General features: G+C 35.8%; 2 protein-coding genes and 1 long non-coding RNA gene across 5 annotated transcripts; 1 reads left to right on the forward strand and 2 right to left on the reverse strand.

Annotated features, from left to right (window-relative positions):
* Positions 1–19,554: 19,554 nt before the first annotated feature.
* LOC149564268 (uncharacterized) lies at positions 19,555–20,176 on the reverse strand. The gene is made up of 2 exons (XR_016364177.1): positions 20,124–20,176; positions 19,555–19,815 (listed from the first exon to the last, which is right to left on the reverse strand). It is a non-coding gene; the product is annotated as an uncharacterized LOC149564268 (long non-coding RNA).
* A 3,285-nt stretch (positions 20,177–23,461) lies between these two features.
* Positions 23,462–92,920, reverse strand: LOC149564269 (uncharacterized). Of its 3 annotated transcripts, none has more exons than XM_089827314.1 (2): positions 92,494–92,913; positions 23,462–23,773 (listed from the first exon to the last, which is right to left on the reverse strand). In XM_089827314.1, exons 1-2 carry the CDS (start codon positions 92,738–92,740, stop codon positions 23,682–23,684), a joined length of 339 nt encoding a protein of 112 aa, XP_089683440.1. In that variant the 5' UTR covers positions 92,741–92,913; the 3' UTR covers positions 23,462–23,681. The 3 variants fall into 3 exon arrangements, with proteins under 3 accessions (XP_089683440.1, XP_089683441.1, XP_089683439.1); XM_089827315.1 differs by lacking the exon at positions 23,462–23,773 and adding an exon at positions 23,817–24,032 and having other exon boundaries at positions 92,494–92,912; XM_089827313.1 differs by lacking the exon at positions 23,462–23,773 and adding an exon at positions 46,744–47,208 and having other exon boundaries at positions 92,494–92,920.
* On the forward strand, positions 24,304–25,453 carry LOC149564270 (LOB domain-containing protein 4-like). The gene is made up of 2 exons (XM_089827316.1): positions 24,304–24,521; positions 25,070–25,453. Exons 1-2 carry the CDS (start codon positions 24,339–24,341, stop codon positions 25,352–25,354), a joined length of 468 nt encoding a protein of 155 aa, XP_089683442.1. The 5' UTR covers positions 24,304–24,338; the 3' UTR covers positions 25,355–25,453.
* Positions 92,921–144,179: the final 51,259 nt, after the last annotated feature.

Consider the following 144,179-nt stretch of genomic DNA (forward strand, 5'->3'; position numbering starts at 1 on the left):
TTTGTATCCAAGAGACTAAGCTCTCTGTGGAGTCTATGGTCCAACATGCCTCTAGTAATTGGTCTCGTGGCCAATGCCAGTGTGTTGGGGCAACAAGCAGTGCTGGTGGTTTAGCTATACTTTGGGATCCTCAAAAAATTTCTCCTCTTGGCTGGATGTCTTCTCGCTCAGCTCTCTCTATGGTAGCTTCTGCTCTAGACTCAGGAGAGGTAATCATGGTTACTAATGTGTATGCACCTGTTGATCTTGTGGGAAAGAAGGAACTTTGGGAACATATTCAATATGTAAGAAATTGTCATCCTTATCATCCTTGGGTGTTAGCAGGGGACTTCAATTCAGTTTTAAGTCTAGAAGAGAAGCATGGTGGTTTGGCTAGATTGGGGCCTTCTTCTTCTCTTCTTCGGCAACACATATCTCTTTTGCATCTCTCTGATGTTAAGCCTTCTAATGGCCTCTATACCTGGAATAATCATAAGACTGGTGTTGCTGCTATCTCAGAATGCCTGGATAGATTTCTTGTTTCTTGCTTCTGGCTTAGTGGCACCCTTATTATCTCTTCAGAAATCCTTGATTGGAGGGGTTCAGATCATTGGCCAATCAAATTTTCTGCTATAGGGGCTTATGTTCCGAAGCATCCTCCTTTTAAGTTCCAGTTGATGTGGCTTCGTGACTCCTCTCTTCATGATTTTGTTTTTTGTTGGTGGAAAGATGGTGCTCCTGCATATGGTACTGCAATGTTCTCATTTTCTAAAAGGCTTCAATATGTTAAAAGGCAGCTCAAGATATGGAATAGGGAATGCTTTGGGAATCTTCACTTTATGAAGAGGCTTTCTCAAGAAAATCTTGATGTCATCACAAGGGAGATTAGAGATCAAGGTTTCTCAAAGGATCTTGGCCAGGCTGAATCCCTTGCTTCTAGAGCTCTAGAAGAATGGGAACTTTGAGAGGAAATTTTTTGGAAGCAAAAGGCTTGAGTTGATTGGCTCCAGGAAGGTGATCGAAACACTGCCTTTTTCCATAAAACAGTGCAATCTCGCCGGAATCAGAGCACTATCTCTTCTTTGGTTAATTCTCAAGGTATCCAACTGAATTCCTTGCCAGCTTTGTTCCAGGAGGCTATTTCTTACTTCTCTACCCTCTTCTCTGAGGACTCTCCTCCTGCCGATAATGAAGAAAATATTATTTTGTCCTGTATTCCTTCCCTTATCACTCAGGAAATGAATGATTATCTCATGCGTCCTATCTCTTTGGAAGAGCTGGAGGAGGTGGTCTTTGGCATGCCTAAGGGGAAGGCTCCTAGTCCTGATGGCTTTCCAGTTGAATTCTTTCAGGAATTTTGGGACATCATTAATCATGATTTGTTGGAGGTGGTTAAAGAATCCTATGCTAGCAAGCAGATGCTTCGAGCTTTGAACTCTACATTCTTGACTCTTATTCCTAAGAGAGAGGGTGCTAATCAATTTGAATTTTTTAGACCAATTGCCTTATGTAATGTGGTTTACAAAAGTTATTACTAAGCTGATTGTTGAGAGACTGAAAAGGTGGCTTCCCATTATTATCTCAGAAGAACAAGGTGGTTTTGTTGCTGGCAGACAAATTTTGGATGGGGTGGTTATTGCTACTGAGGCTATTCACTCTATGGCTACTTCAAGGGAGAGAGCCATGTTTGTTAAGCTGGATATGGCTAAGGCCTACGATAGAGTTAAATGGAGCTTCCTAAGGAGTATTCTTCTTTCTTTTGGATTTAGCTCTGACTGGGTGAGTTGGATTATGAGTTGTGTTACTTTTGCCTCTTTTTCTGTTCTTATTAATGGTCAACCTTCACAACTATTTGGTGCTTCTAGAGGCCTCCGCCAGGGTGACCCTCTCTCCCCATATCTATTCATCATCATGGCTGAAGGCTTGGGCAGATTCATTAAGCATCAGGTGTCCCAGAATTCTATTCAAGGTTGGCGGTGGGGTAATGGCTTACCTTCTCTTTCCCATCTTCAATTTGTTGATGATTCTGCTCTTGCCGGTCTTGCTAGGATCAAGGAAGCTGAAGCCTTTCAACATGCTTTGGACGTTTATTTGGCAGCTTCAGGCCAGAAAGTTAATGAGCACAAATCTTTCATTTACTTTTTTAACACTCCTGATTCTATTCAGCACAGGATTTTTGGTATCCTACGGTTTCAGATAGGTTCACTTCCTTTGACTTATCTTGGCATTCCTATTGTTGTTTCTAGGAAGCCACGTCTCTTCTAGAAAAATTTGATTACCAAGCTTCAGGATAAGGTAAATCATTGGACTCATAGATGGCTTTCTATTGCTGCCCGGGTTACTCTTCTTCAAGCTGTTATCCAAGCTCTTCCTACTTATAGAAGCATGGTTCATGTTGCACCTATTTACTTTCTCAAGGAGTTTGATGTTCTTTCTCGACAATTCCTTTGGAGTGGTAATTTGCGTAGTACTAAATGGAGCTTGGTTAATTGGGCAACTGTTTGTAGGCCTAAAAAGGAGGGTGGTCTTGGTCTTCGATCTGCTCTATTGAGTAGTCAAGCTTTGGCTACTAAACTTTATTGGCGATGGTGCTCTGGACAACATCAACTTTGGTCTCATATTATCACTCATAAATATTTTCATGGTGCTGATCCTTGCTCTGTTTCTGCACTTCCTCTTGAAGGTCGTGGCTCAATGGTTTGGCATACTTTGAAGACAGGTGCGATGTTGGTGAAGAGGGGTCTATTCTGGATATGTAAAGGAGGTTCTCAGGCTTTGTTTTGGTCTGATGCTTGGGATGGATTCCCTTCCATTTTATCCATATACCCTCATCTTCAGCCTCTTTGTGACTCTTTTCTTGCCACTAGATGGGATAAAGTGGCTCATTACAAGACTCCTTATCAATTGGGACCTGTTGTTGGTTACAGATGGAAGCATTCCTCTGATTGGCCTCCTGGAGGTACAGACATGGATCGTTAGGAGCTTTCTCAAATTTTGGGCTCTAGAGATTGTTCTTCTTTGCTTGGTCCATATGTTTTGGCTTGGGGCAGTACCTTGTCTAGTAAATATCATGTCTCTGCTAGGTATCAGGAGATAACTAGACAATTATTTGGGGATGCTGAGGTCCCTTGGTGGAAGCAAGTTTGGAATAAAATTTCTTGGTCCAAGTGCAATTTTTTCATGTGGTTAGTGGCTCACAACCGTTGTCTTACCTGGGATAATCTTTGTAAATGTGGATTTCAGGGCCCCTCTTATTGTGTTTTGTGTGGTAATGGAGAGGAGTCTGTCTCCCATCTGTTCTTCCATTGCTCATATTCTACTCAAATATGGCACTTTTGGTGGAGCGCTTGGGGTTGCTCTTGTCGGCATGCTTCCTCTTTGCCTGAGTTCTGGGCTCGCTTGGGTAGTGCTCCCTCCAAGTCTTCTTCTCTCCATGCTGCTTGGATTGCTGGCCCATCTTTCATGCTTTGGCATATCTGGTTGGAGAGGAATCGTCGCATATTCCAAGATGTTTAGCTTGGTGTTTTGCATCTTTGGTGGAAAATATCACATTCTCTTCAGGAAACTATTCTTGTGAAGTGTGAGCTTGATGGGGGTATGGATCTGGGTGATCTTGCTATCTGTAATCGCCTCAATTTTCATCTGCAGGATGGGGTTGCAGCTCATAGGTTTCCTTCTATGTCTAGGCAGCTTCACCATCAGAGGAAGGGTCGGGTTAACCGAGATGGGCACTGGACTCCTCCTCCCTGTGGAGTTCTGAAAATTAACACTGATGGTTCTTCCCGTGGGAATCCTAGTCCGGCTGGTATTGGCGGAGTGGTTCGTTGTAGTTTTGGGGATGTTAAATTTTTCTTCTCAGTTCATAAGGGTGATTATACTAACAATCTCATGGAAGCTCAGGCTATTTTATATGTTGTGGAACAGTGTTGCTTGCGGGGATGGAGTAAGATTATTTGTGAGTCTGATTCCCAGGTGGTGGTGAACATGCTTTCTTTGCAAGAGCTTGAGGATGTTAGTTGGCAGCTGGCCACTGTTGTTAAGAAGATTCTTTTCTTCTCTTCCTCTTTTCAGTTCATTAGGTTCATGTATATTCCTCATGAATGGAATAGAACTACTGATTGTTTAGCCAAATGGGCTTCTAGTCATACTCCGGGTTGGAATATTAGGGATAGGGGGCAACTGTCCTTTGAGATGGTGCAAGAATTTGATGATCTTGTTGCTCAGGATCGAGCTCCTTGTTGAGCTCTCCTTGTTGTATTCCTTTCTGTCTTAATAAATTTTTACCCCTCTTTTTGCAGAAAGAACTTATAGTACAAAGGCACAATATAACACATTATTTCCCTTTACTAATGGAGTTGTAAAAATTCTAACATGATATTGATGGAGATGGCTAGGAATGTGTTGAGTGGGATTGGTTTAAAAATGATTTCTTGGGGGTTCAAAGTAGTTTCATGGTTTTTTGCTTGGTTAATGGGTCCCTTACATCAATTCTTGTTGTGAAGAAAATATTAGAGGTGTTGTTGGTGGAGACCTTCATTGGTAGAGTTTTTGGATGCAAGACCTACTCGTATGGTTAGGGAGAAGAGGTCAAAGTTGGAGAACAAAGTTGTTATCTTCATTGATTATGTTATTGGACTAAAAGTATATGAGCTTTTGTGTCTTGTGGTTGAATTATTTTTTATAGAGAAAGGGTATTATTTATATATAATTGAAACATTCTTCCACTACATAACAACCAAAAAGGGATGAGAAGAAAGATGTGATTCAACTAACCCCAAAGACTAAGAAAATTGTATTTGAACCTGAGAAGAGGAGGGCTCAAAGAATTTAAAGAGTTCTAAAATAGGTTTTGAAATATCCACCTTGGATCTTGAGAATGTTTACTTCATAAAGACAACAAATACAAAATTATACTTTTCATTGGAGATGGTTTTTATTCAATTTTTGACACTAATTAGTTTAGGAATTACTATGACCCATTAGAATACACCCAAAGAAATTTAAAAATTCAGAAACATAATGTTTAATTTGATTTTATAACTGTATTTCTCATAGAGCTATGAGCTATGGCAATATTTTCCTTTATGTTCTATATTAATAAATCCTTTTTCATAAGATACATCCCCAAAATTGTAATAATTTACAATATTTAAAAGTAAACTAAATATTTTAAATTTACACAATATTTTAAAGTTATATTTATATAAAATGTAAGTACCTCTAATATCCATATCTCTTTTAGTTTTGTGATTCAAAATATCTCACAATACATCAAAACTAAAGGGAGTTTATTGCAAACTACCTCGCAAACTCAAAGTTGGTAGGTGTAACGCCACTTGTATGAGTAGGGGTGAAACCATAAAGTATTTCAATTCCCATGGTCTTTTCAAAAATGTATACTCTAGCTACTTGTATTTTCTTGACTTCTTTCAATTCTTCAAATGCTCTTAGATTTTAAGCTAGTTGAAGGCATTTTGTATTGATTTTGAGGATCTCCCAAAATTTTAATACTAGCAATTGTACCTTAGGGTGCAATGGGGTACGTGAAAGAGTTTAGTTGAAATTTTTTGAAAATTATTTCAAATAGGAATCTAGTTGTACTCCCTTGTCAAAAAAATTTAACTATAAACCTCATCATAAGCTCTTAACCGGAATTTAATTGTAATCCCAACCTTCAACAAGATCATATTACCCAAATTGTAAACACAACTCATGATAATGTTTTGTTGCAGCACAAGAAGAATTATACAATGTTTTTTTTTGGTAACTTAGAAGAATGTATATTTATGAATGCATATGTGCATATCAAACTTGCTATTGGGGACTCTAATGGCATTGTTTCTCACCTTCATAGTTGTGGTGTGATCATCCTACCTATGTAATTAATGTAAGAGAAGTACATATTGAAAATAAACAAATAGAGGGAATGGTTGAACAAGTCACCGAAGACAATGTCCATGTTTATGGAATACTAAAAAGAATGCCTAACATAGTCTCCATTAATGAATGTGCAGTATTCATGATGGAAAAGTTGAACACGAGAAGCAGTTACAACAAGACTATTAGGGGATCCACAAATAGTAGAAGGGGGTGGCTAGATGGACTTAAATACCCATGCTAGGAAACTTGAAAATGAAACAAGTAAGAATTTCTTTAATATTGTTGGTGTAAATAAGTATTTACTTATTACAATCACTTAAGTTTACTTAGGTTAATGTATTATTTAATTATTTTTATTTGTGAGACACTTAGGAGTTTGTGCACCTTTTTGAGTTGTCATATAAACAACACAAGAGTACGCAACTCTATTTAAGCACATGGTGTCTACAACATTGTTTTGTGTGTCACCCTTGTAGGCTTATCCTCTCATCACCACACTTACTTCCATGCTTAATGGAGGATAACCCATATCTGGTGGACATGTGCTTGGTTGTATGACACATCATGGTGCTGACTACAAGGCATTCTAGATGTATCTTAGAGGCCTTTATATATAGGCACTCCTAGTGTACTTTTACATTGCATGAATAATGGCATATTGAATACATTGTCATTCTGATCATACTCTCTCTCTCTCTCTCTCTCTCTCTCTCTCTCTCTCTCTCTCTCTCTCTCTCTCTCTCTCTCTCTCTCTCTCTCTCTCTCGTTGGTCTACTGTGTGCTTGTGTTTGAGTTCTTAGTTTCTGGGTGAATTTTGCCTTTAGGCAAATTCTTACAAATATACTTACATTTATAATACTTGTGCTTAACAATTTTTATAGTTTGATAAGCTAAAAAGACAAGGTTCTAACTTCAAAACTAAAATAGTTAACAAAAAAAAACATATATACTTGTGGTTGAAAAATATTAGAAGAGCTACTAAGGAATTAACACCACCCCTTATAGGGTGCCCCATACTATATTAGTTTTTTCCAAATGTGTGAGAATTCATGATATAATCAATTGGAAAGTAACAAAGTTGGGTAAGTTTCAGTTCAATATCACTTCTAGGTTTCTTTGTTTATATGATTCCAAACAACATAGGCAATCATCACAAATCTCTATGGTATTTCCACACTGTGAAATGATATATGCCAAAAAAAATTTCCATTACTCCCAGTAATTCTCACCATGTTCAATCATGCAAACTACAATGGACCAATTGTCTAAACCCTGCATATCAAGAGAGGGCTCATCAAATTCACAAAATCAGAGGTGGAATCCCCCCAAAGAAAAAATAAACTATCTAGGAAACTTACCCCAATATAAATATAATCATGAAGTGCGTGAAGGCCAAATTATTTCATCCTAACTTGAGTCCAAAGGAGAATTCAATTCTAATATTTACCCAAATCATAATCCCAACAATTGAGAGGAAAAGCATAAAATATTCAAGAAACATCTTTGATCATCTACAATTTTTTGCAATGAAAGGGTATGTAGTACAAACCTCCCAAAAGATCATGGCATCATAATTGAGGGCCTCCTTGCCCTTTTGGGTGAATGTACATGCCCCACTGCTAGAACCACTTGTGCACATCTTCTTGATAATCTTACCCAAGTCTTCATTGATCTAAGATTTCACTTCCAAAGCTTGTATAGAAGCTCTCTTCTTTGAAAATCTTGGTCTACAACACCTTGACCCCTTTTTTGAAGGCATGACTCCACTGGTAGGGCCCTGATGACCTACAATACATAGTCCACTACAAAGCATACTTTATTTTAGAAAGGATCTACCACACTTATCTCAACTTATAAATAGAATTGAATTTGTTTACAAGCTGGAAGGGGATGTTTGGGGAAAAGCATGTTACAATTAACCACAAAGAAGATGTGGTGATTTCTCCCTTACACCTGATGGAGAACATGATCATTGTGCCACATAAGGGACATGTCTCCTCTACAAACCACTCTAATAGAGGAAAGATACTAATATTAAATATATGTTCAAAATATCAAATACTAACTCTTCCTAATGAATCCTAAAGTTATCCCTGCTACAACTATGGTGAAGGGCCAATGGTACAAAAAATAGTTGTATTCATCATTCAAACTTGGGGCATCCTTTAGGAAAAAGGAGTACTGGTCAATGGAGGAGTTATGGTGGTCTCCATGGCCGAATGCAAATGGAAAGCCAAAGAGGTAGTAGACCAATCTAAAGGACAAAGGAGTATTGGTCAATGGAGGAGTTATGGTGGTCTCCATGGCCGAATGTAAATGGAAAGCCAAAGAGGTAGTAGACCAATCTAAGAGGATAAATCTTCTCTCCAATTTGGCACAGTCATGTAGGGTCCACAAGAAAAATTGATCCATGTGACTACTAAGAATATTGTTAACAACAACATGCATTTTGACATGGTTGATAATTTGAGGTTGTTGGTTGCATGTTTGGGAAATTAACAAGCTATGATCATTATCATATTTTGACAATCCATTTGATATGTAATCCATTCTCTCATCCTGATGATGGATTACAGAGTGTGATCTAAATCATTGATGCTAAAAAAATAGACACAATCAAATCCATAAACATAAATTACATAATATACGATAAATCCAAGATAATTTAACATTCTAACTTTTGAACATTATAGATCCAAAAAGACCCTATTCTAGAATTCTCTAGGTATAATATCTAAAAGTTGATCTAAAGAATATGAGATTTATCACTATGGTGAAAGGGGAATCACTCCCAATCATAGCAAATAGACTCACAGTTAAAGCAAGGTCCCTACAAGGATGGATCCTACAATTTTGTCAGTAGAAAAAAAAATGTTATGTTATTAAATTCATGTTAATTACAATAGGTAAAAAGATGAAACTAGAATTACTTTGGATTCTAGTAACAAAAAAAGAGTATACTTGTCCTTTCAGCTATCAAACAAGTGAAGAATTTAAGTAGCATCATAAGAGTGTGTTTTTCCTTTCAACTATCAAAGGAGTGAAGAATTTAAGTAATAGTGAAGTGAATCCTTCAAGGTTCATAGAGATTTCAACCAACAAAATGAAACAAAAATATAAAGGTTCAATAAATGTACTTGTTGTAAGTTTGAGTCCACCCATTCCCAAAAGTGGGTATACTTTTTATTTGATCCAAGCGCTTGACAAATCTGCAATGATAGAATCAGCCTCATATGGTGGCTTTACCTCAATTATCCCCTTCCCACCATCATTAGTACCTTGAGCCTTCAACAACTATTTGCAAAAGGTCTTTTTCTAATTAATTTGCAACAAGCAATAACTAAATGCTTTCAGGGGCCAATGTTGTAACACTTGACAAGAATTGATTCAACTCTCTTCAATAGCATGAATGTTTTCCATAGCAGGCATGAAGAGTTGCAATAGGAGAACTAGCTTAAAAAGGGAGCCATCTCTGTAGCATTGGACTAAAATATCCTTTTCATTTACTTCTAAGTGATCACCAATATCATTAGAGTTGGTGGAGGTTCTCCTGCTTTTTATATGATCTTCTCCTTGAATTACATGTTCCATCATCTACACTCCAAGAAGAAAATAATTATTTAGCTTACTATGTCAACAAAAATTGATATGAACAAAACACAAGTTATATAAAACTACTGAAATCCCCAAAGAAATCAAAGTCTAAAGATTACTAACTTGGACAAAGGTTGTCCGAAGAGATTAACGAATATACATGTCAATCCTGTTGCAAGCTACATGAACCTCTTAATTCCCTTAGTAGAAGTAGATTTAGGAAAGAAATGAACCAAAGAGACACATGAACCCAAGGCCTTTTAGGAGGTTAATTTTAAATAAGTTCTCATTTACACTATTCAACAAAAAAACTCAAAATCCATAGATAGAAGAGCACTGTGGTTGTCTATGATGTAACTAAAGGAGGACATACCTATAAATTGAATCAATGTTGTGATTCATAAATATATGCATGCATTCTTAGAGAAGTTCAATGCTATGGAACCTTCCAATACATGTTAGATTTTTTGAGTTAGAGATACTCGGCCACCAAATCCAACACCTAAGGGTTTTAGTTAGATTTTGGACATCTACCTTGACACTCTATTCTCGTTGAAGAAAGATATATATCCATGTTATTATAATTTTGATGGGGTTAATGATTCTAATTCCATATTTTTCCATGTTGTCCATGGCTTCATCACACAAGTGTGTGCTAAAATTTTGACACACTTCTATGAGTCATTATATCCAAGATTGCTCAAGAAAGAGGTCTTAAATGATGACTCATAGCTCTCTATTCATAGAGTGCAAAGGTTTGTAATGGAGGCTCTCAGTTTGACCTAGTTTGTGCCCATGCAAGCACACCATAAAATGACAGATTCAAAGATAAAAATATGCATGCAAATGAAGATGCAAGCTGATCTAAATGATAACAATACAAAGCAATGCAAGAAAGGAAATCCAATCTATGAAAGGAAATAACAATGCAAGATTAATCTATGAAGCAAATATGACTCTAAGTTAAATATGAAAATGCAAGAATGAAGCATGATGATGGAAGCCATGGATGCATGAGAGAAGAAGATAAGAAGAGAGAAGTTGCAATGAAGATACAATGTCCAAACCCTAAGGCTCAAACCCTAATGTTCAAACTCCTTCTCCAAAATTGCTCTCCAAGCCTACAACATAACAATACTATAGCAACTAAGATCTATCCAAATGAGAAGGAGAGGGCTCCTTATCAAGGAAAGTGTAGAGGTGGGAGGCTTCTCACAAGAGAAATGCGGGATAAATCCCTAAAAAGGTAAGTAAGAGGGAAAAAGCCCACCACTTAGAGATATGTGCCAAAAAAAAAAGAATCTTTATAAGGTTTTATTTGATTTATTTCTTTTTTTCATCAAAAAGAGAGCTTTAAGTGGGGATTTATTTATTTAATTAAAAGAGGGGTTTTCTTTTAATTAAATAAGATAAGATTATTTAATTAAAAGAAAGATTTTAATTAAATAAGATAAAACTATTTAATTAAAAGAGAGATTTTCTTTTAATTAAATAAGATTTTTTTTTAATCAATAAACAAACGAAGCCTTATATTATATTAGATAAACAAAATGTCATGTCCCCTTTTGAAATAATTAAAAAATAATAATCTTTGCTAAGGCAGGCAGGTCCAAGAAAGTGAAGTTTCGGAAAAAGGGGATTAATCTTTGGAAACCGTTGAACTAATAAATGAAAATTATTATTAAAATATGTTTCATTAACCTCTCTTGGACGTGAGTTACGGTTATGCCCTCTTTTAAGGGGTTTGGAGGCATTTTGGGCTGATTGGAGAACTTGATTTTTGCTCATTCTTTGTTATTCTTCAGAGGCTGCCAAACCTGTGGAGAAGGAGACCCAAGAACGAGAGTTTGTAGGTTTCCAGGGAGACCCAAGAACGGGATTTTGCAGCTTTCCAAGAAGGCTAAGGATGGGAGTTTGAAGCCATTCCATGTGCATGCTCATACAGGGTTTGCCTTTGTGTTGAACAGTGTAGATTTGTGGGTTTTTGGGTGTGTTTTTTGCATGAGTTTGGTGTTTTCTGTTGAGCATTTCATATCAGTTTTGGTTGCTGCTGTATTTCAGACTTTAAGCTATTAAAATAGAGCTAAATATATGTATTGGGACGTGATTAAACTTCTGAGATAGTTTATTAGTGTTTTTGTGGTGTTTCCGGGCATTTTTGTTTTAATTTTGGGAGCCCGATGAGCATAGTTTTTGTCCTACATTTGTGAGCTGTTGTGTAAAGGCTATATAGATCTAAAAATGTCATTTTGTAGGCTGTTATGCTGCTAAATTTTTTTTAAAAATGGCCATTTTCAGATTTATTAATAATAGGTGAAGCTGTGAAGCTTTTGGCACCATTTCTGGCATACCCGATTTGGGGTTTCTGGAGAAATTTGGAGGATCTTTGTGATATTAGTTGTTTGATCTTAAAGATCTGATTAAAGGTTGAAAATATCATATAAAATTAGAAAAGGGAAATTTCAGTGGTATCAGATCCATGATCTTGCCAGCCTGAGGGTTTGTAGAAGTTTGCAGGTCAGTTTTGACAACTACCCAAATCTTGCATTTCAGTTTTGAGAACTACCCAAATCTTGCATGTCATAATTTATGGTTGCATGTTGCTTCTAATCAGCTACATGTCAAAATTTATGGTTGCATGCTACTTCTAATCATTTTCATGTTAGTTCTTAGTGAATTTGGTGGTTGTAGAAGTTTGCATGTCAGTTTTGACAACTACCCAGATCTTGCATGTCAGTTTTGACAACTACCCAAATCTTGCATGTCAGTTTTGACAACTACCCAGATCTTGCATGTCATAATTTATGATTTTATGTTGCTTCTAATCAACTGCATGTCAAAATTTATGGTTGCATGCTACTTCTAATCATTTGCATGTTAGTTCTTGGTGAATTTGGTGGTTGCATGTTGCTTCTAATCAGTTACATGTCAAAATCTATGGTTGCATGCTACTTCTAATCATTTTCATGTTAGTTCTTGGTGTTTGAAGAAGTTATATCCTATTGGGGTTACACTCTACTTTATCCAGAATGGATAGGTATAGTACAGAGTCTCAGAGGACACGATCTTGGACAATTGATAACCAGAGTCAAAATAGTAGAAAGGATGGTTATTTAGAAATTCGAGATAAACTTATGAAAATAAGCCATGACATGTCTGAACAGTTGATTGAGCACCATCATATAATGAATGACATGTTGTCTGACCCAGCTAAGGTGGATAAGTTGACTGGATTTCTATTTGGCAGATTTTTTCATAAGACAGATGACACAATTCCCAAGAACTTGCATGAGGAGTTTGAGAAACTAGCTGATAGCCAGGTAGAGGTCTTAGATTCTACTCTGCCACAGGAGGTGGTGGGAAAGGATATTACATAGATTGATAGTAACGGTCAACTTGATACTCAAATTGAGACAATTGTTTACAGGTCGTCAAAGGGTGATGCCATAGGTATTCAGGATGGTATAGTTACAACAGGCAATGACTACAGTGTAGTGGGTTCAGATGATGATTATGAGGATGTTGTTGTGCAGGATGGTGAGATACCTGGTAGAGATGAGCAGACATTGAGCATTCATGACTTTGCTAAGAAAGAGTACCAGGCACAGTTAGATGCTTCATCACATGAGGTTGAGGCTGGTAGTACTTCACATGATTTGTCCAGCCAGCTGAAGGTGAACAAAGATAGTATTGTGACTTCATTATCTCATCATGACAAGTATGTGGAGTTAGTGGGTATTGGTCATATTACTCAGGTGAGAAGTTTGCTTCTTGAGTTACCAGTTGATTCTAGTTTACGGATATGGACTCGAGATTTTTATATTGGCGTTTGGGATTCAGTTGACTGGAGATCTTTAACACTTTTTGGTAGCAGTGTTTGTTTGGGTGCTATCATGGATTTGATTAGCAGATTACATGGTGTTGTCTTTTCTTGTGCCAGTATCTTGTCTGATGTTGGTATTAGTTTTTATACACCGGTGTTGGGCTTTGTTTATATATCCAGTCGACCATACTTGCTGGAATGTGTTGATGATCTTTCATATTTGGTAGTGTGTACAGATGAGTCCCAGGATCATATTGGCATTGACGACATCCAGGAGGATGCAGTGGGAAGTTTTGAAGACTTAGTTTCTTTGGGTACAAAGGATTTGGACAGCAGTGCTATAGTTTTTGATACTCCATATGTTGATATGAGCTTTAGATTTGATTCACAAGATATGGATGGTAATACTCTAGAGACTAGTAACTTTGAGGATACTCCTTTAGATAGTGCATCAAAGGAGGTTTGTAGGAGACAATCAAGCCAGTGCCATCATGTATCTAATCAGTTGAGAGTTAGTGACCGAGATATTGCTATCACTTGCCAGCATTTCGATGCTGCTCGTCAGTTGTTAGCAGTTTATGGATGGGGTTCTCCTACTAGTGATGAGCAGGGAGGCAGTTATCTTTCCTTGACAGAGTTCCACTCTTTATGGGAGGCTATTCGGATTTTGAGATAGAATTATATGCAGTTGGTAGCTGACAGAGATTATCTTATGGAGTGGGGCAGTACAGCATATGATGCATTGTTGGCCAAGGAAGATGAGGTGAGTGAGCTTACTAAGCAGCTTGAGGTGACTTCTGAGATTCTTGAGAGTACACAGTTGGCTTTCAAGGAGTCACAATTTCATTTGGCTAAGGTGACCATGGAGTTAGAGCGACTACAGTCTTTACCTGATTCTATACAGTCACAAGCTGTGGTGTTTGGTGATCTAAGGATGTCCATGGTCGAGATTGTTAGAGGCAGTGGAGATGGGGATGCATCCATCCTTGATACTAACATTGGCATATCAGGTTCATTCCCACTAGAGTCAGGTTCAATTCAGTTGGGTGTTGTAGCATATTTTTGTGGTGTGCTTGACATGGTGGTGACCTCTAGTACTAATGGCACGAAGACTAGAGATGTTGTATCAAAGACCATATGTGATGTTGGTGAGTTGATAGTTGGCATGGTTCCTGCTAGTAATACTACTCCCTTCGCAATGTCTTGAGAGGTAGTAGTCAGTTCCAACTTGGTTAATGATCGATTGCAGTTAGTTACATCTGGATTGCAGTCTAAGCCACTAACTGAAATTGGTGCATTCTATTGGCATTACACTATGAGGTATGCTCATCAATCTACCTTTGATGACCATGTTGATGAGATGATGATACAGAGATGTACTTTGGTTCCTAATGCTTATCATTAGTTATGGGATAGTTTGATGCCTCGGGATGAGAGTTGTGATGGGCATGACATGGTGATAGGTCTTGCAGTTGACAGGTTGATAATACATGACTTAGAGCAGGAGTTTTGGAGTGATGCTTCAGTAGGTGTTGTTATTGATTCTACTCCTTTGGCTATGACATCTCCTGACTTAGCTGGTGATCAGTCATAGTGGGTTGTATCACTTCTTCATCATGAGCTGTTGACTGAGGTTGGTTTTTTTTATCAACATTATATTGCAGGGTATGTACATTAGTTAGCATTTGATCCTTGTGATGAGGAGTTGATGGCAGACAAATTTGGTTTGGATTCCATTTCTTACTCTTTATCTTGTAATGTCTTTTCACCATCAGCAGTGCATGGGAGTTATGGTTATGAGATAGTGGCCAGTGATTTGCAAAGTTGTGTTGACTGTAGGAGTTGTACAGTATGTGGATTCTCCATACTTGGTACAGTTTCATTCGAGAGTGTTCACCATTGTTGCAGAGTTGGATTGTACATTCCGTATAGGCCAGTGGGATGCGTTGATGGTATTTACTGTGTTGGTAGTTTGATTTGTCCACTTTACTTGGGTTCTAATGTTCTAAGAGTTTGTGCCTCATGAGTTTTTGATTGTGGTAGTGGTGATTTCGGAGTTTGGTTGAGCTATAATTGTCAGTTTGATTATGGATTCCTCTTGGTCATATTGCAGAGGATATTGCAGGAGCCTGTGTTAATTGGTAGTAGTATAGTTCATGACTACATTTGGGATCCAGGTGGATTGATTGGTTTATTGTTCAGCCATTGCTTGAGGACAAGCAATGTTTGGTAAGGGAGGACTTTTCATGTCCCCTTTTCAAATAATTAAAAAATAATAATCTTTTCTAAGGCAGGCAGGCCCAAGAAAGTGAAGTTTCGAAAAAAGGGGGTTAATCTTTGGAAACCGTTGGACTAATAAATGAAAATTATTATTAAAATATGTTTCATTAACCTCTCTTGGACGTGAGTTACGGTTATGCCCTCTTTTAAGGGGTTTGGAGGCATTTTGGGCTGATTGGAGAACTTGATTTTTGCTCATTCTTTGTTATTCTTCAGAGGCTGCCAAACCTGTGGAGAAGGAGACCCAAGAACGGGAGTTTGCAGGTTTCCAGGGAGACCCAAGAACGGGAGTTTGCAGGTTTCCAGGAAGGCTAAGGATGGGAGTTTGAAGCCATTCCATGTGCATGCTCATACAGAGTTTGCTTTTGTGCTCAACAATGTAGATTTGTGAGTTTTTGGGTGTGTTTTTTGCATGAGTTTGGTGTTTTCAGTTGAGCATTTCATATCAGTTTTGGTTGCTGCTGTATTTCAGACTTTAAGCTATTAAAATAGAGCTAAATATATGTATTGGGACGTGATTAAACTTCTGAGATAGTTTATTAGTGTTTTTGTGGTGTTTCCGGGCATTTTTGTGTTAATTTTGGGAGCCCGATGAGCATAGTTTTTGTCCTACATTTGTGAGCTGTTGTGTAAAGGCTATATAGATCTGAAAATGTCATTTTGTAGGCTGTTATGCTGCTGAAATTTCTGTAAAAATGGCCATTTTCAGATTTATTAATAATAGGTGAAGCTGTGAAGCTTTTGGCACCATTTCTGGCATACCCGATTTGGGGTTTCTTGAGAAATTTGGAGGATCTTTGTGATATTAGTTGTTTGATCTTAAAGATCTGATTAAAGGTTGGAAATATCATATAAAATCAGAAAAGTGACATTTCACAAAATGATTATAGAATTCTTCGTTCTAACAAGCACTGGCATGAAAGAACGAAATAAGAAAACCTCCAGTTTGGCCTAGGACCGAAGTCCTATATTATACAAATAATAAAAGGGGCATTCCCTAGTGTGAATATAAGTTCAAAATAGTTAAATAATGCTCGGATGAATGCAGATCAACATGAAACAAGATGAAGGGACGAACAAGCACCAAAAATAATAGATAGTCAACACAGAGGAACAAGAAATCTACCAAAGGAAGAGAGCAAAACTGCAACAAGAAATACTAACAACCAAAGCAGTTAAGTAGCACGATTAATAGTGAGAAAAATGATAGTTGCCAATACCTAATGTAGACAAAATAATCATAAACAATATTTCATTCAAGTCCAAAATGAAATAAAGGAGCAATACAAAATTATACTAAAGGGTTAATTATAATGTCTATACTAAACAAATGTATTTGTAATGAGTAATAGCTATTTTTAAGAATTATCTTGATTTGGATTTATATTGATATTGTGATGCCTATTAATATTCTTTGCTAATTTTTGGGATTAACTTGATTTATTGAGTGGAAGTTGATTGCTATTTTTAGAAGAGTTTTTGAGAGGCCCATACAATGCCTCAGTATCCCTTGTAGTTTTTTAAATACTATAGATTGAGAATACAGGGTGAAAGATGAGAAGACAAAAGTAGAGTCAAACCTTCGAGTGTGCATTAATATGATCTAAAGAAATAAATTAACTACAAATGAGTATTGATAAAGTAAATCGTTGGTAGATTTGATAATTTGAACAATGAATTCTAATCTAATTTGAGAACCAAATCTAGTATTCACGTTTAGACACGAAGGACAATGCCATACAAGGGGGTCGAGCCCAAAACCCAAATCAGTTGACAAACATACACAGATTAGATAAAGGATATAGTATTAATATGAACAACATATTTACATAAAAGAGATAATCATAATCTATTGAGTATAGAGGATGCCCTAATCTTTATATAATCTACTCATTTCTTAGGGAAAATGCAGCAAGTGTAAACCTAATATAACTCGAAGATTATACATTTAGATCCACACCCAAAATCCTCTTGAAGAGAGGGAGTAAGGGCTACCATACTAAATAAGAAAAAAACCATCACCACCACACCCGAGACCTCGATTATTCTTCAAGAGTCTTCTTGCCAAAAATCGTGATGATTTATGAGGCTTCCTTGATGATTTTTTCCCTAGAACTAGGGGGGAACTCGTAGGCATTTCTCATTCTGTTGGATTTGTCAAAATTAGGGAGGCAGAATTTGACAGCTTCTAGATTAGAGAAGTCCACGTCTGAGTGAATGTAAGTGCCAAAAGCCTATAGGTAAGTCAAAAGCCACTCCGTCATAGGATCCTCTTTGATGCCTGTCCATCGCAGCAGAAATTGCACACTGGCTTCTATTTTGGGCCTTTATTTGAAGAAGAGAATACTATCTCTCATTACCAAACTGGGGCACCTAGGAACAATTGCGAGCTCGAAACTGCCTAGTTGGTATGCCATGTAGGCTTCTGGTAGCAGGATTTTAAGTTTCTCATCAATACTAAAGACCACTTGTTCTAAACCTACTAACCAACTAGGGTAAAAAAGGTTATAGCTCAGAGTTTGATTATACCCCATTTCTCTACTTTAGCCCTAGCTAGGCATCCAATCTATGTCCCCGAGATATCACTATTGGTGCACCATGAATAATCATAGTTAAAGACTCCTTCACCCATAACCGTACTAATTGAAACCCTACTCATGTTGTATATGGGCCTAAGTAACCAGTTCCATCTATCGAGTTTAAATATACCATGAAAGGCCATGGTTTGAGTTTCAGAGGCATGACAGAGACAAATATTCGTATCCATGAAGGGGACAACCCAAAACCAAAATCAAACGATATGGGAGAAATGTGGAGAGAAGAGGACCCGGCTCACATTTATAGAATAATTGTAGGGAAGGATCTAGAAAATTGGGTGGTGACGCCATTTCCATGCAACTAGATGATTATTCATCCTCTTAGAATCATAATTAAATTGATGCCAATGATCACGATATCTCTGGTTAGTAGATTCATATGTGCGGAAATACGTGAGCCGAGATTTACACCAATAGGGATAATCATGGATCCAAATGTCAAGGGAGATTACAATAGAGGACTAGATCTAATGATAATCTTTCCTAGCTAACTATGATTATACAATAGCATATTTTCTCCATTTGTACCTTTATTTGCTAAAATATCAGCTTTAGTATTACCTTCTCTAAATATAATCTTAGTTCTTCAATTTTTTCCAATAGTCTAATGGTTTTTTCTAGTCTAGAGTTTAATATCCAATTAGGAGTTCTTCTATTCCTACGTACATTTTGGATGATTTGTGAATCTCCTTCGATTATAATTTTCTTGATTTTTAGGCTAGTACAAAGTTTTAGTCCTTCATCTACTACTTGTAGTTCTACCATATTGTAATTAAAAGAGAGATTTTCTTTTAATTAAATAAGTTTATTTTATTTATTAAAAATGGATGTTTTCTTTTAATTAAATAAGATATATTAAGATTATTTAATTAAAATAGAGATTTAAATTAAATAAGATAGAATTCTTTAATTAAAAGAGAAATTTTGTTAAAATTTTGTTTTAATTAACTAAGATTATTTTATTTATTTAAAAAGGATATTTTATTTTAATTAAATTAGATTATTGATGAAATGGTCAAACCTTAGGAAATATTGAAATAATTAAATTAATTACAATTTGATCAACGAAAATGCTCTGAATTGATTCAATAAAATATTGCAATGCATTGATTCAGGAAATTGATAAATTGAAGAATTGGGGCCCATAGTCTAGGTGACCATTTTAGGGTGCATACAATAGGTTGCCTAAATCTCCTAGTGACTACAGTGGATACTTTAAGGTTGTTTCATATTTCTTTATAGTTGGAGAAATGGCTTAAGACCACTTCAGTGACTTGGCAAGGAATACCATACGTGTACATAACTTCAAAAATGGGAAAATAATATGTTGCATTTTCTCAATATAATAGAAAGTGCTTTCAACGATTCTAGGAATTTCTATTAAGTAAAGCCAATATGAAATCGATCTAACAATATGAGATCCTCAATTAAACCCAAATTTATCAAAGACTTGTCTCTGATGTATTCAAATATCTTCATGTCTTACTACTTATAATTGCTTTCTATAGGTTTAAAGAGATTAGAAATAAGGTTTCCATGGCCACTTTTATTCAACAACACCTTAAATCATTGTCCTAATCCTTCCAACCTAATGTTTAGAGTGTTAATAGTCTTGTAGTTAGAAGAACAATCTTTCATGATTCCAACGAGCTTTTTTGCAGTCTGCACATTAAAACATTAAAACCATTAAATTGAGGATATAAAATACTTATAATATCATCTAAGTTTAAAAATTAAAATAACAAGCCCTAGTTTCTCATAATCTAAATTAGTTAATTCTTGGAGTTATTTTATAATTCTAGGTGAACACTTGTAAGAGCATTGACTCCAATGATCGAATAGAGTGATAAACCGTGTGTATCATCTTTGTTTTCTTTTGTTTCCTCTTAAGATAGATACGTTTACCAATATGATAGTTGATGATTAAATGAAAAGTAAAGAGTGCATAAAAGGAACATAGCCATCGTTACCTAGACTAAGCATTTTTGTTTTGATTCTTGTTGCCCCACCTTCTAAGTAATCCTACAAGTGTTTAAAAATGAAGTTAGCGAGCTAGTTGTGAATCATACATGAACCCCACCAATAGATCATGCAATATTCCTTACATTGCACCCAAATGACTATAATTAAAGCATCTAAAAAGGGGGACAATGGAATATATTATCACACAAGTGCCAAGATCCATCATTTTAAAGGACATTGTGTGATAGTTATATAATATTAGTAGTACCAACTTTAATATAGATGCAAACCTATAACACATTGATCAGCATTAAAGAAAAACCAAGAGTAGTGTTACTTGAAGATCAAGTTCATGCACTACTAAGCCACTAATCTCACTTATTAGTTGAATTCATAATTTAAGTAATTTCAAGACATCAAAATATCGTAATGAAATTTTAAGAAAATATAGAGTAAGAAAGACAAGTAAACTTAGAGAACCGTAACATGTTTTGATTTTCCCTAACGTTAAAAATATGTCATACTAGCATTGGTTTTTGGAATAATTATAAATGGTATTTGTAATGTTAATACACGTTATTGGCTCTATTATCATAGTATTACATCACAAGTTATGCTACCTAAGGTTGAAACGACACGAAAATGGGATTCAACAAGAACTTTTTGTTTTGGAAAACTTTGTGTGGATGTCACCGAGAACTTGTTAATTTGGAAATTTTAGTTATATTTATGAATGGACTACCTGAGATTGAGTCTCCATGGCATAGTTGGAAGCCCCTCCTATATATATCCAGAGGTTTTTTTGGGAGGATATGATCAAGCAACAAATGTTAAGAGTGCTAGTGTGATTCTCTATCATAATTTGTACTAACATTATCATGGGATGAAAACAGAGATGAAAAGGAAGGACAATTGAGTTGGAAACCAGCTTAATCTTATAGATAGTTTTCATTTACCAGAGCAATGAGTAGCAAGAAGATGAAAATTATACTGCAAGATGTTTGTTTGATTTTAGACAAGGGCGAAACTAGGGTTTACCAAAATTTTAGGCATCTAGCATAAGGACATGCTTGAATCCTTGCCATTAATGGATGCTTCAAGATTGGCCTCAAACTATGGTTATTCGCTTATTAGGTGTTATGATGGAAAGTGTGGCAATGAGTTTGGGTATGTAATGAGGCCCATGATGAAGGCTAATTTTTGCCTGCAACCACCCACGGGACATTTTGGCAAACATTTTGACGGCGATGATTGTGAGATTGAAGAAGAAGCTTATTTTAATTTATGGGTGTAAAATAACTAGAGATCCACTTAAACTTAACCCTAAATTATAGATATCAATTTATGATACTAAAAAAAGATTTAAATTGAATTCAATTGCAACAACATTGATTTTAAATAAATATACCTAAAATATTTATCCAACCAAGTTTCTCTACACTTAAAAAGCAACCATGAATTATGTACCCAAAAAAATTGGAGGATGACACTTTGAAATGTTTTCCTATACAAAAATTTCAAGGAGAAAACTTCCAAATTGAGCAAGAAAATGACAAAGGAAACGTACTGCAAACCAAACTATGTTTTCTGAATTTGAAACAATTGAGGCTAGATACATGACTATTTTGGAGAGTCACTTCCCCTTTTATTCCATAATATTTATGGGACTTGACACTTAGGTAGAATTGAATGAAATTTTATCTTGAATGGGCTAGTTCTGATCTCTTTTAATTGAATAACTTCTAGATTTTCCAAAATTTGGGTTTCTTAGCTACTAAAATATGCAAACTTTCAAACAGTACTATAGAAAGCTATTACAATGGATCTAGTTGATCATGGAAACCTAATGTTGGATCTTAATATATAAACCTAACGTTCAATTTTAATATATAAGGAAGCATGTGGAGTGGACCTTTGTTATACTCTAAAGCCTTGCCTTCTTTTTTATACCAGATAATAATCCAAACATGCAGAGCAGTTCTAAAGATTTGAGTGACTTTATAGAAAATGCTTAATTTATATATATAGAAGCTCGTGGGTTATATTCAATAAGTCTGTTTATTGTGAATCAGAGTTCCCTATAGTGATTCTCCTTCACTTCCAAATCGTCTCAAAGAAGAATTTGAACCTTCACAAAAGAGGAGGATCCTCGAGATTACAAGCGCTTCAAGTGAGGCAAAGTTTTTTGGTGGAATGTGCAGCTTTTGTGTCCCTCATAATAGGACTCATATCAAGCCTCATAGATGGGCCTCTGAAAAAACATATTATTTAGGGATTATATACATGCAATTGTGTTTTTGTTGGTTATGGTTTTTTCTATGGGAGACTGGTTTCCAGGGAATAATTTGTGTAGCAGTTAGCCTAATTGAGAGGAAGTTCATTTTGAGGAAGAGGATCCTCTATTTTGTCTATGGAGTGAGGCGTAGTGCTAAGAATTGTCTTTGGTTTGACTTATTTGTTTGGCTTGGCATCTCATGTTTCCTAAATAGCTAGTCTTCTTTTCAGATGGCTTTTTCATACTTGTTATTCTTAATAGAGATGTATTGCATAATTTTCATTCTGGTTATTCATTTGCAAAGTCCTCATGTAAATTTGTAGTCTCTTTTCCATTCTAATATTTTGGTGGGTTTGAGCTATTAGATGGAGCAAGCTACCAAGAACAACAAGTTGTTGGATTCCATAAAGAGGGTCATGTTTTTGTCTTCTCCACTCTACACTTTTATGGCTATTGAAGACACCATTGGTGAAGGTTTTCTCTTTGAATTTTCAAGTGAAAACATATTTTGATAGAATTTTGAGTCCATATTCCATCAAAATGTGTTTGAAATTATATCTCCTCCTCGAATGAATGACAATTTGTCTTATAGAGATGTGATGCTAAGTAGATATGTAAATGCGAAGTAATAGTTTGTTCTATATAATAAAATATAAATGGAGGTAAAACAACTGACCTATATTTCAGCGAGAAATGACACTAGCCAAGGCAAGCAGCACAAAAATGACATTAGTATTTATTATTCTTCATCCTCAATTACTTTTTGAATTAGACAATAAGAGACAGTAGTGATACGGCGCTGTCTGCGGGGCAACATATATGCACCATTATTGAATGGACGTATAAAAGACTTTCACTATTTAACACTTAGAAGAGGTGCATATATGTTGCCCCTTATCCATTGATGTAGTGATACACAGAACATTGAAATTAGAAATAAGATGGATCAATGAATAGGAAAAACATAATATGCACGAGGACGATCATAGTGAAAAGATGAGAACATTATAAGTTTCCAATGTAAATTTAGAGCCACAGATAGAATATAAATCAACAGGAGCAGAAAAAAAGTTGTAGCCAAATAAAGAGAACCTCACAAATCGTTATTCATATGCAAAGGAACACTGTACACCTGAACAAATTATCGGCGCCCATAACTTACATATTTTTTTAAAAATCACAGATAGGAAGCAAAATACAGAAAGTGATGATACCCCAAATCATAGAAATCCTCATAGGCCTGAGCAATTTCTGTATTGTATGAGCCCGATAAATAGCAAGCATAGTATCTTTAAAAGTACAATTCTGCATTTAGAAGAACAATGACGCGCATTGTACCATTTCTTTGTAATAAACAATTGATGTATTGACATCCGGATGTCGCTGCATAATAAAATATAAAGAAACCGACAAATTTAAGGGGTCAGTTGAGCAACAGAATACTTCGACAGCGTTGCAAGAGAAAAGTTGCCATTTTTAGCAATATATCTACAAGTGGCCGACACATAACATATTTTTTATTTTATTTCGTGTGATGAAGATAAAAAAATCTTAATTTCAATTCAATGAAACGACTTATTTGAATTTTATTCGAGGCAACAAATCTCTATCTGCCACAATGCTGCAGGATTCTGCCCACAATCTGTCAGATGAAAAAGTATGTTCAGATATTCAAAAACTCAAAAATTGAAAAGCTTCAATAAAAACATTGGTGAAAAATGAATGTTTACAGGCAGCAAACGAAATTTAAAAGAATGTATTTAATTCCAATTTTCACCAACTGACATCATCAATTCAAATATAAAGCATTGATTTGGCATATATTTCAGCTGCACAAATCTGCAAATTGTTTGTTGCATACATTAACTTTACCAGTTCTCTTATTTCTACTTAAGTTTTTTTTGTATCTCCTACATAATTGTATAGATGAGTGATTGAAATTTGAAGAATGAGTAAGGAAGGAGCAGAGAGAAAGAAGAACAGCGTATCACCATGTGCAGCCTGCAAACTGCTAAGAAGAAGGTGTGCAAAAGAATGTGTATTTGCTCCATATTTTCCTTCTCATGATCCTCACAAATTTGCCACAGTGCACAGAGTGTTTGGAGCCAGCAATGTGAACAAAATGCTCAAGGTTCTTCTCTGACCATTTTCATTCATTAACTTTTGAAGATCTTTCATGTGTTGTGGTCAAATGGTGCTGATTTTCAGCATGAAAAATGTAAAAAAAAAAAAAAATTCATAGTGGCTGCATTGCCTTAGATTCTTTATTTTTCTTTTATTTATCAGTTATATATGGGTTATTAGTGTGTGATGTTTAAGCCATTTGTTATATATGTTGTGTTGTATCGATCTTTAGATAGATATGAAGTTTAAACACCATTTTGGTTCTAGTTATTGTTTTTCTGATTTTGGCTGTATGCATTTTTTTTTCAAGGTTTCAGATCAAATTCTATGATCTATCATCGGGAATAATGATAGATTTGATTTCTGATGTTTTATCTTTAGATGATGGATCATAAAGATTGATTCCAAAAGTCAACATAAAAATGCACACAATCGACAATCAAATTCAGAAAGAAACAGTAACTAGAACTTTATTAACCGTGGGAATTTCATGCTCCTAAACATTTTGGTTTTCCAGTGAGTGAAAAGTGATGTTTTCAAATATTGTTTTGGCAGGAGCTTCCATTAGAGAAGAGAGCTGATGCAGTAAGCAGCATGGTGTATGAAGCAAATGCAAGGATAAGAGATCCAGTGTATGGATGTGTGGGCACTATTTTTTCATTGCAGCAACAACTTTCAGTGTTGCAAACCCAGTTGGCTCTTGCTCAGGCAGAGGCCGTTCAACTGAGAATGCATCACCCCAATTCTCATATCTTGTTGGGAGGGCTTAAAAGTGACATGAGAAGAGATGAGGATCATGAGAAGACCAGTACATGCCAATCTATATGGACTTGCTCTTAAAACAAAAACAACAATTCTTGAACATCATTTTCTTTCAATCACAAGGATTTGAACATTACATTTGTTATATACCTTGTGATTGTTCATGAGATGTCAAGATCAAATAACTCCTTCAAGAAGAATACTTTTCTAGTTTCTTACATAGATAAAAAGTATAATGGTTTCTGCAACTAGCATACGCTTGACTTACGGATCTTTATATATGTTTCCTTGTTGTAAGGTTTCTTAATATAAAAACCTTGGATTTTATGTAGTCATATTGTTTTCTTGAACGCGGAAGTTTTCGACCAGGGAGCTATTAATCATTTTGACTACTTCATATGTTTTTGTATGATTGGATCTACTTGGTGGTTTCCGCTTGATGAGATTTATATTGGTCTGTTCCTTATCCGCATCTTAGTAATGCTATTTTTTTTTTATATTAGTCATGGTATATAGATTACTTTAATTTACATTCACAGCAAATGCAAAAATGCTTAATTTACAGCCATTCTGAATTTTTTTAACCGAATATGATCTTTACAAGCGCGATGAAAGACGAGATCTACAGGAATATGTGTGCATTTTTTTTTTTTTGACTAAAAGAGGGGTAAAATTTTTATTGAATATCAAAGAGAGCTGAACAACATAAGTGTAGGACCAGAAAAATGGGTTAAATGCATAACATACTATGAGCAAATCACAAAACTCAATAATCATATATTAGCACCCACTAGTCTACCATGAAAGCCAAACTAATACAGAAAGCAATAGAAACCCCCTTTTTCGTTTGTAGCTCCCATGTTCTTCTTTCTTCTCCAAATGATTGTAGCTCCAATTCGCCTATAGTGCACACAAGATGGAAGCCAAAGCCTATGATGTGGATCATGCCATGAGAATACTTGAAGTGTGATTTTATGAGAGAGAGAGAATGCAACATACAAAGAAGTAGAGACTCAAAGATTCAAAGATTTGGATTTTCAAAACTTAAGCATTCCGATTCCAAGGACCCAAAATGAGAGAAAGAGTGTTCATTTATCATCAACACTCAAAGTGAGGGCATTGGATTTGTCACCCACAGATATGCGATGTGGCAAGAGATTCTTATGACGCATATGACAAAATATGCCAATTGTAAGATTCTATGACACATGAGAGTCAAACTTGGCTAAATGTGGAAGAGAATCTATGACGCGTCATAAGATACCTCAACCCACTTAAAGCCAATAATCTATGACGAATAAGCCAAATAGGGACATGCATAAGAGGTAATAATATTTGATTATGACAAATCTCAGCGAAGTGTCAAAGGAGAATCCATAAGGTGTCATATCCAAGTGTCATGATGACAATATTTTATGGAATATTCGAATTAAAAATCCTCTTATTCCACAAAATAAGAATTAGTAGAAAATGGAATTAATGATGGAAAATGGAACTTGGAAAATTAAGAATTTCCATGGTTTGTAGATAATGAATCAATTGATTAATAAAATTAATTAATTGAGGACGATAATTAGGAAGAATAATAGAATTAAATTATGGGTTATTTAATTCTATAGAGAGAATTAGTAAATGATTGGTCAAATTGATTAAATGAATGCGACAGTATCCTTTGATGAAAATGTAATGATGATGGATATGGAATAAGATGATGACTAGTAGATCAAAGCCATGATCAGATTGATTGATTGAAGATGATAACATGCCAAGGATACATGACATGAATTGGTTGATATGTAACATTTAACCGACATTGTAAATGTTATAGGATTGAAATTGATTGATAAGGTTTGATCATAATAACATCAACGGACACTGTCAATATTATTAAAATGGTTAATGATGCCATGATCCGACATTGAAAGCCTCAACAATGTCAAAGATTGAATGACATGAATGATAGTTTGACCTAGCACTAAGAGCCATGACAGTACTAATCTCAGATTGATAAGATTGATAAGTTGATAGGTTTTCAAGGCACTGAAAGCCACAACAATGCCTAGGAGCGGATAAATGATGATTGATTTGGGATGTTTGATATGTTTCGAGTTGATTATGACTGATTTCAAGTGATTTCGGGTTGATATGGGGTGATTTCGAGTTGATTTGGGGTGATTCCGAGTTGATATGAAATTGATGTGAAAGGGGATACAAATGATGAAATATGGTCAATCTAGCCAAAAGATCAAAGTTAGTAGAATGAGAAAATGGGACAAATTAGTATGAAGAAGTGATGAAACCGTAGATGTGAACCATTTTTGAGCTATTTCCCAGAGACAGCCAAATAAGAATCCAAGGTGAGCCGAAAGGCTTTAGCTTCTCGAATCCGAGCTCTCCCAACAAGGGTAGTATCATCAACAAACTGAAGGTGAGAAAGAGTAGGCAAACCATTTCCCCATTGCCATCCTTGAATCAAATTTTGGGAAACATGAAACTTGATAAGTCGACCAAGTCCCTCGGCCATAATGAGAAACAAATAAGGCGAGATGGGATCTCCCTGATGAAGACCTCTAGAAGTCCCAAAAAGCTCTGTCAGTTCATCATTAAGAAGGACCGAGAAGGAAGGAGTAGTAACACAGCTAAGAACCCATCTAACCCAATCTTGACTGAAGCCAAAAGCAAGAAGAACTTTCCGCAAGAAATCCCAATTGACTCTGTCATAAGCCTTAGCCATATCAAGCTTAATAAACATAGCACATTCCCTAGAAGTACACATAGAGTGAATAGCTTCAGAAGCAATAACCACCCCATCCAAAATTTGTTTTCCTGCCATAAAACCCCCTTGTTCCTCAGAGATAACCATAGGAAGGCAACCTTTAAGCCTCTCTGCTAAGAGCTTAGTGATGATTTTATAGACCACATTACAAAGAGCAATGGGCCTAAAAAAGTCCAGCTGATTAGCCTCTTCCTTTTTCGGAATAAGGACTAAAAAGGTAGCATTCAAGGCCCGAAGCATTTCTTTGTTGGAAAAGGACTCTTGAGCCACATCCAAAAGGTCATGATTGATAATATCCCAAAATTCTTGAAAGAATTCAACAGGGAAACCATCCGGCCCCGGAGCTTTGCCCTTCCGCAAGCTGAAGACCACCCCCTCCAATTCAAACATAGTAATTGGCCTCATAAGAGAAGCATTCATCTCCCTAGTCACAACTGAGGGAATACAAGACAAGATAGTATTCTCGTCAATCTCTGGTGGAGGTAAATCATCTAAAAAAAGGGCTGAGTAAAACTAAATAGCTTCCTTGGAAATAGCTTGAGAAGAAGTCAGACGCATCCCATTAGAAGTAACAAGAGAAGAAATGTAACTCCTGTTACGTCGAGCCTACACAAATTTATGGAAAAATGCAGTGTTCTTGTCCCTTTCCTGAAGCCAATCTACTCGAGCCTTCTGTTTCCAATAGATTTCTTCTCGAAGATCCCACTTAGCTAAATCAGCAGAAGCTTGGGATTCTGCAATGCCAAGTGCTTCTGAAAAACCCAGATCCCGAATCTGCCTGGTAATAACATCAAGACAATCCTGAGCCCTCTTCTTCATAATATGAAGATTACCAAAACAATTCCTGTTCCAATGCTTCAACTTCCTTTTAACAAATTGAAGTTTTTTAGAGAAGGAGAACATAGCAGTGCCATAGGCAGGGCCTCCCGGTCTCCACCAGTGAGCCATTAAGTCATGAAGAGAAGAGTCTCGAAGCTACATTAGCTGGAACTTAAAGGGAGGGTTCTTGGGGACAGCAACATAACTAGATGTGAGCTTAATAGGCCAGTGGTCAGAACCTCTCCAATCAAGAATTTCAGAAGAGAGCGAAAGAGAACCAGAATTCCAAAAGCAGGAAACAAGGAACCTATCCAAGCGTTCTGAGATAGCATCATTACCAACTCTTCAATTGTTCCAAGTAAAGAGCCCATTGAGAGGTTTGACATCAAAGAGATGTAAAAGATCAATATTTTGTCGAAGAAGCTCAAAAGGACCCAAGCGAGCTAGCCCACCCCTCTTCTCCTCTAAACCGAGAGATTACTATGATGTTGGGCATTGGAGGGGGAGATGTTGGCTGCTTCTTTTGCAACTGCTATGTTAATATTTTAAATATGTTAATTAATTAAATGTGTGGGTTGTAATTCGATATAGCTCCTAAAATGTTATATTCTATTTTTAGATAAATTAAATAGATTTTTATGAAATTAAGAGTTTAGATTATTAGAGATGAACATATTTGAAAATTAAAGCAAGGTGAAGCTTTGAGCATAAAATAGAAAAATTAGAGAAGAAAAACCTACCTAGAGTTGGAGACTTAATAGTGAGGTGGGTCATGACCATCTAGTTTTACATATGAGAGCTATCTTTAGTATTAGGAAAGGGGACCAATGGGAGTATCATCCTGTGAATTTGAATTTCAATAATTTTCACTTCTCCAAATATTTGACCACTGGTCTTGGAAGAAACAATAGCCAAAGTGAGGCAAGAAAACTTGTCATTATTTGGAGAGCTAAGATATCCTCTATTACAAATTTGGAAATAAATTAAATGCTAGTGTGATAAATAAGACCAGTCATGAATTCTTAGCTTGAAACTTGCATGTCAAGTATGAGAACCCCCATGGAAATTTTTTATTTTTATATGTCATCCCTTGACAAATGGGATTGGTCCCTACTATTAGAAGGGGAGGTTGTTGGTTCTTCAAAAACCATACGAGGCACATTCCATGGTGATCAATGTCTTGTAACCTTAGGTTAGTAGTCTACAACTAAGATGAGATTCACTTTATAACACTATTGTGGAGATTGAGACTTTCTTGGAGTTTCTCAACTTATTTTTTTATTAAATTAGTAGCGTGACAAGGGTGTTGACCCTAATACAATTACAACCTATAAGCTTCAAACAGATCAACAACACATTAAAAAAGTTGTTGGCTATTATAAGTGACAACCATCAACACACTAATAATAAATTTTATGGTCCACCTTAAAAGTGAGTATACAACTCTAGGATATCCATGGTTGTATAAGAGTTGTATACTCACTTTTAAGGAGGAGATCAATGGACCAAATAACATACCATTAATAAATGCAAAGGATCCCTAATATATTGGGGAACAAGTGGTGAAACCTTATTAGAAAGACTATTAGCATAGGGTGCATAGTGTTGATAAGTCTACACATTGTCAATTAAAGATTGAAGCATATCATGAGAAAAATGTAGAGAAGGATTCACTTGACCAAAGGAATTTGTGTACCACTAACAGAAGAAAGAGATATAGAAGTCAGATTACAACATGAACATTACCCACATCAACAACAAGACTATCTAGAAAAGACTCATCTTCAGTTTCAGATGCATTGCTAAATGAAGAAGCAAAAGAAAAGAATGGTGAAATGTTAATCATTATCATCCTTCCACTGAGTGGTAACACCTTTATGTCACAAGAGAGAATTTTCAAGCTAGGTGTCCAGTAGAGAAGAGCCAACTACATCAAAAAGGGGGGTGCTGATAATCCAGTGATTGGGTGCATGACCTATCACCCACCATAAGAATTGCATCTCCAGAGAGATGTGTTGAGATATCAAATGTCCACCAAAATGCATATAAAGGTGGAAATATCCCTGGTAGCAAAACTATCCTCCACCTTTAGAAAATTGGCCAAAAGAGTTATGAATGGCCTCAAAGAAATAATTCTCCTAGAAATGAAGGGAAAAGTTGGCAAGAAAAACACACATAAGACACACACCAAAGAGTTTAGTCAAGAGGTTGGATACAATCTAAGACTAAGTTAAAAGAGAGCGGTTCCCCCAAACCTACAAATTTTTCATCACTAAATCAAGGGGGAAAGAGTAATAATTAAAACCCTTGGCACAAGGGAAAAGGTCAATCTTACCTGAGACCAAGCCTCTCCAAGAATTCTTCACCAAGTGGTGTAGCTCAAGTAGAGAAGTCCAAAACCAACAAATCTATAAACTAACCCACAATGTTGGAAGTAGTCGACATTTTCAACCATGTCCATCCTGCAGAGAACCACAGGGGAGGTCGTTATACATTCCAAAGTTCAAGGTTTCACTTGGGAGAAGCAATAACAACATATTTGAAAATAATTGTGCAAATCTTCGCCTATCATGAATTTTCCACCCCCAATCAACACATGTTCCTCCACAATTATGATGGCATTAGAAGTCTCAAAAACATATTTTCCAAAAGGAAGCCTACTATAAATTTCTTTAGCAACCACCATTCACCAAGGACCCAAATTCCACAACCCATCAAGAGAGAAAGTTAGTACTAAAAAATAATTATATTATTCAACAATGTGTTAAATTTTAAGAGTTATATCAGTGGATAGAGTCATTATTTAAAATTTTGTTTTAGGCAATTATGTGGTCCTTTCTAGTTGAAAAGATCCATGGTTCCTTTGCATTTATTAATGGTGTGTTATTTGGTCCTATTGCTACTAGGGCTGAGTTTTTCATGATTGTGCTTCATACAATTGTGTTATACGTCATAAGTGTTCTGTGGCATCTACTAAATATGTGCTTATTGTCTCTAGTATAGTCACAAGTTATTTCCAATTTCGACATCTATTAGAGCACTAATGAAATTATTAATGAACCAATAATAGAAACATCTGGCTCTTGATCTTATACTATAATGATTGCCTTCATCGTGGGTGTCCTTCCTATCATTGGGTCTCTCAATATATTATTGGAATTAGTTTCTTCTTTTTGTAAGTATGCTTCTTGTCACTATTATATCCTTAGGTTCTTATGTTGTTGTTATTGAAGTGTGGTATGTTGTTGTTACATCTCCTAGATATCAATCTTTTTTTATGGAATTTTTTTTTCTTGGGCTACTAGTTCAAGTGTTGATTTTCCCTTTAGAAATAAATTTCACCATCTTCCATGTGTCAAATTATCCTCAATGGTGGTTTATGGACAAGATTTCGTGGAAAATGAGGACTTCTACCAAAATAAGCTATCAATGTACAGATTCTCTAATCTATGGCATCCTCTTGATCTTTACAAATAGATGATGGATTTGGGAAGTCTATAGACTTGAAGGAGTGCTCTCTTTTTAAAGTTTTGGTTAACATTCTTTAATCCTCTTATTGGGCCACCAAGTGTAGGTTGGACTTTTGAACAAATTCTCCCTTTAGCTTTGAAATCCTTCTTTTTATGAGTCCATTTTTTACTCTATTAATTTCTTCTTAAAATTTAATGATTGTATTGCATTAATGAGGCACTCCACATTTGCATGCATTCTAGTAGACATTGACATCTTCAAGACCCTTTGTAAAGATGGGGTCTTGATTCTTGAGAGTATGTGTTAAGCTCAATCTCTTGATTATGAGGTCCTCCCCTTTACATATTGTTGGTACTTCTTCATCAATCATGTGGCTACTAATTTTCCTCTCTCATAAGCACTAGCATAAGGTGGAAGGATGCTACTAATGAAAACTTAGTTACTAATAGTTTTGATCCATTGACTCCCCCTAGATGATGATCTCTCTTGTTTCTAGTGTGACTCCAATTCCCTCAAACTCCTTTGCAGAGTCTCCTACCCCCTACCGACCCTTTACAAATTTAGCTACCTTTGACATTAGAACCTCCTTGCTGTTCCTCTAGTGATGAACACCTTTAGATTCTAATATTGTGTGGAATATGGTTCATAGGAGGAAATGTGTTTTTTATTTCTCTTCCCATTCTCATACTTGTATTATGGATGTAGATCAAATCTCTCCTAACATAGGTTCATTTATGTGGGGTAATTGTATTGTTTATAAGCTTGGCTACAATTGTTCAACTTTCTTTTGTGCGTATTTATTATCCACAATGGTTTCATGTTCATCTTGCAAAAAGTAATTAGGGTGCTAAAGATTTTTTGGTTTAGGTAAACTCCTTGAAACATAGATAGTATTGACCAAAAAAATTTGGAGGAGTTAGGGTCAAGTCTATAATCTGGGGGAAAAGTAAGGATTGATGTTTAAGATAACTCATATCTATACATCTCATATCTATACATGTCACATATGATACTTTAATGGAGAGAATTGTTTTGTCTTAAAAAACATATTGAACATAGATTGGTCAAGATTATTTTATATAAAAAAGGAATACTCATCTATTGTGTCAATAATGAAGATTTCTTGCCTTGGTGTTAACATACCAACAACCAAGGTTCAATACGCATTGGATCAATCTCTACCATGTCAATAATAGGGTTTGGTTACCTTGGTATTAAATAACTAAAATTTTAACATTCCAAATAACCACTCACATACATGATAATTCTAAATGCTTTGTTTCATTTTATCTATGCTCTTCTACTTTTTGTTCCTTCCATTTTATCATTGGTTCCATGTGATTCAAAACGTCCCCACTTCCTATCCTATCCACCGCCATGTGTCATTTATGGGAGGTGTTCACCCTCCAATAGACATTGAACATACTTATGTTGTCATGTCACCATGGCTTTTAAAGGGTCGTTAATATGTCAAACTTTCTACCAAGGTTGATGGTATTGTATTGGTCCTCACTTTTAGGGCTACGAGTGAGGCTTACATCTCCCTTAACACCTACTACTATTGTTAGAAATCAAAGATTTTGTCATGTGTTTATTCCTTGTTCCTTATCCTCCAATAAGAAATCATATCTTCTTCGTTCTATCAAATCCTTCATAGTAATGGTTTGCAACTAGGATGTGATGGAAAATAAAAAGCTTCTACAAACATAGGGGTCTAGTGTATAGGTTCTCCATTATTTGGTCTTCCCTTTTATATATTCACAATTGGGAGTTGGATTTTTGGAGGCCTATATAAATAGATCTTTTCCCATGTGCTAAAGATTTTTCATTGTTCCCTCTTCTTCTATTGAGGATAAAAATTTGGTGTTGGGTAGCCTATGGGCTTAGAGAGAGAACTCTCCCTGGGTCAAACTATGAAAAAAGTTACGTAAGCCCTTAATGAACCACTCAACGTGTGTCTAATATGGGTTAGATTTATGAAACTTCCCCTTTAATCATAGGAGGATTCTTGTTGCGATGCCATTGGAAAATCTAATAGTTTCTTCTTGAAGGTTTATGATTCAACTTCATATATGGGACACTCTAGAGTTTTTCTCATATTCTAGTGATAATTTACATCGCCAATTCTCTTAATGGAAATGTTGTTTTGTTATGGTTAGGAATAGGCCATGGACTCAGTTGTTTTGATTTTAGGGGCCTCCATTTTAGATGTAAGTGTGGTCTTAATTGGCCATATTGATATGTAGTTCTCTCTCTTGTGTCATAAAGGCACTAGTACTTGGTGGAAGAATGTCAATGGTGATCACTTGAAAGCCCAAGATCTTGATCCTTTTCATGTTGATTCATCGTAGGATAGTGTTAGACATCTATATTTTGGTGTGGTTTATCATTCCCTATGGACCATTTTGAGGAATCTTTTACTTTATCTAAAACTTGGCTTGTTCGTTTATTCAATTTAACTCTAAATTTATCACTAAGTGTATGACTACATTTCACCCCATTGTCCTATTGCTACCTCTTCTTATATTAAGAGGCTTTTTGTGGGGGTTTCCCTCTTTCTTTCCTTAATAATCAAAATTTGGATGATAATATTTCTTAGACTATTGTATAAGAGAAGGAAAGATATTTCTGGACTTTATCTCCCAAACTTGTACTCAAGTTCTAGGTGAAAGGTTGACTTAGTCCTTACATGGGTTTGTATAAGTGGGACAATGATGATCCTTGCTCTCTCTTTCATTTGTAATTCTTTTTTACTAGTTTGGCTACAATTTATCCTTTTTCTTGGTTGTTTATGGCCATTTTAAGGCCTAGTCTATCCACATTTTGGTAGCTTTGTTATAGGATTGAAACCCTTGATTCCATCTTTTATTATTTTGTACAATAATTTGGACCATTCCAAAATATGTGCTAACCTCCATTTAAAAAAAAAAAAGGTGTATAAATGCTTGTAGCTTCTTTTAAGAGTGAAATATCTCACAAGCATTTCAGTTGCACCTTTCTACATTCTTGGTAAAAAATGCCTCACTCTTTGATAAAAATGCCCCTAACATAGACAATGTAGCTCTTTAATTATTGGAAAATTCTTTGTAATAAAACCTTGTCATAGCCATTAATGATCTCCATGTAATGGGTGAGACTACCTCCTTGTAAGACTTTTTATATCATAGCATTGGTGTATTATTTATCACATGAAACAATATCTAACATTGCAATTTCTCTTATGTCAAAGTGGGATGTCCACCAAAGTATACTTTATCCCATACATAATGTCATTCATACTTAGATTGTCAAATGAAGCCAAGGAGGTTGTTTTATAGTGATTTGGAGATGAAACCTCATAGAAGCTAATAAAATTGAGTGGGAAATGACACAAATTTGAAATAGGCATGAGGGAAGCCAATTTATGGCTCAGGATAAGGGATGACCTTGTCCCTCACCGTTGAGATTTTTTGGGATGTAGCGCCCCTCAGGATCTAAAATGCATAGTTTTCATTGATATTTGTTAACCAACTAATTGGGAAATAGTGGTTTAAGCATAAAAATAAGATTAAAATGAAGAGAGAGAGAGAGAGAGAGAGAGAGAGAGAGAGAGAGAGAGAGAGAGAGAGAGAGAACCCATACAGATTAGGTCCTACCTCGATTTTTTTTAAAGAAAGAAAGGGAAAACAAGGATGATGTGTTAGATCCTACCTCATATACACCTTAAAAAGAGATGGAAATTGAGACAAGTGAGTGCAAAGTGCAAGTGTAAATGAAAACACACTAAAGAGTAGTTAAACAATCACTAAGTTGAATTTCTTCCAATTTAGGATGGTACATTTTAGCCCCCACTTTGGTGGTATATGACACTACATGCATATGCAAGCTAAAGACTTGTTATTTTGATCACACAGCTGATAGGCATTATTTCGCTTTGTGATTCTAACTACTAGTGGAGTTAGTGATCTTTTGTTCTTAATTTCAACTTCCATAAGACAACCCATTAGGCTTTCCACCATGACCTCTTCCAATTCATATGCAGTCTCAAACTTAATGTTTAGTTTTTCTTCTACCTTCAAAGCAAATTGATATGCATCTTCAATGGTGGTCATTCTTTTCATTATCATCGCTTCTTAGACACTTGAAATTAACCTATTTATGTAATGAACAACCTTCTCCTTGATAAATTCTGAATATTTTTTTCTAATGAGGATAAGATGGAACTCTTGTGTATATTCCTTGATAGATCTTCTTGCTTGCTTCAACCCTTGCATTTTCTTCAACAAATCAAGCTCATAATCAACAAGAATGAACCGCCTCTTCAATTTCTCTATCCTATCCAACTAAACCTTTTTCCACCAAATTTTAGCATGACCTTTTAGCTTGTCCATCATGAATTTGACCCATTGAGGATCTTCTACTTCTTCATACTCAAAATATCCTTCCATATCATTGATCTAATTGATCAATTCTTCTAGATTTAGATTTCCAAAAAATGTGGAAACTTTAATTTTGTCTCCTTCCAATTTTGGAAATCGCCCTCAAAAGCCTATCTTCCTCAGGGTCTCTACCCATTTTTTGTTGCTCTTCTTCATGTCATTCTATGAATTTGTCCTCACTTTCATCGTTTTCCCTAATATTGGTTCCTCTATGCATTTCCTCTTGCAAGGTTTGTAGTTTACTTACATGGAGATCTTTGAAATTCTCTTTTGTCACATCCGCAAATCTTCTACCACAATTTGTTCATGAAGGCATTGTTTACACTTCTCACTCAATCCACAATCATAGCTTTGGTGCAAACTACCTCATGTTTGGAGACATGTCTACACACTCAAGAACTTCTTCTCTGATATCATTTGATGAAGGATACTCCTTGGTGCAGAAGTACCCAAATAAAGAATGTACATATGCCAATCAATCACTGTCGAGCATCAGTTCTGCGCGAGCTGACTGGGGGAGTTTATCTTGGGATTTGTGCAGGTCCTTGTGGGGTTGGTTTACCCTATTCTATATTGTTCTGGAACAGTCTATAAGCCGTTTTGGCAAGAGATAAGGATCTCGATCTTTCTGTAAGTTGTTTTGGTCTCGTATGGTTAGTTTTCCTATGTAATAATCTAGAATGTTCCCTAGACCATTTTAGCTTGTATAAATGGAGTCTTCGGGTTTAGAGTTGGACAAGTATTTTTGAGTGAAGTTGCTCTGGATAAAAAAAATTTGGATATGAAGTTACGGGGAGAAGAAATCTGTAGGAGAGAAAGTGTATATAGATCAACTAGAAGAATTTTATTATCTATCCCCTTGCTGGTGCTGGTTCCTTTTGTTTTTGCTTCCGTTGAATTTATCTTTGCATCACTCCCTTTAACAACACTACACACATAACAAATTATAGAAATAAATGAAAAATTGCAAGAACATGATTTTTATTTTCTATTATCTCGAATGCAATGACATTACAACATTTACAAATATGATATGCTCCAATCACATGGGCATTTTCATTATAATATGATGCAAGTCAAAGCTACCATATACACCATCAAAACTACCCTAGGTAACTCTATGGGCCTTCTTTATATAGGGGGGATTTTAATTGCTTGAGAAGGTTCTACAAATTCTATGTCCTATTTTTGAGACTAGCCATCCCTAAAATTCTATTTTTGTATCTTATCTTACATTAGAATAGGCCCCAAAAAAAGGTTTTGAATCTAAAACAAGTGTTTTAAGGAATTGTTATTTTCTGTCCTAAGTAGTGCAACTTGTGAAGCCATAACTCTTCACTCACTGACCTAATTAGCTATTATAACCCCATTTTGAAATGGCATGAGGTGTTCTACAAAGACTATTTTATAAGGCACTGGTCAATTAAGGTTTGACCCCCTTTCAAAGCCTCTAAAGCCTTCAAGATTGAGTTCAATTTTTTTTAACCTTCTACCAAACTCGAACTTTTTTCAATATCTTCAAAATTAGACTTGATCTTGCAATGAAACTTTAATAACAGGATGATATAACCAAATGAACCTCCAAGGAAGAAATTAGAATATTCTAAGCTCAAACAAATAACTTACTTAAAATAATAAATTTTTAGAAATAATAATTATGCACAAAGATAACCCTTATTGAAAAACTGGACAATTTTTTTGGGTGATGCAAGGTTGCCTTCACACCTAGGATGCTCTTGCATCAATAATGTATGAACCTCACACATGTCATGCAACATACACATGCCTCTAGGGTTGATGAACAATAAACATAGCTCCAAGTGTGATGAACAATAAAACACGAATACCATTAGACAATAGGAATAAATCATGATGCCAATGAAAAACACACTATAAGGATGGGAGGAAATAACCACCATGGAACTATGCAATCGAGAATAATATCAAAGATTGGAGACTGATGAGAAGAAGCTTGAAAATGGAAGATAGAAGACTGTAAAAGTTTGAGGAAAGCAACAATGTATAGAATCATAGAGAAAATCATCACAAAGACAAAGATCTCTATCACAACTATCAATTTCAACACTCCATATGTCATTACATGACAAGCACAAGTATTTTAAAAAAAGAATGTCAACAACAATTCTCATCACAAAATTTCTTGATATAAAATTGTTACCATGGCATAACAATATTCACCATATATAGCTACTCCTAGAGGGTGAAATAGAAAAATAAATAGAAAACTATGTCATGGAGTCTTGCACGTGACTTCCACCATAGCTACTTCCAAAGGGGGATCTGTCATAGCCACTCCAAGAGGGTGAAGCAAGGGATTTCACCTCAAGCTTCTCTCATAGAGAAGAATGCATTAGCAAGGGATTGCACCTCGAACTTCTCACTCAAAGAAGAACGCACTAACAAGGGATTGCACCTCAAACTTCTCCCTCTCAGAGAAGAAATGATTAACAAGGAATTCCACCTCAACCTTCTCTCTCACAAAGAAGAACTCATTAACGGGGGCTTGCACCTCAAACTTCTCCCTCTCAGAGAAAAACTCATTGCAGCACACAAAGGATCATCTAAATTTGAGACTTCTCCTTGGTGGAGACTCCCTCTCAACATGGACAACACACAACTTTGATTGTCACAATAAATTAATGAACTTCATGACCAAGAAGGAGCTTTTGCAGTCACATTGCTAAACAAGCTTGTTGATCCTCTACATAAAACTTCTCCTGCTGCCACACGTAATCCCTCTAAATCTTATTTCTTCCTTTGAATGCAAATACAATCTAAATATGTTCTCTCTTTAATGATGTTATATTGCATCAACTGAATCCCCTGACTACAAACAGAGTCCTCATGTTTGATCGCTTCTACAGCCTACATGACTTTACATGAAATCTCTCAACATCTCATTGCTTCTCGATTCAAGCTCTTTATTGTCTAAATTTCCTCACAATCCAACAAAGATCTTTCGCCATCACAATACTATAGTGCAAGTAGAGAGTGAAATTTTTTGAACACTAGCACATCCTTCAAGGCGCTTTAGTTGCACATACTCTTATGAATCCCTCATTTCAAACATCATGACAATTCTTCTACAATACAAATGTTCTATTCTAGTTTGGATTGTTTCCTTAAACCCGCTTTGACAACATGTTAATGTTTTGAACGAGAATAATATGAAAGAAATATACAAAAAAAGCATATGAATAAATAACATGAATATTTATCCTGAAAAAACTCTCCTACTAGAGGGAAAAGCCTAACGACGCCTAGAAAAAATTCTCTATTTAGATATCAAAATCAATATAACAGTTCTTCCTAAATAACAAGCGGTGTCTAACATCACTAAATTGTACAAAAAAACATATTAGGATATCACAAAGATTAGGACAACAAAACTAACAAAGTAAAATTAAGAGAAAATAGAGAATAAAAAGCCACATTAAATGAAAATATTATTTTATTTTATTTTATTTCAAAAATTGTTTAATTTAAAAATTAAATATAATTGAGATTTACAATCTATTATACCATTCAAACTTAAGTTTATATAAATATAATTAAAAAATTTACAATATAGAATGATAAACTTATTCTAGATTGTAAAAAAAAATTAACTTATTCATATATATTCACTTAAATTATTCAATCTAGACGAAATGCTTATATATATATATATATATTCAATAAAAATAAAGAATATTAAATTTGAATTATATTAATTCGTAACAATCCTGACAATATTTATTTTTGTCAAACAACCCATCAAATGCATGGTAGAAATGTGATGGGATAGATACGAAACATGGGTATGTATATGGAAACAACATAAACATGGCATTATGTTTAAGTTTATGTTTCAGCCATTGCCTACAATTGGATCTATGACCTCATTCTCCTTTGTTTTGCACCTTGTTGTCCCTAGTTCAATCAACCCATCTTTCCTCTTCTTGTATACCTTTATGTTTTTTATTAAGGAAAACAGGTTTTGAAGGGTGCCTAAAACCCTTTACAAATCTAAATATTTTCAATGAAGTCCGAACAAAAAATACAACAGCCCAAGGGTGAAACAAGTCGCCAACCAAAACAAGGTGACCATGGTGGCCTCACAGATAACACAGTACACTTCTACCACCAAGACAGGTTTTGAACGAGTGCTTGAAACCCCATGGTTACAGAAGAAATAGACAATTAGTCCTAAACCATGTCAAACTACAAAGCACAACAAGCCAAAAAGGCCAAGAGAACCAAACATAAAGGGACAACCTCAAAAAGAACAGACAAGCAGTAGGTAAAGAAAACCAAGCCTCAAGATGTACATTTTGGTCCCATATTTTGAGAACGTAAAGACATCAAATGATGGAATGCAGGGCTTGACTTTTTTTCCTTTTACTATTGTCTATCCATCCTCCACCTTCCCAACAACCTTTTGCCATGCAAGGTTAGCAACACCACAACCAACCTCCAACACCCTCGCAGGAGAAGAAACACCACCACCACACGATGACGAGACCACAGCAGTAGAAGGGACAACAACAATGTCCTAAGACAGAGCCACAAGAGGGGCAACAATCGGATCAACAGTTACAACATCCAAAGAATGAACAATTGTATTGGTCACTATCGTTGGGGCGTCATTTGAACCATCAGAGACAGCAACAAAATCCACCACCAAAGAATCCTAAGAGAAGCCAACCAACCCATCCCCATCAGAGGATACTTTCTAAATCGTGTAATGATCATCCAAAACCCCCTTCCACCAAGAAGGTGACTTCTTCAACCTAACCATTTCAGAGGAGCATTGTGTAACGACGTGGTCAATCTTATGACATTTCCTGCATCTGAAGGGAATACCCTCATAATCAAGAAGTTGAATCCAAGAGCCATTAGGAGAGGCCAACTTAATCATTTCAAGGAGCCCCTTGGAGACATCAATCTCCACAAGAATGCGAGCATACGTCGTCCGATACACATTGGAAGATGCAGAATCAACCAGCAAGAAGTCCACGAGGGCCTCCCCCACAACCTTCAGGACAAAATCCATCCATAAGTGAAGGAGAAAATTTGGCAACCTAACCCACAGAGGAATCCTATTGAAGGATTCAATCAACGGGTCAAAATCCTTATACCAATTTTTAGCCATCAGGGAGAACCTCTCCTCTTAAGACAAATCTCGACGAAAGATGGCATTTCTATCTTTAGTAGTAGCAAATTTCACAATAAAAAAACCCCTTGCCATAGGGTAAATCTGAACTAAATCCAAAATGATAGGCTCTCAATATTTGGATATCGAAGCATGTAGATCCGACAGAGTGCCAAAATCCAATATTTGTCTACCCTTATGTTTCTTCTATATTTTTTTCCCAAATCTGTCACATTTTCACTCATAATGATTGGCCTTTTATGTTTTTGCAGTTGCCCTTTTTGTTCTTGGAAGGGGCTTTCTCTAATGTTTGGCCCTAAATGCTCGATGATTGAGCAATGATCCCCGAGGGATCATTGAACTTCTAACCATTTACCTTCCAAATAAATTTGATTTCTTGCCTACAACATTTATACAAGATTATATGCATTTGATACTCTCATCCTATTTTATTATAGATGACTCATGTCACATCATCTAAGATAAGACCACTAAAATCCTCTGATATTCTAACTAAAGTGGCACAAAAGCTTCCAACCATCACGCATGTGTCAAGGTTTCAACGAAAAGTCTTCAAGAAAAACTATTTGTGCGACTATTTAAAGACTGTTGCATAGCAACAAAAAGCTCTTGCACAATGGAAAACCTTGAGCAGCAACTTGAAATTGGTAGGTAGTAACTAAGAGTTGTCATGCCACCACAAGAAAGCAATACGTAGCCATTAGAAAGCCTTAAGCAACAACTAGTAAATGATGCATAGCCACTAAATGCTTTTATACTTACCAATGTTCCATGGCCTTTCCAATATAGTGTAGTAGGTGGAAGAGGCCTTTTCCTAATAACAAGGCATGGTAATTTTTGAAAATAAGGATTTTTTTTGTAAAATAGGAATCTTCAATCATTCATGTATAAGCTATCATATACACTAGAACCCTGTATCATTTATTAGAGCCGATTTAAGAATTCGCATGAGTGAACACACAAGTTAAACTAAATTGCTTTGCATTCATTACCAATACACGTATATATTATATAAAAACTAAATATGAAGTGATATTATATTGCTTCCGTTGCTTTCTTTATCAGCACTAGGTCTAGAAAGCACACTCTTTTAGTAAATATTACAGACTACTACAATTCTTCAGGGTCAATTTAACTTAAAGGACCTCAACTTAACTTTCTTGGAAAAAGCAATATTCATTTAATGTAATAGTTGTAAATTGCAACCTCTTATCTGTTGTGATCTAGATAAATAGCAGACATAATTGTGCTTACTTGGATATGCTCAGCAGTCACTTGTACATTGCTAGCACTTTATGTTAGCTCCGTTGTTCAAGAACTTGGAAGTGGGGCACATTTAGGTCAATTTAAATCTCCCTCTAGTCTTATTGGTTCCTCAAAGGATACATTCTAACTTGTAACTCACTTAAAGATTAATCACTATGAATATGCCACGTGCTGAACAAAGAATTTTCATATTGATATGAGAGTAAATTTCTGGCAAAAACTGGCAATTAAGAATGGAACGCGGTAGCCAAAAAGTGTTCTATTTAACACATGACTAAGTTTAATATAATCATAAAAAGACAACGGCAGAGGCTATATATCCAGCAAATCAAAAGCCTAACTTGGGCCAGTCTTCTATGGACCCACTTGGCTGTCACTTGCAAAAATCACACATGGCTTCTGATCAAGTGGAAATATGGAAATGCAACCTCTTATTTAGTGTTAGTAAACAATTTTGTCCTTCCAAAATTAAATACAAAGAATGACTCCAAATGCCCAAATAGAAGAACAACTGCCACTAATGGTTGGAAATACTATCATGAGATTGATAGCTTTCCTCTGAATTGAGAGGCACAGCTCCCTCTTAGAAAGATATTCAAAGAATTTTAATAGCTGGTTATGCCTTTTACCAGAAGACACCAAGGCTTTCTAACATCCACTCATCAACATGAGATGAACGTGATTATAAGGTTAATAAGTTGATAATGAGAGAAAAACCAGCAAATAGCCATAGGACTATCTACCAAGTCTTTCACATTGCAGAGAAAATTGGGAGAGAGAAAGTTGTAAACATCTTTATACAAAAGTGTGAATACATAACCATAAGATTGCATATATCACATCTGACATAATAATAAAGAACTGCATCTAAAATAGAAATAAAAGGACTCCAAAATCTTTTCAGATCAGAAACACAAATGTATATGACTATAAAATCAAACACACTAATGTCCCTCTTTATTTCAGAGGCATGATAAAACAATAATAGTATTGTTCCATCCCCTTATTACAATTAATCTGCATAAAATGAAACTACTTTCTCTGCTACAAAATAGAAATCTCTTCTCCCTGTAGCAGCAGCTATAGAACTCCTCCACAGAAAAAGAAGAACCCTTCTCTTATTATTCTCTGTACTATTTATTTTCTCTTTCTGTCCATTCTTTTTCAGTTTGAATAATTGTTTCTTGAAACTGCTCCCAACCTTTCATATTCCACTGTCCATTATTGAGTAAGAGTGATGTATCAAAAAAATAAACATTATGATATTGCTTACATTCATCTAAACTCCTCTTATGGACACCTGTCACTACAAAAATGAATGGCATGTGCATGTTGGATAGGTAGCGTATGCTGGTTACAGATTGCAATTATAATCTTGTAACTGTCATTAATATATGCCGCACTCAAACAGTCATAACTTTTGATCCGTCAAGAATCTTACAAAACGGCTTGGAGGGAATTTAGATAATTAGGGTTTCTCAAACATATTCGAAATTCAGCTCAATCCAACGGTTGGATTAAAATCTGTGGGCCCCGCAACATGACTTTTTTTCTGATTGCAGAACATTTTGCATTTGCTGGTATGTTGACAGACCCGCATATAGTCCATCATAACTTTTGACTTTGACCAAATTTTGAAAATTGCTTCGGTGAAGATTTAGAAGACTTGATTTTCTACAACATATCAAAAATTGAGCAAAATCCAACGGTGGGATAAAAAGTTATGCTCCCCGGATTGTGACTGTTATTTTAATGCAGACAAAAATCTATAGTTACAGGCTATATTAAAACTGACAACAATATATACACCAATACCTGCACTTGAATCTCATGTTGGAATTTACTTTTAAGTTGCATAAGGGCTTGCCTATTATGTCTCCACCATAAATGCCCATATTCATTTACGAATTTATCAAGCGCCTGGAAAGCCAAAACATATTACTTATAATGAAATAAGGCCGGATTTTGAATTCATATCCTCCATTATCATCAATGCATCTTTCATGGCAGATAACAATGATTTCCTTTGACTTCCATCTCATCTCATTATCCACCATCCTCTTCTGGCCTCGGGTCTTAGACTTGGAACCTTGAAACGGGGTCTAAGCTTGATTTTGAATTTGAGCCACACATTCCAACTGCTGAATCTGGGTCATTGATCTGTGAATTGCATACTTGAAACTGTCCATGAGCTTTGAACTTAAGAACGGTGGATTATTTTCAAGCTTCACCATTTCAAATACAATTTTGAAGCTCCCAATTTTGATTGAATCATAATGATTCTCGAACTTCTGATTGCTAGGGCTGAAACTGAAACTTTGAACTGAGCACTGCATTTTGCACCGATTCCAACATAAACTCGAAGTTGAAGTTGAACTGACCTGAAACTTCAACTTCAACTTCAACCTCATCATATGTGAATAGGAATGTTGACAAATAGGAGAATGACTAGCCTGTTTTAAACATTTTGTGCTAATGACAGAACTTGAACTTGAACTTGAACTGGCTAGAAGATTCAACTTCGACTTCAACACTCGAAAGTATATTATGAACTCACTGAACTTGAAGTTGAACTGACCCGAAGGTTCAACTTCAACTTCAACTTGGGCACTCCCACGACTTGAATGTTTGACGATAAGGCTAAAGAAAAATATAAGTGTAACATTTAGCAAGCTGAAGAAGTTTGTGTTGGTGTTGATGAAAAGTTCCTATACTACTCCATAGGTCAAACTCAATCTCAAATGTTGATGAATGTATGCAAGTTGTATGGTTAACAAGGTTAACAATATCAAATAAAGGCTTAAGTTGTTGCATATCCACAAAACGGGTACAGCATTTAAACGTTAAACTAGATCAACTTGTAGTAAATGGAACAATCTCCAATCAGAGTTTAAAAATGACAACGGCATTTTTTGAGCTCCCTGTAAATGTTTCAGACTTTGGTTCTATTATTCCTTCCATATGTATTTTGAATCATAAATTCAAATTTTCATTCAAGCTAAAAAAAGAACAATGCACCTCCACAAAGTCCTCTCCAAAGTTTAGAACTTAAAATAACATGAAAATCAAGACATTAGAAAAATCAAAATTAGCACAACTTTGAGGTCTTGACATTTAAATCATGTAGATCTCAATAGTACACAAAACTTTATCAGCAAAGGCAATAAAAGACAAGAAAAATGGCATCAAAGACACCATCCTCGTACACAAAAACAAGTAACAAGGGGACACATCTTGAATTTTAATAGACACTATCTTTCACTATGTGATGGAAACTCTGGAAACTCCAAAAACCAACAAACATGATTGATCATGCAAATCACTTAAATTCTAGCAACATGATCCATCTAACCTAATGACAGTATGATAAAGAATGTGTGTGTGTCTGTTGGGGTTAGTGTAGATGCAAATGGTTAGGGCCCCAGAAGGAGAGGGTTAAAACATGTCTCACATGATGAGTTCACTAGTGTCCCAAGCCATTAAGTGAATTCAAACATCCTGGAGGTCCAATGTGTGAAATGTAGAATCCAATGTAGGTAAGTTCAGAAAAATATAAGCAATTGGAATTTCCATGAATGATCTTTCTCCCAGCAAGAGATACAAAACCAGCACCCTTGAAACACAACTTTGTCATAAGCATCTTAAATTTCTTACCATACAGCTTGTCAAATAAGCAAAGGCTCAAGAAATGCATGTCTGTTATATCAAGGAATCACTCCAAGATACTTCATGACTAACCAATTCAAGAAGATTCAACATGTCTACTGATAGTAGCTTCAAATTAAACTTCTTGCTATGCAACTTGTTAATTAATTGAAGGCTCAAGAAATGCATGTCTGCTATATTGAAGAAATAGTCCAAGATTATTTCAAGAAAGCTCATTGCAAGAAGACTCAAGATTATATATTGCATTGAATCATGGGGTCAGTATGAGCATCTTCAAGATGCAATGTGCCTCTAGCAATGCATAGCGCATGGAAAGGAGCATGGACATAACTTTGAAGACCTACACAAAAGAAAAGCAGTTAGTATATTTACTCATAGCCATAAACACACTGAGGAACAAATTTATGTTTCACAATTTCAATAGAACAAAAAGAAAACAGTGAAGGAAAATAATACATATGGAAAGCAATAATTGGCCTAGCTAAACAGTATTTGGCCCTTACTAAGTGTGATAAAATCAGGTAAAATGTTGGATTATGAATTATGGTGCATACTAGTCTATCGCAAGTAGCATTCACTTTATTCTCATGATGAATCAATATGTTATATGAAATTAGTGGTTTCCAGGCTCAGTAGGTCCTTATGCAGAAGAACAAAACTCCATAACCAACAGCTATTATTGTTGCTTAGCTTCCAAAAAGATAATATACATATAGAAACCAGATTTTGATCTAGCAAGACAGTTTTTAGTACAATTATTAATGCATTTAAAGCTTCTCAACTTGTTGAAAATGGGTATTTTTTAAATTTAAAATAGTCACTTTAGTCACTAGTGTTAGAGATAACCAAGTTCTTAGATGAATCTCATAGGCACCATAGAAGCATAAAGCGTCAAAAAAAATCATTTAATGGATCTTGTAGTCACACTGTTCTTTCATTCCTGCCTAGTTGTGTGTGGGTGGATGGTGTGTGTGCAACTAGGATGAAGCAATTAACTTTCACTTTGCAGATGGTTAGTTCCTCCATCTCTAGCTTATCAGTACACTTGTCACATACAGACTAGATATTAACTCTTGCATATAGTTTCCCTTATGCATATGCATATTCTGCCAAATACAAAATAAATGTAGATTATCATCTACCTACATGGTATTGTTAATGTTTGGTAGCTTTAGTTGGATAAACTATAGTGCAAATATGTGTGTGTGTGTGTGTGTGTGTGTGTGAGATATTTTATATATATATATATAAACTATATGAGATATTTATTTGTCATTATATTAATTAAATACTAATGAATAGACATGTCCATGCTGTTGGTTCCCAAAACTGCAGATTGAAAATCCAAGATCCTACCACTTCTTCGATAGGATTCCACAATCAATTCTGGCCAACGAATGAGAATCGCCTTGATTCCCCTGCACTTCAGGCTCCACTACACCTAGGCAGGTAGACCTTCTCCTCAAACTTGATCACTTTGTTCAGAGTTTTTCTAAAGCAAATTTAAGCTTTGGAATTCTCTAGCTGGCAAGGTCTTCGAACTCGATCAAAATGAAATTGAATGCTGAGTGTTTGAATTGAATTAATTGCATAAGTTCTTAACAATGGATTTTATGCTTGTAGGAAGTTATAGATTTTTTGACTTCAAAAATAAAAAGACCAGTGCATCTACTCATTCGGGCAATAAAGTCAACTTCAGTGAAAGTTTTCACATACAACTTTATAATGTTCTATGCACTTATACTGCCCACAATTAAATAAGCAAGATGCGACAGATCAAATATATATGCAATCTTAAACTAGTCCAAATTGAACTTTAACTCCTCTGGTAGGGAGACAAACTGGACATAGATTCGGAAATAATTAAATATCTCACAATATCTATGATTATCAAGTTTAAAATTATCTGACATAAAATGTTTACAGAATTTTAAAAAATAATTATAAAAGACGAATCAATTGCGATTTAAATCTCCATGCCTTTTAATAAAAATAAACAAAGGACTTTTTATTTTATTATTAAAATAGAATAATTGAATTCCTACTATAAAGCCATATTATTGCTCTTATTCCTCTGTACAAATATATATGAATCTCTCTTCTTTTTCAATGTCGAATATATTTATTTTTTACACATTGGTATCTACATATATATTTTTTTAAAGAGGTGCAAGAACCCATTCTAAACCATCATGACTTTTCAATAAGTTGAATGCTGAATAATAATTTCTAATTACTATAATTATTTTTTATTTTTTAATGATGCCAACGTGGGAAGTCCTTTTAATAATTGCGGAAGACATGTAATTTCTGTAGAAACCCAAGAAAACTTTGATAAAACTTGTAGAAACCCAAGACAACTCTGATAAAACTTGTAGAAACCCACGACAACTCTAATACACCTTGTCAAAGGTGGATGGACAAAATAAACTAAAATGGAAAAGTACTCAATGTGTTGCGGCACTAATATATTTCATTAACCATTGTGTCCATATCAATAACATTACAAGATGCCTCTATTTATAGAGATCTTTAATTGTTTCCAAAAACATCTAAATTAGCCGACATAGGACAAATAGACTTTTCTAAAAATATCTAAACAAAAATGACTTCTAAAACTTTACCTAACCCTATTCGTCATTCCAAGAATTTCTAGAATCCTCTATTATGCTTTTACATTTCATTTGAGGGGGAACTTACACATTCCAACAATTTCTCTATTCTTATCCCTGTCTTCATCCATACTGGATTCGTAGGTGCTTTACTCGAAAATTGCCTTAGACAATTATTAAAAAAATGGAAGATCCCCAAATCTAGAGCATTAACCACTTCACTGCATCAAAGTCCTCGTCTTCCTCTATCTTGAGAGAAATCGACACAACCATCACAACATCAATCTCCTAAATCTCACCATGGTATCTTTATTCCTCTTATTCATTTTACTTGGGCCTTTAATTTTTTCTTGTCATCCAATACTCATATCGATAGTTTGGAAATCCTCTTTTTATTATATGTTTATAGCTGCCTTAGTGTCATTATCGCATTCATATACTTCATAAAATTTTCAAACCTTATAGCTCCCAATGGTCAATGTCTCGTGCTTCCAATATTGCAACGCATCGGGTCTTGTTTCAATGTATGCTTGTAATCAGGACTTCTAATCACGCCAATGTCTCAATGCAAGTTTGTGCTGGATGATGGTCTTTCGTTCTTGATGCCATCGCTTTTAAACATGTGCTCTATGGCTTATCACATTATTGAAGATTCTCACTACCTCCACAAATCTCCAACGATGCATCTCTTATCTGCACTTTGGACTATCGAAAGAAATGGTAGTTGGGGCTCCATAGCTTCCATCATTAATCACTCATTATTTAATATACTTCTAAATTATGATGTCCAATGTTTGCCATACGAACTCAGAATCGTTTTTGGCATAGAGGAATAAAGACTAAAACAACCAAAATTATGTACTTACATTTCTGAAGAGTTATGATTACAAACTCTTTGTATACAAATAACTCTAGCATATATATTTGACATCAATGACACAAATCTGACATAGCTATTGTTGTTTCATAGAAAAAGCTTATGATTCCAAATCTTTCCAATAAAGATTATACGTATGAAAAAAGTTCAAATACTCTCATTGATGACCCACTTATGATTTCTCCTCTCAAGATTGTAAATTCTCTATTTCGTATTGCCATGTATTGACAATACTCCTTATCCTTGCTTGAAGCATAATAAATATTCACCAAGTATATATGCTTGAATATATATACGTTGATGTTTCTTAATCACTTTTCTTCCTAACCTCCCTTTCTTCTTCTCTCATAAGACTAATCCCGACTGATATCTGCCATCAAGACTATCACTATTCTTTGATAGTGCCTAGTGTTGTTGAAGGCTCTTCTTACATGATTGTGTCTCTACAGACTCCCATGAATTTTGTCTTCAATCTGAGTGGCACCAAGAACGTCTATCCCATCATTTCAACCCTTGTCTTGGGTATAGCATGTGATTATGTAGCTCTACTCGGCTTATCCTTTTCGTGCACAAGAATTGTTGTCGTTGATTGCCAACTCCTCCATGACCTTTATTGCCGTTATGCCTGTTCATTTTCCTCTCTCCACTTGTGTTGAGGTCACTTTTCGATCTCTCCTCTTCGATTCTTGGATGTAGAACAAGGTTGCATGGGTACTCGTACCCACACCCTGGTACTTGTACCCACGTACCCAAGTACCGGGTACACGTATCCCATGTACCGGGTACTCGGTGGAGAGCATCATAGTTAAGGACCTTGATTAAGATTCTGATTTTTATTTTTGGTTTTTTATTTTTGTATTAGCTTATTGTTTATCAAACTTAATTCAATACCAAATCAGTTTGAAACTTTGATACTCATTAACAATAAACTTTATCACTGTTCAAGTCATAAGTTTATCATTTGCAATATGTCATTGTCATATGATTTAAGATCTTCTTGTTCATGTTTAAAGTTTGCCTTCTTTGTTATGCATCTAAGCATTTATCATGTATTATTATTTCAAACATATAGCAAATCTGAAACTGAAAACAATACATTACATTTGCAAACTTTATCACTGTTCTTGATTTGAAAAACCATTGTCATAACTCATTATTTCAGATTTTTTATAAATATAAAAGTATAATTTTTAAATAAGTTTGACATACCCAAGTACCTCCGTCCCCTATTATGAGAAATACTTTAAACATTAAACATTCAGCAATAGCATATATATATATTATTATTTGACTTATGGCTCATATTTTCAAATTTCTTGTTTTGAATGCTCAATGTAATGACTCATGACATATATTTTGATTTTTATATTTTCTATAAAATATTAATTATATAGAAAAAATTAGGCATACACACGTACACCCGTCCCCTATTTTGAAAAATATACGTACCCGTACTCGTTCCCGTTCTCGTACCCCCGTACCCGTGCAACCTTGATGTAGAATAAATCATATATTGCATTCTTGTCTTTGTACGTATTTGGCAATGAAATATGGTTCAAGTTCGGTGCTTTCTTTGACCTAGATAATTGTCTCACATATAGAATTCCTGTGTCTCAATGAATAACCTTTTTGTGCATAGGAATTGTTGTCGTTGATTGCCAACTCCTCCATGACCTTTATTACCGTTATGCCTATTCATTTTCCTCTCTCCACCAATGTTGAGGTCACTTTTCGATCTCTCCTCTTCGATTCTTGGATTTAGAATAAATCATATATTGTGTTCTTGTCTTTGTATGTATTTGGTAGTGAAATATGGTTCAAGTTCGGTACTTTCTCTGACCTAGATAATTGTCTCACATATAGACTTCCTGTGTCTCAATGAATACTGAAACCACCCAATGTTCTACCAGCACCATGGAATGGTCTATATGCTTATCCTGAACATGGTAATCTTCATCCACATATTAACTCTCCCTCTTGCCTATAGGGTGCAAAAAGTGGACTTAAAAATTAGGCTCCATCACATACTCCATCTTATATTAGACAGATGGCTTCCATTTGGAAAGCATATACCAAAAATGACAATGCAACTACATTTACAATTATCTCTAGAAAATAGCATGGTATCAGAGCCAATTGCAAATGTATTGAAGGAATAAATAGCAAATCAAATATAGGATGTTTTAATATAATAAGTATTCATATATGGGCAAGGGAAACATACGGCTTACATAAACGAAATTATTTTATTTCACATGCACTCATTTCCTCTATGCTTATCCTTCTTCAGAGACTTTGTTTAAAGAAAACAGAGACCATGATGATAAAGATGAAAAAGACATCTACAGATGGGGTGAGCGACGTTGGAAATAGGGTTGATACAACAGTCAAATTTGTTTGTACACCAACTTTGTCACTGCTACCATGATGCTTCTTTGCACAAAATTTCCTTGGAGTTGATTATACTTTTGTCCATGACGTGAATATGAAAACTTTTAACTTCAAGATCGAGTGTTGGTTGCTTTAGTGCCAGCCGATAGAAGACAAATATTTTGAGTCAAACATGGTTGATAAATGGAACACAGAGTGATCACCACACAAAATTTAGTCGCATGGTCTGAGGAGGATAATTATTCTCTCAAAGACATCAACGTGTTCTATAGTTAAGGAAGATAAGAGACCGAATCCTAGTCATCATCCCGGTCTAAGAGCGGCTAAAAAAAACGTGAAGAGCACAAACACACTTGGACATAAAAATACTACCTTGCATCCATAGCAGTTGGTCGGTATCTAAGCAACAATAATGAGGAACGTACATTAGTAAATAAAAGGGCCAGTTGTCTCCTTTGAATGTGAAACTCAAATGAACTTCTATACTGACTACAAGGGCATTCAACTAACATTTGCATATCATGCGAATGATAAGGACATGGAGATTGATCTATACCTACCACTCGCACCTTAGCTACAGGTTAGGTGATTGGGCATAAGGAAGACTGAAGGTGGATTTACATAAAGACCAAAGGATACTGGCCAATAAAAGACCTAAGTCATTCAATCTTGGTACAAGTTGATCATATTTGTCATCCAAAATAGAATCTTGGCAAGCTGAACGTACTTACCATGTAAGTCGCTCATTGATAATTAGTGGATAACTATAAAAAGACGACAGGCATTAGGGGATGATGCAGGAGCATCCTCGGTTGCCTTGTTATCTTGTTCATTTTGTTCACTCTTCATTAACCGAGTTACCCAGTGTTCGCCAAGTGACTCTTCATTAACTGAGTTACCCAGTGTTCGCCAAGTGACTCTTCATTAACCGAGTTACCCAGTGTTCACCAAGCGACTCTTCATTAACTGAGTTACCCAGTGTTCGCCAAGCGACTCTTCATTAACCGAGTTACCCAGTGTTTGCCAAGCGACTCTTCATTAACCGAGTTACCCAGTGTTCGCCAAGCGACTCTTCATTAACCGAGTTACCCAGTGTTCGCCAAGCAACTCTTCATTAACCGAGTTATCCAGTGTTCGCCAAGTGACTCTTCATTAACCGAGTTACCCAGTGTACATTCGCCAAGTTATCTAGTGTATGCCAAGTGACTCTTCATTAACCGAGTTACCCAATGTAAGCCAAGCGACTCTTCATAGTGGTGGATTAGCTACACATTTTGGAATTGATAAGACATTGAGTTTGCTGAAAGAGAAGTATTATTGGCCACAAATGTATAAGGATGTTCAGAAATTTGTAAAGAGTTGTGGAGTTTGTCAAGTTGCAAAGGGAGTGAATCAAAATACTGGTTTGTATACACCTATTACTGTTCCTGAGAAACCTTCGACCGACATTAGTATGGATTTTGTTCTTGGATTGCCTAAAACAATGAAGGGGTATGATTCTATATTTGTTGTAGTGGACAGATTTTTTAAGATGGCTCATTTCATACCATGTAAGAAGACATTAGATGCTGAGCATGTTGCTGAACTTTTCTTTAAAGAGATTGCATGGATTACCAAGAAGTTTTATTTCAGACAGAGATAGTAAGTTTGTTGGTTATTTTTGGAAGACTTTGTGGAAGAAGATGCGTACTGAGCTGAAGTTCAATTCTACATTCCATCCACAAACAGATGGACAGACAAAGGTTGTGAATAGAAGCTTGGGAAATTTGCTGAGATGTTTAGTTGGGAATAAGCGAAGTAATTGGGAGATGGTATTGGCACAAGCTGAATTTGCATATAATAATTCTGTGAATAGGAGTACAGGGAAGTCACCTTTTGAGATTGTTACCGGAATGCATCCTAGAGGTATAACAGATTTGAGAGATGTTGCTGGTGAAGAAAAGAAAAACGTTGCAGGAGAAGAATTTGCTGATTTTATGAAGCCTTTGCATAAGGAAGTGAAGTTAAGGTTGGAACAAAGTAATCAGAAGTATAAGGAGAATGCTGATCAGTCTAGAAGACACCATGATTTTCAAGTTGGTGATGAGGTGATGGTTCTTCTAAAGAGAGGAAGATTCCGAGTTGGAACATACAGTAAGCTGAAGATGAAGAAATTTGGAGCTTGTAAGATCTTGAAGAAGTTTGACAGTGGTAATGCTTATGAAGTTATCTGATGACATGGATATATCTCCTATATTTAATATTGCTGATTTGTATAAGTATCATGAGTCAGATGATGAAGTTGTTCTATTAGAAGATTATCCTAAGAAGCAAATTGAAGAAGTTGAACAGATATTGGATCTGAGAGTTGGCAGGAGCACAAGAGGAAAAGATTACTATGAATATTTGGTAAAGTGGAAGAACAGGCCTAATGAAGATGCTTCATGGATTTCGCAATCTGAGTTGGATTCCACTCAGATTGTGACATCTCAATGATTCGGGAGAATCATTCCTTTCAACCTCGGTTGTCTAATGCAGGAGCATCCTGGGTTGCCTTGTTATCCTTCTCATTTTGTTCACTCTTCATTAACCGAGTTACCCAATGTTTGCCAAGTGACCCTTCATTAATCGAGTTACCCAGTGTTCACCAAGTGACTCTTCATTAACCGAGTTACCCGATGTTCGCCAAGCGACTCTTCATTAACCGAGTTACCCAATGTTCGCCAAGTGACTCTCCATTAACCTAGTTACCCAGTGTTCACCAAGTGACTCTTCATGAACCGAGTTACCCAGTGTTTGCCAAGTGACTCTTCATTAACCTAGTTACCCAGTGTTCACCAAGTGACTCTTCATTAACCGAGTTACCCAGTGTACGCCAAGTGATTCTTCATTCACCAAGTTATCTAGTGTATGCCAAGTGACTCTTCATTAACCGAGTTACCCAGTGTAAGCCAAGCGACTCTTCATTCGCCGAGTTACCCAGTGTTCGCCCAGCGTCAGCATTTGGATGTGATCTCTGTGAGCCGACTTGCGGGATTTATTTTGTTCGCGACATTTATGTTAAGATATTTTCTTGGGATGTGTCCAGACCGTTGTTGGGTCGGCTTTCCTCTTATGTAATGTTCTAGAATAATTTGTAAGCCATTTTGGCAAGTATATATAGAGTGTTTAAGCTTAGAGTTAGGTAAGCTTTTGGGAAGAAGATTAGAGAGCAAAACTGAAAGTGCGAATTTGCAGTTGGATCTTTGAATGTGAATATATTTGTAATTGGCCGTAACCCAGAAGACCTTACAGCTGAGCATGTATGAAGATATTTTGATGAATCAATAAAAGTAATTCACTCTTCTTCCTCCTTTGGTTGATGTTCTTTGTGTTCGTTTCCGTTGTGTTAACTCTTGCAGGGTGGTTTGGATAGCTGGGTGAGCCTTTGGCCCTAGTTATTCCCTTGTTGCCTGCGTCAGGGGAATGAAGCATTGACCCATTAAGAGTGATACTAAAGTATGGTTATTAGAAACATTCATTTGATAAATATATATATTTTCAAATATGAAAGTTATGTTAATAATAATTTATATCTTGTGAAATCAACCAAATTTATAAGTCTTATAATTATTGAGAATAATTATTAAAGGAAACTTTTTATTATTATAAGAGTTACTTGCCTTGATCTTTTCCTTTGAGTATGTTTTTGTAGATACTAGAAAGAGGAAGATTGAGATTCAGAGGGAGTTTGACATTTCATTAGATGCAACCTTGAAAGAGAGGGAGCAGATAGTGATCTTGGACGTATTGACTCAGAGGGAGTAGATCATGTTGAGAAGGATTCTCCAATGATCATTAAATTGTAAATAGTTTAGAGAACTGCAATTAATGAATATTGTTCATAACTACATGAGCCTATCCCCTGTGTACATCATGAGGAAGTGATGACTTCCAAATGATTATCACTTATATTTGCAGAAGTTATTGTAAGGTGACAATCTTACAATAACTTCATTCAAATCTCACATGAGTTGACATTCAAATATCAAAAGAGTTGATATTCTAGAAACGAGAAAGTCAAATGAGTTGGCATTCAATTAACTAGAAAGTCAAATGAGTTGACATTCCAAAAACCATTTTTAACATTGAGGTAATATGATATTCATACTGTGTATGAATCTTGTTTATCCTCCCTAGCTAAGAGGGAGTGTTAATGTTTGGTAGCTTTAGTTGGATAAACAATAGCGCAACTATATATATATATATATATATATATATATATATATATATATATATATATATATATGAGATATCTATTTGTCATTAATATTTAATTAAATACTAATGAATAGACATGTCTATCCATACTTCAACTTATATTATGCAGATGGCTGCCATTTGGAAAGCATATACCAAAAAAGACAATGCAACTACATTTGCAGTGATCTCTGGAAAATAATAGGTATATACACAATGAAATTAACATTTGTTTGTTGAACAAAAAATAGAATACTAAATGCATAATAGCTGAGATGTAAAGCAGATGTGTTGGATTATAGGTTGGCTGGACCTGTTGATAACATTGAGATTCAAACTTGGTGAACACTAGGCAAGTTGTGTTTTGACTTGGTGGAAGAAAGCTTCAGAATAATTTTCATGTTCTTTTAAAAAATTTGACTCAAAGGCTTGAGTGAGTCTTGGAATATTTATCTGCCAAGCACAAGGCCCTTCTACGTGACAAAATACTATTCCATTATTCTTGGATTCTATTTTCACAAGTTCCTGCAGATAAGTAGCACAGCTTTCAGCCAGGTTCTGATTACAACTCTTCTTGGCCTATAGTTTTTAGGTTGACTATAACGACATTTAGGCTCGAACATGAGAAGGCACACCTCCATGAAAGAAACAAAAGCATAGGGAGGCATCCAATGAAGTGGGTGGCAATAAGAAGGATAATTACGAACCAATCAAGTTACCATCATCAAAGTTGGGTACCATACCTATGGATACTTCCGCAATTGATGCTATACACATAGCTCCTTCAGCCGATGTTATGCCTATTAAAATGAAGCCGTTCTTGTAGACGGTGGCATTCCTTTGTCATCAGTTCCAGCCAGCTTGTCAACTAACATGCTTGGGTCATTGCAGCCTCCGAGCAGATACACATTTGGCTGAAGCTACAAGAGGCCTTAATCGATATACAGGACTGTCCCCTGCTCAACTCACCTCAGGACATAGAGCATTTGTGATGATTAACTCTACTGATAAGAGTGTTCAACCATGCCCCAAACAGGCAACTACACCTACTGTTGAGCAAATATAGGAAGGTGATCTTTCCCTTACACAGTAGCTACTTTTGGCGACTCGGGTACCACCCATCAATGTTCCTATGGACTCACTTATCAAGATGAGGATTCCAGCATTTCTAAGAGACTTACAATTCAAATATTTAAGCCTAATAAAGAGGATCCCCCAGGAACCATTCAATGCCATGTTCAGGACTTAAAGCCAATAGCCATCAACATGCAGGAGGTAGCCAACATTTTTAGATGACCAGATCATGTGTATTCCCCACTAATCTAGCAAGATGGTCATCATATTCTGAAGTTCAATTAGGAAGGGTGTGAGGAGTTCAACAGCATATTAATTTCTAAAGGATGACCAGAGATCAAGCATCCTGAGATGATGACACCATGGCAGCCTGTCGAGCGTACCTCTGCAGGGAGGGCCAGCAAGATAATTACTACTCTCTTAGGTATCGGACCACATTCTGAGAGATATTCTGTCGGCTGCAATGCCAATTAGTTTCCAATCACCAACTTATAGACCCATTACATGTATACCAGAAGGTGCATGCTGAAGTTGATGAGCTCAGTCAATAGTTTCAAGATTGATTGGCTCAGCAATCACATCTTATAGAAATTGAGCAACCTAAACTGGCAACCAAGGATAGAGAATTGGTGAGAAAGATTGCCAAATAGCAGACGAGGATTAGTACATCAAGCAGACAAAGTGCTAGCTGGCTAAGGCTGCACAAATTGTGAAGGCTGCTTGGGAACATGAACTATTAGCAGCTCATCACCTCAAGCTTTGTACAGAGTAGGTTTATAAGTTGTGGCCAAACAGCTCTAAAACAACCGCACCACCATCATCATCAATCTATCCAACTCTGCGGACATTCTCTCACCCTCCTCATAAAGATTCAGCACATCATAACTTTGTTGTTTGCCTGCTAATTTTGTTTGTCAGTCATCTCGAAAACAACTCTGTTTTATGGGGGCTGCTGTTGTCAAAAAATGATGTGATTAGTTCTACTGTTAATCAGCAACTGTTAGTTCCCAATTGTAAAGTAGCCAACAATTGCCGTTGGTTGGTAAAGCTCAACAACCATCAAGCATCTTATATATACTTCATCTAAATCCATGATTAGACACTACATAGATAGAAATACTGAATTAAAGTAACATCCCTTTTCTAAAATATCATTTAAAAATAAAAATAATAATAATAAATAAAATATTAAAAATAATAAACATATAATACAATATCATATAATATTATTCCAAATTAATTAAGTTTAATGAAAAGCCAAGAGGCATGCAATGAAGATTTGTAACTCTCTCAACACAAGATGTAAAAGTTAATGTTTTGCCTAGCAACAAAGATAAGCAGCAATAAGAAGATAAAAAAATAGGTATAAAAGACATAAGACATTTATCCTAGAAAAACCTTTCAGCTTAAGGGAAAGACCCAATGACACTAGAAAAATAGCTCTTTTACTGATAATAAATGTTCAAGTACAATGGTTTCCACTTGATGTGCTATATCAACACACAAAGGAATCAAATATATAGATAGATAGATAGATTGAGAGAATTGAGAGACTCTTCATATCATAGTTGAAAACTTGGTTTCGATAATATCTCGGCAAGACCAAAAAATTTGAACATCTCAGAATTGGCAAAAACTTGGCGAAAATTTCGACAATAAATCGGCCTTTTTATCGAACATTTGAAAATATATAATGTATTAAAATATTTTTTTAAAAATACTGTTATAAATCTATTATAATTCTACTAAAATCAGGCAAACTTATTAATTATTAATCTATTTAATATTTTATAAATCTGTTAAACATATTGACATTTTATAAACTGTTATATATTTATACTATAAATATGAACCCAGGTTGCATGGGTACTCGTACCCACACCCCTGGTCCTCGTACCGAAGGATTGGGTACACGTATCCCAAGTATCGGGTACTCGGTGGAGAGCATCATAGCTAAGGACCTTGATTAAGATTTCTGATTTTTTTTTGTTTTTGTTTGTGTATCAGCTTGTTGTTTATCAAGCTTAATTCAATACCTAATCTGTTTAAAACTTTGATACAATATCGATTAACAATAAACTTTATCATTATTCAAGCCAAAAGTTTATCATTTGCAATATGTCATTGTCATATGAGTTATGATCTTCTTGTTCATGTTTAAAGTCTGTCTTCTTTGTTATGCATCTAAACATTTACCATATATTACTATTACAAATATATAGCAAATCTGAAAATGAAAACAATAAATTAATTTTGCAAACTTTATCACTGTTCTTGTTTTGAAAAATTATTGTCATGACTCATAATTTCAGATTTTCTAATAATATAACAATATAATTAAAAATAATGTTTGACATATCCAAGTACCCCCGTCCCATATTATGAAAAATAGCCGTACCCGTACCCTAAGTACCCCCATTCCAGTGCAACCTTTGTATAAATATATAACAGCATTTAATATATTTTAACATATTTATAAAGTATTTTAAAATTATTATATTGTAGAGATTTATACTATAATCTACGAATTTTATATTATAGTTGCATGTAATAATTACAAATATATACATAAAATAATTTCAAACTAATCAATAGCTGCCAAATCACCTGTGCAATCGCTCACAGGAAGCTGACTGAACTCCTTCACAAACCTATACTAAACCTAAATTCAAACAAAACACAGCAAGCCACCTCTGTCATTGCTGCCAAATGCAGCCATCAAATGAAAATCCAAATGCAAATAAGACAAATACCTAACGCGGGCATTCGGAAATGAAGGCAAAAAACCTATAGCAGCATTTGCAAATTTTATAATATTTTTAATGGGTCAAACTTTCAATGATGTTTAGTCCAAAAAGTTGCACGATATGGTGGTTATTCCATAAAATATCACAGTGATTTTTCATTACACATGCCGCCAAATTTAATGGCATTTATATTGCCCACCACTAACATGCGCGAAGTATAGCGTTTTTGATGATATATCATTATTTTTTTCATCTATGCTTCATATCACAACTGAAGGTCTCTTCAATTTCCAAATGCAAGTCCCTTCATGTTTCCAAATGCATGACACGCCTCTTCATATAATATTATCTCAAGTATTAACATAAATATCTTCTCCAACAATAAACACGATAATCCATGATTAGAGAATACATAGATAGAATTCCTGAATTAAAGTAACATCCCTTTTCTGAAATGACTTAAAAATAATAATAATAATAAACAAATAATACAACATCACATAATATTAATCCAAATTAATTAAGTTCAATGAAAGGTCAAGAGGCATGCAATGAAGATTTGTAACTCCCTCAACACAAGGGCATAAATGTTAATGTTTTGCCCAAAAATAAAGATAAGCAGCAATAAAGATCAAAAAATAGGTACAAGATAGAAGACATTTATCCTAGAAAATCTTTCAGCTGAAAAGGAAAAACCCAGCCACACTAGAACAATACCTCTTCTATTGATAATAGAAGTTCAAGTACAATGCTTTCCATATGATGTAATCTATTAACACACAAAGCAATCACATATATATGGCTTAAGGTGTTGTTCCCATTTACTCGCTGACCCATTATGCAAAGGTATGTCGTACAGCTCTACATTGAGCCCCCTCCTACCCACCTGCCTACTGGGGACCTTGCCCTCCCTTAGGCTAGGTTAGGCAAGCCCCGTCCTAGCCAATCCTACCCCTACCTATCCTATCCTAGAATTGAAAATGCCGTAGAATTGTCCAAGCACTTCGTAAAGGATTTAGTTATGGATCAAAAATATAGGCCTCCCCTTACTATCTATAGGTGAACCTGCATGTGATAAACCCGGGATGCACAAGACAAAAAGAAACAAAGGATCTAGATTTGAGAGATTCTTCATATAACAATTGAAGATCTCTTCAATTTTTATATACAAGTCTCTTCCTATTTCTAAACGCATGACTCTTCCCATGACACATCTCTCGACCCTCTTCATATAATATTATCATAAATATCTTCTCCAATTGTAAACACAATTCATAGGTATTATCTCAATCTCAATACGTATAGAAAACTCATAGATAAAGATCTCTATCACAGCTACAATCTTCAACAATAATTCATTTGGAAGGGGAGACATGAATGAAGGAGTAAATAATGGGGCAAGTGAATCAAGGAAGGTTTAATAAAGAAATGGGAAGTAAATAAGGGAGTGACTTTCTCAAAGGGCAGAAATTATGAAGGGTTGTGCTCTTCCAAAGGGTGTAAATTGTAAAAGGTTGTGTCTCTTGGGCAGACATGATGTAGAAACATGACCTCTCATTTACATTGGAAGATATAAAGAGAAGAGGTTCCATTTGAAGAGGGGATCCAAGGGAGATTTGGGAATAACAATTTATTGTCTAAGGCAAGAGTGAAAAGTGGTGACTCAATTCTTATGAAAGGTGGTGACCCTTCCACCAACAAATTATAAAGAAGAACTAATTCCACGCACTAATCAATTATCACTCACCCATTCCAAGCACTTCTAAATAATCACTCACCCATACCATTAGGCTATTTTTACTATCTTAGATTCTTGCTATTTTTAGCACATTATTTACAATCTTAGTTCAATGGTCATTTAGGATTTATTTTTAGTTGTCTTAATTTGTTCAATTTTTAGATGTCTTTATTTAGACAACTTTGCTTTTTAGTTAAAGCTTATAATAGTTTTTGTAAGCTCTCTATATTCAATGTATTATGATTTTTAAAAGTTTTATAGTATTAAGCAAACTTTGATCTGGAATTTTTTCTAGAAATTTGCCCTTTTCCAATTTTTTCTCAAAAGATTTTTGGAAATTTTCTGAATTTGTAGCAACAATTTCCTAGAGAATTTTCGAGGGTTTGGCGGGTTGCAGTTGAGGGTCTCCTTTGTTGCATCGCAACCTTTTCTTACCCATGTGACTTTTGTTATTCAAATCCTATTGAAAATTATGGGTCTTTCTAGCTGCGTCTTTTATTCCCTCCTTGTAGCCCTTTAAAGATAAACGACAAGAACAACCACCATGATTTTAAGGAAAAATGGCAAACCCTCCAAACTTTTGCAAATAAGAAGGATGCCCCAAAACACACAGCAAGATACCATGATTTGCCAAGAACTTTTGCAAATGAGCATCGTGACCAAAACAAGCTACAAGAAGCCACAATTTGTATGGAAAAAACCAACAAAAGTCTGAAATTGAAGTTCACATAGAATCATTTTTTCAGATAAAAACAGTAAAACCATAAAATAGGAATCCTGACATAAAATCCTATGCAAATTACAAAACCGAAAACAATTTTTGAGTTGAAATTTTGATCAAAACCTAACAAATAGCTGGCACAAAATTCAAGACAAGTTTGCATGCAAAAGATCATTTTTTAGTAAAATATGGTAAGACCTTTCCAAAAATCATAGAGTCCCCCCACCCCCTATTTTTGCTTGAGCAGTTTAGGCTGGGTGATCGTCCAGCATTTGGGTACTTGATCTGACAATGGTTTTTTGATGAAGTCATATTTACTAAATGAATATTTAATACACACTTAATTTTTATTGTGCTTTATATTATAAAGTGTCAAGACTTTATAACATAAAAGTTGCTTTTAAGTGAATGGTGTGTGGGTGAAGTGAATTTGCTCAAATTTCATTATAAATATGGCTTTTGGGAGAATGAGAGACATGTTGAATATTTTATTTTCTTTGCTCATATATTCTGGCTGAGGGTTTGAAGAATTTTTGAGATCTTCATTGGCAATTGTGCTGAGGTAAACAATTGTTTAATTCTCCTACTGTAATTACTGTGGTTAAGGAGACTGTTATTCTAAGGGAAGTTGACTGTTTTTGCATTATGAAACTTACCAATTGAATTAAGTTTCGATTGGGAATATTACTAGCTGTGGTTTGCAATTCTGGAGTAACGTGTGGGATCGTCATCATCGTGGACGCCAAACAACATTGGCATTTGAGTTGGGTAATAACAATCGCAGGCATGACACTCTAAATTTAACCTTGCAATCGGTTTGTGCAATCAGCGATTCAAATTAAAGCTAGACGTCATTGCCATTCTGCCTGCCATTAGCAATTGGGGCCATATGAATCGTTTCCAGAATTGTGCGATTTAGCTTTGGGGTCGCATTGAAGTTGGAGATGGTAAATGCTATGTAAAGAAGTTGTCATTAATATATTCTAGACTCTTCTCTCAACCGGCAGCACCCGGGGTTATGCTACTGAAAAATCAAGTTCCATTGTTAATTAAAATCTTGGAATTCAGTTCTTGATATTTTGTCAAATTTTCTTTTTCTTTCATCAATAATATTCTAAGCAATTCCGGAGTTGTTTAGTCATAGCATTGTCCTTGCACCCATTATATAGTTGGAAAATTCAAAAAAAGAACATATTTTAAAAAAACACAAAAACATTGTTCACTAGCATACATAGTTCTATCAAAGTATACATAGGGACTTTACATATGACCTGGTCAAGGTTTCTGCAAGTAGGTAAGGCTCTATAGAGTTGGGAAAGATTTTACCATTTTTTCCTTTAAAAATGATGTTTTGTATGCTAATTTGTGTCTCAATTTTTGTGCCAAGAATATGTTTGGTCTTACAATTTTATCCTCAAAAATCATTTATGGGATCTATAATTCATGAAGGTGTTTGTTTGCATGGAGTTTTATGTCAGGTGTTCATGTTTTTTGTTCTTTACCATTTTTTCCGGAAAAAAAATGATGCTTTATAAAATTCAATTTCTAGGTTTTGTCGACTTTTTCCACAAAAGTTATGGCTTGTTGCATATTGTTTTGAGTCATAGTGCTCATTTGCAACAAGTTATTGGCCAATCATCATATCTTGCAGTTTGTTTTGGGGCATCCTACTTATCTGTAAAAGTTTGGAGGGTTTGTCGATTTTTCCTCAAAATCGTGACAGTTGTTCTTGATGTGTGTCTCTGGCTACAAGGAAGGACAACTCTATCATCCAACATCAGCTTGGGTATTTTCTGATAATTTCTGATTATAAGTGTTGCAAATTTTGGGAGGGTTAGTGGCAGACATATCTCAGTAGCAGAGCCAATGGCATGTTCTTGTCTCTTGTTGAAGAGCATTTTGAAGGGGGTGCCCTTCTCTATTCTTTTTGGACACATTTGGCTACTCTTGGTCATTGACATTTTGCAGATCCAAGGAGGGTGTTAGCAGCAGCAAAATGTTCTAAAGAGTTTATGACCACAAGACATGTATAGTCTTCTACAAGGTGGTCGATAGCATGACCATTTAAGGGGTATTAAACTTATTTTAGTGGTCTTTATTTGTTTAGTTGTAGACTCTTGTCTCTATTTAGAAAACTTTTCTTTTTAGTTAATGCTTTCTATAATGTCTGTAAACTCCATATATTCAGTGTATTGTTAATACCATAAATGGACTACAAGCAAAGTACTCTCTGAATTGCAAAAACATGTAGAGTTTTCTGGCTTGGCGACCTTTTATGACTTTTACTGGCACCCAAAACTTGCAAAATGTTTGGCAAGAACTTGTCGAGTACTTGCTGGGTCTTTTTTCAAAACTTGGTCATACTTTTATAACAGTAGTTGAAGGCAAAAAACAGCCCAAATTAGTTTCATTTCTCATTTCTTCACTTGTATTTTGCTGAGGGTGAAAGTTCTTCCTACTTGCAGACTGATTTCGATCAATTTGAAGCGGACTTGAGGCAGGTTTGAAGCACATTTGCAGTGGGTTTAGAGCAGAGCTTTTGAAGAGGATGACATCAATGATTTGATGAGGCTAGCTATGGAGGAGGGGGTGGATTTCGTTTCACGCTGGATGACATTGAGTTGAATGAGTAGCCACTGCTAGTGACAGGAGAAGCTAGAAGCAAAGCTATATCTAGGATTGAGGACAAGCCACAAACAGAGTTAGACATACCAAGCAAGAAGGCAATCATGGCCAGTGCAAACTTCGAAGATTAGACTCTCTAGTTCTATCTCTCTCTTACTTTTTAGTAGAACTAAGAAGAGAAAGATGTAATTGGAATGGTATATTTACTTTTACTTTTACATAAATTACTATTTTGCATCCATCCATGAGTCTTCCTTAGGAGACTGCAAATTTGTACCCACTTTGTGTTTAAATATGTCTAGACTAAGCTTGTTTGTTTTGTGTTCTCATTTATGGACTATTTGGATGTATCTTCCCATTGAGTTTTGCAACAAAATGCATTACTAATTAAATTTAAGAAATAATTTAAGTTGTCAAGTTTTTGCTGAAAACTGGATGAGTTTTCCCCAAGTTTATTTTTCAGACCTTGGCGAGTTTTTGGCTTTGGTGAGTTTTCCAACTATGGTTAATACAATGTAATTCTGTTTTTCCCTTAAGTTTCACATACATGAAGGCATCAATCAAGGATCCAAAAGAGCAGTGATGAGTATCCCAAGAAGGAAGCAGTCTTAAATCAGATCCGTCTAAATTGCAACAGCAGTCTGAAAATATATATAACCTGCAATAACTTTATTTTCTACAACTATAGTTGGCAAAATTTAGGGCAGTCTTAGAAAGGGGACATTACAATTGGTGAAGGAAATGAACAGACATCCTTGACAAATTGCATTACATGTTATAATTGGTTTCTCCTTGATCAAACTATTTGGGAACTAGGCAGTAAACAAAAACTGCCCCACAAAAAATCCATGTACACAACTACTACACCCAACAATAAAATACTAGCAGCATTATTAAACACTAACTAAAGCTAAAATGATTATTTATTTAAAATTAACAGTAGCATACTAACATGTTAAAGTAGTTTTACTGGTCTAAGACTCTAAAGTATACATGTAGTATATTTATAGCATAATCTCTGAAAAAAAAAAAAAACCTTGCTTTGAGATTTCCTCAAAAGCGATAGTCAGCCATAATATAGATCTCCATCTTTTTATCTTTCCAATCCATACCAAATCAAAAAAGCTTAAAGCTTTTTCCAACTATTATTTTGTTTATGATCTGACAATCAGCACAGCTTAAGTCCTGATATCTTAAAATGTCAGATATGAGCAGCATTAAGCAGTTCAATTTGTTCAGTTTTGAGCCCAGGAAGTAACTGAAAAACAGCAATACAGATGGGTAAAATAGATACAAAGAACACAACAGATTTATCCTCAGAAAACCCTTCGAGATTGAAGGTAAAAACCCAGCAACACAAAGAAAAACTCCTTTTATTGATCATGAAATGTTGAAGTGTACAATCCTTTCGCTTGAAGCGAAATATATAACCAATGGAGAGACCCTTCAGTTGCGCATAACTCCTATAATTAATTACAACTCCCTCAGCACATGTGAATGACACGTCATTAACAATTAATATTATAATAAAACAATTTGTTAATATCATGGAATCACTCAACATGAAAAACCTAAAAAATCACATTCAACTTTCATCACGGACTCACTCGACGTGATGTTGTCATGGAATCTCTCATCATGACAAACATGCAAATAATCTTAGTCACATTTCATCACGGATTCTCTCAATGTGATGCTGTCATGAAATCTCTCAACATGACATGTTAGTAAGGTTTACAACCAGCCTTTTTATCATGGTCTGTCTCAATGTGATGTCATCATAGACTCTCTCAACATAATGTTCACTCCCAAAGTGAAAAAGTTATCAAGTTGACCTTATAACTATTATGAATAAGAACTCATAAACAGCAAGAAATGCAACCACAACTAACACTCATTTCCATCAAGAGTCTCCAAAACCTATAATATCAAGATATTAACAATATGTATAAAAATGATAGGGATTCCATAAGCACTTCCTCTTAATAGAAATAACTTTGATCACATAGATCAATCAAGTACCACTTTGATTAATGCAGTGAGATCGTGATAGTATCCTCTGAGGCTAAAACTCTCCCTCTGAATGCAAAGCAACATAATCTCATTGCTTCATCCTGTGTTAAAGAGAGATCATAAAATCAACCCATCAAATAGATTAATGCTAAAAGCATAAACTATCCTCAATAAAATAATAACTATTCATTATCAATAATACTTATCTCCAAGTTACCTGATTTCCTTAACAGCTCAGTTATATCTATCAATTGCTCCAAACAATGCATCCAATTTGTTCCTTTATAGAATAATACCATCAACAGTAATCACTATAGAACTTGCCCAAATATATCTATGACTTAATCAAGGTACTGGACCTTTACTCAATCACCCTTTGTAGAAATTGATTCTCCTTTTGAATAAAGAGTTGGACCATACTTTGTATAGAAAGAATTCACTACACATAGAAGATGTCAATTGGAATAATCCATACTTGGCCACTTCATACTCTTCCACTAAAATATCATCAACTCTGAGAAAGATGAAGGAGCCCGACATGCATCCCAAGAGAAACCTTTCCATTGTTGATCCACGAGCACATTAAAATATGTGATATTATATAGGCTTTTGTGTAACCTATGACAAAGAAGAAGAAAGGCGTTGTACTTCTGCCATGCCTGCAGTACTCCCCTTAGAATGTCGTGAGCATCGTCTTGATGGAATCCCTTATTTTAATTACTTTTCTGTCTCTATACTGCAGTCGTTACTCATTAAAAACATATCTAACATAATTTAATTTTCTCCCAAAACACAGATACAAGGCATGCTTTAACAACCGTTGCAATATATTTATGGCACACACCAAGGAAGACAGATATGAGAAAAACTTTCTACTCCCATACCCATAACACGGTCATTTGTTCGACACCCTTACAAGAATGCAATCATTCAAAAACCTGTTGGTGCTCTTTCAATCTCCCAGTTTTGAACTCCTATTTTGTTGTCAAGTCAAGATCAAACAAGTCAAGGTTCATGTCTAAGTGGTCACTAGGGTGCTTTCTCTCTCATCTCCCCCCATTCAAAGCCTATCTAAGCGGGAAATCAATGCTAATCAGTCTACTAGGTGATTCTAGACAGGTGGATAAGTGTCAAGCATATCCCCAAGATGAGAAGAAAGCTATCTCTCTAATAAACTCCAATATATGTTCAATGAATGCTCATTCTGAGACAGGTTCCAATTAAAGAAGAAGATCACACGAACACGAGAACAAGGCAACATAGAACTGCATGGTCAAAGCCAAAGAGTTTATCTTGGTGACTGAGGAATGGAAATCAAGTTCAATGGAATCAGGCACAAAGCCACTTGGAGAAAGAAAGCAATGGAACTGATCAGCAATGGTGACCTTCATGACATTTGCTAAAGATGAATATATTATAACTATGGGCAATGTGTTTAGCAACATGGATTTGCAAGTATATTTCCTTCAACACTCATAAAGTCTTTGCATGGAATCTCTTGGGAATTTTTGTTGCTTCACTACAAATCTCTCTTTCTGAAGGTGGTTGTTGTTGCATTGAAAGATCTCAAGAAGTTTTGTGAGGAATGCTTTTAGAGTTTCCCACACTTTGGAATTATACACCACTGAGGAGTAGTTATGGTATTGCAAGTAAAAGGATTTTATTTGCAAGGGCTCCTGTTCCTTGCGATCTAGATGCAAATTACAACACAGCCCATGCAACATGTCATCTAGAAGCTAAGTCTTTTCTATTTTTTATTCGTTTACTTAAAATCATCTATTGTCTAATATGAAATGGTTGTAAAATTGAGAATATAATATTTGGGGTGAGTGTTTAATTTTATCTCTCTTAGTTGCAGGATGCAACAATAAGTAATTAGGATGTTACTTTGATAATACTCAGAGGAAGATGTATTAGATTCAAAGGGAGAGAGAGGTTGCATCTACTTGTGATGATCAAGTAGTTATTGATCAAGAGGGAGTCATTTTGGAATTCCCGCCTTTCTTATATGTACTATCAATTTTTTTTTAATTGTAGGCTTTGAGACTCGTGTTGGAAAACAGTCTCAACTGTGATTTCTATTACAATAATAGATAAGTCGTCTATTATTAGTTAATGGTTATCTATTGTAAATATCTAGTTAGCTTTCGCTTTTTTAGCTTTATCTGTTGGAATAGAATATTTTTATTCTTTTTGATAGTTTCCTTGAGAAACATTGCTTTATTCTTTTGTATAAATTGACCTCTCGGTCTCTGTTAATAACAAGCAAGTATTTACCAATTACCTCGTAATAATTTATTGTTGATTCTGAGTTCTTATTAATGTGAATTATTAAAATTGTAAAGACAATCTAATAACTCTTTCACTTATGATAGATTCATAGTGAGCACCATATAGAGAGAGTCTATGATGTCATCACGTTGAAAGATGCCATGATGGGAGTTGGAAGTCATGTTGAGAGAGTCCATGACTATATCACATTGAGAGGGTCCACGATAAATTGCTAGTTGTAAACCTTACTAACTTGTCATGTTGAGAGATTCCATGACAAGATCACGTTGAGTGAGTCCGTGATGAAAGATGATTGTGATTTTTGCAGATTTGTCATGTTGAGAGATTCCATGATGGCATCATGTTGAGTGAGTTTGTGATGAAATATGATTGTGATTCTTGCAGTTGTTTCATGTTGAGTGATTCCATAATTATGAGTAATTGCTATAGCTCTATCATGTTGAGTGATTCCATGATTATGAATAATTGTTATGGGTATATCTTGTTGAGTGATTTCATGATTATTAACAATAAGTAAATTGTTCTCTTAGTGTCATGTTGAGAGATTCCATGAAAACATTATGTTTAGAGAGTCTGTGATGAAAGCTGGTTATGTTTCTTGCCGGGTTTTCATGTTGAGTGATTCCATGATTTTTATGGGAATTATGTGATTGGATTTTATCATTGACATTTTGGTTGCAACCTTGTGTGATTGTTCAGCTAAAGATCTCTCTCGCTAAGAGGGAGTGTTGAAGCGCTAAAAGAGAGTGTTGGAGATTGTAGCTGCAATAGAGATCTTTATCTCTAGGTGTTAATACTGTTATGGTCACCTTTAGCTGAAAAGGACATTTATGATTAATTGTAATATTAGATATAAACATGTGTCATTTAACATGCGTTAAGGCATGGAAATATGAAGAGTTATATTTGAAAATAAAGAATCATGTTTTGGGAAACCAAAGAGACCTTTGGGTGTAAGGTGAAGAGTCTTTCTATGGTGTTATATATATATATATATATATATATATATATATATATATATATATATATATATATATATATATATATCGAGCGAAAGGCATTGTGCACTTCAACATTTTATGATCAATAAAAGTGATATTGTGGTTGTGTGGCTGGGTTTTCCCAAGATATTTTGTGTCTCTTGTTTTCCCAAGATATTTTGTGTCTCTTGCATCTTTTTTGTTTTTTTTTCCTTATTTGCTATCATCACCTTATTTCTAGGCTGAAATCTTAACATCCAAACCTTCCTTGCCACTATAGCTTTAATTGTTCTAATCTATAATTTCATTTTCAGAGAAACCTCTAGCAACAAATCTAGCCTTATGTTTCTCTATACTACCATCAGCAACATGTTATATTTTAAATAACCATTTAGAGGAACAAGTTTACCTTTTGGTCTTGGAACAACATCCAAAACATCATTATCAAGAATAGACTCATACTTGTCCATCATAACATCCATCCAAACTTGCTAATTAGAGGCTTCTTCAACACTAGAAGGTTTTGAAGCAATTATGTGACTCATTAATGCAACATAACCGACAAACTTTTTGAGGTCTCTTCCTTTCTCTAAAGGTACCATGAGGTGCTGTATAGTTTTCAGCTTCTTCCATAATGCTTCTAGCCCATAAATGCCTTTTCTTATTAACTAGAGTAGTACTAGGACCTGCTGGAAAATTAATGGGATAGAGTAAATAAGATGGACCATCATGAGTATCTGAATCTACAAACTCCCTTTGAATCTCTGAAGATGATTTTGGATCAGCCATAGCAACTTCTTGAGGATTTTCAACATTTTCTTCATCATTTCAGAATTTGAATCTTTGGATGATCCGTAGGCTAAAATTTCATCCAATGTGACATCCGTGCTGATTTCAATTTGTTTTTGTCCTAGAACATAAATTGTATATGCTTTTGATGAATCACTATAGCCAACAAAAACTCCTTTCTTTACTGAAGGTTCCAACTTTTCTTTAGGAATATGAATACATACTAAATTTTTTGAAATAGCTGATATCTGGCTTAATATTTGAGAGAGCCTCTTCAGGAGTTATATTGTCAATAACCTGATGAGGGCAACAATTTTGAATGTGAATTGTTGTCTTGCAAGCTTCAACCCATAGAAAAGTAGAACAAGTGAGATCATAAATCGTGGCTTTTTTTGTTTCAACAATTGTCTTATTCTTTCTTCAGCCACACCATTTTGTTGAGGATTGTAAGGGACACATAACTCCCTTTTAATCCTAGCTTCAACACAATAATTATGAAAGATTCCGGACACATAGTCTTCACCATTTTCTGATTGTAAAATCTTAACTCTTTTGCTGGACAAAATTTCAACAGAAGCTTTGAATTCTTTGAAACAAGACATCACTTCATCAAATTTCTTAGATTTAAGAAAATAGATCCAAAATTTTCTAGCATAGTCATCAATGAAGGAAATATAATACCAATAACCACTAAGAGATGCAACAGACATTGGACCACATAAATCTGAATGAATAAGCTCTACGATTTCTGTAGTTCTAGATTCACTATGAAAATTGCTCTTAATATTCTTACCTAGAGTGCACCACTTGCACTCTAGGTAAGACCTTCAACAACTTTTTCCATAGAGGTTAGAATCTTGTAATTTAAATGCCCAAACCTCTTCTGCCATAGTTCACTTGAATCAGACGAATTTAGAACAAGAGTACGAAGAGGACGAGTTGAAAGTTTGTAGAGGCTGTTGTACTGAACTCCAATCTCTTGTGTTGATTTAAAACCAGAAATCCTTTTCTATGCCAAAATTTCAACATCAACAAAAGCCACAGGATATCCTTTTTCCTCTAAGGCTGATATGGAAATCGGATTTCTTTTTATACCTGGAACAAATAACGCATGACTTAAATGGAGATGAATAGCAGAATCCAATTTAAAAGATGTAGAACCAACACCTTTAACTGGTAGCTAGCATCATCACCAATGATGACTTGCAAGTGAGAGTCTTTTTCCTTCAAATCAGAGAGGTGTTATTTGAATTCAGTAATGTGATGAGAAGCACCATTGTCAATTAACCATGTATCACTGTTTGCAGGATTATTACTGGAAAGTGCAGAAATAAAAGGAAACCCTTCAAAATTGATTGAAGACTCCATTCGAGGAGAAGGATTCTCCACATTTGCAACAACAACTCCATGAGAAGATTTTGGTCTCACATTGCAATATCTTGCAAAATGGTCAAATTTATCACATCTAAAACACTGAATGCAAGAGAGATCTCTTTTTTTTTCTTGAAATCAGGAGCAGATTCAAAACTCTTATCTCTGTAACTTTTGAAGCTTTCTTTCCTCCCTCTACCTTTTGAAGTATGAGCTGCAAGAATGTAATCATCTTAATGAAAATTTCTTCGATTGCCACAACCTACATTCTTCTTGAATGAAATCAGCCCTTAACCAATCAAACTTTGGATTCATCTCTTCCACTAATGTCTTGAATGAATGAGTCCCAGGAATGCGGAAGACCATTTATTGCCAACATAACAGGATCTTTGTCACCAAAGTTTTCATCAGTAGCAACAAGTTGATCTTTTAATTTTGTAATTTTCATGAAATAGGTGATCACATATTCTCTTCTTGACATTTTTTGTGCAGCAATTGGCGCATAGAGCAAGAGCCCTGCTGGTTTTGTTGAACTCATGTAAATTCTTTAGTTTGTTAAACATCTGCTTAGCTTATTCCAATTTAGAAATTACCGGAATCAGATGATCTTTGACAGAGTCTATCATAATCTTTTTGGCCATCACTTTGTTCTTCTTCCACTGAACTCTTTCTGTATCAACAGATGGTTCTGCAACATCAGAATTATAATAGTCTAACAAATCATTTTCTTTTAGAGCAATCAACACACTTGGTTTCCAAGAAGTAAAATTTGAAGACCCCTCTAACCTATCCTCAACTAAGATCAATCACCATCTTTTCAGGAAGAGAACACGGGCTGAAGAATGACTTCTAGTTGAAAATCAAATTACTTCAAGAACCTGGCTCTGATACCATGTTAAATTTCTAGACCAGAAGTTAGATACAAAAGCATAAATGCAACATGGACAAACAACACAATCAAATATCCTGGGAAAAACTCTCACAGTGAGGGAAAAACCCAGTCCACCAAAACTGACACTTCTTTTATTGATGTTCTCAAAAGAATCTAATACAATATCTCAGCTTAAACAAAACTCTGAGTTTTGTTGTCTCTTATGCTCTCAGTACATTATTACAAAAAAAGAATAATCTAGCTCTGCTACGCTCATATGATATATGAGCAAAACATCAAATAGACTATCTTATGACAGTCAACTTTATTATAGATAATACCATAAAAATGAAAGCTGATGCCATCAAAACACTATGACAGAATTTTCAATCATTATCTCTGCATACTTCTGGAGTAACCTCTGGAGTCTGAATATATGATCGGAAAAATAGAGAGCAATATTTGAAAGACTTGAATCAATAATACTTCAAGATATGGAAGAGCCAGCCACAGAAATGATAATCTTCAACCTCCATATGTCGTTCGAAGGGCATGGAACCTTCTTTGTTATTTTGCAAAAAACGGGAATGAGAATGTTTGATCAAAAACATGGAAATGTGAATGCTCGACCATACATATAACTGCTCTTACAAGAACTGACTGCCATAGCATCAACATTATAAACTGAATAAGCCACAAGCATAATAAAGTCACCGACCAGAACACAGGTGTTGAAGACGGACTCTCAAGCAGATGAAGAGGATATTGAGATGTCCACGAAGACTTAGGAAGAAGATGTCACCTCTTCTCAGGCATACAATATATGAATAAACCAGAAACACTTATTATAACATGCCATGAATAAAGAGATAGCAAAAGAAAATACTGAATTAAGAATGGACAAATTGGGGAACACCACGATTTTAGAACTGGCATGAGACAAGATCTGTCTTGCTGCTGCATCTGTATTCAAGATATCAAACTTAATTTTGAAGATAGCTAAAGTTCTCCTATAACAAAAGTTCAAGATTTTCTATTGTGACATTATTATGGACTATCCAACTCATTACCGAGCACACATATCTTTATAATATCAGTGTTCCACTTCCTTACGTCAAAGTGTAACACTGAAAAGAACATGCAAGAGGTATAGCTGGACCTGAAACCAAATCCAAAATTTAAGTGCAAACAAAATAAAATTATAAACAAACTACTAGGAATTAAAATTGTGGCTAAATATATCTTATAGAGGAATTCTCTCTCAAGGATGAAGCTACGTAGGTTCTGTTACCCCTTGACATAGCAACCTAGGGCAAATTGTACCTCCGAGCATTTATTGGTTTAGGTGGATGATTTTCACTTGAGTGCTTACCAAGTGCTTTTGCTTATTTAGGTGTAGATTTTTATTTTCAAAATTTGGAAGAGTGAAAATGAATTTGTAATGTCCCTGTCATAAAATAAATGTATTTAATTAAACCTTGTTAATGGGTCGATTGATTTAATGTATCTCAGACCCATTTTTATTTCGTTTCGTAGTTTGTTTCACCGTTGGCTATCTTTGTACACCCTTGGAAAGTTTCCCGATGAGTATTTAAGCACGGCTTGTAGGTAGTCTGTAGGCATGCTTTTTGGATTATTTTCTCTGTACTGCGAATTCTTGTTGGAGTTCTCTGTAATTTGCCATTTCGGAAGTGAAAGACCTTCTTTATTTGGCTTGTGCGGTTTCGGTGGGATTCAACCCTCACCCTATTCCATTGTTGCATGTAATACTACACTCGGATCTAGCAAATTAGAGCACCATCTTTTGGCACACATATATATATATATATATATAAAGGATTGTTTGCACTCAATCCTTTAATAGTGTCTGGATTTCATATAAATTTATGGTGTTTTGTGAATGAACAAGGGTGTCTTCTGTATTGGGCTTAGATACCTCACCAAGTGGCCTCCTGTGATTCCCGCGCTGTTCAATTCCTAGACCGTACAGCCTCATTCTCATCTTCCATTCTCTCGTACCTTCCTTGCACTCACCGTACACTTGCACATTGCACCATACGGCCTCCTTGTACAGCTTGAGTTTCTGCTTACCGTACAGCCTTCCAGTTCAATTGTATGGCCTCCTAGTCCAACCGTATGCCCGCCCTGCATATCGTACATCATCTGCCATATTGTTTGTCGTACATCACTGCCTTTGTACCACCGTATGGCTATCATATTCACCGTACTGTCCTCCATCTGCCAACCGTACGGCCATCCACCTGAGACATATACAGTGCCATCGTACACCCTTTCCTACTCACTGTACGGCCAGCCAGGCCTTCCTCGTGGCACGTGTAAATTGGATTCAATCATTCTCCTGTTACTAGGGGGTCAAAGGACATCGGAACATTACAAAATTTCTGTAAGAGCTTTGATTAAAAATTGGAAATGAGACCTAGTAACTTCATCAGTTTGGCAGCATATTATCACTAGATCGATCTTTGACAAAAAGATTTAATATAACTGCACAAGTGGGAAGCAAAAGATTGAAATAAATTGTGGAGAACATTAAAACATTATTCCACAATAGATGTTAATGGCATTAGTCTGAGCACCATCAAGAATGAATTAAAAAACCAAAATTTGTAGCTGGGAGGGGAAACAAATTTACAAAACCTTTTGCAAGATATGAGACAGAAAAAAATGCATTAATATAAAATTCATGCAAAAAGTGAGTCCTGAATACAATAAAACCTTTGAAATGGGATGTTGAGCCAAAACTTTAAAAGAATTACCAACTTCGAAGTGGGTAAATTTGTAGTTCACTGACTGTAATTTTTACCGAATAAATGCTTTAGCAGTAGGTTTGTAGAATTTGGTGTACCAAACATGCGACGATAAACTTTACTGGGGAAACATTAAATAAACAAATGAAGAATCGAAAAGTTCATCATACTAATATCTGAAGTTCGCAAAAGATTCTCATTCACTAGACTCATCCAAAAGACTTCCCTGACTTTCTTATATGCTCCTCTTTAGTTCAAATTTCAAGCAACATTGGTTTAAGTCTAATATTTTTTAAAATGGTTCAAAAATTGTGCTTTCACTGGGAAGGCTTTAGCCTAGACTTTGGAGAAGTGTGAAGCATTATTGATCATTAATTGAGTAAAAGATTGCAGCTGCAATAAAGATCTTTATCTCTCAAAATCTAGACGTTATTACCGTTATGGTCACCTTCAGCTGAAAATGACATTTATTGTAATATTAACTATAAATGACATGTGTCATTCACATGCGCTGAAGGAGTTGTAATTAATTATAGGAGTTATGGGAAACTGAAGAGACTTTCAATTGTCATGTGAAGGGTCTCTTTATTGGTTATATATTTCGCTTCAAGCGAAAGATTGTACACTTGAACATTTCATAATCAACAAAAGGATTTTTTCTTTGTGTTGATGGGTTTTCCTTTCAATCTCTAAGGGTTTTCCCAAGATAAATCTGTTGTATTCTTTGTATCTATTTTACCCTTCTGTATTGCTGTTTTTCAGTTACTTCCTGGGCTCAAAATGCCAGGTTTGATAACAGCAATGGAGGAAGTTCCTCTTCTTTTCTTCTAGTTCGTATTTCATATGAATTTGGATAAGTATAAATGTTATGGTTTGCTGTAATATTATGATGATTGTTCAGTTATTAAGCTCTTTCTCAGGTGTTTTCAGTCTTGTTCTCTTATCTATTTATGCCGGGTTGATGGCTTCATATGTTTTCTTCTATTTTCTTGCATGCTCTCTCGGATCTCTCTGTTTTGTAATACCATGCTGATTGAGTTGTGTGCATTTCAGAGGGAGTTTGATAACAACAATAGAGCAGGTGTTGTAGATTTGATGTTCAATTATTTTGGATATATCTTACCTTAGCATCTGATGTCTTTCTCGATCGTTGGGCTTCATTATGTTTTGGATATTGATGATCTAACCTTGGCAGTATCGCTTTCATTCCTTTTGTGATTGGGGTCTCCCCTATGCATGCTTTCTATGAGCATTGCATATGTTCTTTCGTCATCTAGATTTAATCTGTTATATTGTATATTTCATGCCGCCGTTGTGATTTTCTTCTAATTAGATGTTCTATTATTATTATGCTTCTCACTATTGCTCTTTCTTTCAAGTCAAGATCTTTATATTTTAATTTTTCAGGAGAGTGGCGAGTCTCCATATTTTGTTTATTTCACGTGTCATCAATATCAGGCATCTGTGTTAAGCTTGTGGGGTCCAATACCTCTTTCTTCATAACAACGAAACCACCTCAAAAGGATGAAGCATAAGAAAAGAGAGAAGGCGGGATTTCTACCAAAATTCAAATACTTCATTTTCATCTAGAGCCTATACAAGGGAATTTTAGAGAGAAAAAATCACGTCAAATGGGTGGAGCCTTGTTTTTGCCAGCTACTTTATCATTGCATAATCGTCGCTCATCTTAACCGGTTGCCAATGTGGACATCCAATGTAGCTCCCTTTGTAACTGCTAAAGTTCTCACCAATCATGACGTTGGGATTATTATGATTCTTGTGTCGATTAAAGATGAACGTTTGTATGCTTTGCAATGTCACTCTAAAGGTCACCTGTTGGGCATTTTTGTGGAAGACAAGATCACCATTAAGCTCCCAGCATCATAACGGCTTCGTGCGTGTGTAAAGTTTTGTTGGTTAACTGTTTGTATTCCTCCTTTGATTGGTTTTATCTTTACTCTTAATGGCCATAGGGTTGAGAAACAAACTATTACCAGCAGATTGGATTAGTGCAATCTGATGTCACTAATCCCTGAATTGAAGGGTACAACTCCCCTATATGCAAGATGTACAATGAATTATGTTTTTAATTGATCAGAGGGCGGGGGTACGCTCTTAACCTAAGAGCAGAAGAGGGTTTAACCAAGTTACTCATAACTATAAGCAACTCAAGCATGTTTAGGATTTACAACTAACACTACTCCTACACCTAGATGCATCTAAAACTACAAAATGCAAGGGGATGTAATGGAAACTGAGCATTCATGGCCCTAAGTGGCTCTTAGACCAGTCAAAGTTGCCCAGTAACAACTTTCTATCTCACTTCAACTCTGGCTTCACAATACACATGTAGGATACAATGCAGCCCAAGAAAAGAGCTGAAATGCACATGATAACACTCAGATTGCTTGAGCTGTTAACACTTACCAACTCTTTGAGTAGCTAGCCATTAACTGTTTCACATGCGCTTGTCGTACTATTCCTGGAAACTAATCTACATGCAAAGTTAGCTCGGCAAACAAGAGACAATGAAAGGAAAACATATAACTACACATCATCAGATCCCTCCCTACAACTTTTTGATTCTCATTCAATAGTCTTAGCTACAAGGGGAAAGATTGCAGAACAAATTGCCGATCTTATTTACTTCTAAAAAAAGTTACATTTATAGGCCCCCCTTTAGGGTTCTTGGCCAGCTACATATTCAGTTACTGCATTGTCAATGCACTTAAATCATAGGACAGGCCATATTCATTAGTTACAATTCTGAATTTCAGAGATAGAGGGAGAAAGACTGTCAAATTTCCATTTGCAGGCACTAATAATCATTTTAATAACGTCATAGGCGTGTGGTTTTAACATTTTGACGTTCCTACGAACACTTGACATCTACCCAAGCCTCTGCAATCTCTAGTTACTATGGAATTTCCTCAGAAAATGGCTCATATTCCTCTTTGGCTCTGCAAAAGACCTTTGGCGCCATTTCTAGCTTTTCATATTCCAACGGCTACATGATCTTTAAATTCGGAGTGTCGATCTAGCTCATATCAAATCAACAGTTGAGATTAAAACATCTTATTTTAACTGACCGGTGCGTTGCCTTTTCTCTTATGAAGAATGAACGGTCAATATTTAATATTTAGATGAAATGATACTATTGATATTCCCATCTCTACCTTAATGAAATCGATGGTCACCACTTATCCGTGGCTTTTAACTTTCGAGCCTCTAGATGTAGCAAGAACATGGGAGCCACACGATTTGCAAGCCCTTTTAAAGCCTTTTATTTCCTTTCAATCTGGGTCCACCCTCCAGCTAGATGCCTCATGGATGACAGATGACACTCCTCAATTTGTCCATATTATTTGATTAGGGCATCACCCGCTATGTGGGACGTTCGGAGTGGATGATGACTTTTACTTTTCGTCCATAAGACTTTATTCTCCATCATTGATTTTCCCACAATCAACAATTACAATCATACGGTCTCTTTACTTCTATAATTTGAATCTACAACTGTCGTTTACAAGTCAATTTTGATCCTTTTAATTTTTTGGCCCAAAATGGATTTGAGTGTGGACAAGTGTCATTATCTTGGAGACTTTCTCCAAAACTTTTTATCCTTCAACATTTAAGCCTGAAACACAACTAGGGCCATTCGATCTTTGTTGATCAAGCAGTGTGGAACACTTGTTAAGGATGTCGATGCCATAATAGATGTTATGTCAAGTATGCTACATGTCCTCTTTCCGAAGAATATGTGAATACAAGACAATTTTTGCCCAAAATCGGCCCGAAATATGATTAGGGCCATTCAATCTTTGCTTTGTTGGACGATTAGGATGAATTGATGATTTGGGCCCACAACTTACTAGGTGGAAGGAGATCTACAGCTCTCGTTGTCTCATGGAACCTAACTGGCACGCATCTTTTGCTTACAAGACAACGGGGATCGTTTGATCAAAACGAACATTAATCCGAGCTTACAAGCATCTTGCAGGGCCCTTGACTTTTCAATCTCGATTCTAATCCATCGATCTTCATACATCTAACAATCCAGATCACCTCTTCGAACAAATTGACTTTTCTGCCTTCGCTACGTAGATATGAAGATCAAATCTACGTCGTTGATTTAGTTCTTCATACAAAAATCAGAATTGACCAAAGGATTAGAATATGTGAACGCAATACATAGACGCATAATAAAATCCAAGCTAAGAGCAAGACAAGACTCTTGCAAGTTACAAATATTCACAACGGCAAGTAAATAAATAACTCAATGACACATGGAAAGAAAATGCCAAATAACGATAAGCAAGAAACTACGCATGCATAAGCAAAGGAGAAGGATAATGGACAAGATTGATCCTTTTTCACTACATTTATTTGTGAAGGCTCTTTAACTGAAATACTTATAATCCATTTCCTTACTTGAACCAACAATTGCACCTGAGCTTATGCATGTTCGGCCCCAGCTGAAGAAGGGAGGGGAATCATAAATAGAGGTCCAATAGACTACAACTCCCTCGATTATTCCTCTTTCCACTTTCGTGCCATGTCGCTACATGGTTCATCGCCAAACTCAGATATAATTTTGCACACTCAATACAAATTGATACTCAACAAAAGAAAACCAATCAATATTTACATACCATCCAGATTGGGAGAGCACGCAAAAATAGATACTTCATGCAAAAACAAAAATCATTTCAAGAACCTCCGCTACAAGACAGCACACGATACTTCACCACTAATGGAAAGTCCAACTTCTAATGGACTGTCATTACAAAATGGAATAGAAAACATCACAATACAAGAATGATAAAATCACCTCAATAACTATCAACACTTCTCAAATGCTAACAGATCTGATGGACGTTAAAAATGAATTCGACTCAATAGTAATAGCACAGTTCAATCGACAAAGAGAAGAGGCATTGTTTGAATCGAATATCCTTGCAACTATCTAGAAATAGAATTCACAGATACCAACAAGATTTATGACACCGGTTAATATTGCCAAATATCAAATCTGAAGCTCCCATATATTCTGGTGTTGAGTCGATTCAAAGATAATGTTTGAGTAGACTGAAATAATTAGCCAATATCCAAATTCGCCTAGGATTAAATAGGTGCAGCTATGCTTGAGGAAGAACCGAACAATTGCAATACAAAGAGGGATCTTATTCATTGCTATAGAGTCGTAACTGAAAAGGTTTGATCTATGATTCTGAAGGTTCTCAAATTTCTCAAATCCATTGTATATGGGCCTACGCATTTGGTGTCAGCAAAGCCACAAACAAAATTATGTTGAACCAAAATATAGTACGATTCTAACAACATTGTCGAGCTAAACACACCACACAATATACTTGCACAATAAGACTTGGCGAAGACAGATGAGGTAAGAAGCAAATTCATCATTTTATTTGATCAAGCATCAAACTAGTCATGCCAAGTATACACTAAAAATGTGGCACCATAACTTTTGAGGATGATAAGTGCAAATTGTAGCCGCCCTTGCCCAAATATAACAATGAAGTTATATTTAGATTAAAAAACACAAAGCCATCTCCTATCATATTGATGCCATGATGAGAATAAACATATGAAAGGAAACTAAATCAAAGGAAGTTGTCATTTTATTTCTTCACATTGATGCAAATAATGAATATACACTCTTCTATAGCAAGCTTGCAAATGGAGAGGCAACAAGAAACAAATCTATTCGTTGCTTCACAAAATTAACATAACAAGGAGTCTACAATATATCACAACAAATCCATGTACTAGAGAAAAGAGACTACCTTAATTGCTATCATCAAAACTAGGCTTTGATACTATGTTAAGATTTCAGCCAAAAATAAGGTGAGAACAACGAATAAGGAAAAAATCAAAAAAGATGCAAGAGACAGAGAAATATCCTGGGAAAACCCTTCTAGAATGAAGGGAAATACCTAGCCAGACAACCAAAATATCATTTTTATTGATCTTAAAATGTTGAAGTGCACAATACCTATTGCTTGATGGGATATATATATAACCCATAAGGAGCCTCTTCGCCTTACAACTGAAGGTCTCTTCGATTTCCCAAAATATAAATCTTTATTTTCAAATACAACTCTTCAAATCTCTATGCCTCAATGCATGTTGAATGACACGTCTTTATATTTGATATTACAATTTATCATAAATGTCATTTCAATTGTAGGTGACCATAGCAGTATTAATGCCCAGAGATAAAGATCTCTATCGCAGCTACAATCTCCAACCTTAAAAACTTCAACAAAGGGATGTTAAAATGGCATTTTTGAATGGAGTCATTGATGAGGGAGTTTGTAATGTCCCCTGCTGGGACTTCAATGTAATATTTCTCTATTTACTTCTGGCAGGATTATCTCCTCTATTCTCCTCATTTTTGAATGATGCCTTCCCAAAGTTTTATTATTCTATATATACCCTTCCATTCTAAGAGTCGTGTCTTTTCATACGAATTATCTATTATATTGATTATATAATTATACTAATAGTAACATATATTATATGTAATATGTATCAATTATATAACATAACATTTATTTATTAGTATAATTATTAATTATATTACTAATATTATTTTTAATACTATTGCATGATATATTTACCTTATATAATATTTAATTCTCATATTTCAATACTTATATATTATGCAATGATTATAGGAAATTAAAAATATTAACATCATTAATAATTTATTTATTTATTTTGAGAGGGATATCACAATCCCCTCTCAGATTTTGCTTGTCCACAAGCAAAAATCATTTATACACGACTTTTGTAGAAGCATCATACGAAGCATATAACTAGATGCAAGAAGATTTTAGTATAATGCATGAAAACACAGAGCATACACAAAGTAGACATATGAATGCATGAAAACACGAAGCAGACACATGAAAACATGAAGTAGACACATGAATGCATGAAAACACAAAGCCAACATGGTGTAAACATATAATACAGCCTTACAGTTCACTAAAGTCAAGAAGACAATTTATAAATTTTACTTCTTCAATAGAATCCTACAACCACAAGTGATCATTAGTATATATGTATGTATAAGTTTCAAGAAAATGTGAGTCAAGATAATTTAATCCAAGCCAATCCCATACTTCCACATGAGGTGGCTTATTTAGGGGGACACTTGTTTTGTTTTGTACATATTATCATTCTTTAGTCGAGAAGAGCACTTGGGATCATTTTGCTTGGGCACCAAACTCAACAGTCTTCCTCAATGTTTCTATGGATCCAAGCCCATGATCCCATCTTGGAATGACCTCAAGGCAACTTGATCCCATCTTGGTCAAACCTAAAGGCAACTATAGGGACGTTGATCCTACCCATCTCTAAATAACCGATTTGTTAGACTAGCCTGAATACACCTTTGTTCTCTTTTCTAAGGCTACCTTTATAGGTAAGTAATAATCTGTATGTGAATTAAAAAGGTCAAGTTACTCTGATTATAACTATGGTCTAGAAGGATCATTAAGATTCAATTGGTCACTTTGACACCAAACTCAACAGTCTTCCTCAAGGTTTTTGTGGATCCAAGCCCTTAATCCCATCTTGGAATAACCTCAAGGCAACTTGATCCCATCTTGGTTAATTCTCAAGGCATCTTACAGGAACGCTGATCCTTACCCCTCTTAGAATGACCAATTGGTTGGAATTATACAGGCCTTACCCATATTGCATCCCTACTCTTTTCTTCTAGCTTAGATTTTATAATGGGATTGAGCATAGATATTATTTAAATAAATTGATTAATAAATAACATACTTACCTCAAAGATGCATAAAGCCTGATTCAAGTGATACAGTATCCTTCCTTCTATATTGGTTATGTATTTTATGTCTGATGTTCTGGTCTTAATCTTTTGGTTGCAATATCCAATCAGAGTCTGATAATGATAACACCAAATAGAGTACTGTAGCATCTTTTGCATCAATCTCTCAAACTCTTGAATATGGATGTTCAAGCCACAACAATTTCTTTCCCATTATTAATTATTAGAAGTACCTGGTCTAGTTCGAGTGGTTAAGATAAGACAACAATCATCTTCACATGATAACTTCATGCTAGAGTTGAAAAAATACATCTAATACACAAGCTCCAAGTGGATGCACCAGCAATTTACAAACAATGAATTCTGACCTCCCAGATGTGCACACTCAACAAGGGAAATCTTGAACATATATTTACGAGAACACCAAGTTTCCTGTCTAACTCTAGGTAGGGAGATATTTGTTGGAAGGAACAAACTTTGTTCAGGTGTACAACCACACACTACAATCAGAAAGCATGACATAGACCCATGTCTTAAATACCTCAAATAACCTTGAATGATTCACACCTTTTCTCACATCCTTGACAAAGGATATAGTTGGGCTCACATCCTTTACAAAGGATATAATTGGGCCCCTCTGTTATAATATCTTCCCACGGTATGCCTTGGTAATGAAAAAGAAATCAAATTTGAACCTTTAATGTTTTGACCATTTAATCCCCAGGTAGTTCACAGTCCAGTGATATGTAGTTTTCATTTTATTACTTATCACCACTCTCTGCAAGGGATATATCACATCATTTTGTTTCTGCTTTTTACTCCCTGTTATCTTATTATGAGGGGGGTCAAATTTATCCATTAGGAGCCAACATTAAGACATTTGACCTTCATGGTACAATCTGATCATATATGTCTCATCCATAAGTCCCAACAAATGAAATGATTGATTTTGTCAGCATCGTTATCTACTCATAAAAGATATAAGTGTTTCCAATGGCTGAGTTGCAATAAGGACTGCTGGGGCACTCTTTGGGTCCCAGATCATCGCAGACTATACAGTAAGAGATGCAGGATAAAGGAAACATGGAAGGAGATTAAATAACTGCTCAAGGTCATCTTATCCTTTGGTTAAGCCTCACCCAGATATATGCATATAGAAACTCCTGTCCGCAGAAGTAGTGATAAACTTTGTCATTTACTGAAAACATTATTTGGAATCTCTTTTAGCCGTCACTTTTTCTTAACCTATGGAAAATATACATTTTGTGTAATAACTTGAGATCCTGTTTCAAATTGAAACTGCTTTATCTAATTTAAACAGTCATGAATACCCTTCTTGTATTATTTCCATCAAGTTGCCTTTTCTTCATCTGTAATTTCTAAGCATTAACTCTGCAGAAGATATTGGACACAACACAAGGCATCCATGATTACACTGGACTCAGCAACCAAGGCTTGCAAACCAAATATTGCACTGTGGCAAATGCTTACTCTCACAAATCTACAAAGAAACTGTTTAAACCAATCCGATCTAAAGTTGTTGTAAATATTAGAGTCTTGAGATAGCTCGTAACAATGCACAGAAGCCGTCCTCCTTCCTAAAATCTCCATGGCAACACTGTTAGCATTTTCTACACATTAGCGGATTACACCCAGAATTTGACAAACCTCTGAGGATCATCTATATCATTATGACAAATATAAACAACATTATGACAAATATAAGATATTAATCGATGTTCAGCATTGTTAATTAAAATATCCTAAAAGAACTATTGCAGGTAGTGCTGAAGATGAATGGTCTGGCGATCAACTTAATATTTGCTCCCAAGATGAATATCGTTTCATATTATGAACAGAGGAATTATACGCTTGATATAATCGCGAAACATTTCCACAACAACTATACAGAGATAAATATATATTTCTTTCTCACGAGTCTGTTTAACTCTACTGAAACTTATAAGGTTATCGATTCCACTGAATAATAGGCAGAGTTCGGCTAAATGTTGGAGTTTTTTTTTTGGGGGGGGATATGATGAAAATATCCGCCTTAACAAGATACCGTAGCAAAAAATAATGGAGCTCCAGCGCTATTCAAACAATTTAATAACAATATCACCAGAATGTAAGAGGAAGACCAGACAATATTAGGGGCAATGATCAAGAGAACTGTAAATTTTTTCCAATATTTTATTTCCGGAAGAATTCTGACCCCTTAAAGCTCTAATAAATCTTCCATTATCTTTTCTTAAAGCCTATTCAGATTATCAATTTTCACTTCTGTAGCTTATCAAAACACATAGGCTAGCAAGATTTTTATCTCTCCGTAATTGGTTTTATTTTTTTATTTTTGCATTAAATCCACAGGATGGCAAGATCTATGCTCTGATACAATTTGTAATGTCCCCTGCTGGGACTTTAATGTAATATTTCTCTATTTATTTCTTACACGATTATTTCCTCTATTTTCCTCCTTTCTGAATGATACCTTCCCAAAGTTTTTTTATTCTATATATACCCTTCCACTCCAAGAATCGTGTCTTTTCATAAGAATTATATATTATATTGATTATATAATAAATTAATAATATTAAGAATAACATATATTATATGTAGATTATATCAATAATATAAGTTTAATTATATTAATTATATAACATAACATTTATTTATTTATATAATTATTAATTATATTAATAATATTATTTTTAATACTATTGCGCAATATATTTACCTTATATAATATTTAATTCTCATATTTTACTACCATTATATTATGCAATGATTATAGGAAATTAAAACTATAACATCATTTATATTGTATTTATTTATTTTGAGAGGGATATCACAGAGTCTATGTTGAACAAGCTGACAGATTTGTAATTCATGACAAAGAACCACATTTGTATGCAAGCTGAAAAAGGCATTGTATGGCCTCAAGCAATCTCTTAGAGCACAGTATGAAAGACTTAAAAACTTTCTCCTCACTTTGGGTTTCGGAAAGAATGATGCTGATCCAAAATTGTATTTTCAAATGAATGGTAACAAAGTGTTGCTGCTAATGCTTTATGTTGATAATTTATTTCTGACTGGTGATGATGATCTGATTGTTAAGTACAAGAAGAAACCTACTTCAGAATTTGAAATGAAAGATCTTGAACTATTGCATTATTTCCTTGGGCTTGAGGTATGGCAAAATTCAAATAGTATTATTTTTAGTCAAGGTAAATATGCTATAGATATATTGAAAAGATTTGGAATGCTAGATTGTATATACATGGTTACTCCAGTGGAAGCAAATCTGGAAAATTACATGAGGATGCAGTTGTTTCAGATTTGATTGATCCTACAATGTATAGACAACTAATTGGTTCCTTAATGTATTTAGTTAACACAGGACCTGATATTTGTTATGCGGTAAATTCAATGAGTCAATTTATGTGTGAACCAAGGTAGATTCATTTGGTTGCAGCCAAACATTTTTTGATATATATTCGCAACACAATTGGATGTGATTTGAAACTTTCATCTGATGTTGAGCTACGTTTAAAAGGCTTTTCTGATTCAGATTGGGCAGGATGTGTACCTGACAGAAAAAGTACTTCAGGTTGTTGCTTCAGAATGGGTTCAGCTATGATCTCCTCGTATAGCAGGAAGCAAACTTGTGTAGCCCAAAATAATATTGCAGCAAAGTATGTTGCAGCATGTATGACTACAAAAGAAGTTGTGGGGCTTCGCAAATTATTGGCTGGTTTATTTGATCAACTTACTGAACCTACTATGATTATGTATGAGAATCAGAGTTCTATAAAGCTTTCAATCGATCCAGTTTTTCATGACAGGTCTAAACATGTGGACATTAAATATTATTATCTCAGGGATATGGTTCAAAGAAAGGCTATTGAACATAAATATATTTCTACTGGAGAGCAGATTGTTGACATTCGCACCAAGCCTCTTCCTAGAGTGAAGTTTGTTACTTCTGGGACGAGCTTGGCATTGGGGAGAATGGTGTTCTTGCTGAGAGAGAGTCTCAGCTCTACTGATCCATTTCATAAAGAGTTATTTTCTGCAAAAGAAATTCAAGGTGAGATCCATCATTCCATCCTCTGCAAGTAAGCATGATGGAAGAGCATTCTTCTTTAGGAGAACTAGGAGAAATTTGAGGCTAAAGCCCTCATTCCACCACTGCAAGTAAGCATGGTGAATCCTCCCTTTGTGAGTAGGCGTGGTGGAAGTGCAATCTTCTCTGAGAGAAGATTGAGGTGCAAGCCCTCATTTTCAAGCATGGTGAATCCACCCTCTGAGAATATGCATGGTGGAGGTTATGTGCATGACACATTACTTTATCTCTATTCTTCACCCTCTAGGAGTAGCTATGGTGAATATTTCTATTATATATATATAAGAGATCAAGTTTGTTTATTGTTATGTTGAGATAACAATTTGATCGTTGTTATGATGAGATTAATTTTGACATTATTGTTAGTTGCAGTGATTTGCACTTGTCATTAAAGGAAACTCCGAAGATCTCTCTCTTGCTAAGAGGGAGTGTTGAATACTGATGTAGCAGAAAAACAGATCTTGTCTCATGTCAGTTCTAAATTCTTGGTGCTACCCAAATCATCTATTCTTATCTCAGCATTTCCCGTTGCTATCTCTTCATCCATGGTGTTTTATAATAAGTGTTGCTGATTTGTTCATATATTCTATGCCTGAGAAGAGGCAACGTCTTCTTCCTAACTCTTCGTGGACTTCTCAATATCCTCTTCATCTGTTTGAGAGTCCGTCTTCGACACCTGTGTTTTGGTTGGTGACTTTATTATGCTCGTGGCATATTATCTATTTAACATTTTTCAGTTTATAACATTGATGCCGTGGCAGCCATTTCTTGTAATGGCAGTTATGCATATGGTCGAACATTCACATTGCCATTTTTTTGATCAAAAGTTTGCATTCCTGTTTTTGAAAACAAAAAAAGGTTCCAGACCCTTCAAACGGCATATGGAGTTTGAAGGTTTTTGTTTCTGTAGCTGGATCTAAGTTTTCTTGAAGTATTACCAATTCAAGTCTTTCAAATATTGTTTCTCTATTTTTCTGATCATATATTCAGAGGTTACTCCTGAAGTATGCAGAGATAATGATCGATAGATTTTGTCACAGTGTGTTGATGGCATCCGCATTCATTTTTATGTTATTCTCTGCAATAAAGTTTGACTGTCATAAGATATTGTATTTGAAGTTTTGCTCATATATCATATGAGTGTAGCAGAGCTAGATTATTCTCTTTTTTTGTAATGATCTACTGAGAGCATAAGAGACTACAAAACTCAGAGTTTTGTTTAAGCTGAGATATTGTATTGGATCCTATTGAGAACATCAATAGAATAAGTGTCAGTTTTTGTGGGCTGGATTGTTTCCCTCGCTGTGGAGGGTTTTTCCCCTGATTCTGTTGTATGATCATGTTGTATTTATGCTTTTCTATCTAACTTCTGGTCTGAAAATTTAACATGATAGTCATCCCTTCAGCATAATTATGCAGAAGAAAATTTATTTTCAACTCTTTGTAGATTCCGGTGGATGAATGGTGTATCTTAAGGCAGAAGAGGATGTTCTTTAATATGGATGATCCAGCTGAATTGTTTGCCTTTTGTATTAAACTTCTCTATAGACCAGACCTTTGGAGTGAAATTACAAATACAAAATTGAAGCACAATCCATCAGATAACTGTATGCTGCTTCTGGATTCGATTGCATGAGTGTCTTACTGCTTTTGCATCAATGTTTCAGATCACCCTCTGTGATCCATTATAAAGATGAAAGAGAGCATAAGGAGAAAAATTCTAATAATACATCACGGAGGATGATCTGAAATATACTGCAAAAACACTCAGAAGCAGCATACACTTGAAGCTAAATGTTGAGAATATTGCATACACAATGGTTAGTGAGTGATAATACTAAATATACGTTAGTCAGTTGATTGATATTGTTGAGTAGAGTGTTTTATGAGATGAAAGGTAGTTGTTTATGGGAAATGGTGAGGTTTTATGGAAACAGCTTTATTCAGTGTAAAATCAATAAACTAATCCTGTGAAAATAATGTTACATTGTTTTATCTTCTTCAATCATGGTATAATTGTTGCTTCCTATGCATTTACCATTTCAAGGTGGCTGTATTATCAGAGCATGTTACAATGAAAATGAAAGAGAGGTGAAGGCAGAGGATTTCCACACAAAGGCACTGATATGTTTTCTCTTTGCTGATATGCCCATGCAGTATGAAGCCCGAGAGGTTTAAAGATTGAAGCGTAGCCCTTTTACTAAGATTTTATGGTCTGCTCACCATTGTGGGCTGTCATGATCTGCATTGCTTCTTCTTCTAAGACCCAGACAGATGATATTTTGGATTACTATTTTATTTATTAGTTTAATTGTTCCATAAAAGCTTTACTCAATGCAGATCTGATTTGTTTCTGAAACAAACTTGAGTTTTCCCCTTTGGAGGTGAATTTACAATAACGGAAAAATGATGAATTGATAATTAAAAAGTTCCCTGAAGTATTTCACAGAGTGAACACCAAATCGAGGCAACAAATGGTAAAAGTAAATTTAGGTGGATTACTGGTGAAAACATTATTCAAGTTCCTGTTACTTTTTCTGTAATATTAAGATGTTTTTATAACGCAGGCTGTTTAGTATGAGATACAAACAGATGTGCAGCAAGTGTTGAGGCATTTTCTTTGTAAGTTTAGGGTCATGATGCTAAATCTCCATATTAATATATAAATACTAAATAGGGCATAATAAATTTGTTCAGCAAATTTTCATTTGCTTATGAGTAGCAAAGTTAGTGTGCATGCAACTTTCAAAGTTGTGACTGCTAACGTTTTACAGGTTCCAGGCTTCATACAGTAATTTTTCATGGTGTCACTCAAAAGTTTACACATTCCCCATGGAATAGTAGTTTTGCGATTTATTTTTTATTTTTAAGCAAACATAGGCATATAACCAATCAAATTATGGGTTTTCGCAGCTTTCAGCTCTTTTGGTGCTGTTAGTTTTACATTTTTTAATCCTTCTTTTAATTATCTTACCAAACTATTTTTTTTCTTATAATGGAATCTAAGAGCCTTGGTAATTGAATTTATAATGGCCAGACTAGACACCCATGTTTTTGGTGATTTTCATGTTGCATCCAATGGACAGAAGCAATGGTATCTAAGAGGAGGTTGGAGGTCTCCTCTTTCCTCAATATTTCTCTTCTTAACCAGTTCTCATCCTTTGGATAATATTCTTGTGAACATTTCCAAACCTGAATCTTTCCAAACAACACGTTTATACATTTTTGTTTACAGAACAAAACATTAACATTAGTAAGTTCTTTTCATATAGTTCTAGCAGCCTCTTTCATTAATTAGAAAGCTGGTGCAAATAATTCAAGTTTGAAACACTGCAACAGTTTCGACTAGAAATTGAAATGAGAACAGGTTTAGACGAATTTGAAGAAAGAGACAGGTTGAGAAATCTGAATGCTAAGCCGAAGAGTAAAAAATGGAATTTGCATTAAAGAAAATAGAAGAACTTTCAAATTCGGCGGAACGTTTAAGAATCTCAAGTACAAGGAGTTATTTTTTTAAAGTAGAATTTGTAAATTCTTCAAACCAAATGCAAGAAGGAGAAGAATAAATGAGAAAAATAATATTATACCGAGAGAAAGGGCGCTGCAAGTTCTTGTGTTGACGGAAAGGTGAGATACAAGTTTAGCAGCAGCAACAGCATTGTGCAACGGTATCATTGACTTGACGCATCTTCTTCTAGAAATTGCCGTTTCACCGCCATTTCTTGCAGTAAAAGAAAAAGGTCTGCTGCGATTGGTACCTTCTGCAGATCTAAATGAGTTTCCAGCTGAATGGAACGCGGACCTAAGAGTCCTTGACGCTGCTCGAGATGCCATGCTACAGGTTTAGGATTTTCTGAGGTTTAAGCGTTTCACAGTCACGGCTGTTCAGGATTTTAAGGGGTTTTAGAACGGTTCATGCCTCTTCCTAATGTAACCCCACGACTCTCTCTTAAGAACACACAAAGAGGAAAAAATGATCAAAAAGTATAATTTTCTTAAAATAGAATGACGATTTGGGTAAATCGTTCAATTAAGTAGTATCAAAGTATGATACATCAGTTGCATTTTTTAAAATTGTCTTATTAGCAAACATGAACAATGTACATGAAAAATATGACAATTATTAGAAAACAAAGTTATATCTGCAAAAAAACAGGCATGCAAACAGTCACATGTCAGATGAAAGATCAATAAAATATCATGACTTTATCTCAGCACCTCTAATAAGACACATCATCAAGGCACTAGAAGTACATAATAGTGAAAAAAAAAAATCATTATTTGCAGACCAGACATGTTGCCAGTTGTGTGTAATAGTGTTGAGTTTGTTCAGTTCTGCCTAGGAGCAACTGTTGTACTAGTCGGATAAGAAAGCGTGAAATTTTGCAGCGGTAATTTAGGAGTGGATCTTGTCTGACGATGTGTGTCAGTGAGAATTAGGGTGTCTGAGTGTCAGAGCCAAGGGTCAAGTGTACCTAGTACCAGTGTGGTGAGATGCATAGAGCGGATACGTGGTAAGACTAGTAAAGAACAAGTCTTAGGTGAGTGACGGCTATAAGTAAGTGGATATCATGAGAATGGAACAAGGTGAGGTGGAGAGAAGAACGTGGCTAGTGGATATATTGAGAAGTTGCAAGAAGTGTGCAAGTGGAAGTATATCAGGTTGACCAGATCAATCGCAACAAGAGAGTGATGCTAGCCAAGGAAGGTAGATGAGGCAAGGGCAAAGAGCAAAGCATGTTTGGCGAACCTTTGAGGAACTGGTGTATTAGTTGGAACTACAAGTGTTAATTCTAGAGTCAGGTGAAGTAAGTCATGCAGGACAAGGGTTAGTGCTATAAGAATTTGCCTTAGGGAAAAATTCACCCAAGATCAAGGAACTCAAGCACAAGTACAGAATGGACCAATAGAGTATGATCAGAATAACAATATGATATTCAATTGATGTCCAAGTACACTAGGAGTGCCTGTATATAAAGGCCTCTGGAATGCCTAGAAGTTAGCAACATGATAAATCTTACAACCAGTCACATGTCCACTAGGTGTGGGTTATCCTCCATTAAGCACAGGAGTAAGTGTGATAATGAGAGGATAAGCCTACAAAGGTGTAGCATGAAAAATAATGTTGTAGACACCATGTGTTTAATTAAAAGCGCAAATAATTGTGTTGTCTACATGACAACTCAGTTAATTATGCAAACTCCAATGTTGCAGACACCATGTGCTGGATTAGAGTTGCTTACTTCTATGTTGTCAACATGACAAATCATGAAAGTACGCAAACTCCTAAGTGTCAACCTAGTAAATAATAAAATAATGCATTGACCTAAGTAAACTTAAGTAAAGTGTAAATAGTGAAAACTTATTTACACCAATACCCCCCCTTAAGTGCAACTTGGGGAATGCACTTAAGCTCACAGATGCATGATGGGTCCCAGCTACGAGGCCATGTTATGTACCCATGTACAAAAGCAATGTTCTATGTACAATGTGATGTAACGCAATCTCTCATAAAGTGGAGAAAGAGGGAAAAACTCATGGGAAAAACCCTCCTCCAAAAAGAGAGATAAGTACAATAAAGAAGATGAGAGAGAAGAAGACCTTAGATGAGGAAAAGATTCCTCCCAGAAGAAAGAAGAGAGAAGTCAAGGGACTCCCCTTTCTACAACATCCCGCACCCCCAAGAGATCTCACAAATGAATATATTTGACCTCAGTTAAGGGTTTGGTGAAGATATCTGCGACTTGCTCTACTGTAGGACAATACCTTAATGCAATGATCTGCTCATGGATCAACTCCCTGATGTAGTGCATATGAACCTCAATGTGTTTAGTTTGTTGATGTTGAACTAAATGTTTAGAGATCTCAATAGCACTCTGATTGTCACAATGTATGATTGTAGGTTTAGGTAGATCAAATCCAAACTCCTTAAGGATGTGTTGTAACCAAAGAGCCTTTGTAGTTGCATTGACAGCTCCTTGATACTTAGCCTTAGTTGAAGAAAGAGAAACATTATTTTGATTCTTACTCTGCTAACAAATAGGGTCAAAATCAAGGTGAAACATGTAACCTGAAGTAGACTTGTGAGAATCAAGGTCCCCTGCATAGTCCGAGTCTGTATATCCAACCAGCTGAAGTCCTATACCTACTACATAGTGAATCTCATGTGTATATGTACATTGTATGTAGTGCAAGATGCGCTTGGTAGCCTTCCAATGAAGCTCATGTGGCTCTTGCATGAAGTGAGAAACCATGCCAACTGCAAAAGCTATATCAAGACGCATATGTGTCAAGTAGATGAGACTCCCAACTAACTGTATGTACAATGTAGCATCAACAAGTGGAGTGGTACACTTGGCCTCTAACTTGACACCTGAAAGAAAGGGAGTAGGAGCAGGCTCATAGTCACTCATGTGAAATTGAGAAAGCAAGTTAAGAGCATACTTGGGTTGAGAAAGTGTGATCCCTGCTAAAGATTGTGTAATCTCAATACCAAGGAAATAATGTAGTAAACCCGCATCTGTCATAGCAAATATATCCTGCAAAGAGCTCTTGACACCAGCAATGATGGATGAAGTACTTCCTATAATGATCAAATCATTGACATAAAGCACCAGTATCAAATGTGAGTCATCTTGCTGAAGAATGTAAACATTCAAATCGGAATGACACCTAGTGAATCCTGCTAAGAGTAAGAAGGAATCCATCTTGGCATACCAAGCCCCTGCTTAAGACCATAGATAGACTTCTTCAATCTGCAAACCATAGTAGGATCCTGCATGAACCCTTGTAGTTGCTCCATATAAATCTCCTCATAAAGATCACCATTCAAAAAGGCACTCTTTACATCCATTTGATGTAGAACCCAACCATGAGTTGCAACAATAGCTAGTGCAAAAGTCTTAGTATAGTCAATACTAGGAACTTGTGAGAAACCTTTAGTAACTAGTCTGGCCTTATGCTTATCCACACTTCCATCAGCTGCAAATTTGATTCGATAGATCTACTTACATCGAATCAACTTTATTCCCTTAGGAAAGGGAACTAAGTCCCAAGTGTTATTTTTCATCAAAGAGTTATATTCTTCCTCCATAGCCTTGTCCCATTCTAGAATTCCTGATGCTTCCTTAAATGATTGTGGATCTGAAGCAATGGAAATATAAGCATATGAAAATTATTTGTGTTGTGACCTTGTCCTCCGAGTGTTTAAAGGATTCCCCACCAATGAACCTGTTGAATCAAGGGTTTGTTGTGCCCAACGAGGTTTAGTGGAAGAAGAAGGAATGTCCTCAACTGTTTGTGGACCCTGCAAAGGTGGTGTCCTGCGAGTCAAAGTTGAAGGAATCTCATCTTCTGAGTCACTATCATCACTATTATCACTTTCCATGAAGGAGGAAGAATGAGGAGTTGAAGAAGCCAAACTTGGACAAGTTTCTTCAAAGTGAACACTCCTCTCAAAAAAGATTTCATGCGTGAACACTCCTCTCAAAAAAGATTTCATGCATTACTGGATCCATGAGTTTGTATGCCTTAAGATGGTTAGGATATCCAACAAATATACAAGGTTTGGTTTGAGGTTCTAATGCCTTTCGCTTTTGTGGAGGTATTCTTGCCCATGCTAGACAACCAAAAACTTTAAAGTGATTTACACTTGGTTTTTTGCCACACCATGCCTCAAAAGGTGTAACTCCACCTAAGGCCTTATGGGGACTTCTGTTTTGGATGTAATTGGCACAACACATGGCTTCTGCTCAAAACACTTGATATAGAGACTTATGTTGTAGCATACAAGTGGTCATCTCCTCAAGGGTTCTATTCTTCCTTTCAACAAAATCGTTTCGTTGTGGCATGTATGCAACTGAATGTTGAAGATCAATACCCTCATGAGTGCAAAAGTCTATAAGCCTGGAGTTGACATATTCCCTACCATTATATATTCATAGAATCTTGATGGCTTTCCCCCTTTTTTTCTCACCTTGAGCTTTGAAGGTGATAAACTTATCAAATACTTCACTCTTATGAGCAAGAAAGAAGACACAAGTGTAGCGCGAAAAGTCATCAATAAAGGTCAGAACATAGCGAGCCTTACCAAAAGATGGTACTGGAAATGGGCTAGCTACATCACTATGAACCAATTCAAGAACAATAGTAGCCTTCCAAGACTTCCCCTTGTCATATTTCTCTTTGGGATGCTTGTCTGCTTCACAACCTGGACATACACCCTCTGAATACTTGACTTGAGGTAGACCAATGACTATATCCTTGCTGCTAAGTTGTTGAAGGTGGCAATAATTGAGATGTCCAATTCTCTCATGCCATAGTTTACTTTGTGAGTTTGAATGAGTCAACAAGGGAAGGGAAGTGGACTTAGGCACAAAATGAGAAAAAGAATAAAGTCTTGTCTCATGATTAGCCTTTCCAACAGCCACCATAGAATCATCTTTGAGATTTTTCACCACAATTGTATTAGGAATGAACTCCACTCTGTTGCCACATCCATAGTGATTTATTTGGTAGATGGAGAGAAGGTTGGTGCTAAGGTTAGGAACATGAAGAAATCCTTGAAGATGCCATTGTCCAACTCAACATTCCCTTTCTCTTCAACTTCCACTTGAGTGTCATTACCCACATAGATGTAAGGTACATTTGATGGTTTCAAAGAGGAAAAATGCTCCCTTGAAGCACTCATATGATGTGTAGCTCTTGAATCAAGAACCCATTCCTTAGCATCGTTTGTACTTGCTACCAAAGCTTGTCCCTTACCCTTTGAAGTGGTTGAAGATTCCTTATCCTTATAGGCATTTGGTACATCAATTTTGTGTTTCTTCATTAGGTTTACTAATTCATCAATTTTCTTATCCTTACACTCATGTTCATCATGACCATTCTTCTTACAATAGGCACAATTTTTCTTCTCCCTTTTGTTGGAGTTGTTCCCCTTCTGATTATTTTTGGAAAAAGACTTGCCTTGTTGTGAGGAAGATTGTTGAGTGGAAGAAGATTGATGAGAGGAAGAATATTGTTTAGAGGAGAATTGTTGCATGTCATTTTTTGTCTTAGCCTTCCACTGCTTCTGCTTCTTGTTGGAATTTTTAATACTTGAATTCCCTTCATTTGCTGCCAAGGCTTTGGTCTTGGAAGACTGGAGAATTCCCATACTCACTAAATTGTCATTTTCTAAGACCAACATTTCTGAAAATTTCTTGAATGAAGGCTTAGTGTAGGCACTGCCCATCATTAATTTGTGAGTATTATAACTGGAAACAAAAGGAGCATATTCAGGTGGAAGATGAGACATTATATGTTTGATCATCTTTCCATCCTTGATGGGTTCACCAAAATCCTTAAGTTGCGCCCTATACATGTCTACTTGGGTAAGATAATCTCTGATGGTGTCAAAATTCCTAGGATCCAATTTGAGAAGTTTGCCCTCAATAGTGTAGGCCATGTCTTCATCTATGGTCCCATACAATGCTTCAAGTTTAGCCCAAACTTCTATTGGATTGGTAAGTTTCCTAACATGACATTTAATAGGATCTGAGATATTCTTGAGCAAGGTTCCTAGGGCCATTTCTTTTTTGGATTCCCAATCTTCTTTTCAAGCTTCATCAATATCAGCAAGAGGTTTCTTTATTGTACCAGTTACATAACGCAACAAACCCTTTTCAACCAATGGTTCTTTTATGTTTTCTTTCCAAGTAGCATAATTATGTGGAGTTAACTTTGGAAAAGAACCCATAATTCAAGAGCACACTATCAAAGAGACACAAAACACAATACCCCCCCCCCCGCCCTGCCTTTTCACTCAATCAATAAATCCCCCTCCCCAAATGAAAGATTTTGGCACTTTATAGGCAGTGCATTTACAATAGACCACTTGTCAAAATGGACAAAGTAGGCTTATGATATTTTCTATTTACAACCTCCTTTTGGAGTTCAAATCTGAAACTTTACAATGTAGCTTAGAAATGCAACAAATTTGAAGCAATTCAATGTAAAATAGGACCTATTCCTGAAAATGGTATTTTTGTCCACACAAGCCTATAATCTGATTGCAGATCTAGAAAGTAGAGAAAAAAAATGCACTTTCAAAAAAATAGAACCTGATTTCAAGTCCAAATGAGCCCGTACGGAGCCTTTTAAGTTGCAAAATGCAGGATTGGATAGGTATAGTTGCCAAAAAATGCTATTTTTGACAAATCCATGCAGCAAAACTAGAAAATAATAGCACCACTGAAAAGTTCATCAAATCCACCCAAAATATTAAAAAATTGCACCTAATTTGGAGTTTGGATGATTGAGTTACAGCCTCTCAAAGTCAGACTGTCAAATCAAAACTAAATTTGGAGAGGGGTCTGGAGAGGAAAACATGATGTTAAATTTGACAATCAAATGACCATTGTAGCAGTTCTATTTTGCCTCCAGACGATGGTAAGACAACTGTCAATTTTAACATGGCTAACTATTGTCGTCAGCAAGTACGGTTGTGTACAAAAAATGTCGACGTAGTAGGGTACAATAGTCCATGTGTGTGGGGGTCTACTGATGGGGCTTTTACGCAGGTTTTAGGTCATGTGGCGGCTAAGGTGGCCTTTCGGTTATGTGGATTGTACTCCACAACTAAGGTGGAGATGTCTAGAGAACTTTATCGGCAACTTCGACTGGCAGTCGATAAAGGGGTCACCGATGTCGAAAATTGAAAGTCGAGACACTGAAAAATCTTCATGGTTAGTGGGAGATTTCATAGTGGTTGAGAGTTGTTAAAACATAGTGAGGGCTGAAAAATCTGTGTTGCTGGCAGTCAGTTGGAAAACCTGGCAAGGGGACAATTTTTTAGTCCCACATCAATGGGAGATGAGCTTGCAAGGGTAAATAAAAAAATAGCCTGCGAATGTTTAAAATAAAACAAGCCTCAAGTTATTTGGTTGTTGGTTAATAAATCCACCGATATTGTGTTGAGTGGTTGGCGACAGATAGGTGTGGCTGCCTATATAAAATTTGACCGCTAGAAAATATGTTGAAGCCACCAGAATAAAATAGAATATTTTGAGAATATTCTCTACAGGGCTAAGGTTTCATCACCCAATTCCTGCAAAAAAAATTCTTTGCAGGCCGAATAGGCCTAATTTTTTCCAAAAATATATCCAAAAAATGCAAATAATTGCAGAGAAAAATTAAATACATATCTAAACAAAATAAATGCGTAGATCTAATAGATCATACTAGATTTGCAAATTGGGACCTTCGGGTGTCGGTTTGCCAAAATATTTTGCCTCAAAATCGACTATGGCTCAATATAGGCATATTTATAGTCAAATTTTACTAAATGAATGCTCCAGACGCAATGGTGAGGTCCGCTTTGGCTCTAGACGCTCCCAATGACTACAGATGCTCCAAATCTGAATTGACTCCCTTTGACAGATGAAGCAACAAGGTCTCTAATGGCTTTGTGAAGAGAATCTCCCTTAGCTCTGATACCATGTAAGAATTTACCTTAGGGCAAAATTCACCCAAGATCAAGGAATTCAAGCACAAGCATAGAATAGACCAACAAAGTATGATCATAATAACAATATTGATATTTAATTAATGTCCAAGTACACTAGGAGTGCCTGTATATAAAGGCCTCTGGTGCTTCTAGAATGCCTAGGAGTTAGCAATATGATAAGTCTTACAACCAGGCACATGTTTACCAGGTGTGGGTTATCTTCCATTAAGCACAGGAGTAAGTATGATGATGAGAGGATAAGCCTACAAAGGTGTAGCATGAAAAATAATGTTGTAGACACCATGTGCTTAATTAAGGGTTCAAATAATTGTGTTGTCTACATGATAACTCAGTTAATTATGCAAACTCCAGTGTTGTAGACACCATGTTCTGAATAAGAGTTGCTTACTTCTATGTTGTCAACATGACAACTCATAAAAGTATGCAAACTCCTAAGTGTCAACCAAATAGTACATGACCTAAGTAAACTTAAGTAAAGTGTAAATAGTGAATACTTATTTACACCAACAAGCGCACCCTGAAGAGGTGGGGAGTAAGGTAGAAGAAACGCCCTTGTCAGCGTTAATGATGTTGTTGGGGACTACAGCGCAATAGGCATTGCAAGTGGTATTGGATGATGAGCCAATGATGTAGGTAGAAAATAGTCCACCTGGGACGACAAAGAGCATGTCAGAAGCAGAGGAGATGGGGGAGATAAAATCTTTTGAAAAGTTCGTGGGAGAAGCTCTGAAGGATGTAGGAGGCGTTAGTGGGGTGAGGAGTGGATCACATTGGTTACTTAGCCTTGGGATTCTAGGACAAGGGTCAATGGAAGGGAAAGCAAGTGATGTAAATGTGGAAGAGCCCTGGCTGGAAGCGGGGGGTGGAGATCAAGCATTAAGTAATGTGGAAGAATTACAGAAAATGTTAGCTACAGAGAGAGTCTAAGCGGAGAATGCAGAGTAGGAAGTTGCATTTTTGCTAGGATTGATGGAGAAGGTGCGAAAAGATAGAGCGCAAACAAAGGCAAGATGGTTGCAAGCGGTGGTGGATGTAGAACGGGTGCGGGTACAATCAGTAGAAGTGGAGCTACATGTGGAGCAATCACGGGCAGAGGGAAATGACACGAGAATGCAGGTGGAGTGGTCATGGGCTCAGAGGTTGCAGGAATCTCTGAAGATGGCACAAGTGGGCTTAGAAAGTGTGTAGAACGAGCTAGTATTGTTGTAGTCATAGTCTAAGTTGTTTAGGGAGGCGATTGCAAAAGAAAATTCCCTGTCATTAGAGCTGCAGGAGTGGCTAGTATTAGTTGAGGGGAAGGTTAGATAGTTACAATAGCATTTGGGCGAGACAAAAGTAGATGTGGAGCACTGACAAATGGCGACTCATCAAATGCAGTAGGAGTGGGATGCGGCCCAACAAGTGATCACTGCACCGGGAGTAAACAAGTTGGCGGGGTGGAGAATGTTTTCATGGAAATGCACCAGATGGAAAAAGTACACTAGGAAGCCGCTTATTATATGGGATATTATCATCAGGCATTCCCAAATGAGGACCGGCGAGAGACATAGTTTGCGGATAGGGAATTCACACAACTGTTAAATGCACAATTACGTGGTGGGAGGTTTCCAATTTCCATGGATGCGGTGTGGGTACATAGAGGACTGATGCTAGGAGTTTCCTCTTCTGGAGCTGGGTCGGAAGAAACACCATTGGTTGGACACCTTGTCTTGCCACCTCCTCCAGGGAGGCCTGAATAAATAATCTGCCAAACATTTATTGAATGCAAAGTTGTCATCGTAGTAGAATAAAAGTTTGCGCTTGTTGTTGTGGCAAGCAAAGGGACAACTAATGTTGATTGCAATATATTGTCATGTTTGTTTTTGGTATTTTTGGAATATATTTGGATGGTTTTAGCTTTTTGAGGAATATGTGAATGTTTTTGGGATTTTTGATAGATATTTGAATGTTTTTGTGATTTTTGAAAAATGTTGGAAAGTTTTAATCTCCAAAAAAGTGGGAACAATATGATCCATAGAGGAAGGAAAACCTTTACTTATTTGTGAGGAACTGAATGTCCGTGTGGGCTCATGATGAAAGATGAGTAGAGATTTGCATAACATTTAGAGAGTCGTGATATGTAAGGAAAATTTTTGCATATGTTAATAGCCTTTACAGACGATTACAAAGCCAACATTGGGATGTTTCTTTAGGTGTGTTCTGAGACAAATACTCTCAAGGCCTATGGAAAGGAGTTTGGGGGCCCGAAAAAGGCACTTAAGGGCCTGAAAAAGGTGTTTGGGCCAAAAAAGGTGCTCAGGGGCCTAAAAAGGCATTTTGGGCCTAAAAAGGTGCTAAAGGGGCCTGAAAAAGGCATTTGGGCCTAAAAAGGTGCTTGAGGGGCCTAAAAATGCATTTGGGCTTAAAAAGGACACCTAGGCCTTGAAAAAAGTGGTTTGACCTAAAAAAGCATTTTGGCTTGAAAAGGCATTTGAGGGGTCTGAAAAAGGTGATTGGGCTAGAAAAGGCATTTCAAGGGGGGCCAAGCTCTCATGCTTATGCTTACTTATTTTGTGCCTCCAGTTAAGTGAGGACGAAAGAGTCTGATGGATATCTGGGCTTTTGGGATAGCATTGATATATTTGTTGGAGGGGGCTAGACCAATCATGGCCACTGCAACATAAATAAGACTAATGATCTGTTGGGAATTATTGTTCATGACAAGAGGAAGGAAAAGGGGACACCTCTTGCACTATTCATATTGTGCTAGATTTTCCAAAGCTCAACAAGATGTTTCAGGACATAACTACACTGCTTCTTAATACTATTGAGGCACTTTGTTTGTAAATATTTTATGACGTGCTATAAGGCCTATTTGAGCTAAAGTGAGCCACGTTTGACAGGAATTTTGGGGTGCTGTTAAAAAAATTGAGATTTTGCAGCTATGTTTGGCAAGTATTACCCTATTTCGAATGTTAGTGGTCGTTTTATTGGAATGGTTTTGATAATTTTTTGACAAATTTTGAATTTTTTTAAATAATTTTTGAACAATTTTTGAATTTTTTGATAATTTTGGACAATTTTAAAATTTTTTTGATAATTTTGGACAATTTTTGAATTTTTTGATAAGTTTGGACAATTTTTGAATTTGTTTGGTAATTTTTGGACAATTTTTGAATTTGTGGGAGCATAAGGAGGATGTAGTGAGATTTGTTGGAATACGAGGGTAACTAGGACCATGTGAGGCACCTAAAGAGGCAAGGATACCAAGGGCAGGCATAAAGGCAAAAAGTGAGTGTAGATAGCTATATTTGGGATGTGGGAGGCAATGAAAGAAGTTTAGGACATCAAATGGGTCGACTGAGGGCTAAAATAAATATTAGGAATTGTTGATCAATGTGGGTACCGAAGATGTGCATTTATTTTCCTACAATTCATGTCTATGGTATCTCAATACATAGTCTGACTCCATGTTTCTCTTGATCTGTTGTGTTTCCCTTTGGTGCTATTATATTGGTTCTCTCTATTGCAGTGAACTAGATCTTAGGCCAAAGAATGACTAAACTGTAACCCCCAAGTGTTTCTCAATTGGGTATGTGTGAAATTAACTCAATTGTGTTGGGTAGGCCTTAAACAAACAAAATTTGTCACAAAGATAGTTGGTCAAGTACCATCTTGTTTTTTTTAGTATCAAAGGACTTGTGTTGTTTAAGGAAGTCCAAAGGTGCTATCTCTCGCTCCTTTTCAAACCAAAGGGTGGCATTCTCACTTTTGTTGTACCAAAAAAAAAAATTAAATTAATTTTTTTTTTTGAATTTCCTATTGTTTTTTTTTTTGGTATTTTTGATGTGTTTTTCAAGGCTCTAGACATAAAATCTCTTAAGATGGATGCTATTGATAGGTTGTGCTAGGTCTGTGCCATCACAATCTGAAAGTCTATAAGTACCAGTCCCAAAGGACTCTATGATAATGTAAGGACTAATCCAATTGGCTTCCCACTTTCCTTTCTTTTCTCTAGCCACTTGGTTCTTAGGGTTTTCTCAGAGCACTAGGTCACCAATCTAAAAAACATAGGGTTTTACCTTTTTGTTGTAATGTCTTGATAACCTATTCTAATACATTTTGAGATGCTCATGTGTTGCATGTTGACGTTCTTCTAACAACTCTAGCTGCTCTAAACGGGCCACTTTGTAATCCTCATCTGATAGGACGTCCCAAAGAGTGACTCTCAAGGATGGGATCTCAACTTCTAAAGGAAGAATAGCTTCACAGCCATAAACCAAGGAGAAGGGTGTCACACTTGTAGGTGTCTTGACACTCATCCTGTAGGCCCAGAGGGAGGGGTTTAACTATAAATGCCAATCTCTACCAATATCATTGATGGTTCTTTTGAGGATATTGATAATGGTTTTGTTGGTGGCCTTTGTTGGGCCATTGCCTTAGGGATAATAAATTGACGAGGAGTGGTGTATAATGTGAATTTTTTCACATAGTTCATCAATTATTTGATTTTTAAAGTGCAAGGCATTGTCTGTGAGAATGGCATGGGGTATGCCAAACCAACAAATGATATGGTTTAGAATGAAGGAAGATATTTGTTTTCTTGTAGAATCAACAAATGACACCGCTTCGACTCACTTGGTAAAGTATTTGGTGGCGGTGATAATCCATTTATGTCCGCTAGAGGAAGGTGGATGGATGGCTCCAATTAAATCAAAGCTCCATTGATAAAAAGGCCATGGTGTGGCCAAAGGGTTGAGCTCTTGGGCTGGCACATGAACAAGGTTAACATGGATTTGGCATTTTTTGCAAGTTTTGACATAGTCAATAAAATCCTCTTCCATGGTTGGCCAAAAATAGCCCATCTGAAGAATCTTCTTTGCTAGTGTGAACCCACTAGACTGTGACCCACAAATCCCTCCATGGACTTCCTATAGAGCAACTCTAGACTCATCCTTTTCAATACATCTAAACAAAAGTATTGTCAAGACCGTTCCTATACAATGTATCGGCCACCAAAGTGTAGTGTGAGGTGTGTCCAATAAAAATTTATTTTTGGTTACATGAGAGGTCAGACGGAATGGTATTATCATGGAGGTAAGTGATGATGGGGTTATACCAAAGGGAATTGGGAGCGTCTAAGTGTCAAATGACAAGGGAATCGGGTTGAATAAATGTGGGTTGAACCATCTCTTCTACTAAGAACTCATACCGCTCATGCTACTCCAAGAGCTGGAGTAAGGAGGTCAAGGTGGCCATAGCATCTGCTGCTTTATTTTTATCTCTGGGAATTTGTTCAAAAGTAATATGAACAAAACATGCCTTGAGGGTGTCAATCATATGTTTGTAAGGCAATAAATTTTCATCTTTGGTCTGATAAGTGTCAGTGACTTGATTGATAATCAATTGGGAATCTCCATAAACCTCTAGTGTTGTCAGTTTCCACTCTAAAGCTAGTTTGAGACCCAAGACCAAAGATTCATATTCTACCATGTTGTTGGTGCAAGGGAAAAGCAATTTGTAAGACTTAGGGATGGTAACACCCAGTGGCATGATGAAAAAAATACTGGCGCTTGATCCATGACGTGTGTAGGAACCATCAAAATAGAATTTCCACATTACTGGCTCTATTTGAAGAATGTGCATGTTTGGGAAATCAGCTAGGATAGGATTTGAACTCTCTATAGGCACGTCTGCCAATTGATCAACAATGGCCTATCCTTTTATTACTTTCCTATCAACATACTCAATGTCAAATTCACTTAGGATCATCACTCATTTGGCCAATCTGCCTGTTAATGTTGTTTTGTTGAGAAGATATTTGAGGGGATCAATTTTGGAGATGAGCTTGACTTTGTGTATTAGAAGATAGTGATGTAGCTTTTGGGAAGCAAAAACTATGGCTAAACATGCCTTTTCAATAAAAGAGTAATTGAGCTCATAATTGACCAAGGTATGACTGATGTAATAGATGGCTCATTCCTTTCCTTGGTCATTTTCTTGTACTAGGAGGGCTCTGATTTATTTATCTATTAGAGAAATGTACGATAACAAAGGTTTGTGTGATATTGGAGGTACCAACATGGGCAGATTCATCAAGTAGATTTTGAGTAAGTCAAAAGCTTTATAACACTGATCATCCCGCTAAAAAATTATATCTTTGTGTAGTAAGTGGGTGAAAGGTACACACTTTTTTGCTAATTGAGAAATGAACTGATGAACTGATTGAAGCCTACTTTAAAGAGAGTGTAACTAACTTAGGTTTTTCAGAGGTTGCATGTTGATTATGGCTTAAACCTTTTCAAGGTCAACTTCTATCCCTTTGGCTAAGACAATGTATCCCAAAGGTTTGCCTGATTTGATGCCAAAAGCACATTTCTTGGGATTGAGCCCAACTTTGAATGCTTCTAGGCAGGTAAATATCTTAGCCAATACAGGGAGATGTTCTTCTTGACTATGGGATTTGGTGAGGATGTCATCCACATAATCTTCCATAAAGATATGCATCATATCATGAACGATAGTAGTCATAGCCCATTGATAGGTGGCCCAAGCATTCTTTAGCCCAAAGGGAATCACATTCCAACAAAACGTGCCCTACGCACAAGTAAAGGCTATTTTCTCTTGTTCTTTTGGTGCTATCCTGATCTTATTATACCCTAAAAACCCATCCATGATTGAAAACATGGAATGGCTTGATGTCAGGTTTACAATGGTGTCAATGTTGGGAAGAGGGAAATCATCTTTGGGACATGCTTTTTTTAAATCCTAGAAATCAATGTAGATGCATATGCCACCATTCTTGTTTGATATGGGAACAACGTTGGAAATCCATGATGCATATGCCAGGGGCTAGATGAAATTGGTGCTAGTTAACTTCTCTAACTCCGCTTTGATTGGTAGAGCTATATGGGGATGCATCTTTCTAAGCTTTTATTTTTATGGCTTAACCTCTGGAGAAATGTTGAGATGGTGGAGGATTAAAGTTGGGTCTAATCCAGGCATGTCTGCATAGGACCATGCAAAGTTTACCTATCTTTCTTTGAAGAAGTGAATGGATGCATCTCTTTCCTTTGTGCTTAAGGACTGTGTTAAATAAATGACCCTCGTTTCTTGCCCTGTGCCAATGTTGACTTGTTCTGTTGGTTCAATCAAGATAGAAGATCTTTCCTCAGAGTGTTCGGGTAAGGTGTCAATCACCCCATCCATGGGTGCCACAATTGGGCTTTCACCTTGGGATGCGTCACTTCTACTTGTTTCTATTTTTTATGAGATCAACTATAACTTGGTAGTGATCATTAAGACTATGAAATGCTTGACCTATTCTAGTGTGATTGAGGTGACTGATATCAGACCCAACTATATGTGTCTCTTCTGTTCTTCATTGACAAGATGGTTCAACCACATTAAGGTAGATGAAAACGTGATGGCCAATGTCAAAATGAGGAATGTGGTGAGGCTCGGTTGTATCCTAGTTAACGAGTTCAAGATGGATTAGGGAGAGTGGTTCATAATATGGAAAGGGTTCATCGAGATTTAAAGACATGATTTCATTGGATGGCTCATATGTTGTATTTTTTAGATCTATGACATGAGCTTCTTCTAGAGTATTAGGAAAAGTAGAGCTTGCGAGAGGCTTGTAGTATCCATCTTCAACTTCTATTGAAAATAAGTCAGGAAATAGGGTTTGAAACCAAAAACCTTTAACATGTTCATCATCTTCTAAGCTGCTCTGTTGTATACTAACTCTTGGTGAAGTAGGTCTTAGACAAGAGGTTGTTCCTTGTGTAGCTAAACTATCAGATGCGAGTACGTGAAAAACATCACATTCTTTGTCATGGAGAGACTCCTCAGATAATGATTCAAATTTCCATTTAGTGGAATCATCATTGTCTTCGTTATGGGTGAATTGTGAACCTGAGAGGGATAGATTTACATTTATGAACTCATTTTTTATCTGGCTATTATGATCCCTTTCTTTAGGTACCCACACAAAGGCAAAAGAGGAGGAATCATTATGCTTAGGATGAGCCTCGAAAGAGATTTGTGTCTTGTCTTGTTCACCATACCCTACCCCTATTTTGGACATGTTGGACCTGAACTGTGCTATCAAAGGTTTGATGATGCCTATCCCTTTCCCTAAGGGACCATCTCCCGTGTATCTCATTTCTTTCATGAGATCAAAAACTTTTTCGTATAGGTGGGGGGAGATGTCAACATTTCTTTGACTGATTTCTTTAACTAAACTTGGAGGTGCTCCACTTGCTTTGATAAAATGTGTGAGATAAGGCTTAGTGGTGGATGATGATTTTCCATGAGATTTCAAAGAAAGTTGGGGATCAAAAAAGGAGACTAAGTACTTGCCCACCCTTTTGCATTGAAACTTACACTTTCTATCAAATTCTTTCATTAATCTATCCATTTCTTCATAATGTTACTATTTAGGGTCTTTGGATGATGATGGTGAAGGAAGGGAAGGACCCGAACAACCAACTTTCTCTTTTCCCTTAGTTGATGTTGATGAGTGGTTGTCATTTCGACCAGTAGAGCATGAAGCATCTATAGAGGTGGAATGGTTGATGTTATCTTTCAGTGTGCCCGTTTCTTCCCTGTTATGAGGGACAAGGGAACTAAAATACTAGGCAAAATGTTGATCTCTGGGTATGGTCACTTCTTGACCCATCTAATGAAATTTAAGACACTGATGGTAAGTAGAGGGAATGGCCTGCATGTCATGAATCTATGGTCTTCCCAACAAGATGTTATAAGTTAATTATAGGTCTAAGACCCGACAAATAGTTTCTTTCACAACTAGTCCTACTGTGATTGACATAATAACCATGCCTTTGGAGTATCTCTCCTCATCATCTAAGGCTTTGATGGTGATTTTATTTCTTGGGTCAACAATATCCTCTATATACCCTAGGGATTTTACTAAATTGAGTGTGCAAATATTGAGGCTTGCCCCACCATCAACCAATGCTCTCTTAACTCTGTTTCTATAAATAAAGACTTTGATATGCAACCGAGAGTTTTCTGGCTAGATGACAGACATGTCATATTGGGCTAAAAAAGATACACAATGAGGGGCAACGAGATTGCTGACCATGTTCTAAAATTGACTCACATCTAGGTCATTTGGCACAAAGGCTTAGGTGAGTATTTCTTTATGCTCCAAGGAGATATGTAATAGTTCAAAAATGAAGATATGGGTTGGTGTCTTAAGTAATTGGTCGACTAGGTTGTACTTAGGCAATGAGGAACTCACAATTGCATGACTGGGATTTGTCAGGTCTTGGTAGAACAACTTTAGAGGCCTGGCCTTGGGTGACTGCATTCGATGACTGTTCCTTATTTTTGTCCTTAATTATGATAACATTCATGACATCATCAAAACTAAAGATCATGTTAATGGTGTTATCATAATGATGTGCATTATTAACCTTAGTCTTATTAGCTTTGGAGGATTCCCCCTTTTCATGGCTCATGAAAGGGTTCTTGAAGGCCATGTGATCTTCATTATTGGTAAGATTGTTTACTTTGATGGTTCCATCATTGATTAATTTTTGTATTGCCCCCATAAGGGCAAAACAATAGTTTGTTAGGTGCCCCCTATTTTGATGGTAGGTACAAATGTGCTTGTCATTCCACCACTTTGGCTTGACTTGGGGTTCATAAGGTTTGGCCTCAGGAAGTACAATGAGTTCATCAACCCAGAGGGTTTGCAAGGCACTTTTGTAAGACACCCCGATAGGAATATACTCCTTGGGTATATCAGAAGATTGATATTTATGGGGAGGAGGAGCTTGATTGTAAGCAACTTGTTGATCAGACGTCGAGGGAGTTGTCACGTTATGTCAATAAGATGAATGGGTATTGTCTTGCCGAGGTGTGTTTGAGTTGGTATTGTTGACAACGAGATATGACTAACTTAGATTGGTTTGAGGTTTGACATGGTTAGCTTCGACCATCTTATCATTAATAGTGTTCTTGTTGTTGTTTCTCCACCATGACTTTTGTTTATTAGTTTCCCGATCAGAGGAATTATGAGTCTGTCTGGAGTTGTTTGAAAAGCCTTTACCATCTTTTGATAATTTAATGATGTAATTATTTAGTAAGGTCTCTTCTACCTTAGCAGCATTCTCTAAAGTAGTTTTGAAATCTTTAGGCCCTTGGATTTGGAGCCAGTAATTCATTAGTTTGGAGAGACTATTAATGAAGATGTCGGTCTTATCTTTGTCTAGTATGTCTCTATGATACTTTGGGAGTGTGTGTCTCCACCGTTATAGGAAGGTCTTAAATGACTCATCGGGGAGTTGTTTCATGTTGCATAAGTCGATAATTGTGACTTCCCTCTCAATATTGTAGGAATACTGGGAGATGAACATAGAAGGTAGTTGGTCAAAGGTTTTGATATTGGAGGATAGCTTGGAGAACCACTCCATGGCTTTCCCTCCAAGCCTTCCAGGGAACAGTTGCATCTATGTTGTGTCATGGACAAATTCCATACTCAGGGTATAGAATTGTTTGAGGTGGTCTTGCGGATCTAATATGCTAAAATATTTATCATATTTCGGTATTTGTACATTTAGTGGTAAAGGTGTGAAGGTAATGTTGTTATCAAAGGGGAGAGGACATAGCTTTTTGAGGATAAATTTTGGGGATTTTGTTTTTCCTCTCTTCATTCTTTCCATTTCCATTTGTAGTTCTTGTAGTTTTTGTGTGACAACATCTAGGGGTGACTCTTCTTCATCTTGTTTTAAGTTGATCACATCAAAATCGGATAGGAATTTCACATCTTGTTGTGCTAATGCCAGTATGTAGCATTCCTTAAGTGTCTCGAGTATCTTGTCCATGATGTCGACAAGCTCGAGATTTTGTTGAAAGTCTTCAATTTTAGTTTCAATATTCTTGTCATCCCATGCAGTAGATGGACCCATTGTGGCTAAGGAGTCTGAATTTCAATTGAACAAGGGTGACACGTGAATAACTGTGTTCAGTGAGCAATCTGTTGGTGTAGTAGGTTCAAGGAGATTTAGAGGTTTTGTACATTTGATGGTTCTGTTGGCTACTCTAGAACTCACTCGTATAGGTGTCGATTCAATTTTGTGGCTATGCCGGTTTTATGTGGTGGCATAAAATGTGAGTTAAATTCCTTTAGTTTTGATGCATTTCTGAAATGTGAGGGTTTCCATTGATCATAATTTGTCTAGAGTAACAAGCTAGGTCGAAAAAGGTGTTTTGACAATGTTGATGAGATTAGTTCACTTTCATGAAGTTAGGTAGGGGATGAAATCATGTCTCCAAACATTTCTAGCTTGACATGTGAAATGAAGCAATAATAACTATTGGGTTGATAATGACATCTATAGCCCTACTTGTTTCAAAAAGATGTTTTCAGTCAATTATGGAATCTCTGAGACTTGTAAAATACCAACAAGGAAAAGGGTATTCAAATTTGTCGTTTGTTCACAATTATCATGCATGCAGATGGCCTCTGTTTTATGTATTTTCTCAGATTCACCACAATATTGATTAAATGTGTTGTTTAACAGATCATATACACTTTTTAAATGCCTAGATGTTCTATTCTAATTGTCATATGTATTGTTTAATGGTTCAGGTGCATTGTTTGGTTGGGTAAATGTGTTGTTTCAAGGCTTAGATGCACTATTTTACAAGAATATATGTTATAACAGATATCAAAAGCATCACAAGAATATTCAAAAGTGTTGTTTTATTTAGTATATGCGCTACTTTAGGGTTGTTCAACAATGTTCTTTTTTTGGACTTGGTTCCTCAATACCAATTTGAAGTTGCATCTTTCGAAAGGAAAGTGATCCGCACTAGTGTTTCTTATTAAATTTTTAAGACACATCCAAGCATAATAGCAATATGAATCAAAAAGTAAAACATAAAACCACACACACCTATAAAGTGAAAGGAAAGAGCTTCCTAACAAGGTCATCTAAAGTCGGTGACTAGTGGGTTTTAGTGTTTAACCAACTATGTTTGGATTTACCCCTCTTGTGACAGAGAGCTTCTCACCAATGCTAAGGAGGTTTGGTGTAATCCCTTACGAGACTACTGGAGGAAGGCTATATTCCAAACATGGGTGGCTTGCATTTGATTGAGAATACAAGATTGGGAGGAAATCTCTCTCACCGGCCCTTCTAAGGAAACTCAGGAGGTAGTCTTTCTATGGCTAGTGGAAAGCAAGAAATGGAAATCACAAACTAGTTTTGGAATCTGATCACTTGAGAATAGTGAGAGCATATCCTTACTATTTTGGCTTCTCAAACACAACAAACACAAAGTTTTAATCACCAACCTTTATACTACTGAAGACAAAGGGGCTCCTAATTAAGCTATGTGTGGATTCTTTCCTCGTTCAATTGTGACCAATCTTTATAGAAGGTCAAGCATTCTGATCAACTCGATGGAGTTGAGAGCATAGGCCTACTTTTGTTTTAGATCAGTGAAATTGAATGCTTCTATTAAGTTGTGTTTGAAACTTTGAAATGTCACACTTTACATTAACAAGAGTCGAGGTCCACTTACCTGATTCAGAGCTAACAAAGGCTAGGCACATTTAGGAGGGTCTTCATTCTTCTCGCATGTTGTATGCAATCTGAGAGCTTTTGTTAACTCATAAGGGTCCTATAAGAAAATGATATTCGGATCTAGAAGTCAGATTCAGGAAACTATAATTTTTACTAGAAGTGTTACATAAATACTCATATGCATTATAGGAAGCTTTGTATGTGTTGTTTAATCTATCAAATGCACTATAATAAAAGAAAATGCGTTGTAAAATAGTTTATATGTGCTTCAAAAATGATCAGATGTGTTACAAAACCCTTTATAAGCGCTACATAAAGATTTAAATGCATTACAACATTATTTAAAAGTGCTTTAGAAATATTAAATGCGTTAAAACAGAGTTCAAAAGCATTAGAATATCTCTCAAAAGCATTAAAATAGAGCTTAGAAGCGTCAGAAGAATCAGATCTAACTCTTGCGTGTTCGGGGAAGACTTTGGGACTTTACTCTGGCTGATATGAAGCCTCCAAAACATTGTAGAACCTGTAATCAATTAGATTTGGACAAGCAAATAGCAAGAAACATAGATCTATACTAAAAATGAGATATTAGATTGAGAGATTTGAAAATAGAGAGGCTTTGAGCTCAAGCCCCATGGTGGGCACCAATTTTTACATGATATAATGGTGTATGCATGAAACTTTAATGTAGAATGCAAATCAACTAACAACAAACTAGACTAAACCCAAGAAATCGTTATCAAAATGTAAACTCTACGAACATCTCATGTTTCCCTAACTACAATTGCTAAGAAAGTTCTCATACCAGCATCTCAATGACAGCTCTAGAATGGAAGTATGCTTAAAATGCAAATCTACAAGAATGCATGCAAGATCTATGACTATAATGTAGATTATGTGAAGATAACAACTCTTAGAATGCTATGAAAATGGACATACAATGAGCTAACATGTAATAAATGATGCTAAATGACAAAAATAATGCTATGAATTTCCTAAAATGATAATGCTAAATGATAACTCAAAGTGTGCCTATAGTGTAGATGCCTAAAACTTGGGTCATTTGGCTCTTGGATTTCCCTCCTATTTATAGGATTTTAGAAGGGGTTGGGGTAAGAATCAAGATTTTCACCTTTGACTGGTGGATGAAAGTGAAACTAAAAAATCTCATAAGAGACCAAGAGGAAGAATCCAACTGACTTGGTTTTGAGGATAAATGAGAATATTTCTAATTATTTTAAATAAAAAAGGGAGATTTTCTCTTTTGTGAGGATAATTGATTTTAATAAATGTTTATTTATTTCCAACACTTTTTCTTTTTCTTCCTCCCTTTTTGAATTTCATTTTATGAATTTGAATTGTTTTTCTCCTCTTTTAAAGTTGATTTAGGTCTTGTCGATTTGATAGATAATTAATGACCTAATGTGACTTTGATTTGAAAGTCTGTTGTGTTCTTCTAATTTCCTCCTTAATTTGCATCAATTGATCAGAATTGCATAATTCAGATCTTTGCTAATTTTTGGGTGTCTACAACTATAATAAATATTATTTATATACATTAAATCATATGCAACGTAGAATAGGAAAATGAGATGCAAATGGAATAGGAAGTGGGTATGAAAGTGCATGAAATGGATTAAAATATGACATTAAATAGATTGTAAATGGCTCTCATCACAATGTACAAAAACAACTAAACTCTTGTGCGGTTCCTCCAAACCGTAATGGCATCATGAGACCTTGAGGGTTCTCGCCATCCCCCACGTGTAACATCCCAAACTACCAATTGGATAGTCAAGCTATCTTATAAGGGCATCACTACTAAAATGTAATAACATCATAAGAACAAGAACATCTATTCATGCTACAAAAATAAACTAGTAGACATTCCAACTAAGTAAATCACATCATCTAACCATATGCTATTATCATAATAAAAGAATGCATCAAGTAAATAAACATCATCTAAACATGTTATCCAAGCATCCCAATAAAAGCATAAATCACAAGATAACATACTTCAGAACCCAAAGTACCTAGTGAAACATCAAGTACCAGTCGCAATGGAATAATAGATCATCTCTGTCCATTGATCCCCAACAGTGGTATAGGTAGCTATGCCTCCCAACCACATGAAACGTGTAGGTCCACTCCCATTGTGTTGATGGAGATAATAATCCAACCACAAACACATAAAGAAAATGTCCATGGCTAACATCATGCCAAGCAGTAAAGATGATTGAATCCAAGATTGTGAGACAATGCAAATACAACAAGTCATAGGTTAGACCCTCTATGGATAACTATGTAGGACTCTAGTGGAGTGTCATTACTTTCCATTGAGTAGCACAAGTACTTTGAGCCTTCCATCAAATCCCTTGGGAGGCTAGATTTAGAATGTATCTTCAATCAACTCCTATAGGAGGCCAGATCTTGTACCTTTGATCAACTCCCTCAGGAGACTAGACACACAAACCTTCGATTAACTCCCTCGGAAGGCTAAGTGTTCCAAAATCTTATATCTTATTAAGTTTTGTACCCATTAGTTAATTTAGTTATCATTTGTTAGAACCCCTTTATATTACCTTGTCGACCACTTCTGGGCTGGGGTACACAAGAGAAGCTACTCCACACGTCTACCCTACATACCCATGCTCATCACACGATGAGTACCTAAAGGCAATGCTAGTTCCAAGCCCAACCCCCAAAGAACATAACTCCACCAAAATACAAATGGGAGTTTGGGCCTTGCAAGTCACTTGACAGATGCATGTGCATTTTCTTGTGTGTGGCTCACCACCAAAAGTGATAATTGATGAATAAAATTCCTCTTTTGATACTTATTCACTTTCCAAGTGAATAATCAATTAGGGTACATAACTAGGCAACCTAGTTAAACCCTGAATCAACCCAAACAAAAACAAGCTATTCCAAATAATTTGAATTCATCTATGAAAAAGCTATTGGGAATTAAAATTAAATGAAATAAACCCGAAAATCCCTTAAAACAAAATCACATAATTTCTTAATAACTCTCACAACAAATGTGAACCTCTAAATGCACAAACATGTTCATGGGTCTAATCACATAATACAAATGAGTTCAGATTTATTAAATCACCAGAGGATTTAATTTAAACAATCAAATATGATACATCGACCATACAAGGATGACATTGGTTAAATATGAATAGTTGAATCACTAACTCCATGTGCCACTACTAGGGATATAAATCCTGCACACTAAAACACTAGATCAAGTGAAATTGCATATAATAACGTAGCCAAAGCAATAAATGCATTAAATATCTTAATTTAACCATTTATTTATTTATAGTGAAAGCATCTATTTACATCACTCACTTTCGCATAAAGCATCACAAAGCAAGAATGAGTAAATATCTATAGCGTTAAATTTAACACATAAATGTAATCATAGAATATATCCAAATACTGAATAACCATATATCATCATAAAACATATTGTCATCTAAAAAATGCATCATCATGCAGATATGATCAATTGAATAGCATAGTAACCTAACATCTATGATATTGAAATCAAAGTACAACATCGAACCCTCAAGTCATCTCAAATGTAAAAATAACATGAGAAACAAGTATCTCTCAGATCAAAATAGATCAAGGTAAAAAATGCAAACACAAGAGACACTACAAAGCAAGAGGGTATGGCTCTATATTTTTTTGTTGTGGCTAGATTCTCTAAAATGACACATTTCATACCATGTAAGTGTTGAAAATAGATTGATACAAGTATGATAAATGTGTTTCAATCATTATTTTTCACTGATGTCAACCTTGCTACTTGTTGGTAAGACAATTGCTTATATGATTCAAGTACTATCATTTTTTTGATTGATGAAGAGGATTTGATCAAATAAGGTAACAATAGCACCTAGAGGAAAGGTTGAGTTATGATATGGAAAAGGAGTACAAGGGTTAGTTAAGACATTGATATTATAGTGGATTGATAATCTACTTAAGGTTGCAAAGGCATGTTACGTTGATTAAGTTCAAAAGAACAAGTTAAATGAAGTTTGTCTACCAAGCTTAAATATTTTGCATGGTAGGTACCAAGAAAAGTTAGTGCATACTGAGCAGAAAATCAATTGGAGTCAAGAAAAGTCAATTTCAATGTCAGTCAAGTGAAATAGTGTAAACCGAGTAAAATTTAGTTAATGTTGAGCACCAGTAAATTTTAGTTCATGTAGAGTGATATGATAGAAGATGTTGAGAAACTTAGTATGTGCCGAGCATCAGAAGCTAGTTAATGCCGAGTGTCATCATTATGAGAAAGATTGAGAATTTGATGAATCTGAGCTAATAAGTTTGATTTTTTGAATTGTGTGAACCATGTGGAAGATAAGATTGATCAGTTGGTGGCACATAATTCATTTTAAACTATTTTGAGGCAAATTTAAATATGATTGAAGGACAAGTTTCTAGAAGGAAATATAATGAGATGATGGGTAGATTCATTGAATCTTACCTGATCTAACCTAACCCTAAAATGGATGATGGAGGATGAATGACAAAACATCTTAATTCTTTATTTATAGATATGGTTGGTCAGAAGCACACATGGTCATGTGCGAGAACCTAAGAAAGACAAGGAATCTAGGGTATTTCTTTATTCAATGACCTAAGTGAAGAGACTGCATTGGCAAGCAAAGCAAGAAGGCTTAAGGGTATGGATGCTTGAAGGGTGAACAAGCTATTAGAGCTAAAGTGTGCGAAAGCCAAGAAAAATGGAGGACTGAAACAAAGATCTATAATCTACAAGTGTGTTGTAGGATGTTATTAGATCAAGCCTTACTGTTACTTTCTAATCATTATACCAGTCTAGGGTAAATCCTTTCGATTAAGGTTGACCTAATAGTCATTTGTAAATCCTTTAACTAGGTGACATTCCAAGTGAATGATCTAAAGTCCTCTAACAAGGCTCATTCCTAATAGGGTGATTAAAATCCTTTAACCAGGTCACATTTAATAGTGTGCATTGTAACCTTTAACAGGGTTGGCCTTTCATAGGGCATCACTTTAAAAGAGTGAGAATGAGTAGCATGTTACTGGTGGTTTTTCCAAAATTAGGTTTCCACGTTAAATCATTTTGTCAAATGTGTTATTGAATTTGTTATGTTTCATGTTTACATTTTTGCAAAGTCAATTTGATAGTAACCTACAAGTTTAAGTGATTGCATAATCTAATGGATGCATGCATGATGGAGATGTTTTATGGATATGGGTTTACTAAGCTTTGAAAAGTTTTAATTGTACATATGTACCTTTCATAATTGATTCACACCCGCTCTCAATTATTCTAAATAATTCCAACAGTAAGAAGACATCAGATGTTGTTCATGTTGCTCAAATTTTCTTCAAAGAGATTGTGAGATTGCATGGATTACCAAAAAGTATTATTTTTTACAGAGACAACAAGTTTGTTGACTATTTTTGGAGGACTTTGTGGAAGAAGATGGGTACTAAATTGATATTTAGTTCTACATTCCATCCATAGACAAATGGATAGACAGAGTTTGTGAATAGAATCTCGGCTAATTTGTTAAGATTTTAAGTTGGAGATAAGTTGAGTAATTGGGAGATGGTATTGGCACAAGATGAGTTTGCATATAATAATTATGTGAATAGAAGTATAGGAAAAACACCTTTTGATATTGCTACTGGAATGCAACCTAGAGGAATATTAGATTTGAGGGATGTTGCTGATGGAGAGAAGAGAAGTGTTGAAGGAGAAGTGTTTGCTAATTTTATGAGTTATTTGCATAAGGAAGTGAAGTTGAAATTGAAACAAAGTAATTAGAAGTATAAGAAGAATGTTGATAAGTCTAGAAGACATCATGTATTTGAAGTTGGTGATGAGGTGATGGTCCATTTGAAGAAAGGTATATTTCCTATTGGAACATACAATAAGCTTAAAATGAAGAAGTTTGGACCTTGTAAGATCTTGAGGAAGTTTGAAAGCAATAATGCTTATGAAATTGAGTTACCTAATGACATGGATATATCTCCTATATTTAATATTATTGATTGTACAAGTATCATGAGTTAGATGATGAAGTTGTTGTATTAGATGATTATCCTAAGAAGCATATTGAATATGTGGAATAGGTATTGGATCATAGAGTTTGTAAGATCACAAGAGGAAAATATTTCTATGAATATTTGGCAAAATGAAGAATAGACTAGTTGAAGATGCTACATGGATTTCATAATCTAAGTTGGATTTATCTCAGGTTGTGACACTAGCATGATTCAGGAGAATCATTTCTTTGAACCATACTTGTTTGATGTAGGAGCATCTTGGATTTCTTTTGTAAATCCTACCCATTTATTCATTCTGGCAGTGCTAACCAAGTTGTCCAGTATTAATCGAGTTGTATAGTGTTAACCGAGTTGTCTACTGTTAATTGAGTTGTCCAGTATTAACTAAGTTGTCTAGTGTTAAGTGAGCTCTAGTAGTGTCAACTAAGTTGTCCAGTGTTGACTGAGTGTTCCTTCATTTTTCATGTGAACTTATTATTTTCATGATGCTTGTGTCCTTTTATCGATTTTATCTGTGATTGGTTCTTAGTTTGAGCTAACTTGTGTATTTAATTTGTTTCATGAATTTGATGATAGAATTTTGTTTTGGGATGAGTGTAGATCATTTTGAGGTTGGCTTTTCCATTTTTTAATGATTTATAATCTTTTTAATCCATTTTGGTAAGTGTAAGTAGATGTATTTGGTTTTGTTTAGAGGGGGACTTAGAGAGTTCAGAGCAGATGTTTCTAGAATTGTGAATTTGAAGTTGGAACATAGATCTTAGAGTTGTATTTTGTATCTAGCCATAACCAAAAAGGCCTTACAGTTGGGCATGTATGCTGATAACTTGAAAAATCAATAAAAGTACTTTTTTTCCTCTCTCTCCTTGGTGTTGTTCTCTATGTGTTTTCTTTCATTATGTTTACTCAACAAGGTGTTTGGATAGTTAGGTGTGTCTTTGGCTGTAGCTTTTCAATCCCTCCTTGCATCATAATTCTGTTAGAGTAAATAATTAATTACTAATTATTTATTCTATTTACTTAAGCTTACTTAGGTAAATGCATTTATTTATTAGTTGTAGTCTAGGAGTTTGTTATAAGTTGTTGACAATACGAGAGTTTGTTCTCTCCTAAGTCATACTTATCCTCTCACATTGTTCGAGAACTTTCCACCTTATGTGGATGTATGCTTAGTTGTCACACTTATTTCCTAAAATCTTCTAGCTTGTTCTAGGAGATTTCTTGAGGCCTTTATAAGCGGTATCTCCCTCATTGTATTTCACCACATAACAACAACCCATATTGCATATTGTAAATACATATTTTCTTGTGTTGCAATATCTTTTTCTCTCATGTTTGTTTAGGGTTTTTCCCTTGCTCCATGCTCTTCCTTCCTTGGCTTCCATTTGATAGGTTTTCACATGCAAGTGATCTTGGGTGTCTTCAGAGTTGGATTTCATCAACTCCAACATGGTATCAGAGCCTTCCTACTGCTGCTTCATTGAAGGATTTTTGAAGCCGTGATTTGGAGTCACAAATCTTAGTTTGTTTGTGCATTTTTTTTTCAAATCAGGGGGACACCAATTTTTTAGAGCACATTGGGCCCAAACAGATGCTGCCATTGGATCGAAAAGGTGCTTTTCAGCTAGGATTCACATAAAATTTATCAATTTTGGAGACAGGGCTCTAGAAGGCAATTTTTTTTTGGTTTTAGGGCTTTCTGTACAAATCATATGAATGCAAGGCACTTTAAAAAATAAATAAAAGGGCATAGAGTGTGCCATTACGACACCACCCAACTACCACCACTGGGCTACCTCGCTTCACCCGCGCCTCCCTAGTCCCTGGTGGCTCTGCCCTTGCAACGTCGCGCTCCGCTTGAGCACGTCCTCTAGCGGTGCCTCTCGTGTCGCAGGCGGCGACACCACAATTCATCGCTCCACCAGCTCGTTTGCCAATATCTCTCCACCCAGTCTCCACTTCAGATAGCATAGTTGGCAGCTTTGTCAGCATGTCAGCGCCCAGTCTGCAATTTGTCGCCACTTGGCACAACATAGGGGTGACATGTGGCCTAGGTGCCACATGGCACTCTGCTAAGTGGACCCGCCACGTCAATGACTGCCATGTGGCATCCTTTTTTGCTACGACGGTCATTTAGCTATCAATTTTAATGCACTGGATTGCTAATGTTAGCACTGCATCATCAAACCTTGCTTGTACCTCTCCAGGTTCTGTTTTGGACCTACTTTCAATTTTTTGGCCATAACTTGAGCATATAGAGGTATTTTCCTGATCTGAAAGAAGCGCCGAAAAGCTGGTTCCAAGACGGAGATATTGGTGTAGGTATTTTTAGGTTTTGATGCATTTTTATTGCCTATTTTTGTATTTGAAGTCTAAAGTTCTATTTTTTACTCCGGCATGCATATCTTTTGCATCCCATGTCAGTTTTTTGAAAACTTTATATTTTTGGAAAGCTGGTTTTGTCACCTTTTCAGAAATGTGATCCTTTTTCTTAGATTTTGGCCCATTCTCTTTCTATCATATTTTTTGCATTTTTGCTATATGGTGAATATCTTGAGTGTTTTAGGCCCGAGGATCGTTTTCCTAGCATGGTTTCTTTTGTTTTAGGCTGTACTATGTTTTGTTGCAGCTTGTTTTTAGTTTTGATCATTACAACTATCATTTTGAAGTACTTTTATGTATCACACTAAGATAAAGTGCCACTTTTGCATTCTGAGGATCATGAACATTGTTTTGAGATAGTTGTACCTGCACTATTTTCATAAAACACCATGGGAGGGATAGTTGTTTACTATTTTAGGCATTCTCCCTTTGTCAAGTGAGTGTCCCTTCCACGATATTAGCCCCGTGTAGAGTCAGTTTGATCATTTCTTTATGGGTGTTTGTACCTCTTTCCCTCTCTCGTCGTTCTTGGTTCACCTGCAGGAGACTTTGGCCCCCCTTCTCAGTTGCCTATTATCTTACCTTGTCTGCATTAAGGGGGGGTTATGTTGTTGTTCTAATGCATCCTTGGTTTGATGGTTCGATAGTGTGAACTATGTATTTAGTGGTTGATCATATATACAAGGCGATTGCAGTGGCTGGCTACCTATGCATTTCGATGAGATGGATCATCTACCATATAGAGATTCTCGGTTCCTGCCTTCTTCTTCTATGGAGGTTCTTCATATCAACAGTTTTTTTTCAGATGGTAGTTTTTGTGGCTTCTTCATGCTTCAGTGATGCTCTTCATGATCACTCTTTGTTCTTGTTTTAGGGTACATTTCCCTAGTTGGAGGCTTCTTCAGTTCTTCACTAGGTTCTTACCTCTTTTTGGGGGAGGGTTTTTCCCATGTGGTTTTCTCTCTTTCCCCATTTTCAGAGATAGCATTTTGTTGCATTGTTCATGGGTACCTAACATGGCCTTGTTGCCAGGACCCATTTTGCATTTCTGCATTCATCTTAGTTTTGTGAGCTTAAGGCATTTCCCTAAGTTGCACTTAAGGGGGGGTGTTAGAGTAAATAATTAATTACTAATTATTTATTCTATTTACTTAAGCTTACTTAGGTAAATGCATTTATTTATTAGTTGTAGTCTAGGAGTTTGTTATAAGTTGTTGACAATACAGGAGTTTGTTCTCTCCTAAGTCATACTTATCCTCTCACATTGTTCGAGAACTTTTCACCTTATGTGGATGTATGCTTAGTTGTCACACTTATCTCCTAGTATCTTCTAGCTTGTTTTAGGAGATTCCTTGAGGCCTTTATAAGTTTTTTCGCATGTAGGTGATCTTGGGCGTCTTAAAAGTTGGATTTCATCAACTCCAACAGATTCTATGAAATTGGTATGTAAATAAAAAAGATAGAAGGTCAAAGAATCGAGGAAGAAGTCGTTAGCCTCACAAGAGATCTTTTAAATACTATGAAACAATTATAAATTAAATAGAAATTTGATGAAATCACAAACAAGTTGAATGAGATGGTAGGTAAGCAAAAACATTTTAGGAACATTATCTATTTTCCATATCGTATTGGACAAAATTCTATGGGTATAAAAGTGTCTAAGAATGAAATATTTATGTATCTATAGATGGAAAAAGATATCAAAAAATTAAGTTCAATTAAAATCAAATGAAGAAATTAGATCTTGTTGTTTCTAAGATTGAGAACAAAAAAGAACCATAGGAAAAATTTAGATTGTGTGGAACATAAAAAGAAACTTCTTGTTTTCTTCTTGAAACCCATTCTTGTAGAAGATATCATCTTCATTTAACATATTTATAAAGAAGAATAAATGAAACAATAAATCATGATAAGATTTGAGTCACCTTTTTGTTGATTTATGGAGGCATAAACATGGTAAACAAGATATTGAGAGGGGGGAGTTGAATCATAATCTTGAACACTTTAAAATTTTCACCAATTCATTCACATCTATTAGTAAACTTGTGCCTATAAAACTTGTGATGTAAATCTATTGTAATATATAAATTTGATCAAGCACATGCATGAAAATAAAACACTTAACACAATATTTGTTACCCAGAAACCCTCCAAGGTGAAGGTAAAACTGAGGTGGAGATGACACCCACAAATCTTCACTACTGCAATGATAAAGTTAACTAGTTAAGGTTACAATGTTTGATCATAAGATATGATCTACCTTGTGAGGAGTCTTCCATATTAAAGGCTTAAGAGATTGCTAGGTCTCACCTTGTTAGAGGATTTAGTGTTAGAATCTAAAAAGATTAATAACCCAGAAAACTAGTGCAAAGAGTAAATATCTAAACTATGAATGCAAATGATACAAAATCAAAATAGCATCATAGAGTTAGTCTCCAAGAGAGTAATGCAAATGCTTGAAGCAAAATAGCATTAAGAGGATGCAAAAATAAGAGATGCAAATACAAGCCAGGTAGCATGCTTATATAGGCTAGGAAGAGGGAGGAGGTGTCAACACCAACCAATGAGGAGCAACCATCTATCGGACTAAAGATAGCAAAGTATCTTCCCAAGATAGCTAATGGATGCTCACATGTAGGAAGGTGACACCTCACAACCATTCACCTAATAAGACATGCTTTATTAACCTAAGCGAGATTATTAAAAAGTGTAGGAAAAACCTAGCAAAAAAGGAAAAATAAAAAACTACACTAACACCCCCCCATAAGCGAAGCTTAGGTGGATGTAGAAATGGGTCCCGGCAAGTCAAGCCTGATGAGGTACCCATGTACATAAGATTTCTCAAAAGAGAGAGAGAAAAGAAACCCCCCCCACAAAAAAGTCAGGACTCCGAGTGAGAGGAAGAGCCCCCCCCAAAAGATGAAGCATCCCGCACCCCCAGTAAAGCTCGCAAATGAAGGAACTTGCTCTCAGTGAAAGGTTTGGTGAAGATATCAGCAACTTGCTCGGAAGTCGGACAATAGCGAAGGTCAATGACATGACCATGGATGAGCTCCCGGATGTAGTGCATGTGGACCTCTATGTGTTTGGTCCGTTGATGATGAACTGGATTCCGTGAGATCTGAATGGCACTCTGGTTGTCACAAAATATGACTGATGGCCGTCTGATCTGGATACCAAACTCAGTGAGAAGATGTTGAATCCAAATGGCCTAAGTGGCAGCATTTACAGCCCCCCGATACTCAGCCTCAGTAGAAGACAAAGCAATAGCAGACTGCTTTTTACTCGACCAACAAACAAGACCTGACCCAAGTGAGAAGCTATACCCTGAAGTAGACTTGCGATCCTCAGAATCACCTGCCCAATCTGAATCTGTGTAGCCCACCAAATCAAGCTCAATACCTGCTACATAGTGAATCCCACAACTATGAGAACCCTGAATGTAGTGAAGGATCCGCTTGGCTGCTTTCCAGTGTAACTCATGGGGCTCCTGCATGAATCGAGAGACCATGCCTACAGCATAGGAGATGTCAAGTCTCGTATGAGTCAGATAAATGAGACTCCCAACAAGTTTGCGGTACAAAGTGCCATCAACAAGTGGAGAAGAACATTGAGCCTCAAGTTTGACTCCAGAAAGGAAGGGAGTCAGAGCAGGCTTACAGTCAGCCATATGAAACCTGGAGAGTAAATCTAGAGCATACTTGGATTGTGTGATGGTGATCCCAGAAGGAGACTGAAGGATCTCAATCCCGAGAAAGTAATGCAACAAGCCCAAGTCAGTCATCAAAAAACTGTCCTGAAGGGCCACTTTGACAGCCTTAATGGTGGGTGAAGAACTTCCTGTGATCAGCAAGTCATCAACATACAAAACCAAAAATAGAAGTGAATCACCCTATTGCAAAATGTACACATTAGGATCAGAATGGCACCGAGTGAACCCAACTGATAGAAGGAAGGAGTCCATCTTGGCATACCAGGCCCGAGGAGCCTGTTTGAGGCCATAGAGAGACTTTCGAAGACGAAACACAAGTGAAGAATCCTGAAGGAAACCCTGTGGCTGCTCCATGTAGATCTCCTCATGAAGGTCACCATGAAGAAAAGCACTCTTCACATCCATCTGATGTACTTCCCAACGATTAGCTGCAGCAATGGCAAGAACAATTCGAATGGAATTCATTCGGGCAACTGGCGCAAAAGTCTCAGAGTAGTCAATCCCCGGAACCTGGGAGAATCCTTTGGCAACCAAGCGAGCCTTGTGTTTGTCAACTGACCCATCTGCTGCAAATTTTGTCCGATAGATCCACTTACATCGAACAAGTTTTCTTCCTTTAGGAAGAGGGACAAGATCCCAAGTGTGGTTCCTCATCAAGGAACTATACTCTTCCTGCATAGCTGTATCCCACTCAGAAATACCAGAAGCCTCATGAAAGGACTGTGGATCTGAGGCAGTAGCAATGAAGACATGTGGAGCATCCTGGAATTGTGAACGAGTTCGCCTGGTGTCTGATGGATCCCCAACCCAATCACTTGCAGACTGCAAGGTCTGTCTAGCCCAAAGTGGGCAAGAAGATGGAGAATCTGGAGGGGAATCATTAACCTCTGAATGATGACTAGGAGAGGAAGGAGGTGAGTTCTCTGAATCACTTTCTGCATCAGAAGTAGAGGTAGAAGACTGTTCAGGTGAATCTGACTCATCAGAAGATCTGTCATGTATTCCAATTGACTCTAATGTCAAGGTAGAAGTTGGAGAAGTGATAGAAAGTGAGCTTGAAGATCCCTCCTCAAACTGAACACTCCTCTCAATGAATAACTCATGTGTAGTAGGGTGGAGCAACCGATAACCCTTCAAACCATCAGGATAACCTACAAATATGCAAGGTCTGCTTTGCGGATCCAAGGCCTTACGTTTCTCTGTAGGAATGTGGGCCCATGCAGGGGAGCCAAAAACTCGAAAGTGCTTAATTGATGGTTTTCGACCGCTCCAAGCTTCAAAAGGAGTAACTCCCTTCAAGGCTCGGTGAGGAACACGGTTCTGGATATAACAAGCACAATTAATGGCTTCTGCCCAATACTGTGGTGCAAGAGATCTAGAGTGAATCATACAATTTGCCATTTCCTTCAAGGATCTATTCTTTTGTTCTGCAACACCATTTTGCTGAGGATTGTATGGAACTGAATGCTGTAAATCAATCCCCTCTGAAGTGCAAAATCTTTCAAACCGATGGTTGACATACTCACCACCATTGTCTGTGCGCAAAATCTTGATGGCTTTCCCAGATTGCTTTTCTACAAAATTTTTGAAGTCTTGAAAATGGTCAAATACCTCTGACTTCTGTTTGAGAAAGTACACCCATGTATATCGAGAAAGGTCATCAATGAATGTGAGGACATATCGGGCCCTGCTGAAAGAAGGATGTTGAAATGGACCAGCCAAATCACTGTGAACTAACTCTAGTATCTGTGAAGCTCTCCATGCCTTACTTTTGTCAAACTTTTCCTTAGGATGCTTACCAAGAATGCAACCTTGGCAAACATCTCTTGAGAATTGAACCGAAGGCAACCCTGTGACCATGCTCTGCTGGTTGAGCTGATGCAAATAGCGGAAGTTAAGATGGCCAAACCGCTCATGCCATAATTTACTCACATCATTAGAGTGAGTGAGCAAAACAGATGAAGGAGGATCAGGAACAAAGTGAGAAAACAGATAGAGCCGTGACTGATGATCTGCTCTCCCAACTGCAACTACAGAATCACTATGCAACTCACGTATCTCCACTGAATCAGGAGTGAACTCAACCCGCTTGCCTAAACCTGTGTGAGTGATTTGGTATATTGATAGGAGATTAGTTGATAATGAGGGTACACAAAGAACATCATGGAATGTGCCATCCCCCACATCAACAGACCCTCTCCCACACACCTCAATAGGAGTGTCATCACCCATCAAAATAGAAGGCATAGTACATGGCTCTAAGGATGCAAGTTCTTCCTTAGATGAAGCCATGTGGTGTGAAGCACCCGAATCAAGAACCCAAGTGGATGGTGAGGAAGCAACTGCAACAAGAGCTTTGCCCTTTCCTTTCCCCTTGTTGTTTTCTTTTGCCTTGTTAGACTCTTCATTAGAACTTTGTTTGATAGACTCAGGAACACTAATATTATTCTTCTCAAGAATGTATGTCAAGTGATCAATTTGTTTCTTCAAACATTTATGTTCATCATGACCGGGTCTTTTACAATAGGCACATTTAACCTTTTCTTTCTTAGGCTTATCGCCCTTGGAGGATGAGGTATCAATAGTTGCTTTTGAAGCAATTGGTATCTGATCCTTCTTTTCCTCACTATTATTTTGTTTCTCATCCTTACTATTGTTGTTACTACTTTGTCCTTTTTGTTCTTTTGTGCCTTGGTTGGTTGCTAAGGCATGTGACTTAGAGGACTTAAGAGTGCCCATCTGGATTAGCTTGTCCTATTCTCGAGTAAGATTGACAGCAAAATCATCTAGAGATGGCATGGTGAATTGAATACCAAGTGCACCCTTAGTAGCATAGAAGGTAGAGACAAACACAAAATATTCTGAACTTAGCTTAGAGAGAATACTGAGAATCAGTTGTTCATCTTTCTTTTCAATTCCACATTGTTTTAACTGCAGCCTTAGTGATTTCAATTTGGTGAAGAAATCTTGGATTGTGTTGAAATTGCTTGGACTCAAACTAATTAATTCATTTTCCAACATATGACCCCTCATTGAATCTTGTGTGCCAAATAATGTTTCTAGCTTTGTCCATACTTCATTTGGTGTATCCAAAGACTCAATGTGAAATAGCAAGTCAGGAGAAACAGACAAACACAATGTTCCATATGCCTCATCACATTTGTTAAACCACTTAGGCTTGTCTTCATCTTTAGCAGGTTCAGTTTCAAGTCCCATAGTTATCCTATTTAATCCAGCTTTCCTTAAGTGAATTATCATGCGTGATTTCCACTCAAAGTAATTGTATGGAGTTAGGATGGGCATATTTGTTTGATCCATGATGAAGGAATGCAAAGAAATGCTAAAAGGAAGAGAATCCAGCCACGACAATGCCCCCCCCTTTTTACTCAATCAAAGAACCCCCCCCCAAAGAAATATGATTTGGCACTTTATTTTAGTGCATTTACAATTACCACTAGAAAGAGATGTTTAGTGGTCTTGATTTCAATGCATTACAAACCCTCATGAAGAGCATATGCTAAAAGTGAAACTTGGGCACAATAATCAAGGAAAAAAATAGCACCACTGCGATCTACTCGAAAAATCATGCACTTTCAAAAAAAGAATCGCCTCGATACGAGGTCGTATGAGAAAGTTATGATCCTCCGAAGTTTCCAAAACGAGAACTGTGCACAGTCACGGCTGAGAATCTGCAATTTCTGAAGAATTCATGCATGAAAATCAAAAACTAACTCCATTAGTGGATAGAGCACAAAAAAATAGCCAAGTTCATAACAAGAATCATCAAAATCGGAGTCCGTATGAGCAAGAACGAGACATTTGAAAACTGCATTCAGATCTGCGGCTGCCAACGGAGAGGGGTATGGCTGTAGCTTTGCATGCTCAATTCTAAAAAATATACAACTTGCATGCAAAATCTAAAAGATACCCAGATGGTTTTTCGGGGCTGCGAACAAAACCCAGAAAGCGTTTTTCTTGCTGATGAACAAAAGATGTTGCTGTAGTGTAAATCAGACGCTTTTAACAGTAAAAAACGGCTCCAAAAATCAGAAAACGACCCCAGCAACCAAAATATGACATGAAAATGCTGGATCAGCTTCTTAAGTCCATCAATGGCATGCTGGAACCTGCAAAACTGATTGAAAACTCCAAATATGCAAGTTGGTTGTCAAATTTGAGATTGAAACCTCAGAGAAAAACTGTTTTTGTCAAAACTTTTCTGATTCTCAGGATCATCCAAAGATGCAAGAGAAGAGCATACTTTGTTTTTCAAAAAACTACAATAAAGTTTATTTGCCCCCCCCGAATCTCTCAAATAAGGAAACTAAAATCTACTCTTGCACATAGAAAAGCTCTGATACCATGTTAGAATCTGAAAAGATTAATAACCCAGAAAACTAGTGCAAAGAGTAAATATCTAAACTATGAATGCAAATGATACAAAATCAAAATAGCATCATAGAGTTAGTCTCCAAGAGAGTAATGCAAATGCTTGAAGCAAAATAGCATTAAGAGGATGCAAAAATAAGAGATGCAAATACAAGCCAGGTAGCATGCTTATATAGGCTAGGAAGAGGGAGGAGGTGTCAACACCAACCAATGAGGAGCAACCATCTATCGGACTAAAGATAGCAAAGTATCTTCCCAAGATAGCTAATGGATGCTCACATGTAGGAAGGTGACACCTCACAACCATTCACCTAATAAGACATGCTTTATTAACCTAAGTGAGATTATTAAAAAGTGTAGGAAAAACCTAGCAAAAAAGGAAAAATAAAAAACTACACTAACATTTAGCACTTACAACAAAGTAAGGACTCTATTAGGAGATTTACAAAGATCTTTTAAGAGATTTACCTTGATTCAAGTCAATTAAAATTGATCCAGTACCTAGCTCTTGATTTTCTCTGTAAATTGATTTTGAGTCTTCTCCTCACTAACTAATCCTCTTCTCTAATTTTATATTACTTGTCTTTCCCTTTCACTTCACTAATATGACTAGGTCACTTGCTTTATTAGATGATAACAAAACCCTTCACTGACTTATGATCTGATCTTAATCCTTCACTTGCATATTATTCTTGTTCACTTGCATACACCTCTCTAGTCTTTCTCTTACTCCAAATGCTTGCGGTCTAGGTTAATATTATCACTATTTAAAGAGTTTCATAAAGTTTTCTAGATGATTTGATGTTTTTCCTCTTCATCTTGATTGTTGAGCACACCACATAGGGATCTGTGATCCATGTTGTGTAAATGTTCTGTAACAACCTCTGTAAGTATTAAATGTTCTATAACAACCTATTCAAAATTTAAATGTTCCTTCCAAGTTAGCCAGATAATCATTTTACCTCAAACTATGTTCAATTTTTGACTTTTATGTAAACTCTGCATTTCTTGGTCTTTACTATTCCCCAATGCTTGTCATTATTGTTGCTCAGTCTATGAAACTCAAAACTTTTATGCTTGATACTTGTTTAGTCACTGATGATCTTGTCTTGTATAGAAAATTCTCTATGACCATAAACTTACTCAGCTTCTATAGAGCTTGGTACATACTTTGTTATGTACATGACTTGGCCTAGATAGAGTAGCTTGTTCACAGTGATGATCATCTGACTCTACCTTGTAAATGACTAAGTGGTTGACACTAATAGACAAAAATGGTTAGAGATACCAATAATATCCTCCTTTCACATTAGGGGAAAAAACACTTTGTCATATTTACAACATTACAATATAATCTGATAGATGATCTCTCCCCCTAAGTCTTATGATTTATGCCAATGAATAATGAATACAAAATTGAATAATAAATCCATTTCACCTTTATTCAAATATGTGTGTCTCCCTTTCATATATCATTCTCTCCTTTCAAGTCTATTTCCCCTTTCCATGTCTATTTTTTCCTTGTTTTTGAACACTGATGTCACTTCTATTAGGGTGGAATGGGTGGAAGTAATCCATATTTTTCAATGAATTCCTTATGAAATTTGGTAATCATGGATAGTTCATGATACCATGTGGTTCTTTCTACCTCCAAAATATTATTTTGCAACTGTAATCTTGCAGCTAGATCAATTAAACTATCAACCATTGAAAGATTATGATCCTCTATGATAACATCTTTGGTTGTTTTCAGTTCTCTTTGCATGACCTCCAAATGAGGTATCATCATCTCCTAAAAAGAGATCAATTTAGATCTAATATTGTTGTCAGCTATCTGAAGTTGGCCAATGTGCCTTGAGCATTCAATAAATTATTATAGTAATCAATGCTTGATCTTGTTGACTCTAAAGTAATGTTGGATCACTTCATCTAAACCTGAATTTTATTGATTTGTGCCTGAATATTGTTAGTAAATCTTGGTACACGTGATAAAATTGTGTACAAATGTTGTACCTTCTAAATTAGCTCAATTATAACTTGTGCCTTCTCTTGTAGTTGTACTTTCTTCTTAGCAATGATTATGGAGACTTTATCCATAATCTTAGCTTCAAATCTTCTAGCAAACCAATCCATTAGCTTCTCAATTGACTCCATACTTATAGAATTCACTTGATCAACTATATTTACAAGCTAGTTGATGATTGGTGCATCTTCTTCAAAATTCTAAATGTTAAAATCATCAACAAAAATATTCTTTACATCATATAGTACCTATTTATTCTTATGCTTTCTTCTTAGCGCTTCTTGTCTCTTCATTTTCACCAAAACTTCCTCCAGAAAAAATGTTTTCTCCAAGGTGAGATTTTCCAAGTCCAATTGTGGCATCTCAATTATTTCATCTAGACTAACCTCAATATCTGATGAAACATCTTTTATTGCTTTTCTCTTTCTGCTAGGTGAAGGAGTGTTGTTGCTCAACATTGCCTTAAGAGTTGGTGAAGGGGTGTCACCACTTGATCTAGCTTGTAGATATGTGTTTGAGACAATAATATTCACACTCATTTCATCTTTATTTGATTCTTTTCTTTCCTCAATATGAGGTGTTGAAACAATCTTATTATTTACACTTGTTTCTTTCTCTTCACCATCTACCTTTGAACTTGTGAACCTTGACTGCTTGGCCTCTAGAGTGCCAAGGGTGTCAGCATGTATAAGGGACATGATGCCTTATAGACTTGCACACCTAAACTTTCTCCACTATTGTAATCATCATTGATGTTTACAGTGTTTTTCTTTGTTATCTTTGTTGTTAACCCAAAAATTCTTTTCCAAAGCAACTCGCTTTATTGTTGCACAACTTCCTCTTTATTTAGTAATATTAAATAATGTTCTATATTTTGGAACAAATCTACTCTTATACTACTCCAAAAATGTGTCTTGTTGCTCATAGGATAAATCAGGCATTACTCTGACTAATGTGTTAGTCCTTATCTTTTTCTCTTCGTTCTCTACCTATTTCCATATTCTCTTCAATCTTTCATATAGATCTTGAGGTATCTATTTATCTATTTCACTGGGAGCTAGTTTGAAATTTGAGATCATTTCTACCATAGCCTCTTTAATTTTATTTCTATCATCATTATCTATTGTATCATATTTTACAAATCTAAAACTAGATAAACTTGACGATCTTCTCAAATTTTCACATACCTCTTCAATAGACTTAGCCTACCTTATAGGTGGTCCTTTGACCAATTTCCTTCTTCTAGTTCTGGGGGCACTAGGCTCGGTAGTCTCTTCTACTCTCTTCTTTGTAGATTGTTTGACACTAGCAACTACCTAGGTCCTTGGCTTGTTTGGTGGCAGAGGTGTCACTTTCAACTTCTTCTTTGTTCCTTTAGCCTTTTTGTTTAGTGGCATGACAAAAAATAGGGATTTTCCCTTGTCACCTTCTTCTTCTTCCTCTTTCTCATCATCATAGTCTTTTTCTTCATCTTCACCAAGACCTTGTGTCAATTGTAATGGTCCTTCTCCCTTCCCTAGAGTGCCCAGTTTAGCTTCTAGGTCTTCTATCACTTTCTTCCTTTCCTTCTCCTTGGAAGCTATCTTGATATTCATAGTTATTCATCTACCAAAAGGTTTATCCTCGACATCTATCTCTTCTTTCAATAGTGCATCAATATTTGCACTCACTACATCACTATTTATCTCATATTCAAAACTTTATAACCAAGCCTTCCTCATCTTCATTGCATGTACAAATGTGTTGTTTGTATCCACAAGAAAATATATGTCACTATATTATTTTGTAGCTAGCTCTTCAAGTATCCCCATTCTCCTTTTCATGCTTTTCTTGAATTCATCAAAATAAGCACTCATTATATTCTCAAAATTTTCTCCTAGTAAAGTAATATACTCATTTATCTACCTTGTCACTAGTTTGTCTTGCTCCCATACAACATCACCAATACCAGGAAAATACTTCTAGATATATAAGAATATACAAACAATGAGCTATCCAAACTTACACATTTAATTCTTTAACTTTTCTTATGGATGGCATAATTTTTGCAAGTTGTAGTCTCTATAGTTTGGCAAGATCATACTCATGATCTTTCATTACTATCTTCCATGCTTGATCCATAGCCATACAAGGCACAATGTTCAATATGCTGGATTGATAGAATTTGTGAGCTATAACCCTCATAGAAAATTTAATTATGGATCATAGATGTTTTTAATGGATAGATCATGTCCATTCTACTTGGATCCTGTGTTTCCTCTATTTCTTCATAGCTCAAACATCGCATGGTTTTCTTCTTGTCTAGGGTTGGATATCTTGTAGCCCTGTGAATAATTTTCCTTGTGATCTCCACTAGTCCATTCTATAGCCAATACTTCATGTCATGAATTCTACTCAAAATAACTTTAATCCACTTGATTTTGAAATTTTGTAGGAATTCTAGGGCACGAGTTAACCCTTTCCTCTCAACAATTTGAAATTTGTCCTTCAAGATTCCTTCATTGCATAGCTTCTCATAAGCTTCTCTAATGCTACAATCTCCCACTTCTCTAATTTTACACATATAAAGGCTTCTCACATCATGGATCATAATGACTTTAGATGGTATCTAAGATAATGCACCCATTGAGTCTTCTTTCATAGAAATCTTTGGAATAACATGAAACTTTGGTGGAGGACAAGCCTCACTCTTCACCACTTGGATTCTATTAACCTCTTGACTCATTCCAGTGGTTGTAGAAGCTTCCATGTTTGTAGTTAGGGTTTTAATTTCTTTCTTTGGATACTCGACATAGTTCAAATCTTCACTTGTTCAAGCTTCTTTGATCAAATCGCTCTTGAAACATTTGCTAGTCACTAAAATCACCAAATTGCTCTATGCTCTCAAAAATATGAATACAAGGTAAGTGATAGTGTCTTTCAAATTTGATATATACCTTTTTTTGATCAATTTAGGGTCTATTGGCCTAGTTTTTCACATAAAATTTTATGTTACATCCTTAGTGAAATTTCTAGTTCCTTTTTAAGAATTAGGGTTTTGTAAATTTGTTATTGACCTCAGAAAATTTCCTAAATTTTTGTTTTGTTGTTTTTCTAGTATTATTTCTTTCACCAAAGGACCTTTGAGTTAGGTTTGTGTGGTGTGTTTCTTTTTAAAAAGTAAGTGCACAGGAAAATCATTTTAACACTTTTCTTCTTTTTTGGAGTACTTTTAAAACTTGTTTACATTACCCAACATTGCCCTAAGTTCCTATAAAAGTTTTTAACCAAAGCTTTTATTTTAATATTCTATACGTTTGCATATTATGTTTGAAAAATTGGTTATGATGTCCCTTGTCACTATGTCACCAACAAGAGTTGTAAGGTCTTTACTCTTGGTGACATAGCGATAACCTGCCATGTGGATATGTGGCGAGACCAACCCTTGTCATCAAAGGTTGTCCAAATGTCAAAATTCCATTTTCTATAAGGAATATACTTGATAGGAATACAATGATTGTCTCCACTATTAGATCTTTTAAGCTCAACGAGGGTTGCTTTGTTGCCAATGAAACTTACAGGGTTTTTATCCTTGGCAGCATAATGACAACTTGACACATGTCTAGTATGTAAATGAGTGCTATGTAAGTTTCCAATGAAAAAAAAGGTCCCATGTGGTAAAACTAAATTGGTTTGACTGCCAAATAGGAAGGTTAAAGTCAAGCCAAAGAGCATTTTATTTCTTAATTGTCAATTTTTTCTAAAATCGATGACCTGTTTTCAAATTCAAAGGGGAATGCCACTCTATTTTTCTTTGCAACCCATTTATGGGAATTAAAACTCCTTGTGCAAAATAAAACAAGGAATGTAGTGTAGACAATTAAGAATTTCTTCATACAAATATATTTTTTGATTTCCTGGAGTCGGAACCCATTGAAGAACTTATTTTTTCTCCTGTTTGAATCATAAAATTTTCCATATCAACAATTCATTATAGCATTTAGAGAAGAAATAAGAAAGCCAAGTAAATATCTCTGTCCACATATAATTAAAAGAATTTTGATTTCTCTTCATTGTTATTCCAACATGCTTTAAAAAAAAGGTTTCTCGGGGAAGGTTGAATATGCTAGCAAAAAGATTCATGATGATTTTCTAGAGCAATTAAGTGAATCTACTAATGAATTATCCCAAATAAAGAAATTAGTTCCTATAAACCCTAGGCTCTAAGTTTTAGATGGTTTATTTGACAAGGGAAATTGGACTGGGGATGTCATAACTTCAAAAATAGGGCTACAATTATTTGAAAAGTGGTTTTCAGAGAGGAAATTGTTTGCTCCCCACAAAATTATTTAGAATTTTGACTTAGGTAAGTTAGTAGTTCCTTGATTTTTTATGGATTCAGACCTTCTCACACCTATAGCCCAAAACTATGACCCAATATCTAGGATGTTGAGGAGAATAGGTAGGGAATGCTTGATAAAAATTATTGTAGAAGAAATACAAGTCTTTGGAATGGACCTGACCATAGATAATCATGAGGTCATTGATTATCAGGGATGGGAGAAAGAATACTTGTCTCGCAAGGATCAAATTAGGCAAGGGGCACTAAGAGGACACTTGGCCACAATTGGAAATTTAACTTTTGTTATAACATCAACTAAAGAGCCTTTCAAGAAATAATTTTCCAATTCTAGGGCTATAGATATCTATATGACTTTGTGCAAGGTCTTTGGTGAAGATGAGCAAGAATTTGTACCAATAAGTTTTATGTATATGATGGTACAAATCTCTTCCTTTGGTGTGGATATTATATTTGATTTTGCATCTTTTCTTGTAGAAGAAATTCACATAGGTCTAATTGGAATTGCATAGGGAAAAATTGAAATTTTTTTTGGTTTCTACTCTTTATTGATGCACATATTTTTGTATAAGGGGGTTACTTTCTTTGAAAAGGAAATGGTATTAACAAGAGAATATGATGGAGAGTCTCTGTTAGTTCAATTATAGAGTGTAGATATGACTTGGGATGCAGAGAAGGCCAACTTTGTAAAGTTTGATAGATATTTTACATCTAGGTTGAGGAGCCTGTTATTAAAAGATAACGCCCGGATAACGCCAGGATACCTAAGGCATTGCTAGATTCCATTAGGCCTATGGATAACCATACTAGTTTGAAAGTGTCCCATAATTGAGTAGATATCATACCATACCCTGTGTCAATAGATTTTTGAGTATATAGATTCCAAGGAACTCCACATGTGCTTCCCTACCAAGTACCTCTTAAGGTGGGAATAGCTGTGATGTTATGGAAAATAGGTGGTTTAGAGAAAGTAGAACTAACTGGTAGGTCTAGAGGCTCTATTTTACCATCTTGTATAGTTGCTCATCAGTTCATAATTACAAAGGGTGGTTGGTTGTTTCTATATAAAGTTTTAGAACCATACAAAATTGCTAACTCCCATGCTCGTTTTAATGATAGTGAAAGATTTTTTGAAATATTCAGACAGAGAACTAAGACCAGTGCTCATAATCATCAACTCTATTTTCTTGAAGATGTAATAAGAAATGAATTCTCTCTCAAGAACAAGAGTTTAAAAAAGAGAAATGGAAAGTCTATTCTAGAGTCTTAGAATTCATTAATAGTTTTGACAAAGATTATAGTCCTTTGAAAGATGCAAAGACAACAGCGAACATGATGAACTTGAGTTGATGATCACCTCTTAGAGATTATGGATACCATGAATGAAAAGATGATCCTTTTCATCAATTCTTATCCTGATAAGGTAAGAGAATTAATGAAAAAGTTAACTTTTACCCCTGTGGTAGGATCAAGACAATTGGTCATTCAGAGGAGGCTTGGTTATAACATTATCAAGAACAAAGAGCATACAACTGAGAAGGGGAAACAAATAGTTGGATCAACTAGTGCTATATTGGAAGAGAGGATTGAAGAGCCAAGGCCCAACAGGCAAAAGATAGAAGAAAAGCAAGTGTTCCAAGTAGAATAATACACACCCACTCAATCTCCATTTCATATAAAAGATGAACAACTTACTAAGGAAAAAATAGAATAATTAGGATCCCAAGGGGGAGTGTTTATTACTATTGTAGAATTATAGGAAGGAAATCCTTTGGAACCTTCCATTCCTAGTCTTGAGCTAACTATTTTTGGTTATAGAGGAAGGGAATTAGACCCTATGGTAGAACAAGCTAGTCACGAATCTCTTTCAGATGATAGTATTGTCATATCAAGATCTTTCTACCAATTTGCATGGAGAACAAATATTGAATAATTTGAAGAAAGGTATAATAAGAGGAAGGCAGAGCATCCATAAATGGAAGAGGCTACCATACAAGATGAAATGGTGCAAGAGTTTAGAAGTTTGACCCCTAAAGATGGAAGATGAATGATAAAATCATCTAGGGTTTTGCTTTTACCAAATTGGGATATTGCAGATGCAATGGTTTTAATACTATCACTAATAAGTTAAGTGCTGAAGAAAGGGAAAGAAAAGGACTTAGAGGTGCTAAGTTCAGTGAAGACCATGTTGCCTTGGTAATTTGGTCTTTGAGAAGAGGATCCAAAGCTAGTCTTTCTCAACCTAATGACATTGGAATGATTGGAGACTTGATTGTTAAGAGAGAGGAGGATACTCCAAATTATGAGGCTATAGAGTTAAATGTTGAAACATATAATCTCCCATTAGCTACAACCAGGAAGGAAAAAAAGCAAAAATTGGAATTACGAGAAAAATATGAGTAGGTTCTAGATGCTTACAACAAAGAAGTGTAGAAGAGAATTGAGATTGAAAACAAGATGGTAGGGTATCAAGGACAATCTAGCAAGCTTAGGATTGCTTATTCGCATCCTCTAGTTGAGCCTTTTAAGTCAACTCCCCTCATAGAGCTACTAGATACTCCACAAAGACCACAATTTTATACAGCTAAGGATTTTGAAGAGGAGAAGAGCAAACTTTGGGCATTACATGTTGAACTAAATATCTAATATGAAGACAAAATAAGAAAAACAATCATGTATCTGGTAGATAAGATTGGTTGGTATAATTTTTATGAGAAATTGGTAAAGATAATGGACATGTGGAATGAGATAAAAATAGTGAGGATGCTTTGAAGCCAATTGTGAATAAATGGAATAACAGGGACAAAGATGTCACTCTTTTATATTTTTTAGTTATTAGTCTATCTTGTGAGCAAATAGAAAAAAAACCTTTGACATGACTAATGACCTCTCCAATTTTGATGATAAGATGGTTGTAGTGCAAAAAAAATCATAATCTATTTCTCAAAGTATCTTGGTGAAAAAATTGAACTCTTCCCCGATGCACTCAGGAAAATATATGAATTAAAAGACAAGGAAGAATGGACCAAAGAATTGGATGATTTGTCATGCCTTAGAATAAATAGGGTCATAAATGAAAAGGGGCATGCACAGTGGGCAAAAATGACTAAGAAAGTTGTTTAAGTTTAAATATTCTATGATTCTCTTAAGGAGGAATTTGTTGAAATAATTAAATTAGGAGATTTTATTTTTTTAAAGAAGCAACGTGAAATATTGAGTTTCAATTGGCCAGATGACACACTTTTTGACAAGTGGATGGAAAATTTTGTACATAAAAAATAGTTAGTCCTCAATGAAATTGATGAAGATGAGGTGGACCAAGATGGGTTACAAATAATTGATGCATTAGTTAAAGCAGAAGAAGAGAAAGATAAACAATCAACTATAGTAATAAACACAGAGGTTCGAACTGATGACTTGGTAGCAAAAGAATCAAGTATAACTATTAGTTTGTCAATACAAAATGACCCGGATGGAGAGCCACAAGTTAAACTCAACTTTCAAATATTAGAGCCTAGTCCATCACAAGTAAGTCCAATAGTCACACACTTCACAGAGTGACAACTATGACAAAGCCAACCACAAATTCTGTAGAAACAAAGAAGTCATAGCAGAAGTGGTCCCACAAAAAGAATATTTCTAATGTAAATAATTCTATTGCACCAAATTTTATCTTTTGTGATAGTAACCTTTTGTAAATATCTTTTTGCCTTAAGGACATCTGTCATTGTTCTCTAAGCTTGAAGCTTGTTGCATCTCATGCTATATAAATGAGATCCCAAGGCTAGAGAAGGGGTTCAAACTATTATGTAATTTTTAGTATTTGCTAAGTTTACATTTGGTCCAGTTTTCTTGATGTAAATTTGTCTAGTGTATTTTCTCTACAAATCTAATAATGCATTAAATTCAAGGATTATGTTGTATTGTCCTGAGTTGTTCTGAGCTCTATTCCAATATTATATGATTTTCAAAGGAAATTAATATAAAGATGAACTATCACTGTATCTGTTTTCTCTTAACTTTGTCTCCATTGTTATTGACTATCATCTTGAGGTTGTGTGGGCACATCTTATTAAATTTAATACAACTAGGATAGGTTGCATATCAGTTTGCTATTGCTTTTAATTCAATTAATTAAGTAAATTCTTCAGTGATATGATAGGATTTCCAGGCAGTAAGAAGGATATGCATAAGAATGAGTTTTAGGATAAATTCTTGATAATATTGATTGTAATGCAATCAATTAGGTCAAAATAGTTGGGTAGACTTTGAATCCCTATGAATGAGGCACTGATCAATTATTTCAGTTTGTATATGAAAAGATCATGGATAAGCATCAACCAAAAATCTCAAAAATCAAATCATTTTTACTTTAATGTATGAAGAATATTATAGTTGGTTAGTACTTGGTTGCATTTAATTTTTGTGTTTTAGTTAGCTATTGTTACCCAGAATTATGTGTAAATCTGAGAAGAATTATGACCAAATATCTACTATAAGGGATAAGTGTTCTAAAATAATGTTAGTAACTGAATGAAGTGTGAAGATAGTATCTAGTATTGAATCATTTTATCATTTAGATGCACCTACCTTGGTTATGTAAAGCCTAAAGAGTAGAGAATCCTTGTGGTTTTGTTGAAGTTGGGTCCAGATTTGAGAACTCTTTAGTTAAGCATATGAACTAGCTAACCCTTAGACTAAGTTTTTCTTCATCATCTTGGTATCAAGTACTTTGTTGCTTGGTAGTTAAAAAACACCAACAAGGTCTCCATTAATTTTGTGTACTTAAGTGAGTGGAAGCCAATTGTCTTAGTCAATATTTATGCCTTTCAACTAGGTCTTTGCATTATAATTCAATTTCTTCCATGTTATTTAGGTCTTTATAATTTCTTTTCTAAAGTGATCGGTCTATGTTGCAATGCTTGATCAACATAGACAATTTTACTAACACTCGACAACCTTTCGCAAGTTTGTTCTTATGCATCTTCACATATGTAAAAATGAACATTTGGCATATTTTCATGTAAGGAACTGATGTATGATATGTCAATTAAGTATACATTTCCATACATATCTCTCTTAATTAGTTTGAGATGACATGATCACCTTTTACATTAGATTAGGTGGTCTCTTCTCCATTAGCTCCACTACTTCCATATTTTTTTTCCCTTTTCCATTTTTGGTTCATTTCATTCCTAATTTTCTCAATGTTTGCCTTTTCCTTTGCATTTTATTTGATTTTCTGAATGTACCCAAGTCCTATAATTCTTGCTTTGATGTCCAAACTTGTAACATTTGGAATATGCATTATTAGGTGCAAAATTTTTCCTCTGATTTATCCAGTAAGGTTTTGTCTGTGATCTGCATTCGTTAGCTCTATACTCATACTTCTAATAGTTATAGTAGTATCCTTCAAATCTATGTGTAGTAGATGTATTCCTCATTCTTGACCTGTACTCATGTATTTGATGTCCTTGTTTCTTGTAGTAAAAATACTAACCAGTAAACTTAGGTTTAAAATTTTGCATATCATGTTTGCTTCGACAAATATTTGTAGTATGACTAAGTTTTCCATAGTGATGGCATGTTGGTTTTTCCTTTGACCTTGAATTCCTCAGTTCTTTATTTCTGAATGATTCTTTTTTCTCAATCATGAATGACCTGATCTATCAGAACAACTAGATGACTTCATAAGTTCTTCAAATGACTTCATTGCCTCTTTTGGTTTTTTCAATCTCTCCATGGATTCTTTCTCACTTTTTAGTTCATTATTTAGTATGTATTTTTGTGATTTGAGATTTGTAATTTCCACATCCTTTTTATTCAATTCCTGATTTGCAAGCATTAGTTGATTCATCATATCCAATTGAGTGTTTGTGAGCTTTTGCACATCTAATATCCTTTCTTTAAGTTTGGTAGTCATTACCCTTTTGTCTTCTTCAGCCATAGTCCTATCTATTTTAGCTTTCTTCTTTTGTTCATTCACTTCACATAGTCTTATTGACTGGATTTCATGTTCTCTTTCTAGTCCTCTTTGTTGATGTATGATTGAAAAGATCATTTGAGTAGGAAGATTGTTGAAGAAGACTATGTGTTTCAATCATTGTTTTGTCACTCATGTCAAACTTGCTACATGCTAGTAAGACAATTGCTTATATGTTTCAAGCACTATCACTTAGTTGATTGATGAGGAGGATTTGATCAACAAGATGTAACAAAAGTACCTAGAGGAAAGGTTGGGTTATGATTATGTATTGAAGTGCAAGAATTAGTTAAGGTAGTGAAAACATAATGTACTAATGATTTACTTGAGGTTACAAAATGACTAGCTATGCTTAGAAAGTTTAGAAGAATAAAGTTGAACAAAGTTCATTTTCCAAGCTTGACCAAGTTGGTAGTAGGTGTCGAGCAAACTTAGTAGAAGCTGAGCAAAAAGTCAATTGGACCTGAGTGAAAGCAAATTCTAGTGGATGCCAAGTAAGCTAGTAGATGCTGAGTAATTTTTAGTTGATGTTGAGCACCACTAAAATCCAATTGATGCCAAGTTATTTTATAATAGATGTTAGGTAACACAATATGTGTTGAGCATCAGAAGATTGATAATGCCAAGTTGCTGCATTATGAAAAAGATCAAATATTTGCCAAATAAAAGCTGACAAGTTTGTTTTCCTGGAACTTGTGAATCAGGAGGAAGATAAAATTGATGAGCTGGTGGCACATAATCTTATGTAAACCATTTTGGAGGTGAATTCAAATGGATTCTAGGAGAAGTTTCTAGAGAGAGGACAAGATATGGGGTAGATACATTGTATCCTATTTAATCCATCAAAAACCCTAATTTTGGTGATGGATAATGCGTGGGAAAAGTGTTCTAATTTCCTATATGTAGGGACGTCTGGTCATGAAGGAAAGAGGTTGGAGAGTTTTGATGCAAAAGTCTAACAAGGAGAAGGAAAGGGGTTTTTCTTCATCAAGTGACCCAAGAGAAGAAGTCTACAATGGCATGCTAAGAAAGAAGGCTTAAAGAGAATGAATGCTTGAAGGGTGAACAAGTTGTCAAAGCTATAAATACTGAAAACCAAGCGGAGTTGAGGATTGAATAGTGATTTGTAATCTGCAAGTAAGGTTGTAAGTTGTATTAGATCAAAGCTCTACTGTTACTTTCTAACAATTGTATCAGCCCAGGGTAAATCCTTTGAAGTAAGGTTGACTTAACAGTCATTGGAAAATCCTTTAACAAAGTGGCATTCCAAGTGAATGGCCTAAAGTCTTTTAACAAGGCTCACTTTTAACAGGGTGATTGAAATCCCTTAACTAGGTCACATTTAACAGTGTGTATTGTAACCTTTAATAGGGTTGGACTTTAACAGGACATTACTTCAAAAGAGTGAGAAAGGAGTAGCATGTTACTAGTGGTTTTTCCCAAATTGGGTTTCCACATTAAATTATTGTGTCAAATGTGCTGATGGATATGTTGTGTTTTATGCTCTATATTTTTGCAAGTTGATTTGACAGTAACATATCTATTTTAGTTAACACACAATGAATGCATGCATGGTTAAGAAAGTTTTATGGGTTCACTGAATTGTGAAATTTTTTATTTGTACATCTAGACCTTGAATAGATGATTCATGCCCTCACCCCCCGCCCCCCTCCTCATTATTCTAAAAGAATTTCAACAATTGGTATCAAAGCCATCTACTTTAGAGGATTAGTTTTAAGGTACTAGAAGCACAAAGATCAAGATGTCAAAAAGAGAGGTACCCAAGCTCAACAAAGATAACTTTTCTGCATGGAAAAGTTTGATGAAGCTACACCTTGGAGAACTTGGAGATTATGCACAATCTTAAATTTCAGTAGAACATGTTGATTCAATAGGAGTCCTAATTGTTGAAGATTTGAAGAAAGAGAAAGAACACAATCAAGCTATATTGGAAATTGCGTCTGCCCTAAGTCATGTTGAATTTGATGATATCAAAGGCCTTAAAAGTGCAAAGCAAATGTCGGATGCCCTAGACACCATCTATGGAAGAGACAAAAAATTTCAAAGAACCAAGTTAGAGAGCCTCAGAGGTAAGTTTGATGACATGAGAATGGAAGAAGGTGAGAATATTTCTCAATATGCTTCTAGAATAAAAGAAGTTGTTAGTGCAATAAAAGGTGCTATTGGTAAAATAGATAATGATACTGTGCTAAGTAAGGTCTTGAGAACATTGTTTCCTTTATATGCCATTAGAGTATCTATAATCCAAGAGTTAAGATGTATACTAAGAAATGATCTAACCCTTGAAGG

Source organism: Cupressus sempervirens, chromosome 4 (genome assembly GCF_028749045.1).
Source record: "Cupressus sempervirens isolate cs-2001-9-10 chromosome 4, ASM2874904v1, whole genome shotgun sequence".
NCBI lineage: Eukaryota > Viridiplantae > Streptophyta > Pinopsida > Cupressales > Cupressaceae > Cupressus > Cupressus sempervirens.

What these genes read in the sequence shown, in the direction of transcription:
- LOC149564270 (XM_089827316.1), top strand. Translation starts at nt 24,339, where the DNA reads ATGAGTAAGGAAGGAGCAGAGAGAAAGAAGAACAGCGTATCACCATGT. An exon ending in ATGTGAACAAAATGCTCAAG is followed by an intron (nt 24,522 to 25,069) that starts GTTCTTCTCTGA and finishes TTGTTTTGGCAG; the next exon opens with GAGCTTCCATTAGAGAAGAG.
- LOC149564269 (XM_089827313.1), bottom strand. Translation starts at nt 92,740, where the DNA reads ATGGCATCTCGAGCAGCGTCAAGGACTCTTAGGTCCGCGTTCCATTCA. An exon ending in TTGCAGCGCCCTTTCTCTCG is followed by an intron (nt 47,209 to 92,493) that starts GTATAATATTAT and finishes TCTTTTGTGTAG; the next exon opens with GTCTTCAAAGTTATGTCCAT.